The 144,179-nt window shown below is 40.3% G+C and overlaps 2 protein-coding genes and 1 long non-coding RNA gene across 10 annotated transcripts; 2 read left to right on the top strand and 1 right to left on the bottom strand.

Annotated features, from left to right (window-relative positions):
* Nucleotides 1-32,252: 32,252 nt before the first annotated feature.
* Nucleotides 32,253-40,318, top strand: LOC306661435. The gene is made up of 3 exons (XR_013763876.1): nt 32,253-32,492; nt 38,896-39,006; nt 39,140-40,318. It is a non-coding gene; the product is annotated as an uncharacterized lncRNA (long non-coding RNA).
* A 40,026-nt stretch (nt 40,319-80,344) lies between these two features.
* NFYB (nuclear transcription factor Y subunit beta) lies at nt 80,345-98,020 on the top strand. 7 transcript variants are annotated; one of them, XM_079140434.1, is made up of 9 exons: nt 80,345-80,531; nt 83,038-83,124; nt 84,866-84,957; nt 89,845-89,938; nt 91,576-91,706; nt 93,460-93,657; nt 94,802-94,883; nt 95,707-95,786; nt 96,270-98,020. In XM_079140434.1, exons 3-9 carry the CDS (start codon nt 84,901-84,903, stop codon nt 96,300-96,302), a joined length of 675 nt encoding a protein of 224 aa, XP_078996560.1. In that variant the 5' UTR covers nt 80,345-80,531; nt 83,038-83,124; nt 84,866-84,900; the 3' UTR covers nt 96,303-98,020. The 7 variants fall into 7 exon arrangements, 5 of the variants coding, with proteins under 5 accessions (XP_078996560.1, XP_078996561.1, XP_078996559.1 ...); XM_079140433.1 differs by lacking the exon at nt 80,345-80,531 and adding an exon at nt 80,630-81,277; XM_079140435.1 differs by lacking the exon at nt 84,866-84,957 and having other exon boundaries at nt 80,347-80,531.
* Nucleotides 98,021-103,381: 5,361 nt separating this feature from the next.
* On the bottom strand, nt 103,382-143,486 carry HCFC2 (host cell factor C2). 2 transcript variants are annotated; one of them, XM_079140428.1, is made up of 15 exons: nt 143,301-143,486; nt 141,738-141,886; nt 140,317-140,477; nt 135,503-135,711; nt 134,651-134,735; nt 132,834-132,940; nt 132,538-132,726; nt 126,445-126,612; nt 125,477-125,529; nt 121,023-121,197; nt 118,233-118,457; nt 117,362-117,435; nt 115,334-115,471; nt 112,772-112,957; nt 103,382-112,164 (listed from the first exon to the last, which is right to left on the bottom strand). In XM_079140428.1, the coding sequence occupies exons 1-15, from the start codon at nt 143,461-143,463 to the stop codon at nt 111,850-111,852; spliced, it is 2,397 nt and encodes a 798-aa protein (XP_078996554.1). In that variant the 5' UTR covers nt 143,464-143,486; the 3' UTR covers nt 103,382-111,849. The 2 variants fall into 2 exon arrangements, with proteins under 2 accessions (XP_078996554.1, XP_078996555.1); XM_079140429.1 differs by having other exon boundaries at nt 118,233-118,436.
* Between the last annotated feature and the right edge of the window lie 693 nt (nt 143,487-144,179).

Below are 144,179 nucleotides of genomic sequence, written 5' to 3'. Positions count from 1 at the left end.
GTCTTCCTCACACTCCCTTGGAAACCACCTGAATCCCAGTCTGAATCAGTTCCCCTACAACATATATGGACAAAGAAAGTCTTTCAGAATGATGAGGTAAGTAAGGAGGGGCATTAAAGACAAAAATGGAAAGCTCTAACCAGGAAGCCCCTGGACAAAAATCAACCCATTTTCCAGTGCTCACTTTCTAGGACAAAAAACAAAAAGTGCATTCACATGTAAAATCAGACTCTTGTGACTTCCTTAGCCACTTACTCTTGCAAACAAAACATTTAGAGTTTGTGACTAAAAAGCAAGTTTTCCAGGTTTTAGAGAGTAAATCCTAAAAACTGTTGCAAAAAGTCATTATCAGAAAAAGTTGTTTTTGTTGTTGTTGTTGTTGTTTTATTTTTGGTACCAGGGATTGAACCCAGGGGCACTGTACCACTGAGCCACATCCCCAGCCTTATTTTGTTTTTTGTAGAGATAGGGTCTCACTGAGTTGCTTAGGGCCTTGCTAAGTTTGCTGAGGCTGGATTTGAACTCATGATTCTATGGCTTCAGCTTCCCCAGTCATTGGGATTATAGGCTTGCACCACCGTGCCTGGCTCATTATCAAAATTTGATAATATGTAAACTCAAGATTCCAGAGTATACATAATCCCACTTCAAGAAACTTATTTTGTAGATTATTTTAATTCTGAATGAACTTTGGCATAGCTCCACAGTACGATTAAAGATCTGTATTGAATTATAGCAGTGTTATGTTCTAGAATGTTCTGTTCTCACTGATAAAAGTAGAGATGGTAGATTTGGCCTGTAAAATAAGCACACTATTGAGAAATGGCAGTGGATCTAGAGATCAAGCGAAAGATAGGCTGCAGTGTGTCATTGTATGCTAATTCAGCTGCATACTTCTGATGTTCCACCCACATAGCTATAAAACATAAACATCACATTTTCTGAGCAGGTAGGGAGGGATTTTCTTTGCATATTAAAACCCCCTCTTCATGGTAGGATGCATTCAAAACACAAAAGGTAATGTGCTATGCAACAAGTGGGAAACCAGCTTTATGTAGAAGTTAACTTCCTTGTGAGCACGTCCCAATTTGAATTAATGCAAATTATATTTCAACCCAGAGAGAAGGATACATTAATCAGCCAACAGAAATATAAAATAAAGTCTCTCTTTTCTTACTGAGATCACAATTGTTAAATGAGATGATAAAATCAAAGGAGGAAATAATCTGGGGAAACTGTACTTCAAGGTAAGTTTTTTTAAAGACAGTGTCTCACAATGTTGCCTGGCTGGCATATTCCTGGGCTCAAGTAAGTCTTCCTTCGTCCTCCTCCCTGGTAACTGAGACTACAGGTGTGTGGCCATTGCACCTGGCTCAGGTAATTTTTAAACAAATTACTGTGAACGGCTAAGTATATAAATTGTAATCTGCAGAAGAAATTCACTATTTTTAACAAGGGAGGCATTTAATCATCTTTCATGGCCACAGACTTTAAAAAATAATTTTCATATTATTTGGCACCAATCTGAAAAACACACGTTATGTTTGGGAAAGCTTAAAAGCTGGTAATATTTGCCCAAGTAAGACCAGTGGCTATTTGTTCAGAAGCCCTGGCATGTCCAGGAATTATTTAGATAATGACATTCAATAAAGTTGCCAGAAAAACTTTATATTTAAATAAGTATAATCAACACAAATTTTAGGAAAAGTTCTTCATTCCCAGAGTAGATTTAATTAAGTCAAACAGGGATGATAAAAGGGGAAAGCTTCAGTAAGAAAGAGAGCAGTCAAATGAGGGGCTTGGTAGAACACAGGGACGAGTTAGCCAGCCAGAACTGTGTGCGTTGGCACGCACCTATAATCCCTGAGACTTGGGAGGCTGAGGCAGGAGGATCGAGAGTTCATATCAGCCTCAGCAACATGTGAGGCCCTAAGCAACTTGGAGAGATCCTGTCTTAAAAAGTAAAGGACTGGGAATACAGCTCAGGGATGGAGGGCCTCTGGGGTCAATCCCTAGTACCCTAGTATCCCTAGTAAGGATAAGATCAGTTACAGTCAAAGATCTGGAACTTCAAGGAACACACTCAAAATCTACCTACCTAACACTAGTAGCAAACCTGGCCACCAGCTCAATTCAAGACAGGGTCAAAATTGGAATATTCCAATTCTTTAGTAATGTTAAAAAAATATAAGTAGAGTCACCAAATAATTCTCAGAACATAGTAGGCACTGAAATGGCAGCTATTAAACACTGGCAGGATTAATTATACTTGGAATGAAGCTGGTTGCCATTTCACTGAGAGAAGGAAGACTACCATTGAAGATTTTATCCCGATAAGAAGCAGGAAGGGCAACAGTTGTTTTTTATTTTTAAACAAACACCTGTATGGCATTTACTAAATGCCAGGCATGTTCCATGCCTTTTATAAATATTAACAAATTTAAGCCTCACAACATACTCATGACATAAGTACTATCATTAAGCACATTTTATAAATGAGGAAACTGAGGCACAACAGGTAAATGACCAAGGTCACATGGCTCATAGTAAGTCACTGGGTAGAGATTCAACTCTGACTTCAGAGTCCTGGCTCTTAACCATTATTCAGTAATAAAAAATGATTGGAAAGTCACATAATTATAGAGCAAAAAGAAACCCCAATATTCAACTAGTCCGGGCCCTTCATTTTAAAGATTAAACAAAAAGGGAGAAGCCCAAAGGCAGGCAGAAAATTAAAGCCCCAACGCCGAGAATTACACAGCACATTTCTACTCCCCTGACCTCTCCTAAACTCAGTGTGGCGCCTGGACCTACCGCTTAGAACCTGGCATGGGCTTCCTGAACCCATTATATCTTCCTTTTTTCTTTCTTTTTTTCCTTTTTCTTCTTTTTTTTCGGGGGGGGGGTACCAGGTATTGAACTCAGGGGCACTCAACCACTGAGGCACATCCTGGGCCCTATTTTGTGTTTCATTTAGAGGCAGGGTCCCACTGACTTGCTTAGCACCTCACTTTTGCTGAGCTGGCTTTGAACTCGCGATCCTCCTGCCTCGGCCTCCTGAGCCACTGGGATGACAGGTGTGCGCCACCGTGCCCAGCCCGTGTTTCTTTTTAAGTCATGTTCTGTGTCTCTGTTTTACTAAAGCCCCTGGGAATGGGTCCTGTACTTCCACCTCTACCACACCCCTCCCGATATGACGCCCCCCACAAGGGCACCCGTGTCACACTGACAGGTGAAGCTAAGGGGGCAGGGGTGCAGGCGATGTGCAGGTGAGAGACAAGGCGGGAGGTTCTTCCCACTCCAGGGTTCTCGCTGCTTGCCCACCTTCCCTTCTTCTGTATTTGAAGAGACAAAACCTCTCTGGGAAAAGCTTCCAGAATAAAGGGGTCTGAATTTACCCCTCTGGACATCTGGAAAATAAATCAAGGGAGAGCTAAGCTGAGAGAAAACCAAAGGTCAGGGCTCCTCCTGCTGAGAGCCACTGCGTCCGATTTAAGGTCGACTGCGGCGCCCTCTCCGTGGCCTCCACCCTCCCCCAGACCAGGCCAGGTGTGTCTGATCTCCCGCCTGCACTCTGGTTCATCGGGGCAGATTAACCTGTGCACTGCAACGACCATCTTTTCTCTCAGATTATCCAGGATTAAGAACCAAGTAGAAAACGCAGTTTTTTCTTTACAAAGTCATTTTCCCCACAAATAACCAGAACATGGAGAGACACTTATCAAAATTGAAGAGTGCCTTAAATAACACTTTCTTACAAAGTTTTCCCCAGAGACTTCCCAAAAGAGCAGCACATCAACACGCCCGTGACCCTTCCCTGACCTCGATGACCTTAAGCCATACTGTACTTTGGAATGCTCGGAAAAAGTTTAATCAAGCAATATTTTACTCTCAAATAAACATCATCCATTTACTTGGAAGCAAGTTACCCCTGTGCGCACCTTTGCTAAGGTCAAATTCAATGGTCGGCTCTTTAGTTCAAAAGCGTTTCAAGTGCCTATGATTCAACAATTGTTCCTGGCCCCTCATGGGAAGGCCTTACCTCAGTATAGCGCTGGCACCTGGACTTCCGAAAGGTGGCCACGAGGCTACTGTGCACACGGGCCTGCAGCGGGACTCTGGAGTCTGTGAGGGCCGTGCTGGTGGGTCCTGCTGGGCTTCCCAGCGAAGTGTGAACAGGGGGAGGATCCCTAGCTGGAAGTAATGGGAGCCGAGATGGTAATTAGCAGAGAGGAAACTTGGTGATGCGTCTTTAATATCAGGCTCACCCTGAAAGCCACAGTGTTAGCCCAAGGCCACAGTAAGGGATCTGAGGAAGGACTCGCCATGGACCATCCGGCGTAGCTCTGTCACCTGACTGGAGACCTCCAGAGACCCACTCGACAGTCCCAACTCAGACAGTCACACCAGAATGGGTCCTCAGGGGATCCTGATACTCTCCAGGCGTCCTCTGAACCGTCCCTGGAAGCAGAGCAGGAGCAACAGGCTCCGAACACCGAGGGCCACATTTCACCCCTACGCTCCCACCTGCAGTTTAAAGTGGAGGCCAAAATACAGGCTACGAGTCCCTTCTCACACACCTGCGGAGACACGGGACAACCAAACCAAAGCTGGCTCTTTTTCCTCTACCTTACTCCCAGGTGAGCAGACATGGGATCTTCAGAAAACAGACACAGCACGACTTCAAAAACATCTTCAGATTCCCTGTTTCCTCCCCAGATTTTTCTCTGGCCCAATCAGGCATCAAAATCACCATGATCCAGCGTACAGGTATGTCATCCTCATGTGACAGCGCTGCAAGCCGGCGTCAGCCCCAACCCAAACCACCAACAGATTGCTACCTCAGGCTTGTGGAAAATTAAACGAGCATCTTCCTCAGGGCCTGCAGTCCAAACAAGCTCCAACCTGTCTCAGCCCTTGCTCCCCAGGTGGTTTCCTCTCACTGATGTTGTCTAAGACTGAGCCGCTCTTCTCCTGTCTTCTCATTGTTATCATAGTTGATGTCTTATTTACCCGGAAACAGACCTGGTGTAATGTTTGTAAGATCTCATTCAAACCTTACAACGAAACCATGAGTGGATCCTGTTACCATAAGCCCCATTTTACAAACAGGAAATAGAATAAGAAGAGTTAAGCAACTTCCCCAAGGTTACACAGCTTACAGTAAGCAGGGGAGCTAGGGTTCAGATCTAGGTTATCTTTCTCTAGAACCTGTGTTCAAAAACAATGTTTCACCGACATAATACACGTCCCATAGGATTCACCAATTCAAGTGTACAATTCTATAGTCGTTAGTATGTTCATAGTTGTATAAGCATCACAACCAGTTTTAGAACACTTTCCCCACCCCCAAGCCCCACACCCATTAGAAGTCACTCTCCCTCCCCACCCACACCCTCCACCAGCTAGACAATTACTGATCTACTTTCTGGAATTAAAGCTTGTCTTTTGTGACCTGCTTCTTCCACTTATCATGGTTTTCGAGGTCCAACCATGCTGTAGCCTGTGTCGGTGCTTCACATTTTCACTGCCAAATAATACTCCATTCTCAAGATAAGCCACAATTTATTTATCTACTCATTATTTACTACACTTTTGTGTTGTTTCCACTTTTTGGCTATTGAAAACAGCGCTGCTATAAATAAGTTTCTGTTTGAACAACTGTTTTCAATTCTTGATACCTGGGAGTGGAATTGTTGAATCAAAGGACAATTCTGTTAAACTGTTTGAGGAACTGACGTGCTGTTTTCCAAAGCTACACCTTCTTTTTTTTTTTTTTTTTTAAGACAAAATCTTACTTTCCCAGGCTTTTCTCCAACTAGTGCATGCAAGTGACCCTCCAGCCTCAGCCTCCCAGCAGGGTAGGACTACAGGTACGTGACCACACTCAGCCCTGGCTATCCAATTTTACATTTCCCCCAGCAATGCGTGAAGTTCCCAATTCTTGCCACATCCTTGCTGACTGTCTTTTGGAGTCTAGTCACTCTAGTGGTTATATAGTAGAGTCTCGTTGTGGTTTTGATTTGCATTTCCCTGGTAACTAATAATATTAAGCAACTTTTCCTGTTATTATCTGAATACCTTCTTCAGAGAAATGTCTGTTTAGACTTTTCCTCTGTACTACAATGGGGTGATTTATTGCTTTATTCTGGAGTTGTGAGAGTTCTTTATATATTCTGGATACAAGAATATCAGATATATAGTTTCTAAATGTTTTCTCCCATTCTATGGGTTATTTTTTCACTTGATGCTGTCCTTTGAAGCATGTAAATTTTTAATTTTGATGAAGTCTAATGTAATATTTTTGGTTTCATATCTAAGAAACCATTGTCTAATCCAAGATTAGCTTAAATACTTTTGTGTTTTTTCTATGGATTTCATAATTTTGGTTCTTATTTCAGTCTATGATCTATCTTGAATTAATTTCTTATGTGGTATGAGGAAGGGATCCAACTTCATTCGTTTTCATGTGGATAACCAGATCCGCTGCATCATTTGTTAAAAAGACTCTTCTTTCCTTATTGATATGTCTTGCCACTCTGTATAAAATCAATTGTCTATAAATGTAACTGAACCTACAATTTTTTTTTCCATTACCAGGGACTGAAACCAGGGACACTCTGCCACTGGGCCACACCCCCAGTCATTTCTATTCTTTACTTTGAGTTAGGGCCTCGCTAAGTCACTCAGGCTAGCCTCAAATTCTTCATCCTGCCCCAGCCTTCCAAGTTGCTGGGACTGTAGGTGTGTGCTATTGTGCCAGGCTCTCCAGCTGACACTTTGTTGTTGTTTTGGTACTGGGGATTGAACTCAGAGGCACTCAACCACTGAACCACATCCCCAGCCCTTTTTATTTTTTATTTTGAGACAGAGTCTCACTAAGTTGCTGAGGCTGGCTTTGAACTCGAGATCCTCCTGCCTCAGCCTCCCAAGCTGCTAGGATTACAGGCATGTGCCACCGCACCCAGCTAGAACCAACACTTTTAACCAGTATGTTCACTGTCACTGCACCCAGACTGCTATTTAAACAAAATGTTTACAAAATCTGGTGATCACAAAACACACTACAACGTTTCCTCTAGTAACTGGACTTTCACCTTCTGTAGCCTTTTTGTAGTATGTGTTTTCATGTTATTTTTATAAAAGTGGTTTTTAAAAAAAATTTTTTTAGGTAGTTGTGTATGAACAGCATGCTTTTATTTTGTTTATTTTTATGTGGTGCTAAGGATTGAAGCCAGTGCCTTACATGTGCTAGGCAAGCACTGTCACTGAGCTATAGCCCCAGCCCTATAAAAGTGATTTTTTAAAAGGTAGTTAATTAAAATTTTTAAAACACTATTATACAATGTCGAGCAAGACAAGGTCAACAATTAAGATGCTAATTTTTTTTATAAACCAGATATTCAAATGTTATTCATACCTGAAGTATAAATAGGAAAGTGAAGAGGGACACAGAAGTTCTCAATGTTGAGATATGGGTACTCCAGTATAAATGTTTGTGTCCCCCCATTCATATGTTGAAATATTAACTTCCAAGGTGGTATTAGGAGGCAGGGCCTCTGGGAGGTGGTCAGGAGCCCTTCCTTGTCAAGGGCATTTGTGCAATGAAAAAAGGGACCTCCCAGGGGCCCTCACCTATTCCACCATGTGAGGACAAAGGAAGAAGGAAATGGGCCCTCACCAGACACAGAATCTGCTGGGACCTCGTTCTTGGACTTCCTAACCTCCAGAACTGTGAGACATACATTTCTTTCATGAATAAGACATCAGTTTATAGTATCTCTTAGCAACCGGAAACAACAAGGCAAAAAGAAATGGCTTGTTATTAAGGAAAAACTAAAGGCTGTGCCATTTAAATACAGGATCCCCAAAGAGCAATTTTTAAAATTGTTGTTGTTCTTACTGTTTTATTTTTTGAGACAGGGTCTTGCTGTATTGCCAAGGTTAGCCTCCAATTCACAATACTCCAGCCTCAGCTTTCCGTGCAGCTGAGATCACAGGTACACAGCACTGCACTGGCCAAAATGGGATTTTATAATATTTGCTGCAGACCAGACTGTACCTATAGATAGTATCTGCCTTCAATAAGCCAGTGTCTGAGGAATACCTCTCACCCTTTGCTTCAGGATCTCCGTGGCTTCCTAGGTCTCAGTCTTGACCTAGAATGGCAAGGCATGGCCCCACGGATAAATATGTACATATATGTATGCGGACACACAGGCGTGTATCTCAAATGTCTGCTGCAATTCTAATGCACTCTCTTAAGCATTACTAGACTGAGGCATGTGACACAAGACTGGAGCTCCACCAATGACATGTCAAAAAATTTTTTTAAATCTGGTGTTGATTTTCTCTCTTCCATTTTTCTTATTTTAGAAGGCAATGTGGAATTAGGGAAATGCAAGTCAAAACTACACTGAGGTTTCACTCACTTCAGTCAGAAAGGCAGCCATTGAGCATACGAATAACAAATGCTGGAGCGGGTGTGGAGGAGGAGGAACACTTGCACTGTTAGCAGGAGTGTAAATTAGTGAACCACAATGGAAATCAGTGTGGAGTTCCCTCAAAAGACTAGGAAGGGAGCCACCAGGTGACCCAGCTGCACCCTCCTCAGCATTTATCCTAAAGAATCAAAGTCATCACACTCACAGCTCAGAATTCACAATAGCCAGTGATAGGACCAGCCTCGGGGTTCATCAGTGGAGGAAGGGATGAAGTAAATGTGGCCTGCACACACAATGGAGTTTTATTCATCTGTAAAGAATGAAATTATGGGGCTCAAGCTGTGGCTCAGTGGTAGAGTGTTTGCCTAGCATGTGTGAGGCACTGGGTTCGATTCTCAGCAGTGCATATAAATAAATGAATAAAATAAAAGGAATAAAATTATGTCACTTGCAGGATGAAGGATGGAACTTGAGACCAACATGTTAAGAGAAGTAAGCCAAACTCTGAAAGTCAAGGGTCATGTGTCTTCTTGAATATGTGGAAGCTAGAGAGGAAAAAGGAAAAGGGGTAGGGGAGCTCATGAAAATCAAAGGGCGATCAGAAGACAGAGGGGAGGAGGGGAAGAAAAGGAGAAATACTTGAGGGTAACATTGGTCAAATTACATTGTTATATTGTGTGGATGTGTGAATAGGTAGCAGTGAATCCCATTATGTATAATTATAATGCACCAATTAAAAATGTGAGGAAAAAAGAAAAAAATAAAACTGGTTATTATGTCTATATGGGAAGAGCAGTTTATTATATGTAGAAAAAAATTATTTCAGCCTCATTAAATTATTTGTCCAATTTAAAAAAAAAATGTAGGAATAAGGATTCTTGGTGCTAACATCTCATGAAAAGAGAATCACAGAATGTCAGCTTGGGAGACTTTCTAAGTCACTAGGTCAACTTGTTCATTCTCCTAATGAAGAAACTAAGGTCAAGACAGGTAACAAACTAGTGTCACAGTCAGGACTGTCATGCAAGCTCCTAACTCCATTATGCCTTACTGACTCCTTCAACTTCATGGATGACTAACTCTAAAAGAAGGCGACAGTTCCCTACATAACACCTACACTAAGGGTACCACCCAACTATTAAGCTCAGACATCCACCATTACACAGAACACAACACTGAGGGCCAGCATGAGGAAGGAGCATCACCGATGAACAGGAAAAGCTACCGTCTGAGCCGGGGATAAGGTACAGTGGCAGAGTGCTTGGCTAGCACGTTCAAGACCTTGCGTTTGATCACCAAACCCTGGGGAAAAAAAGAAAGAAAGAAAGAAAACAAAAGCTACAATCTTACTGGCGAGAGACTATTTACCAATTTTTAAAAATTTTTTTTTTTTTTATACTGTTAGGGATTGAACCCAGGGCCATACACATGCTAGTCAAGTGACCTACTACTGAGCTAAGGTTCCAGCACTAATTACCAAAAAAGTTAAAAATAAAAACAGCAGATGGATAGATAAATAACAAGAGAGTACCAAACTAATCAAAATCATCAAGTTTTTTTTCCTTAAATTCTGCTTCGTACAAAAAAGCAAATAAAATTTTGTCTATAAGTTTGTGTTTGTTTTTAAAATTTTCTCCCTCAATTCTGAAATAAAATTTGAAGCAGTGTTCAAATAAATATGCATAGAACCAGGTGGTCAGAAAAGCTCAGGTAAAATGGTAGTTATGAGTTTCTTCTGTTTTGCCCCAACTTTTCTGCCTAGGATCAATATCTAATATTTGGATGCATGATATATCTATTGTCCAGTTGTAAAAATTCATACTAAAAGGTAATAATAAAACAGGGCCACTCTGTGCATATATTTGCAAAAATAGAAGAGATTGAGTCACCAAAAATAGGCAAATACAGAATAATTTCTGATAAAATCCATCACAAACCAATAAAGAAAAAATGCATCTTAAATTGTATGGTAATGGTACTTCAGAAAAAAGTTGTTTTACTTATCTTTTACTATATAAAAAGCATATGAAACTTTTCTAGATCTTCAGTAATAATGTATATTATATAAAACCTTTTCTAGATAAAAATTTAGAAGGAATAACTTTCTAAACTGAGAAGTAAATACAAAAGAAATGTGCTTTGCTGCATGCCTGTAATTACAGGTTTGTGCCACCGTGCCCAACTGAGGTTTCTGTCTTAATACCAAGTACTTTTACCTGCTAAACTGTCTACCACCCCTGACTACCACCACCTGAAAGCCTGCAGAGCCAGGCAGTATAACCTTATCCCTTGCATGGATCTCAGTCACCATAGTTATACAAGTGCTCCAGAGAGACCTCAGTCATCTCTCAGCAGGAAGGAAGCAGCCCTAGCTTGGCAACACAGGAACATCCCAGCACCCTCCTGTTTGAATCATCCCAAGTGATGCTTCACAGCAAACTAGGATGAACTGTACCAAGACGTGTAATCAGACTGATAGGAAGATCTGGTGTCAGCACATCTGACTCCTTGTGGGCTGAAGGCACCCCAGGTGCCACAGGAGAGTGACCGTAGTGTAGGTAGGGGCCTCCTTTGAACCGCCATCTTCTTTGATGGGATCTTCCTACATAATCCTGCAAACCATATTAACTGGTCACAAACTGCCACATATGGTCCTTCATTAGATACTGGATCCAAGAAAAGGGGGTGGGGGACAACTGAGTAAATTTTAGTGTGGATTACTTTGGATGATATTATGGTTTACATAGAAGAACATCATTGTTCTTAGGAGACACATATTGAAATGCTCAGGAGTGAGGGTCATGATGTCTGCAACTTATTTCAAATGGTTCGGAAAGAAAGGTTTGTGGTATAGAGAGGAGAGGTGAGGAGAGAGGGAGAGGGAGGGAGGGGGGAGCGAGAAGAATGAAGGGGAATAAGGAAGGAAAAGAAAAATATAAAATATGAATCTTGGTGAAGGGAATACCATGTTTTTTGGGTTATTCTTTAAACCTTTCTGTTAACTGGGTGAACTGCTAGAATTGCCAGGGCGGTAACTCAAAACTTTTCTGCAGAGCCCACAACAGTACATTCCTGAGCAGATTGGGGGGAAAGCCTATTTTTCTTACTTTTTATTTTTTTAACATTTCCTTCTTGATCCTTACCCATGACATGAAGCTACAAGGGCTGGTGATTCTGTTTTGTGAGGGGGAAAAAACAGAAAAAAAAATATCAGCAGACAACCATTTTTAGAGTTGGCTAATTAGACTTCCAGAGGACAAGGTCAAGGTCGAGAGGCTCATTCCCCTCAATGAATAAAGAAGAAACTTGTGAACTTCAAAGCCTGAAAGAAGGGGGAAATCAGAGGAGCCCAGCTAAAGAAAGCACAGTGGCAAGCCTGCATGCAGGCTGGAACTGCCACTTGTTAGAACTTGAATTTTTGCCATTAACAAGTAACACGATCACCTCAAATGTGATGGTAAAAATTTTTACAGCATTCCACTCCGCCTGCTGCCATCGTTTTCTGATTTGTAGGTTTGTCACGTGCATAATTTGACTCTGTTGCCTGGATGTAAAAAGTATCTGGACTGCAAGAAGTCAGAAGAAATCGAGGGTTTCTGTGGATCCCATACCTCTGAACAAGACTTCTTATTTGGTTCAATGGCAAAGAGTTGCACAAACGTACCATTGCTCTTGGAAGAGTCTTTTTAATAAAGTGATCATTTTTAATAGCATTTTATTCATCCCAGATGACACACAGATTATTACTACACTTTGGACTAATAAGACTCCATCAAGTAAGAAGTTATTCCATAAAAGACCTAAGTTTAAATGGGTAAGCATGACATGATATATTAAAGTGAAGAAAAGATAATTATGTTTTTTAAAGTCTGCAGGGTATGAGACATGCTGGAAAAATGAAACAGAAGTATTTGTGGCAACAGGGGAAGACAAAAGACTCTTGAACAGGAAATATGATCAATTTCTGATGCCAAATATATCTTAGCTTTTAATCCTCTTTATTTATTAATTGGAAAAAAAACAAGAAGGCTGTTCAGCCTTAAAAGGGCTTTTGGCCTTACAAACAACTTATCATTTGAAGTACTAATTATGTCAGAAGCAGGCTGCCATAGTAAGTACTATGGTATTCTGGGGTAGCTTTTGTCCTGTATCTCCTTCAAAGGAGTCTTATTAGAAGGTTCAGCCTGAACCTGGGTTGTGTTGGGGTCCGTGCCTACAAACAATTTCCCATTTGCCTGACTCCACAACTGGATTCTAATGTAACTACAGGTCACATCCAGGATTCAATAGCTGCATGGGCCTGAGAATATCCATTCAAAGGATATTCAATTCTTCCCCTAAAGAACTAGTTTGTGAAATGGTTTATGATGTGAGAAGCTATGCCAGAAGTGTGTGTGTGTGTGTGTGTGTGCAGGGAGAGGTTAAGTCTTGGTTTACTCAGTCTAAAGATTATCCTGACAGGGTTAGGGAATCTGGAGGGGAAGGGTTACTGAAAGACCAAATGGAAGAAGAAGAAAAAAATCCAACTTCCCTCACCTAGCTGTTAAATTTAATATTTATGTAGTTAATAATAAACTCATTTTAAAGGCAATACTATAGAACTTTATAAAAATCAAAAGTATAAAAAACAAAAGATATTACATGAAAATAAAATTCTTTTAAAAATGACTTAAGAAATCAGATTTTTCTGTGACATATATTATCCTTGGTTTAATAATGCCCTTGGGATTCCATTTCTTCATCTGTGATGTACGAGTTAATCTAGTTGCATACAAAACTTCTACAAACATGTCTTTTCTGGACATAATGCATATGCATGAAAGAAAGTATAGGTGCCTCCTCTGATGGTAAAATCAGAACCACAGTCATTAAAATATAAAGGGAATCTGTGGAAAATTACTGAATAAGCCCTCACATGTACACATCACTAAATACCAGTTAAGACCTAATGAAAAAGAAGTCGTCTCACCAACACCAGACCAATAACTCTCAAGCTTTCATTAAGTACATCTTATATATAAATATTGAAAATATTTTGCCTTTTTCCTATTGTTACCTTTTGAGTGCTAAGAAAACGTAGTAAATGGGACAATCACAGCACACTGAAATAGACAATGTGACTAAGAACAAGGTATGAAAGAAACTGTCCAATCTTTGCAGTTCTCTCACAAAACTTAGAAATATGAGATTAAAAAGTCAAATATTATGTAAACTTAACTCCAAAGCTTAAGAAAAAAACTACAAAAAGCAGCGACATTTAGAATCCCTTTGACTCAGCACATTGTCTTGTTCTCTTGTTCTCTCCCTCCGTCTCCCTTTCTCTCTCTCTCTCTCTCTCTCTCTCTCTCTCTCTCTCTCACACACACACACACACCACAAAATACCACAAAGAAAACAAATACTTCATTAAAAGATGCCTTACCAACCTACACAATCTTTTCCAGAAAATACAAAGGAAGGGACTAGTTCTAAACTTATTTTATGAAAACAGTATTACCCTAATACACAAACTAGATAAACACAGTACAAGGGAAAAAAAACTACAGACAAATATCCCTCAAAAACAAAGATGCATAATCTCTCACCAAAACAATGGCAAATTTAATCCAGCAATATATAAAAAAGAATAATATTCCAAAAACTAGTGGGGTTTATCCTGGGAATGCAAGGCTGTTTCAATAGTCAAATATCAATCAGTATAATCTACCATATTGAGTCTAAAAAGTAACCAATTGTAAGCCAACAAATTAGATACTACATATGCATACTTCCAGAAAGTCACAACTACCCACACTGACTATAACTGTAAATATTCTAATTTATCTTTTTTCCATTGGAATTTGGGATTGTATTATATACAATTCTTACCTACCTTTCACTCAATCTGACGAGTATTTCCCATGTCATGAAATATTTTTTCTAAACATGAATAAAAAACAAAATTTGAAAAGACATGAAATTAAATTAGTAATCAAACATATTCCCACAAAGAAAAACCCAGACTCAAATGACTTCATTGATGAATTCTACCAAATATTAGAACAGATTTACTACCAAAGGCAGAAGGAATAACTTTCCAGCGCATTCCATAAGACCAGTATGACTCTGACACCAAAACCAAAGACATTACCTGAGAACTATAGAACAACACCTCCTGTAAACACAGACACAAACATTCTTCACAAAGCACTAACTAAATCCAACAACATATAAAAAGTTGTACATCATGACCAAGTAGAACTTATCTCAGAATAAGTTTGCACAGGTTGATTGAAGATATGAAAATCAACCAATGCAATACATCATAACAATGGAATAAAGGTCAAAAACCACCTGGGCATCTCAAAAGGCACAGAAAAAACATGTGACAAAACCTAATAAACTTTCATATAAAAAATATATAATAAGCTGAATGTGGTGGCTCAGACCTGTAATCCCAGTGATTTGGGAGGCAGACACAGGAGGTTCACAGGTTTGAGGCCAGCCTGGGCAACTTTGTGAGTCCCTGTTCCAAAAGAACAAAAAACAAAAAACAAAGGCGGTGGGTGGGGCGTAGAGTGGCTCAGGGGTAGACTGCTCCTGGGTTCGATCCTCATTACCACAAAAATAAATAAAAATAAGATAATCTAGGACTAGAAGGAAACTTTTTCAAGATGGCCTCATAAGGCCATCTATGAAAACCCCACAGTTAACATAATTTGGCAGGGAGGGGTTTGCTAGGGATTGAAAACTACAAAATATAGCTGAAGTACATTAGAAAACCTAAATAAATAGGCATCCTAAGTTCAATGACTGTAAGATATAATATTGTTAAGAAGGCAATGCTCCCCAAATTGATCTATGGATTCAGCAAAACCCCTATCAAGATCCTAGCTATCTTTTCACAAAAACAAGCCAGTCCTAAAATTTATATGGAATAGCAAGATACCCAGAATTGCTGAAATAACTTTAAAAATGACAAAGTAGGAGGACTCACACTTCCTAATTTCAAAACTTACTACAAAGCAACAGTATTTAAGATGGCAAGGTACTAGCGTATGGAGAGTCATATAGATCTGTGCAAGAGAACTGAAATGCCAGAAATAAATCCTTTTATTAATTTTTGATTATGATGTTAAGACAATTTAATGGGGGAAAGAAGGGTCTTTTCAACAAATGGTATTAGAGCAACTGGTTATCCACGTATAAAATAGTGAAGCTATTCATACCAAATACAAAAATTAATTCAAGATGGATCACAACCCTGAATATAAGAACAAAAAACTATGAAATTTGTAGGGAAAAAGAAAAACATTAGGAGTAAATATTTGTGACCCTGATTAGACAACAATTTTTTTTTTTTTTTTTTTTTGTGGTGCTGGGAATTGAACCCAGGGCCTTGTGCATAGGCAAGCACTGTACCCACTGAGCTATATCCCTAGCACCTGGACAACAATTTCTTAGATGTAACACCAAAAGCACCAGCAACAAAAGAATAGATTAATTAGACTTAATCCAAAATTGAAAGTTTATGTGATTCAAAAATTGCCATCAAGTAAAAGAATAATCTACAGAAAATATTTGGGAGAATATATTTGCAAATTATATACCTGGTAAGGAGCTTGTATAGAATATATAAAGCATTCTCACAACTCAAGAATAAAAAGACAAATCATCCCATGATAATATGGAAAAAGGTTTTGAACAGACATTTCTCCAAAAACGATATACAAAAAGTAAGCACATGAAAAGTTGCTCAATATTATTACCTGTCAGAGAAATGCAAATCAAAACCACAATGAGACAGCACTTTTCACCCACTAGGATGGCTACGATTACAAAGACAGACAAGTATTGACAAGGGTGTGAAAAACCGGAACGCTCATTCGCTGACAGGAATATAAAATGGTTTGGATGCTTTGGGGAACAGTTTTGCAGTCTCTTAAAAAGTTAAACATATAGTTACCATATGACCCGGCAAGTCTACGCCAAGGATATACTCAAGAGAAATGAAAACTTGTACATAAATATTTATAGCAGCATTATTCAAAACAGCCAAAAAAGTATAAATGAACCCACATATCCAATAAGAAATAAATAAACTGGTATATGTGTACAATGAAATGTTAAAGTTGTTCCTCAGAGTCAGTGGGGGACTTGTTCTAGGACCCCCTGAGATAACAAAATTGTGGTTGCTCAAGTCCCTTATGTAAAGTCTGGCGTGGTGGCACAGGCCTGTAATCCCAGCGACTTGGGAGACTGAGGAAGGAGGATCAGGAGTTTAAACGGAGTCTCAGCAATTTAGCAAGTCCCTGAGCAACTTAGAGAGACCCTGTCTCTAAATAAATAAATAGATGGATGGATGGATGGATGGATGGCCTGGGCATGTGGCTCAGTGGTTAAGTGCCCCTGGGTTCAATTCCTTCTACCAAAAAATAAATAAATAAAATCTCACGTCCCTTATATAAAATGGTGTAGTATTTGCCATATAACCTGCACAACTCCTTCCATCCTCCTATATACTATAAATCATCTCTAGGTTACTTATATTACCAAATACAATGTAACACTGTGTAAATAGTTTTTATACTGTATTTTGGGCAGAATAATGACAAGAAAAAAGTTTGTACATGTTCAGTACAGATACTTTTGGAATTTTTTTTTATCCAAAGTTGGTTAAGTCCATGGATGTGGGATACAAGGATATGGAAACCAAATGTGTTCAACAGCAAGAGGTAATGAAACACTGATACTAAGTATTGGAAACAAGCTAAGTGGAAGAAGACAGTCACAAAGACCATATATTATATGACTCTATGTATAGGTAATGTCCAGAATAGGCAAATCTGTAAGACAGAAAGCAGATTAGCAATTACCAAGGCCAGTGGGGGTGGGGGAAAGGAGTAGGGATTTATTGCTAATGGGATTGGGGTTCCTTTTTGGGATATGAAATGTTCTAAAATTAGTGGTGATGGTTGCACAATATGTTGTGCACTCAAATTTTATGTATTATATCTCAATTTTTGAAAAACCTGTACACAGATGTTTATAGCAACTTTATAATCACCAAATGTAAATTATCCAAATAATCTTCAATGGGTACAGGATAAATTATTATGTTCATATAATGCACTACCACTCAGCAATAGAATGCAATAAACTGTAGATACAACAAACTGGATGAATTCAACAGCATTTTGTTATGTGTCAGAGGCCAATCTCAAAATGTTACACATTGTGTGATTTCACTTATATGACATCCTTCAAAATACCAAACTTATCAATGGAGGACAAATCAGAGGTTGTCAGAGATGAGGAGTGAGAGGAGTTTGTGACCAAGAGACAGCTTGAGAGAGAATTTTGAAGATTATGAAACTATGTTTCTTGATTGTGCATTACATACATGAAAATTCAGAAAACTGACATCCAAAAAGTCAATTTTACTTATATATTACAAGAAAAAAGAAAAGAGATATCCCAACAGATATACTCATTTACTGAGCAGCTGTTCTAAAATAAAAACTGACACTGCAATAGCAACCTTACATGTAGATGAGGGACATGGATCTAAGGATTACACCTTTCAGAGAACTCACTCCAGATACATACTTGAATTTATACAAATTCTTCCACCCAAATATTTTTCTTAAAGCAGCAAGTGTTTTGGATCTAAATATACTCATTACTTTAAAACAAGTCGTTCCTTGTTATCTTGAGAGACTGACTTGCCCACATAAAATGAAGTTAATGAGTTAAAATCTTACTAGTTACTCAGGTATGCATTTCAGCAGCCAGGTCCGGAAAAAAGACATGTCATAGATAATATATGTGAAATTACCTTGTATATTATGGAATCCCATAAAATGCTAGGAATTTTTATTTGGGATTATTATATTTCTTATTCATTTAGAGGCCTAATTTCAATTTTCTGCATCAGACCTATTTTTTTTTTTTTTTTTTTTTTTTGGTTCTGGGGATTTAACCCAGGGACACATTACCACTAAGCCACATCCCCAGTCCTTTTTATTTTTTATTTTGAGACAGGGTCTCTTTAAGTTGCTGAGGTTGACCTCAAACTTGAGATCCTCCTGTCTCAGCCTCCTGAATTGCTGGAATTACAGGCATGCATCACTGTGCCCAGCTGATCTAGAGAATTTTAGAACCTGAAAGGACTTAATGTTCACTCATTCACTTTATTTTGCAAATGATGAAACTTAAGGCCCACAGGTGCTTCGAAACTTGTCTAAGATCACACAGATATTTGATGATATAACAAACAGAAGCTCTTTTCTTGTAACTAATTCTTTCCATTCCATGGAAAGTTAGATTATGGAACCATAGTTAGATTATTATAATGAAACTAAATGAGCAGCCCTCAAACATAACGGAGACTCCTATAAAGATGGTCCTATTAAGGGACCAAACTTAGAAGCTAAGTTGTTTTACATTAGACTTTTCCAGTTCAAGGTTGTATTCCAGAGCACAAGTGAACTTGTGAATACTAGTGATAAAGGGGTTCCACTTTGCTTCAAAGGCAAAGGTCAGTAAGCCCAGAGCACGCAGCATTCATGATATATGCTGGACAATTTTTGGCTGTCTTCAGATCTCTATGACCAGGTTTTAGTCTACTTTCCCTAAATATACAGTTAAACTGTCCTGAATATGCTGTTTTATTTTGTTTTGTCTCCAAAATGGGTTCACTTTAATTCACCTGTGTGTTTCCATGGGAAATGATGCTTTCTTTTCAAGACTTTTGAGCGGATAGAGGAATCCAGGTTCTCGTTAGATTAGACATGTTGACCCACGCTATTAAGTAAGGCAGAGAGCATTGTGGTTAGGAACATCAGCTTCCTGGATGAGAATCCCAGCTCTACTACTGACTAGCTGCAGCCCTTTTCTTTGGGTCTCATGCTCCTCATTTGCTTGTTGCAGTGATTAAATGAATTACTACATGTAAAACACTCAGCACAGTACCTGGATCATAATGAGTGTTCAACAATTACTGCTCCTGTTCATAAGAAGACTCAGAAGTTACATATCACTCTAGAAAATGACTCTCTAAGGACACACATACTTATGTATCCCCAGTACCTACAACACCCAACAAATATAAGATGATTAGTAAATGTTAAGTAAAGTAAATGTAACCTAACTTACAAGCCTACCTTAGGACTTACCCTACTGTAAAAACTGCATTTCTGAGAAATTTAACATCCCATACACCAGATATTGAAAATACCTATAAAGGGTCTCTATTTTCTTACTTGCATAATAATGGCAATTTTATCTGTGAGATGTTCCATTTGTAGCATTTCAAAGTGTCAGAGGCATGAGAGGTAGATAAAAGAAGTTTCCCAGGGGGAAAGAAAGATATTCTTCCATTAATCATACTGGGAAAGAAAATCAAATGGAGGGAACATCTTGATTGACTGATCCAGACATTTACTGAGAATCTACTACAGGCCATGAGTACCCCAAACAGGAAGTTCAAGAGAGCTCAGTATAGAAGAATATGCTACACAACACACCCTCTGACCTGTAACAGGAGGTGCCGCAAGGGTTCACAAAGGGCAAACCAACGCTATTTAAGGAATCACAAAACTATCATTTGGACTGGATCTTCATGGGTGAAATTTTGTTCAGTAAAGAGGAGAAAAAGGGTATTTTAAGCGGATAAGACCAAACATTAAAAACATAAGTGAGGGAGGCCAGAAGTTCAGGAAACTGGGGGGAAAAAAAAGCCAGATGTGAGAAAGGACGACCTAAAGGGAGAACTAAGTCTATCAAAGGTCCTTTGATCTTAGAAGAAAGTTCAACATAAATTACAGCTTTTATTTTAATCTAGCATGAATGATTATTAATCAGTGCTGATGCAAAAAGAAACAATCTTGTATTCAATCTCCTTTAAAATCTCCCCTCATGCACATATATATATACTGCTGTGCACACATCCAAGGTCAGAGAAATTCATTTGCCTTGAGTGGTATTGAAATAAACTCTATTAATACCCCTTCGCAGGCCTGCTACAGCTACTGTACCTTAAACTCAGATGCCAGACCCTGGCTGGCTCTGGCTCCCCTCCAGTTCCACATTCAGCTGCCTCTCAGTAATCTGAGAGGGACTTCTACACCTACTCCCTGTGCTTGACTGAGGGTAAGCCCTAGTTCAGCTTTCCTTTCATTAGCTTTGTCGAGATGGACACCCCCTCTTCCCCAGCAGCTGGCCAATTCCAGATAATTCTATTACCATTCTAGCCTATCAAGCACCATCCAGGAAGATCCCACCAAAACCTGTTGAAGAAATGGTACAATGGAACCCTGCTTCCTGCTCTTCCTGTGAAAGTAGTCCAGTATTATATTTCTGACAAGCATGACTTGGGTGTGGAGAGCTGCTAAGTTCTAGTTCCTTCTACTGCCCTTCTTTGATTTCACTCTGTACATAAAAGAATGAAATTGAGCTATTGCTCCAGTAGGTAAGATGACTTCTGTAAACACTAAAAAAAACCCTTGATGATCAAAAGCACAGTGCCTACTTCTAAACTAATCTATGCAAGAAAGTACTCAATAGAACAATTACTGAGTACATAATACACAGGGGAGCAAGCCTTCAAATGCTCACAGTGATTTCAACCCTTTGGCAAGTTGCTGAAAATATCTCAAAAAGATTTCTGGCAGAGACAATATGAAGAAATTAAGCATTTAAAATATCACTAATAAGTGAACAATAATTCCAAAGTAATCATAGTGACAGTGTAATAATCTCCACAATCTTAAGAAAAGTATTCCAAGCTTGGAAAATAAAGGAAGAAGTGGGGCATGTTCAACCAGCACACCTGGGATCATTCAACTCCTCAGATCATTCACTCGCTGACAGCGTGTACTTGCCCTTGGCTTTGCTGTTTATGACTTCTGTAGAGTCTAGATGTTGAAGTTTCATGTTAACTCAGACATTTTGGTCCAATAATCTCAAAGGTTACATTTTATTGCCCTGTAGGACATTAACCAGCTTTGTAACTACAAGCAAATTCAATTCTGTATTCCTCTGATTATATAAGTCTCTATTCCTTGCATTTGCCTTTAAATTGACATTCCTCTCATTGGTTCCTTCATTATATTGATGAGTTTGGTATTTTATTTTGACATTTTGAAAAAACTTGCATTGACAGTCACGTTGCCCACTCAGTCATTTCCCAGCATAGTACTGCTATCTAGGAGAAACTGTTTTCTGTTCTGGCCACTCTATATATGCAAAAGGCACTTAAAAAAATTGTGCCAATATGACATTCTTTTACACATTCACAGGTCATATTTATCTGCAGTGGCATCTTGTTTGACCTTCGGTGTTTTGTTTTACTTAGTTGAATTATTGCTGACAATTTCAAACTAGAATAAATCATAAAAATAAATATTAATACAAATTCCTATGTTTCCTTGAAAGAGCAGAAGGCCTGGAAACACTGACTCAACTCACGCAATGGAAAGGAAGCCAAGTAGAGGCTGCTTCTGGAGAGCATTTGCTTATTAACCCCAGTCTCCACCACTCCCTACTGTTTACCACCTGCCTGACCCTGTAGCTATTCAGTTTTAACCCCTCACCCATGGTCCCTTAATTCTTCTTATGAGTTATTTCTTAGAATATCACTTCCCACCACCTTAGCTCAGTTTTTCTTTTAATCTAACCAACACTGATCTCTGAAGTGTATGTGTATATATACCTTACACACACACACACACACACACACACACACACACACACACGGGGCAAAAGTACCTGTTACATATTGGTCAAGGTTGACAGCACACTTATAAGGCACTCTGAATACATCTGAAAGTTGACAGCTGAAAACCACTGAACTATCAAATAGGTAACAAGGAGCTCATTTTTAACAGCAAACAGTGATCTATATTAGTGATTTACAGATGTGTACAAAGTGTAGACTAGATTTTACCAGCAAGGACCAGAGCTATAAATTAGGCTTATTAATGCTTATTAAATATTCCCTTATGTTCTATGAAGGTATAAAAAGCCATACAGACTTTTGTTATTGTTGTTTGGTACTAGGGATTGAACCCAGAGATGCTCTACCACTGAGCTTACATCCCAGTCATTTTTATTTATTTATTTTTAAATTTTCAGACAGGGTCTTGCTCAGGCTGGCCTCAAACTTGTGATCCTCTTGCCTCAGCTTTCTGAGTTGCTGGTATAATAGGCATGCTCCACTGTGCCCAATCCACATAATTCATTAATTCCTTTTTTCAAAGATTTGATCCAACTGCTCATCTAAAATGCACATTAAAAACTAAATATATATAGCAGGCTGGGGTTGTGGCTCAGTGGTAGAGTGCTTGCCTAGCATGTGTGAGGCACTGGATTTGATTCCCAGCACCGAATATAAACAAATGAATAAAATAAAGGTCCATCAACAACTAAAAATACAATTAAAAAAAAAAAAACTAGGTACATAAAAGCTTTATATAATGCACATTATCACAAAGAAGTTAAAAAAAAAACAAAAGACTTCTGTTTAAAGTACCTCATTAAGTAAAATGAGGGCAAAAAGCAAGTTTTTATTTGTTGTTGTTTTACAATTATCCACTAAATTGTGCAATACTGACCTCTGATTACAGATTTCCAGCATGACAGACCGGGGGATCCTTGGTTCCACAGCTTTCAGTTCTCTCTTTCTACCTCTGATTCACTTTACCAGCCTCGGTGGCCTGACCTCTACCTCAGCCTTAACCCCACTGCTCAGGACAGCAGACTCTGCCCAGAAATAGGCCCAGACACCTCACTGTGGCATTCATGGATCTTGATTCAACTAGAATCACCCGAGGCACTCAAATGGCATTAGATGGACAAATTCTCTGAGACTGGATATAATTAATTCTCTTGCATAGTCTTAGGACTACATTTTGAGAAACACTGTCTCCTCTCCTCACTAGAGAAGCTATCAGTGTTAATAACATTAGCTTTGGAAGATTCCTCTTTTAAAAAAAGTGTCCTTTGCCATATGGACACATTTACTGATCTGAACTGGCAGTATGCCAAGGATTGTGAGCGATACAGTAACAAACAAGAGGCATTCCTGATCCTCCAAACACCAGCAGGAAAAATGTTTACAAGCTAATTAAAACAGAATGGAACGTGTTGTAGCAGAAATACATGCTAAATGCTAAGCACCAATGTTACCTCCCTGGCTACTCTGAATTCTCTCATAGCCACCCACATTTATGATTACACAGTATGATGTTGCATTTTCTTCTCTAGACTGTTCAACGGCTAAAATCATGCCTTGTTGACCTCTGAGTCCCCTGTGCTGGATAAATAATAGATATTTGGTTGCAGAGTCATCCAACCAAGACATTCTTCCTCATTAGCAACTTGGACCAGACTGTTAGCAGCCCCACATTAGATTCTGGCTGCTGTTTAACAAATCGATTTCTTGAAACCCAGCCACATAAATTTGGGAAAGATTATGTGATGCAGCATCTCACTAAATTGGGTATGTGGATCATTGGTGGGACTCATGGAAGATGGCTTCTAGAAGAATGTTTATAGATAATACACGAAAGATCACATCTAACGTCAATGGTTGGGTATATATGTATATGCAAGGCAAAACGTCCAGAACAAAGCAGTGCTTTCATAGGTTAACAATTAAAATGAGACTACACTGAAGCTTCAAGAAGTAAAACAGGTGAAACTTCTTTGCTATTAGGAATCAGAGTAGTGGATGCCCTGGGCATGGGGGTGAGAGACATTAGGGGGCTTGTGGGGTCCTAGCCAGGTTCTGTTTCCTGAGCTGGTGCTGGATGTGTGGTATGTTGAGTTTGTATAAAGTTAGCAAGTTGCATTATGAACACACTTTTCTGAATGTAACAGTATACTTCAATAAAAATATATTTTTAAAAGTCAATGTACTAAATAAACAAATGTCATAGATATAACAGATATTATGCTTAAAAAGCCAAGTCTGTCACATGCTACAACAGAGGAAACTTGGAAGACATTCTGATGAGTGAAATAAGTCCATCACAAAAGACAAACACTGCAAGATTCTAGTGATATAAAGAACACAACAGCGGTCAAATTCGTAGAAACAGAAAGTAGAATGGTGTCACCAGACAGGGGTTGGAGAAAGAAAGAGAGAGTTGTTCAATTGGCAATGGAGTTTCAGATTTGCAAGATGAAAATGTTTTGGAGATCTATTTCAAACAATGTGAACACACTTAACACTACTGTACTGAACATTTAAAACTGGTTGATAGTATATTGCATGTTTTTCACCCCAATAAATAAAAGTAAGTGTAGTTCAAGAAAACTAGTGAATGAATGGTAGCACACAAATACCAGGAGAATCTGAAGATAGTTCACAGGAAGGTGAACTTGAGGCACTACTCCAACCCCTCACTGTACTGAGAAGAAACTCAACTCTCCTACCCTTTATCACCTTCTTCCCCTTCCTCAACCCACAACTTCAACTCCAGGGGGATACACATCCTCTGAATGTCCCCAAAGGGAGCAGAGACCCCTGTCAAACCTTACCACACCTAAGGGAGCTGCCTTCCTCACTCACCATTCCTCTTAGCCCTTTATCCTAAGAGGATGAAAATGTAACTCCATTCTACGCCTGTGAAAGACAGATCCTACAGCATTGAGTAATTCCAGAAACCAGGCAAGGCACACTCTTGAGTTTCACTTTCCAACTTATCAAAACTCTGGGGGATGAAGTATAATGATAATAACCAGAGCTTTGAAGGCAAATTGCCTCCGCTTGTATCCCAGCCCTACCACTTTAAGTAGTTGTATCATCTTGGACAATTTCCTAACCTTTATGTGCTTCAATTTCTTCACCTGTAAAATGGGGGTTTTGCTAACTCTCACAGTATGGTTGGAAGGATGACACAGGACAGTCCATGTGAAGTGTTTAAAACAGACCCAGCAAGGCTGGCGACGGGGGACGTGGATCGGTGGTAGAGGCTTGCTTAGCATGCTGAGGTCCTGGGTTCCAATCCCAACACCTGCGGAGGGGGGATGCCTAGTAACGATGAGCCAAGCTCTTCCTTGTCTGCAAAGTGGAGGAAGCAGAGCGGCTTTCCCACCCCAAAGAGTACTGGAAGGGGTGGATGGAAGGGGATGGTGCTGAGGCTACTCCAGGACCGCGCTGCAGAGTGCAGCACGGCGGGCGGGCGCGCTCTCGGAGGCCTGCGCGCGGCCCCGCCCCCTAACGTCTCCCTGGAGACCGGGCGCGTGCCCCGGGCCCTCAACGGCGGGGCCGCCTCGCGCTGCCCGGCGCTGCGGTTTCGGGGTTCTCAGGCCGGCCGTTCCTGCGTCCACCTCCTTCCTCCTGGACGCTACGGGCTCGCGGGCCGCCCGAGGCCAGCTTCTCTCAGGGCGCCAGCTCCGAGCGCGGCCGAAAGCCGGAGCGTTTCACCGCGGCCCTCGCGGGGAGGCCCGCGCCCTAGCCCTCGGTCGTACCTGAGGAACGGCTGCTGGGGTCGCTCTGGCCCTCGGCCGTCCCCACCGCGCGGCTCCTCGAGCAGCCCATGGCGCCCGAGGCCCCGTGGGAGCTCACGGACCAGGGACGCCGAGCGGGCCCGCGCGACCCCTGCCGGCCGCGGGAGGGAGCGCGTGGTGGGCGGGGCCGTGGTGGGCGGGGCGTGAGGTGATGTCCGGAAGCTCCCGACAAGTAGTGGATTTTTTTGGTACCGGGAATTGAACCCGGAGGTGCTTAACCACTAAGCCATATCCCCAGCCCTTTCTTCTTCTTTTTTTCTTTTTAATTTTGAAGACTCTAGCTGAGTTTCTTAGGATCTGGCTTAGTTGCTGAGGCTGGCCTTGAACTTACGATCCTCTTCTCCTGCCTCAGCCTTCAGAGCCGCTGGGATTACAGGCATGCACCACTGCACCCAGCTGGTGGATTTTTAAGAAAAACATTTTTAAATGCTTGCTAAAGATGCAGAAGTAGGAAGAAAGGAATAAAAGCGTCATCCCAAATCTTATCCTTTATACTGTCATTGCTGTGTTTACTATTTCCAGTTTTTTCTGCACTCTATTACATGTGTACCTTTGCACGCAGCTTTTCACTGAATACTAGCATTTTCTACAATCACACACTGTTGGCTTTCTCTCTCACCCTAGTCTTTGCCTCTCTTCCAAGGGTTGTCGCCTTCCTTGGCCATTTTATTCTTAAAAAGACTATTCTTTAGAGCGGTTTTAAGTACACAGCAAAAAGACCATCCTTTTTCAAACAGAAGCCCTTTACCTCACACTCAACATTACCCTTGCTCCTTAGCGTATTTTGCTTTGTCTTAGGTATCCCTGACAAATTTACCCTGTATTCTAATTTACCCTATATTCTCTGACTCCTGCTCCCTTTCCCATTCCTGGGAATTTAACCCCCCCCCAAAAAAAAAAAAAAATAGCAACCTTTGTATTTATTATTTGAATATATCCTAAATGCCTAAAACAGTGCCCTCGGACACTTGGCATTTAATATTGATGGAAAGAAGGAAAAAAAGGAAGAAACATCATACTATAAACTATAACTATGTATTCTGTTGTTAAATATTTGGATTGTTTCTTTTAAAAACTATTTTGAATAAGATTACAGTGAACAAGATGTTTAAGAATCTCCTTACACTTTGCCAAATTGTGTTTCCACAATGGTGCTGCCCATTTCTACTCCCATTAGGAATGAATTAGAATGATTTTTTAACACCAAAACCATATTGTGCCCCATCAGGCACAAAGTCGCTCCTTTTAATCCCTACGGTGCTTGATTTTTCCTTCTTTCAACTAACATACATTAAGCATCAGCTCAGGCTCCGCTTTGTTCCAGGGTTACAAGGTGTCTAACACAATCTCCTTGCTTTTAAGGCGCTTCCAATCCAGCTGAGACAGTGAACTTGTCTGGTCACCAGATGTGTGGCCATGGTGGCCTTTTGTTTTGATTTGGGTTTGGGAGCAAGCTTATATCCTGCTTTCCTGAGGAGCATCCCAGGGTCAAAAGGCCCTTGGAAAAACACCAGGTGTTTATTTTCTCAGATACAGAAAACAAAAGCAGAACCAAAGCTTTTTAAAAACAGTGCACAAAGCCAAAGTAAATCTTAATAATAACCTCATCCAGGTGTTTGGTGTCTATTAAGATAGTAACCAGCATAACTAAACCAGAGACTTTCAAAGGCAAAAGTTCCCTCCTCTGTGAGCCGGATCTAATTTCCTTTGTTCAGGCGGAATGATCGTTTCAGAATTTTTTTTGAACATGTCGATCAATTCATGCTTAGATTACCATTTATCAGCAAAATTGCAATTGTGAGTGACTTTTCCTCTAAAGCACACACTTAACTAACATGATGACTTTTCTTTTAAATACCGAGGCAAAAGTAGCTGAGAGTCACAAGTCGCCTATGTTGGCCTATCACATGTGGAACCGTCAACAATTTCCTGGGCACCCTGCCGAGTCCTGTTTTACAGTGAACCCCTGAGAACTCTGATGCTCAGTGGGTTAATTGCCCAGAATCACATAGCTTGATATTTAAATTCGGGTTTCCTGACTTACCAGCTTCTATTCTTAATCATTAACCTCTGTAGTCACTAGGACATCGCAGTACAGTAATCCTACACATGAAAATCACTTCCCTGGAAAATTTGAGTTCAATTATACATGAGTCGTGTAAAGGGCATCACAAACGAGAACATCCACCAAATAAGAATTAATGCTCAGTCCTCATTTAACTCAGCCTGTCTGCAGCACTTGATCCCATGTGTCATTCTCACCTATGAATGGGTGGCTTCCAGGGGTACCAGCTTTCCCAGATTTCCTATCACACTGGATGTCCCTTTGCAGCCTCCTTCATTGGTTCCTCCCCAATAGCCTTGCCACTTAATATGGAAGCGCCCAAAGACTCAGCTCCTGAGCTTTTGCCCTCTCTGAGGAAAAAATAAAATATAAATAAAATTAAAAATAAAATATGTGTTTGCTCTCTCAGGGAATCCACCCAATCTCCAAGCTTCAAATGCCATCATCCAGTGGCAAATGCCAAATTTAACCTCCTTCCTTGTACTCGGGGCTCACATAACCAGCTGGCACCCGGCACCTCCACTTGAGAGCTTAATAAACATTTCATACCTAAAGCATCCCAACTGTCTCCTCTCCACACCCGCTCGCCCAGGTCTTCCGTGTCCCAGAAAACAACTCCATTCTTCCAGTTGCTTAGGCCAAAAACCTTGGATTCATCTTTGACTCATATCCCCCACTCAGTCGGTCACCAAATCCTGCCCACTCCACCTTCAAATGATATTTTAGAACAACAACAAAATTTCTGCATCCATGTTATAGGAAACAGGCTAAAGGAACAAGTGAAAACCATGGCTGCAATCTGCAGAATCCAGGTTGGGCCCATTCCCTCCATAGAATGACGAGCGAAGAAAGAAGTGGGAATTCCGGCACGTGAGTCTTTGGGGGACGTCAATGTTTGTCCCCCAAAAGTTCGTGCGGGGCCACATGGAAGGTGATTGGATTACAGGGCTCCGCCCTTGTGAATGGACTCATTGCTGTTTTGGGAGTGGATCCGGTCTCATAGAAGTGGATTAGATCCTTGAGGGTGAGCTGTTATAAAAGAGCAGACTACTGTATAGAGGGTAAAGAGGGGTGGGAGGGGTGGGGGGAAGGGAAAAAAATAACAGAATGAATCAAACAACATTGCTCTATGTAAATTTATGATTACACAAATGGTATGCCTTTACGCCATGTACAAACAGAGAAACAACATGTATCCCATTTGTTTACAATAAAAAAAATAAAATAAAATAAAATAAAATAAAATAAAATAAAATAAAAAAAAGAGCAGGACTAGCCTCTCTGCACGCTCTTGCTTCCTCTCTAACCCCGGGACATCGTTCTTTAGAATGTTCTTCCACTGTGATGAAGCAACAGGTCTTCACCGGAAGCCAAACAGATGGGGTTTTCAGTCTCTGAAACTGATCTTTTCTTGATAAAGGATCCAGACTCAGGTGTTTTGTTATGGCAGGACAAAGTGAACTAAGATTCTAGAGTTGTCAAATTCATAGAGATGGAAAGTAGAATGGTGTTTTCCAGGGGGTGGGGAAGGGAAGTGGGGAGTTATTAGTGGGTACAGTGTTTGTTTGGGAAGATGAAAAAGCTGTAGCAAGGGATGGTGATGGCTGCAGAACAGTGTTCATATATACTTAATACCACTGAGCTATGCACTTTAAGATGCTGAAAATGGCAAATTCTTGTATATATTTTACTGCCACAAGTTTAAAAAGGAGAGAGATTTAGGACACCCATAAACTCAATGCAATGCTTGGATTTTAGGTCTCAATTAGATCAACAAATCAATCAAACAAATCAATTGTAAAAACAGTATGTATGGAGAAATTTTGAATTTAGTTGGATATTTATAGATTGTCAATGTCTTAATTGTGATTGTATTATAGTAATTTATGAAAAGTTCTTATCTTTTAGAAATACATTCTGAAGCCATGTGTAATAGCACACACACCAGTAATTCCAGTGGCTCAGGAGGCTGAGGCAGGAGGATCCCAAGTTCAAAGCCAGCCTCAGCAATTTCATAAGGCCCTGTGCAACTTAGTGAGACCCTGTGTCTACATAAAATATAAAAAAGGACTGGGAATGTGGCTCAGTGGTTAAGCACCCCTGGGTTCAATCCCTAATGCCAAAAAGAAAAAGAAAAAAATACATTCTGTGTTGCTCTGTCCCCTACAATTCTGAAATAGTTACAGCTGAAATCATATAATTAAAAATTTCTTTAAAAATAATCATCTTGGCCTGGGGATGTAGCTCAGTGGCAGAGTGCTTGTCAGCATGTGTGAAACTCCGAGTTCAATCCCCAATACTACACATACAATAAGAATTCTTTGTTGGGCACAGTGATACACAAATGTAATCCTAGTGATTTGGGAGTCTGAGGCAGGATGATTACAAGTTCGAGGCCAGCCTGGGCAACTTAGCAAGACCCCACCTCAAAATAAAATAAAAAGGTCTAGGAACACAGCTCACTGATAGAGTGCTTGCCTAGTATACACAAAGCCCTGAGTTCAATCACCAGTACTGGAAAAAAAAAAAAAAAAAAATCTAACCTACTGGATAGACATAGATGAAAAAAGATTGGCCAAGCGTTGACTGCAAAGCTGGCTAATGGATGCATGGGATTCACTTCACACTTGTATGCCTGAAATTTTCCAAAATAAAAAGGGTTTTAAAGCTATGTATGATGGGCTGGGGAGATAGCTCAGTGGGTAGAGTGCTTGCCTTGCAAGCACAAGGCCCTGGGTTCGATCCCCAGCACCACCAAAAAGGAAAAAAAAAAAAAAAAAAAGAAAAAAAGATACATATGTGTATAAAGATCACCTCTGGCCATCTCCGGTGCCCATCATCTCTCCCCTGGCTGACCGCAGGCTTTCCTAATGGCCTCCCTGTCTGCCATCCCAACTTTCTAGGGGCCTCCCCTTCCCACTACTGCCCCACTACTGCAGTGGGTCAACCTGAAGGATGCTGTTAAAACCTTGTGGCTGGCCAGGTGTGGTGGCTCACACCTGTAATCCCAGCAGCTCTCAGGAGGCTGAGGCAGGAGGATCATAAATTCAAAGCCAGCCTCAGCAATTTAGTGAAGCCCTGAGCGACTGAGTGAGACCCTGTCCCAAATTTAAAACTTTCTACAATGAATCAAAATGGGTCTGTAAAAATAATATATATATATTAATTTTTAAAAAAAAGCACTAAAGATTAAAAAAAAATTTTGAACTTTCTAAAAGTGCTGGGGATGAGATTCAATGGTTGAGATCAATTCCTGGTACAAAAAAAAAGAGAGAGAGAAAGAAAAGAAACCAGCATAGGCAGGCCCAGTGGCTTAAGTCTGTGACCCCACCATCTCAGAGGTTGAGAGGAGAGGATTGCCAGTTCAAGGCCAGCCTCAGCAACTTAGGGAGACCCTGTCTCAATATAAAAAGAAGAAAATAAAGAAAACAGTCTGGGGATGTAGCTCAGTGGTAAAGTGCCCCTGGGTTTAATCCCATGGAAAGAGAGAGAGAGAGAGAGAGATGGGGGGGAGGAAGAGAGAAAAAGAGAGGGGGGAAGGAAAGAAGGGAGAGAGGGAGGGAGGAAGAGAGAGGAAGGAAGGAAGGAGGCCATCAGTTCACCTCAGAGGACCATTCCACAGCTGGCGTCCAGGAACAAGGCCCCATGTCACAGCACAAGTGGACCTTGGTTACATGAAGTATACACGAAGCCCTCTCAGTGCATTCAGAAGGACCGAGGAGCACTGGGTTCTGGTCCATTCTGTTGGCCTTCTCCAATGGCCCTCCCCGAGGGCTCTGGGACCATCATCCCTGGCTGGAGGTCAAACCTGCCCACCGTGTTTTGCTTGTTCTGCCCCTTAAATCCCTCTGAGCCCTCTCCACTCCCCACCTGACTGCTACTGCCTCTGCCCCAGCTTTCCCCGCCCCTCCCGTCCCTGTGGCCCTGGGATCCAGTGTCTCCCCTTCAGTGGCTCCCCTCCCACCCTTCCTCTCTGGGCTGCTGGGGCCTCTGGTAAGCCTGCCTCGTGGCCTCCCCACCTGCCTTCCTTCAGCACACACGTTGAACACCTGCTATGGGCTGACAGGTCACTCACTGTGACAGGGGGCAGGACTTGGAAGGAGAATAAAGCCACACAGGCTTCCTGCCATCCCAGCCAGCGGCAGAGAGCAGAGAGCACCCCCAGAGCGACTGCGGATTCCTTAACGCAGCACAGGAGGTGGCTCTGGGTTGATCTGCATCTCCCTCTGCTCTCCCCAAAGCAGGTGCACGGAGAGCCACATCCCCTGAGGGCCTCCTGCCCTGGGCCGGCTCACCTCTGCTCCTCTTTCAACACGGTTTACTGGGTCAAATGCTTCCAGAATATTCCATCTTCCTTCTATTGTTGCATTGGGTCACACTGGAGTCACCTCCACAGAGAAGCTCTGGAATGCCTCCAAGAGAGAACTTCAAACGGCAGAAGTTAGATGGGAAGAGAACTGGAAGCTGGTTTAGTCCCAGTACATCAGGTAAGATTGCAAAAACTTGTTAAGGGCAGGTCTGTACCTAATTTATCTTGGGTTTCCAGCACCTGGCTCCCTGCCTACGAGAACTAATGTGAACAACCTGTAACAGAACATCAGTCACCCACTCTACGCTGAAAAACATACTAGTTTATTTGGACTTTCTGGTTGAGCTTTGCCCTGGAATTTAGATTTTAAGGCCATTTCCCTAAAATTAAATTCTGATATTATAATTTTCAGCAATGAGTCACACACAAACTCCATGTTACTTTTATTTTGGTACCAGGGATTGACTCTAGGGTGTTTTACCATGAGCTACATCCCCAGTCCTTTTTATTTTTTTATTTTAAGACAAGGTCTCCCTCTATTGATTAAGTTCTCACTAAGTTCCTGAGACTGGCCTCAAACTTGGGATCCTCCTGCCTCAGCCTCCTGAGTCTCTGGGATTATAGGCATGTGCCACCACACCTGGCTCTCCATGTGACTTTTTGAAGGTGATAGATAACATGGGGCCACCTATTTATAGGACTCTTTGTAGTCTCCTCATTCCAGTGAACCAAAACTGTCAGGCAAGAGGAAGAGGAGCTGAATGCTGACCTTTATTGTAATTGCTGTGCCACATCACCCTGGTAGATCCTGGGGAGCACATCCCCAGGGGCTGCCCCTCTTGCTGCATTCTAGAATGAGGTTGGCTCCTAGCTGCCTGTCCTGGGGACTGATACCCCGGGGTGGAGAGCCAGGCTTTGTTATCAGACAGACCTAATTTTAGTCATGCTTCTGGCTCTCATTGGCTGTGTGACTTTGAGCAAGTTACTGAACTTCTCTGAGCTTCCACCCTCTGTATAAAATGAGAACTATTCTAATACCTTCTTGGTGTGATTGCTGTGAAAAAATCACACACTCAGTTTGACACACAGGAGACACTGGAGACCCAAATGCTGCCCACCTTCTCTCGTGGTTGTGTTCATCAAAGGCCCCTGGAGAGAACACCAAACACCTTCCCAGCATTAGAAATAACAGAGGGGCATCATTATCCCCTTTTTGCGAATGAGGAAACTGGGACTTCAAACCTAAAATGTGTGTGTGTGTGGGGTTGCCTCTAAAAGTTCCATGTTGTGTTTAATTTATTCTCTAAACTCTGGCCATCCAGAATTGGTACATTTCTCTTTATACAAAAAGAGCAAGAAATGGCAAAAGGAGATTTCTCTCCCAGCATTGTCCGGCTCCCTCTCACTACATCGTCTCTGCCGCAGCTGCAGCTGGCGGTCATCTTCTCAGGCTGGCTGGCGTGTCTGATGCAGAACCCATTTCCTCTGCCACTGAATCCTTTTCCCCTCGGCGACTCAGAGTTGGTTAAACACATGGTTAGTACTTATTTTTGTTCAAGAATAGTGGGATTAAAAAATAATAATAATATCCGTACAAGGTAAGAAAATGTTTATCCAAAAAACACAAATGATTTTACACTGAAAAATGTTTTTCTCTCACCTGACCCCAGGTCCTAAATCCCTCTGATTAGAGGCAAGTATTGTTAACAGGGTTTTTTGGTCGTCGTCGTCGTTGTTGTTGTTGTTGTTGTTGTTGTTTTGGGGGGGGCAGGGGTTGTTTTTCTTTGGGAGATTACTGGGGAATGAACCCAGGGGTGTGCTTAACCACGGAGGCACATCCCCAGCCACTTTTTCACATTTTATTTAGAGACAGGATCTCGCTAAGTTGCTTAGGGGCTCACTGAGTTGCTGAGGCTGGCTTTGAACTCGCGATCCTCCTGCCTCAGCCTCCCAGGCGGCTGGGATTACAGGTGTGCATCACTGTGCCCAGCTTGTTAACAGGTTCTTGTGGATTCTTCCAGAGAGGATCTTCGCATTTACAACCAGGGAGCAACATTAAGATGAGAACTAGGACTTTGCCCTAAGTCAGGGAATGAAGGAATTCGTGTCAACGGTACCACAAATCAGTTCATTTGTGGAAGGAAAAATCACATTAGCCTAAAAGAACCCTACGAGTGAAGGATGATGACAGACCGGCCATCCTGGGACAGACCGGAGTTTCATTAAGAGCGGTTCTCAGTGCTCAGTTTTGGGACCAGGTGCCCAGCGTAGAGGAGGTCCTGTGACTAGATTCTCTATGAAAACAATGTTGTGTGCTATCTTAAAACCTTGTCCTGAGGAATCTTTATACCGTAAAAGAAGGAGAAAGATGGGACCTCGCAGTCACCTCAATTTAATAGTGTTCTTACAAAGAAGAGGGTTTAAGGTTGAACCAGCGAGACCAAGTGGCTCAGGAGTCATTTATGTAACAGGTATTCACTGAGCACTCTGACATTCCAGGCGTCCCTCAGTCCAGGAGATGGGAAAAGGAGTCAAGTAACCACCAGCTGTTGTTTCTGCTTTCCTCTTTATCTGTATTTCCAGCCATTTAGTGTCGGTTCTTTCACCTGAGTCTCCCAGAAACCCTATGACATCAGAGAAGTGAAATGACATGCCCAAGAACATGTAGTTGATGCACGACAGAGTGGGTGACCTCAGACTGTATTTTCCCCTGATATGGCTGCGCCTCTCCAGGCCCAGGATTCTAGAATAAAGGCTTCAGTTTCTCTTGAGTGAACTGCTGATAACACAGAGACTCTACACCATATTTATAGCAGCATTATTTGCAAGAGCCAAAAGATGGAAGCAACCCAAGTGTCCATTGATGAACAAAGAGATCAATAAAATGTGGTATGTCCACACAATGGAATATTACACAGTCTTAAAAAGGAAGGCTATTCTGACACATGCTACAACATGCATGAACTTAGAAGACATGATGCCAAGAGAAATAGGTCAGTTACTAAAGGAATGTACCATATGATTCCGATGACACGTTAACTAACTCAGGCTGACTCCTTACTTCCTGGCAGTTGAGCAAGATCAAGGCCTCAAAGGTGGTTTCACAAAAGTTAATGACGATAAATCGGACCACCGTCAGGGATTGGTTAACAACAGTTCCACGAACGTGATCAGCTCGTGCTTGCTATGTAGTCCTATGGGACTCTCACCTGCGTGAACCACCCCCCCATGCCTAGGTGACCTTTAAGCTGATTGGTTCCCGCCTAGCCTTCACCCTACAGAAAAGCTGTGTGACCTTCTCAATAAATGAGTTCCTGCTGTGACTGGTCTCCCTGAGGTGTCTGATTGTCCTCCGCCCGGAGGGCTGGGTGTGGGCGGTCAGTTGGCCCTACCTTTCCTGGTCTGGCCTTGTTGGGGAGTGCTCCTTTCCCTTGTGATGGTCGAGAAGAGCAAAGGGGCTTAAGACCCCAACAATTCCCTTGTATTAGGTACTTATAGGAGTCACGTTCATAGAGAGCGAAAATTGAATGGTATTGCCCTGGGCTGGGGGAGAAGAGAATGGGGAGGTTAGTGTTTCGTGGGTGCAGGGGCTCAGGTGTGCAGGATAGATGTTCCCTGCGTGATGGTGGTGATGGTTGCCCCACCGTATGAATGCTCTCACTGCTACTGAACTGTATACTTCGAAATGGCTAAAATAGTAAATTGAAAAGCAAACTTTTTTTTGGCTAGGCAAGTGCTCTGGCACTGAGCCCTGAAATGGCACATCTTATGACCTGTGTAAACAGGAGGCCAGAAGCACTGTTGTGGTGGTGGTTCTAGGGATCCCGAGGAGCAGGACAGAGGTCAAGGTGCAGCAGTGAGGGTGGAGGGCAAGGATGTGAACTCTGGTTGGGGAGGAGGCTCTGTGGCTCAGTGGTCGTGGGCGGGCCCCTGAGTTCAATCCCTGGTACCCAAAAACAAACAAACAAATATCTCATTGTTTCTTTGGAGTATTGTTTAGTCATTTTACCACACACAGCGACATAGCCTTTCGTCATTACAACTCAGTTCTTTCACAGCTCTGAAAACCCCTTCCCAGAGATCCACCAGGGCCAGAATGTCTTTGCTTTTTGACACTATTCTCCACTCCACTTTCACTATTCCGTTAGGAGTGGAACTGACAACAGCGAGCCCACTGCCAGCATGGTGGAAATGGGCCACTTTCACACAGTGCAGGCGGGTGCAGTGGCACACGCCTGTAATCCCAGCAACTCGGGAGGCTGAGGCAGGAGGATCGCAAGATGAAGGCCAGCCCCTGCAATTTGGCGAGGCCCTAAGCCACTTAGTGAGTCCCTGTCTCAAAAAATATAAAGGACAGGGGATGTAGTTCAGTGGTAGAGCATCCCGGTTTCAATCCCCAGTACCAAAAAAAAAAAAAAAAAAAAATTAATAATAATAATCACTGCTATTGCAGCAACAAATGTACTTAAACTTTGGGCCTTGATTCTACCTCTAAAAATTTGTCCTGTCTATGTGTTCACATGTGCATAAAGTGATAGTGTATTTTTAAATAATCTAAATGTTCAGCAAGGGACTGATCAGATAAATGACACACCCGTAAAATGGACTGTAAGTCTGCAGAAATAATGAGCAAGATCTTAAGTGCTAGAACTCCAAAAGTTTTCAAATCAACTAAAGCAAGGTGCATAGCCGTATGCATATCACGCCACCATTCTGTTTAGAAAGAAAGAAAAAAGGAAAGAAAGAGAAGAATGAATTATATATGTACACACACACACATTCTTATAAATGAGTATACTATCTCTGGAAGGATTTGCCGGTAAGTTAGTAACATTAGTTCCTTCCCATAAGGTTTCAGGGAACTGGAGACCAGCAGGAATAATTTTTCATATCCTTTTCTGCTTCTGAATTTTGAATCACATAAATGTGTTAGAAAAGAGAAAGAAAACCGTTTTGAGAGGAGACAGGGATGAGGGAAAGGAAAGAGAGAAAGCCAGCAGAGGCAGGGTGGTGGCATTATTGTTTCTGTTTGGTGTCGGGGAAGTTGGGCCAAAAGACAATATGCACAATGCTCATACCAGGCACAGTGATGCATACCTGTAACCCCAGAGACTCGGGAGGCTAAGGCGGCAGGATCCCAAGTTCAAAGGCAAGACCCTGTCTCAAAATAAAAAAGGTCTGGGAATGCAGCTCAGGGGTCAAGTGTTTCTGGGTTCAATTCCCAGTCCTGGGGGAAAAAAAAGAAAAAAGCCTACGTGAAGTTCTGGGTGCACAGATGGGAGGAGTGTGCAAATCCAACAGACACACACCCACTTCCCACTGCAGGCCATGCACATTAGCGGTGTGTTCGGAATGGCAGGTGAGCGTGGCCTGGGTTGGGGAACGAAGCACCCCCACCTGGGTGTCTCAGGCACCGTAAAGGGCATGGAGCTCCTGAGGGTCTGAGGAAGGGGGGACTGTGGTGACGGGTCTCGGGGGGGCCAGGGGAAGAAGGCTTATGTCTAAGAGGACGTGTGTGAGAAGGTCCGAGTTGGGAGCCGGGTGGGAAGAAAGGTCAGGGAAAACAGAGAGAAGGGAAAGTCAGACTACAGGACCGACTGCCAGGAGTGTGCTGGCAGGGGACTGCAGGCTGCCAACAACTGGCCCCTCTGGGAGCACCACTCTGATATTCCTAAAGCACCCCCTTTTCTCAGTCTGCATCGGGCTTTCTCAAGTTTGGCATTATTGACATTCGGGATTCAGCAGTTATCTGCAGTGAAGCATTGTCCCATGCTTTGAAGGATGTTTAGCGGGACGCCTGGCCTCTACCCAAGAGATGCCAGTAGCATCCCTGTCCCTTAGTTATGACAATCAAAAATTACTCTAGACAGTTCCAAATGTCCCCTGAGGTTCAAAGTCACCTTTCTTTCTCAATGGATCTAAATGGTTTATGCCAAGCCAACCAAACCCCTTGGTTCAAGATAGGACACACAAACCAAACCTGGTCAACTAGTGCAGTTGCATCCTCCACCACCACAGCTATTAATTCAGAGATGAGCAGAAGGTTCAAGTTGGCCCAATCTACTGATCCCGTAATGGTCACAAGGAAGAAGGATGCCTTTCTAACAAGATTGCTGAGAGAATAAGCAAGTATCTTAAGTGAGCCCAAATGCCTATTAGGTGATTCTGCTGGAATAATGCACACACACACACACACAGGCACACCAGAGATCCTGGGCATAGCCATACTTGAAGGTAACCTGTGGTAGGAAGAATTCTAAGATAGCTTTCCCCAAATTCTTAGTCCATGGCTTATACAGAAAACTGAGACTTGCTCAGTGGGCCATAATCATCTGCTGGTGTGATGTTTTAGATATTAAGTGTCCCCTAAAAGCTCATATGTGAGACAATGTAAGAACACTCAGAGGTGAAGTGATTGGGTTATAATGTCCTTAACCCAATTAGTGAATAAACACCTCTTGGGCATGAACTGAGTGGCACCTAAAGGCAGGTAGGGTATGGCTGGAGGATGTGGGCATTGGGGGCATGCCTTTGGGGTATATATTTCACATCTGGGGAGTGGAGTCTCTCTCTGCTTTCAGATCATCATGTGAGCTGCTTCCTTCGCCACACTCTTCCATCACTGATATCCTGCCTCACCTGGAGCCCAGGGGAATGGAGCTGACTGTCTATGGACTGAGACCTCTGAACCTGTGAGCCCCCAAACAAACTTTTCCTCCATAAAATTGTTCTTGTCAAGTCTTTTAATCACAGTGTGAAAGAGCTAACACAGCTGGACCTTTACTAAAAGAAGGGCTTATAATTGTAAATGTGTATCTCTTGCAGCTCAAAAGCATTTCTCTAGGACTTGAGAACTCTTCTCAAGAATAGAACCATCTCAGGAGTAAGACCTCAGTCTCTAAAACTCTACCGGAGGAGAGAATCCTCACTGGGATCATTACCAACCCAACACCCCAGCTGGCAGATCTCATGGACCCGTGCCAACCCTTTGTAGTCTTACTTCTCTCTGAGGCCCCATGTTCCACCACAGTTACTTGTTTTTGGTCGGCTTTAAAATCACTAATTCCGGAGGTCTTGCAGCTGAGCTCTGTGTTCCTGGCTCCCCAGCTCTGCTGTGGATAACACTTCTGAGCGCACAGTCACCATGATAACGGTTGCCTCGGTTACATTTCAGGGACTTGGGGGCCATTTGTGTTGAAATCACCAGTTCTTACAACTAATTAGAACTAATTAAATTTTTTAAAAATCACCAGTTCTTCACTTGAGGTTACCCAGGCGTCTGACCAGTGACCTTTTGACATCAGGAAACTAAAAACTCCACCTTCAGATCCTGCTAAGTGCCATTTTCTGAACACAGGTCCCAGGAAGAGACATCATGGTCATTAGGCATCACCCTTCCCAATGCCTCAGACAACCCAACATCCTTGTTCCAGAAATATCCCCAAACCTCATCCTCAGTGAGGTGAATCTGGGTCACCTACCTCACACTTGGTCACTTTACGAATACATTCTCTTACAGAACTCATTGTTTTGGTGATTGGCATACTGTGCTGCCTGCAAAACATGGCCTGGTTGGGAAACATACACACCTTCTAGTTATGACTGAGTTAAGCATCGATATCTAGATGCTGGGAAAGGATCTGGACCTAAGTTTGGTCAGCATAAAATTGAGAGATTATTCTAGGTGACCTAACCACATGAGCCAAGAGGAGAAAGACAGAAAGACACACTTTGGTCGCATGGAAGGAAAAAATATCCATGTTGTGAGCCACGTATGGGGCCCTCCTGGGGAGGGACACTGGAGCTGAAAGCAGTCCAGCTGGAAAGGAGGCGGGACCTCAGTCCTACAGGGGGAGGAACTGGATTCTGCCAACAAAAATGAACTAGAAACATTTTCCCAGGGTCTCTGGATGAGAAGTCAGCCCAGGTGACTCGGGGGTTTCAGCCTTGACCTGCAAGGTGATAAATGGGCCTTGTAAGCCAAGTTTGTGATCACCAAGCAATAACAAACAGCACACAGTTCTTCTATGAGATGGCATAGGACAGCTAAGCTAGCTTTCAGTCTTGAGGGGTTGACAAACATGCCAGAACATTGGTAAAGTAAAAAGTAGACCCATTTTCAAGACTATAAAGTTAAGATAACACACCAGGAGACAGGAGGTTGGGAAGTCAGCTCAACCTTCCTAGAGAAGTGGTCAGCTGAGATACCACAAGTTCAGAGCCAAGAGAAACAAGATCATTACAATCAAAGCCACACCGCCCTGCTTGCTCTGAGAGCCACCTAGGAACATTCCCAGAGGAGGAGGAGAAACTTCGGGTGGGAAGGGTTTGAAAAGACTGGTCCAGCAGCCACTGGAGAGGCCTATGGGTACATTTACTTGATGAGCATAGTGAAAATCTCACCGAGGAGGAGACAGGAGACTGAAGATGGTTTGAGATGCGCCTCGCTAGAAGTGTGATGAGGCTCCACCGGGTGTCCGGGGGACATCCAGAGGCTGGACCCTGCCCACCCCGTGGACGCCAGAAAAGCTGTGCATCTTGGTCCTTTGCCAGTGTCAGCCTGGGACTTCGTTCCCCACGTGCTGCCCGCTCCCTGGAGCTGGAGCATGAGAATTAGAAGCCAGGCTCTGTGCCAATGTGCCAATGTGCCTGTTTCCCATTCTTCTGACGTGAGCACCAGACCCCGCGGAGCCAGGGACTCGCACGCTCCCATTTCCTTTAACCCAGTGGGAGTTATGGTGGCCTGTGTCCAGGAAATTCCTGTTATGGTTTGGATCGGAATGTCACCCGACAGCTCCTGTGTCTCGGAAGGCACAGTCCCCGGTGCATCAGTGTCCAGAAGCTGGCTCTTGGGAAGGGCTCGGATCTCGAGGGCTCTGAGCTGATGGGTGGAGTAATCCACTGAGAGCCCAAAGAACTACCCGGAGGTGGTGGACACTCCAGGCTGGTGGGGCATGGATGGAGGAGGTAGTTACCGGGTGCATAACTTGGAAGGGCACTTCATGTCACCAGTCCTTTCTCCTTCCTCTCTCTCTCTCTCTCTGCTTCCTGGCTGCCATGAACTGAGCCCTTTTCCTCTGCCATCCCATTCTGCCATGATGTCCTGCCTCACCTCAGGCCCAGAGCAATGGAGCCCGTCAACCGTGGGCTGACCTCTGAAACCATAAGTCAAAATAAAATACACCTTTCCTCTGATAAGTTGTCATGCCAGGTATTTTGGTCACAGTGACAAAGAGCTGACTGATACAACACTACACGCATTATCTCATTTAGGCCTCATGGCAACTCTGTGAGGTAATTCTTTCCATTTTTTTTGCCCCCAGTGGAAATGCACAGATCAATACAATGGTCCAACTCCATCGGCATATGAGGTAATGTTTTTATGGAAGGCATTTTTAGTTTCAAATAACAGAAACCTATTTGAAGCAGCTATGGGGAAAAAAAGGAGGGGATTATTAAAAAAAATACAGATCTGTCTCAGGGATCTTCAAATCAAGACTGCAGCTGGGCCCAAGAAAGACATGCCACGGGCAGCCAGTTTCCATGCCACCGTCGACCTGTCCGCCCTGTCCCCACATACGTTTTGCTGAAAATCAATTCAGTAGGCTCATTAATTTACCAAATGGCTCTGTGATAGATAATTAGGATTCAAATAAGACGGAGCCTCCGTCCAGCAGAACCTATGGCTGGAGAGCAGTAAGAGCAGCAGCAGGGGAATTCCAGCAAGGGACTGTCCCTAGATGGGGCTGGTGGGGATTCTGAAGAAAGAAGCACTATCCTATTTATTAGGGGAACTTCCAGAGCGCTGTTCAGCCCACGAGGGAAAGTGAGAGACCAGAATTTCCTATGCACATGTTCGGCGGCATCAATGGAGTCTGGGTACAGAATCAATGGAGTCTGGTACAGAGTTTATAAGGAGATTGAAAGGTCCTGGGCTCAGGACTGGGGCTCCTTTATTTAGTGTCTGGGCGGCACTCTGAACACCTTGAGCCCTAGGGACGGTCAAAGCAGGCAGCTGGCTGGGTCACAGTGTGGAGCTTGTTCTGTGCTTCTCAGCCAGGACGGAGGAAGAAAGTGGAGGGGACCAGGAGAACCTAGGGGAACATATCCTGTCCTCGACAAGGAGACGGGGGATGACAAGCAAACGGCCAGGTAAGAAAGGAAAGGCGGTGCCACTTCAGAGCCCGGCAGGAGTTGGAAGCGGGTTTTCAGAGCAGCTGCGTTAGGAAGAAGCCAAGTTCAGGTGGGGAGGCGGGCCCCCTGCTCCAAGGCTTTGTGGGCTGCACGTAGGAACACAGATTTTATCCCGAGGGCCTGGGGAGCCCCTGAAGGATATTAAGCAGAGGAGGAGCATTTTCATGCTGATGTTTTGCCCCTGATGGGTGAGTGTGCAATATAGCTTCTCTTGTGCTGGGCTAGCTCATACGCGGGGTAAGGGCCTGGAGTCAAGACCCAGGCCCGGGAGTTGGGTGGAAGCGGGCTTGTGGTGAGCAGCCTGCAAACTCGTTTATTGCGGGAACAGCTATACATTTTATAGGTTTCTTGCCCAATCACAATGTGCCTCGGGGGATCAGACCACCAGGCTCCTATACGGGTTCCCTTGGTAACACTGAGTCAATTTGGGGGAGTTGTGTACTTTCCGAGGTAGGAGAAGTCCAACGCTCCTCCCTACAAGTTTACACGCTTGAGACGTTCACTGCTGCCAGCCAAGAACTAGGATTTCTCTCAACAGTGCAGAATGAATTGGAAGTTTTGGGGTGAACTCCTGCTAGCCTGAAACTGGCCTGAGCTGAGTGGCTGAAGAGAGAGGGGCCTGCGTAGCCCTGGCCACTGGTCAAGACACGGAACACATTAAAAGGATTGCTCTGTAACATGGATCCAAGGTAAGTTTGAGGGCAGTTTATCGATAGCTGTGAGATTGGACATTGGCAGCTGGTCTCAGTGTGGCTGAGGGCTCTGTCACTGGGGCAATTACATAGTAAGAGTACGCCTATGTGACCAGCAGGGCATAAGAAGCCCCTGCCTATGCTCCATTTTGGACACCTTGACTCCTGATCTAAAAGAGAAAGTGCATCCATTCAGTTCTGCAGAAAGAGGAACATGGAGCCTGCCCCTGTCCTCTCCAGACCCTCTGTGACAGAGTTATGGCTGCTTCCTGTGCCTAGACTGTTGCTCTGTCATATCCTTTCCTGCAACACTGTCACTTTGGGTCCTATGAGTCCAAACCCTGTCTAGTTACTGCAAGGTGGGAATGACTGGCTCTGTGGTATCCCAGTGCCTAATACAGTGCCTGTTACAAAATATGCACTTACTATAAATACTTGTTGATTAGGTCAGGCTAGAGCCAGTATGGAGTGGAGAGCTGGGACAGGAGTCCTGGGTTCCAGCTTCTTCTGTGTCACATAGACTGTTGGTCAGTGCCTAATCCATGATAGTGGCTCAGCAAACATTCTCAAATGAGCAAATCAATCAAAGAAGGATTTGGACTTGACAGTGATCTTCAGGAGCTACAGAGAAAAAGAAAGGAAGGTGTATTAGTCAGCTTTCTGCTACTATAACAAAATACCTGAAGAGGAAAGGTTTCTTTTGGCTCATAGTTTTGGAAAGGTTTCAGTCCATGGTCAGGCAGACTCATTACTTTTGGTCTTGTGGTGAGGCAGCCTATCATGGTGGGGAGCACATAGTGAAGCCAGCACGCTCCCCTCATGGCAGCTGGAAGTGAAAAGAGAGGAAGGGGCAGGGTCTACAATCCCCTTTAAGGGCACACCCCCAGTAATCTAACTTCTTCCCACCAGGTACCACCTCCTAAAAGACTTATCCCCTCCCAGTAGCGCCTCAGTCTGGGGACCAAACCTTCAACACATGGGCCTCATGGAACCTTCTGGATAAGCTGTTCCACAGTGAGAGGACCTAAGTGGCTTTATTTTCACAGATATTTCACCCATACTCCTTTCTCTACAGCATTCCAGGGCTTCAGTGACCTTTGGGGAACTACCAGTGACGATCTACAAGCAGCCTTTGGTACTGTTTATTCTTGTCAATCTGCCTGTCTTATAGTTTCCCTTTCCAAAAATGGCCCCTAATTTTGCTTTGCCCTAAAAACCTCTACATGGGGGAATTTCTCCCTTAAAAAAAAAAAAAAAAAAAAAAAGTCTTTCAAAGCCCTGTAGAGAGAGATCTTAAAGTACCATCACTTCTTGGGCTACTTTCTTTTCTTTTTATCTTAAGCACCAACTGAAGGTGTGAGGCCCTTCTTTAGCTCTATGTGATTTCTATTCCATAACCACAAATTAACTTTCTAAGTTAAGATGGTCTTTTATTTTTTATTTAATATCTGTTTTAGTTGTCAACGGACCTTTATTTCATTTATTTATTTATATGTGGTGCTGAGTATCAAACTCAGTGCCTCACACATGCTAGGTGGACACTCTAGCACTGAGCCACGACCTGGTGCCGTAAGATGGGCTTTGATAGAAGGGTTTAATAGGAAGTTCATTTTAGGTTTTTCTGGGCATTAGTAAGAATGAACACAATGGTTCACTGAAATCACTGGGGGAATAATGAAGTCACCCATGACTATTTAGCACTTATAAAAGTGAGCACTGGGTTTACTACTCCAACCCGTTTTTTTGTTTTTGGGGGTTGGTACCAGGGATTGAATGCAGGGGTACTTAAGCACTGAGCCACATCCCCAGTCCTTCTATATATATATTTTTTTAGAGACAGGGTCTCACTAAGTTGCTTAGGGCCTCACTAAGTTGCTAAGGCTGGCTTTGAACTCACAGTCCTCCTGCCTCAGCCTCCTCAGCCACTGGGAGTACAGGTGTGCGCCACTGCCTGGCCTAATTCAACCCTTTTTAAGTGGTTATTCAACTAACTCTGTAAAAATAAAGTTAGGCAGTAGCATCAATAATCAAGAGAACTAAAGCAAAACAAACAAAACAAAACAAAAACCATATCTAAAGCAGAGGCACACATTTTAGTTTTTACATTTTAAAATGGGTTTGCCCGATTTCTGGAAATTTTTACTATATATCTAGATGAGAATGAAGTTGGAAGAAGAGGAGGAAGAGGAAAGGGAAGAAAGAGAAGAAGGAAAAGACGACACAGCAAAAATAATGAAGCCACTTTTGAGAAACTGACCAGAAACGGGCTAGAGACTCCCAGTTCTCCCAGGCTCAGCTCTGTCTCCTGCCCTAAGCTCTGAGGACAGGCCTTACTGTTCCTGCCTTAGTGAGTGACCTTCTCTGAGTGACTCTGAGATAAAAATGGAGTATTTTTGTCTTCAGTGTATGATGGTTGGAGAGTCAGGCACAGTTGGTAGAAAGTAGACTGAGAACAGAATTGATTATCTCAAGTAAAGGAAACTCATCAGGCTTCAGGCACGGCTTGGTCCAGGGGCTCAATTGATGTTGTTAGGTCACAACTCCTTTGTCTTAAACAGGCTTTCTCTACTAGACACCACAATGCAATCACTGGTAGTCTACTAACTTAGAATCCTCAGGGGAAGATCATATTTCCAAATCACTTTGGCAGAAAAGTCTCAGAGAGGATTTTAAAGGGCTTTATTTGAATTGTCTTGAGTCATTCATTTTATAATTAAGGGCACAGTAGCTCTCGCTGGGTGGTGAATGCCTAGTTCCACTGGGAGGGTGAATATCATCCAACCCACTCAGGCCACGTAGGGCAAGTGGGAACAGAGAAGAGACTATTTCTAGAAGAGAGAAGGAATGGTTGGGTAGACAAATCCAGCAGACATTCTCTTATAAGAGGCTTTTCAAAATAATCATTGGAACAGAAAGCAGGAAGAAATAAGAAGTTCTGACCCAACGTGTCAACTAGGGGACAGAATTCATTGTTTTTCTTCTTTTAATTTTCAGTTCCTTCCTTTCCTTCTTCCTTCATCTCTTCCAACAAGAAGAGACGGAACATCAGTGACAGGGCCTGTGACTATAGACGTAGGGCACAATGCGATGAGGATTTTAACAGAGATACAAACAACAGAAGCAGAACAGGCTTCCTGAGAAGGTCATTTTGAGTCAGCCCTGAGGATCCCCATCTGATTACGAAACACCTTGAACCTCATGCAAAAATGTCTGAACTTGATGGTGCCTCTGGGTTCCAGGGAGCAGAAATGATTTTTCAAATATTTTCGTGATAATATCTCTGGCAGCGGAGGGAAAGTAGGATGGGATTGGCAAGAATGCTGGCCGAGAGCCCAGTGAGACGGCCAGGAGAAATTCTAGCAAGAAGCAGCAAAGTCCACCTGGGAGTTGCAGAAAGAGGCGTGGGGGTTGAGGCAGCCCAGCTAGGATCCACGATGGGCCCCCGCAGGCGCTCAAGGAAGACCTGATCCACGGCGGTGGTTCCGGGGGACAGGGATCTGAAGCAAGGAACGACTGCCCTCCCCTGGCAAAGCATCCACAGAGTGAATCATCCCTTAGGAGCAGGAGAGCTCAAGGCCTCACAGAACAGAAGATTCCTGTTGCTGGGAAACAACGTCAGTAGTCACTTGTTGCATAAATGAAGCTTCCATCACATTCACTTACAAACGGTGTTAAGTGTGTGAAGGCAATTATTTGGGATGCAATGAAAAGAAATGATTGGGAACTGGGCTTGGTGCACACCTGTAATCCCAGTGGCTCAGGAGGCTGAGGCAGGAGGATTGTGAGTTCAAAGCCAGCAACTTAGCAAGGGCCTAAGCAAGTCAACAAGACCCTCTATACATGGAGGGGGGGAGGGGGAGGGAGAGGGAGGGTGGGTGGGGGATGTGGCTCAGTGGTTGAGTACCCCTGGGATCAACCCCCAGTACCAAAAAAAAAAAAAAAAGAAAGGGGGTGGGATGGAGAGCAGAAAACCTCCTAAATGAGTCACGATGAGGTTGGGTTCTGAATGAAACTGCTCACATCACCTTTAATCTGGGGAAGGGATTTTTGAGCCACGTACATGTCACTAGACACAAGACCACTTCGCCTCTGCAACTACCCATATCTCTTAGAAAATACCCAAACCAAAGTTCACTGATTAACCATAATTTGGCAAGTTGACAGTTTTCTTAGCAGGCATCTTATTTTCACTTTTTATTAAAAAAATTTTTTTAGTTGTAGATGGACACAATATTTTTATTGATTTGTTCATTTTTGTGTGGTGCTTAGGATCAAAGTCAGTGCTTCACATGTGCGAGGCAAGTGCTCCACCACTGAGCTACAATCCCAGCCCCTTATTTAGACTTTTTAAGTGATATTAAGGTAGTGGATTTGGTCCATAGTTCAGTGGTTGAGAACTGAGATTGCACAGGAATAAATAGAACTAGACTGTTTATTTTCAAGATAGCCACATAATCTCATAGGTAAATTCCATATCCTCCTGGGAAATATATTATTCTTTCTATTATTCCAACCAACACAATAGTTGTAAGGAAATAAAAGAGTAATTTATTTTATCTGAAAAAAGAAAATCATCGTAACTTTCTTTAATAGGTTGACCAAGAAATAGCAAGGAAAATCCTTTTTTCTAATTCTTCAAAATATTAACACAACATCTTACCTGAAGTCATATAATCTAATACACATGTTGGAATCTATATATAGGAAATTACTTGTTCCCCAGGACATAAGAAACCTACATATCTTTAATGTTTTCTATACTTTTTTTCCCAACCTGAGAATCATTTTCAATTTTCATTACTAAAGACTTGAAGATATTTACTTTCCCATGGCAACAGATTATAAATCATATAGATGGAATAAAATACTGTTCTTTTTGATGCCAATCCCACTCAACTTCCCCAGCTGAAATAATAACTATTATTGCACAAGAAATACATGCTCTTAAAAATCCTATTTAGAAATATGTAGATTTGAAAGGCCCCCCACCTCAGGCCCTGTTGGTTACTTAACTGACATTCATTCCCCACTTCCTTCTTCCTAACGGAACCCAGATTCATTTATTTTATTTATATTATTTTTTGCAATTTCCCACCTTCACCCCAACAGCCACGTTTCTGGAGAGGAGGGCACCAGCTTGAGGGCGGGGTCCTGATTGATCTATCTCTAAGCCAATCATAGTAGTCTCATTTCCCCTTGCTAGCAATAGCGGTGAAGCAAGAACACGTGACACAAACAGGAAGTCAGCTGGGGCACTTGTTCTTAAAAGGAAAGAATGCTTGTGAGTGCCCTGAGAATATCCTCTCAGATCTCTGGCTACAAGGACCAGAACTGATTGATGGGGAGATGCCCTACTGAATCAGTCTCTATCCATGACCATTATGTTGTGCCCTTTGTCTACCCCAAAAGACTCAGGGAGAAACTGCTGGAAGAGCCTTCCTTAGATGTCAGATTGCCATGTTCTTTCTTTTCCCAACCCCCAGATGGGATTGTATTTTTATGCGGAATTACACTTTTGAATGAACACCAGAGGCAATTAAATCAGATATATTTTATTCGTTTTGGTTTTGAACAATCCACTCTATTCTCCGAGATTCATCTAAATCCCAGCAGGAGGGTTGCAGGGGGCATGGTGGGAATGGCCACTCCTGTGTCTGTCAGCTCTTGGCAGAGGTACTGATCTCTGCAATCCCTACAGGGAAGTCTGGCATGTGGTTTACTGTTTTCCCAGAGAGAGGAAGTTCTAATGGCTTCCACTTGGCCTTTCTCACCAAAATAGCTCTCAATTTATAGGTCAAGGAATCACCGTGGGAAAAATTTCAATTCCAATGATACATTCTAGAACTGGCAAAATATCTTCAGGATGGATTGGGGGACCCCTGGGCCCACTGTGAGCACACGCTTCCTCGATCATGTGAACTCCATAAAACTCTACTCGATTGAGCCAGAGTGATGTTTTGGGTTTCCTGGAATCAATGTCAGTTCAGAGCTAGTGTCTATAGTCCCCAGTAGATCATAACTTTTTTCCTAACGTACGGTGCATGAATCAGCTTCCTGTCACTGTGACAAAATACCACAGAGGATCACCTTATAAGGATAAAAGGTTTATTTTGGCTCACAGTTTCAGAGTTTTAGTTCATGATTAATTGACCCTGTTGCTTTGGGTCTATGGCAAGGCAGTACATCATGTCCAGGAGCCCGTGGTGGAGGAAGCCCATTCATCTCATGGTGGTCAGGAAACAAGAGAAAAAGGAAGCAGCTGGGGTCCCAAATATCCCCTTCAAGGGCACATTCCTGACAACCTCACTTCTTCTTACTAAGCGCCACCTTTTCTCCCCCTAGTACTTAGAATTGAACCTAAGGCCACTTTACCACTGAGCTATATCCCCAGTCATTTTTTATTTTTTATTTTGAGTCAGGGTCTCTCTAAATTGCTCAGGCTGATCTTGAACTTGCAACCCTCCTGCCTCGGCCTCCTGAGTAGTTGGGATGACAGGTCTGTGGCCCTGCACCTGCCTAGGCCCCACCTTTTAAAGGTTCTACTACCTCCCAACAGTGCCACAGGTTGGTGAGCAAACTTTCAACACATGGGCATGCATGGGACATTTATCAAACAATACTATATATAAATAACCTGGAAACATGTCATAGGTCCCTTTGGAGAAAGTTGGGAAGAAAATAAACAATATGAATTTTCAACAGTATAAATTTCTCCTTCCTCAAGGGGACTCAGCCTCCCCTTCAATCAAGGGGTTCAAGGTCTATGAGCTGCCTCTGAATATTGAGTGCCATGACTCACTTTTCATGATTCAGCTTAGACTTGTTCTCTTGACCTAGAACTTTTCTGCTTACGCCAATCAAGTCATAATTTAGTAAGCTTCCTATCTATTTTACTTCTAGGAATGAGTAATCAACCAACATCACAGGTCTGTGCCAATCAGACTATTCCGACTGCTGCTTTTTGAGATAAGGGCCCACGTACCTTGCCAATGGCCTCCACCTGACCCTTTCACCCTTGTTCTCTTAGGTTTCCAAAATCAACTTAATACCCAACTAAAGCAAAGAAATCAGACTTAGGAACAAGAGAGAACAGACGTTTTGTAGAAGACAAGCTCCCCCAGAGCCTGGCCACACGGGAGCAGCCTGAGACGATGTGCAGAAGGGGAGAAGAGTATTCCGGGCTCTTCTACCCACTTGCACCTCCTCTTGTCCTTTCCTCTTCCCTTCCTGGCATCTCCGACCCACTGTTCTTTGCTGCCTTCACACTCTGGTGTGACAGGTTATGGGGGCGGTGAAAGGGGCGGGGCAGGAGGAGGCCTGGCTGCATTGGGGGTCTCTGGGCTCTGACCCTGGAGCTCAACTGCTGCCCCACTAGCAGGATCAAGTCCTCATGCGTCCCTTCAGCTCTGGCTCCAGCCGGTTACAGCCCCGCCCCCGCCCCGGGCCCCGTCCCACCTTCCTACTCCGCCCCGCCCCCTGCTCCCTCTGGGACCGCCCACTGCTGGCGCCTGCAGCCACCTGGAGCCAGGCTGCCCTCGGGCTGGTCGAGTCTGTAAGCAAACAAGGAAACAGCCAGGACGCGTCCTTTCCAAGGCGCCCGACAGCCGCGGGCTCTACCTAAGGAGGGCCTCGCCTCGCCCGAGTGGCGGGGTCCCCGCAGAGCTGGTGGTCTGCGGCCGGACACGCGGCCGATCCCGGCTTCTCTGGGGAAGCCCTCCGTCCAGGACTGCGTGTCCTCGCAGTTCAGTGCTTCCCGCCGTCAGCCCGCCAGCCGCCCTCGCCTGACCCACCTCGCTGGGCCGGCTTGGAGATGGAGTCTGGGTGGGCAGACAGGAGCAGGCTTGGCCTTGGCCGAGCTGCTGCAGGAAACTGAGAGCAGCATTCAAACAGCACCCGACCCACCACACGCTGAACAGACTGCTGGTGGTAAAAAGGGAGCAAAGCGAGTCTGAAAGGTGTGTTTAAAAAATGGGGGCTGTGGGGGCTGGGGCTGGGGCTGGGGCTCAGTGGTGGAGCGCTTGCCCAACATGTGGGAGGCACTGGGTTCCATCCTTGGCACCACATAGAATAAACAAATAAAATAAAGGCATTGTGTCCATTTATAACTAAAAAATATTTTTTAAAAAGGAGGCTATTTACTTAGGAGGGGAAGACAAGGGAAGTGTACACCATTAAAAACATGGACCTGCGGAGAAAGAAGGAAGAACAGACGGAAGCCGGACTTCTTTGCCAATGCCTTGTTTTGTAGCTTTGGCTTTGGAAACATGTAAATTGTATGATTACCAAAAAAAAAAAAAAAAAAAAGATCAGGCTAGGCACGGTGGTGCACGCCTGTAATCCCAGCCGCTGGGGAGACGAAGGCAGGAGGATCTCGAGTTCAAAGCCAGCCTTGGCAACAGCCAGGCGCTGAGCAACTCAGTGAGACCCTGTCTCTAATAAAATACAAAAATAGGGCTGAAGATGTGGCTCAGTGGTCCAGTGCCCCTGAGTTCAATCCCTGTACCCCACCCCCAAACGAAAACCTATTATCTAATTCTGAAAGAAAAGGAAACTGAACTGTATTCGGTTTTCACCTTAAGAAATAACTAAAATCAAGATAGCAACAAACAACTCTCCTTGGGTACCTGGAGGATGCTAAAGAACCACTCGTTATTTTGAAAGCTAGTAATTAAAAGGAAGAAACCAATTATTTATCTTTTTTATACAAACTGTACTTCAGGGTAACCAAGTAACTGATAAGGGACATTTCTTTTTTATAATATTCCAACTATTACAAGAAGGAATGATAAAATTAGAATATCACCATTTTACAACTTTAGGTGAGCTAAATGAATCTAAGCCAGGATCAACAATGCCTGTAAATATTGTAAAAAGAGAGACACTGCTTCCTGATAGACCCTGAAAGAAGCTTCCTAATCTAAATTTAAATCAAGTATCTAGATCCAACTACCACTGTCATTATAAATTAGCAAAATCCAGGCTATAGTAAACTCCACAGGACTAACAACATGGCTTATTTAACAAGAAAAATTGTAAATAAGAAGAGAAATGGAAGGGAAAACCTACAGATTAAAAAGGGACTTAATATTCATTCATAACATGAATAGACTTTCTCTAGATCCTGATTCAAATAAACTATAAAAACAATCCTATAACAAGCATGAAAATTTGAATTTTGAAAATTTGAATAACTTGATGTTATTAAATTTTTTTATTGTTAATTTATAGTTTTGTGGTTATTTTTCTTAAAGAGTTCTTGCCTTATAGAAATATATGTTGAAATATTTACAAAGTAAATTATAGGTAATTTAAGAATGTTTTCAAAATAATCTAGGACTAGGAGAGGAGGAAGTGAGTGGGTAGGGATATAGGTCAAATAATAATAAATTGATAATTATTGAAGCTGAGAGACAGTACATGGAATTTGTTAAACTATTTTCTTTACATCTGTATTTACTTGAAATTTTCACACAAAATGTTTTAAGAAATTCTTTGAATAGATTTTATAACTTTTCTCCTGAGACTACTTAAGTATAAGTAAGTAATTTAGCTATGATTTCTTAGATATTAGTTGATTTTTGAGCCAGGTGCTGTGTTACAAACCTGTAATGTCAGTGACTAGCGAGGCTGAGGCAGGAGGATTGCAAGTTCAAGGTCAGCCTCAACAATTTATCGAGACTATCTCAAACTAAGCAATAAAAATGGTTGAAAATTTTTTAAAAAATAATTTATGGAACTTTTTCCAAGTGAGAAAATAATAACAACAGTTTGTAGTCATCTAGTATGTAGAATGTTCCAAGCACTGTTCTAAGTGTTTGTGCTCATTCAATCCTTTAAACAGCCTAAGAGGTTAGTGATAGAATTATCCACATTTAATATACAGGATTACAAAGGAGGAGGAAACCGAAGATCAGAGAGATTGAGTACCTTGCCGGAAGTCACAGAGTAAACAGTAGAGTCGGGAAGTGGACAGGCAATTTGGCTTCGTGGTTCATGCTCTTCACAACTATGAAATCTACCTTTTCTAATATGAATACCTTTTCATGAATCCTATATTAAACAATGAAGTTGGCATAGTGTTACCAAAAGCTGGGTCCTGTCCCCAATGCCAATCCAATAACGAGGACACAATCTTGAGAAAAAGAAAAAAGTTTTATTGCTTTGCTAGCAAAGGAGAAGTACAGGGGACTCCTGTCCCAGAGCCTGTGATTCTGACCCTCAGAGGGAACGGGTTTTTAAAGAGGTGATTCAAAGGCTATATTTTACCCATTCTCTGTTGGAGTCATAATTTCACTTATTAATTTGGGAGACAGTCATTTCTGAGATCTTCCGGTGCCATCCCCAAGTCTGAATTACTTGTTCTGTGGTAGGTGTGTGCTCAAGGACAGATAACTGCCTACTATGGGAAGAAAGGTAATCCTGTTTCTCCTGAGGTTAGGGAGGGGAAGGAATTAGGAAGGAAGAGGAAGAGAGAAGGAGAAAAAAAAAAAATGTCCATTTTAAAAACAGGTTGCAGTGGCAAAACACCCAAGGGCAAGGTTCAAAGTATAAAGTGGACCACAGGTACATTTCTCCACTGTCAACTTCTACATTTCATTTCTATGAAAAAATGAGCAACGATGTCTCCACGCTGCTTCCTGCTGAGAGAGGCAAAGTTGGGGGAAGTGACCCAAAGTCCTGGTTCTCTATCAGGTGGGGCCTGGACAGTGAAGGGCAGTCAGCAGTCCAGAGGTCCATGGTGGCAGCTGGCAGGTGACTGGACAAGCATACGGAGGGAAGGGACCATGCTATGATGACAATAAATAAGTCAACAAAGCATTATGTTTTCGTAAGCAATTGGCACAAAAGCAATTAGCATTTCAGTCAGTCTCTGGAAACGGTAAGGACAGTAATTTGTTAAAGCTTAAGGTGGGATCCAACATACCACTGATTGTGAGTGGAGGCCATCTAAGGCTTTAGGAACACTAACAGCGTTGTTAGAAACAGACGCAACATTTAGTTTTTATAATGGCACAGATGTCCCCTTGAGCTATAGTTAAGATGTCTAATGTCATCTGATTTCTGTAAATGATCTCTCTCGTTAGCATTACGTGTGTTTAATAGAGAGATTCCTTTAAACTCTCACTTAGGGCTCTCTTGGTAAAGTTAGCTAGGGCATGTGTGCCACGTTGCATCTTTTAGGCCAATCTGAAGGATAAAATAGTGCTAGATAATCATACCAGTGAAAAACAGATCAGGTTTATGGAGGCAGGTAGGAAGATTTGTAGGTCTATGATATCAGGATCAAATTGGCTCAAGACAAACTTGTGACTCTAGAGTCTTCTGTGAGAGTTATTATTAGGCACTCCCACCCAAGAACCTTCCTTTAGAGATTCCAGAGACTGACTGAAATGCTAATTGCTTTTGTGCCAATTGCTTACGAAAACATAATGCTTATTTTTATTTAGACTGACATGAATATGCATCTTAAATTCCAATAATAATAAAAAAAAAAACTCCTTTTTTAATGTCCACGTATGACTGCACTTTGGTTATCTTCTCCTGCCAGACATTTAAAATCAAGTTGGTCAAAGCTAACCTTGCTCCTATGGACCACTGGGGCCAGGTGAGATTCCTCAGAGATCACTCTTGGGAATGTGAGACGCCTCTTGGCTCCTTTAGCCTTCCTCTACCAGTTGTGCCATCTGCTAGGATGGGACAGGGTCTGGCTGACCATATGTGGCTTCCTTTTGAAGCATCAGGGACATTTCCCTCTCCAATAACCCTCCTCTTTGCAGAATGTGCACTGGTTGACTTCCTATTCTCTGGGGTCCTCTTAATCTCCCTGATTGGAAGATTGAGGGACTCACCAAAAGTTGTAGGACCCTTAGAGGGGGTCCTGTCATCCCCTGGGTCCTAACTGACTTTAAAGGCTAAGGATTGAAAATATTGGCTGCTTTTTCCTTGGCCCTTTTACTTCCTTGACTTTGGTCTCCAAGTTTTGATTTTAAATATCTAGCAAGTGAGTTTCACTAGTCTTAAAGTGGGAGTAATGGGCTATAACTTCAATGGCTGTAATTTTTCAGTTACCCCTTCTCTTTAGTTGGAGACAGTATTAGTACTGGAAGCCACATTATTTCCTATCTGTCCTGTAGGTGATGGCTTACCTTAAATTAGCTCAGGTTGTTCTTTTGGAAGTAGTACTTCTGCAAAATACTAACAGGCAGCAGTTATAAAGTTCTTTTTTTTTTTTTTAACTTTATTTATTTTTTTATGTGATGCTGAGGATCAAACCCAGTGCCTCACACATGCCAGGCAAGTGCTGTACCACTGAGCCACAACCCCAGCCCAACAGTTACAAGGAGAGTTTTACAAGGAAAATACAAAATGGACGCTAATGTGTCTTTGGTATCTATTTAGTCTCTTCAAAGACCCATATATTTATCAACTCATTTACATACTAGTTTTACTTTTAAAAATTTCTTGTAAACCTAAATACCTTTTATGATTTACCCAAACATTTAAGTTTTGCATTCTATCCCCTTTTTATTTTGAGATCATAGCAATATTTACCCCCAAAAATCTATCTTTTGAACACAAATTTAAGTAAGTTTAATCCCAGCCTACTTCGAGCCAGCCTAACATGGAGAAGGGCGAGAGGCAGAATCGTAACTCAGGTGAGGCCGATCTCTTGACAAATCTTAAAGTGTTTTATTTATGAAGTTGATCTCTGTCTCTTTTTTTAAAAAAGTATCATTCTACAAAGTTCTCATGTATTATTTCCCAATCTATCTGAATATCAGTTAACATAATACAGCATTACACCTGAAATAATGAATCAAACAGAAAGGCTAAGAGAGTTCTCAACTTACTTTTTGTGGAAAAAGTGGGAAATGTTTTTATGTTCCACATTTTCAACCTTTGAACAAATCAGGCTCTCCTTATCTTCCGAAAATATTTAAAAATTCCCATCCCAGAATAAAAAGAAACACAAAATTTTGTGTTACTTATTGACAACGAGTTACCTTTATCTAGTTCTAAAACATTACATGACATAAATAAACACCAAAAAATTTGTTATTTCTATATAAATCAGAAGGAGAGTATTGCTACAGACAATTTTAGTTTGGAGAACACCAACTTGGTAAAGTGCTGTCCTAAGTTTATGTTTTAAAAGGCTTGTATACTTGAAAAACATAAATATATTTAATATACAAAGAAACCAGTAATGGTTAGCATCACGATTTCACAGAGGTCCCTATATTATCTAATTTTAACCTTTTTTTTTTTTTCGTTGTAGATGGACACAATATCTTTATTTATTTATGTGGTACAAACCTAGTGCCTCATGCAAGCAAGGCAAGCACTCTACCACTGAGCTAGAACCCCAGCCCCTAAGTTTAACTTTTAAAGTACATTTTAGAACTCATAGTGTATGGTAACAATAATCACAGGTCTGCATGGGTTAGCAGTACTAGCAAAAATCAAAGGATAGCTTTAAGTCTCTTGTACATTTAGGAAACCGTGTTAATGATCAGAAACAGACTTAGTCAAAGCAAACAGATTTAAGCCAGGTCTTCAAATGGCAGTGCAATCCTTCTATGGCAGATACAATGTATAAAGGAGAGCACTTACTGTACCTTGCTGATAATCCTACATAAACTTTAATTTTACAGACTTCTACATAACATTTAGACAAGGCTCTGACAAACAGTTCTCAGATGTATACATAGCTCTAACCACATATATTTAGGGTGTCAACTATATTGTAATAACCTAAATGGTTGTTTATTTAACCAGTTATGAGTAATCATTTAAAGACTTGAAAACATGTACAAACCCTAATCCCTTTAAAACTTAGTTTCCCTAAATAATAAAACCTAACAGGGACTGGGGTTGTGACTCAGAGGTAGTGTGCTTGCCTAAGCCAGAGGGTTCAATCCTCAGCACCACATAAAAATAAATAAAGGTATTGTGTCCATCTATAACTAAACCCTAACAGACACAAGAAACTACTCTGGATAGATAAGAGCAGATCAATGTTTCAGACTTTGCTTCATATCAGTACATTAAAATTTGAATAACTTTGTGCTAATTATAGTCAATTTAATCACATATACAGACTTTTTGAGATTTACTTTTCATTAACCTTCGGCAACTGACTCAGGCATTCTATAACCTGTTTACATCCTTAGTTTTGTCCTCTCTTGGACTTTAGCACAAGGATGTTACTTTACCATTCAAAATACGTTCTCATCCAGAAACATTTCCTTTACCTTCTAATTTTCTGTACTAAAATATATTTCCACACTGATAAATTTCTTTTAAATGTTCTAGTTTCAGACCCTGTCTTAAATTCATATTTTGAAAAATATCTTTATGAATGTTATCTGTGCATTTAATTTGCACAACAAACTTCATCCCAGGGAATGGTTGGATAATCTTGCATTTACAAAAACTTTGCCTTAATCTTTTTTCTCCCAGGTTGCATTCCAGGGGTTGCAGCACAGGATATTTTTGAGCCTGATCTGATTCCCTTATGATGATCACAATGCCATCAACTTTAAGTAAGGTCCCCACTCTCAGTGATACCCAGAGTCTCCTTCTGGGCCTTTGTCTTACACCAGGCATATTGATATTCACTGGAGGAGGCCTTTCCATCCCTTTCTTTAGGTTTTCTTGATGATCCCTCTGCACAGGCTGCCAACAAAGCAAGGGTTGGCCTTCGCTTCTTTCTGGGTGCAGTTGTTTATCCTGCCAGTCTCCCCAGGCATTCAGCTTGATGAGATACTGTCAGAGCAAGAACTGCTTTGCCCCAGTGATGGATGTCCTCTGGCCAAACAGGGCGCCCCATCAGATCTTAGAAGGGAAGACTATTCCTGTCCTAGGTCATAAACTAACAGTGCTGGAACCTACTGCCACATCCTTTGTGGCCAGCAGCCTCCGCCCACCATGGACAAGAGGGACTAGAGAGCAGGGCCCAGGTTCTCTTTGCTCATTTTTCTATGGCTCAGGCAGCTTTCCTGGGATTTTTTTTTTTTTTTCTTCCCAGCTTAGGGCTGGTGTCCCTGACCCACAGTCAGATGGTCTACAGCGAGCCCAGGGCTAGGTTGTCTGGGAATGCCAGCACTGGGTTGAAAGGACTTACATCTTCTTAAAGATTTAAAGACACACCTTCTTCTGGTGTCCCGCTATCCTTTCACACAAGAGGCAGAGCCTTTTTGCACCCTCAACTTAGTTCCCGACTGTTCAGACTCCTTGTCATGCAACTGCATAAATGCCTGTGCATGCAGAATCTCTTCCATATACTTTACCTCTGACAGGCCAACTCCCACTGCAAGGTTGCATAACAATCCAGAAAACCACTCAGGGACCAGATTGGGTTACAGCAAAACATCTTTCTCTTCGTCAGGCTTATATCTACATGTAACTCATTCAGCCAGGAACTTTCTTTCCAAGAGACGACCTGTAAGATAAAGGTAGTATGGCCCATGTCTTAAAGGGCCAGTAACAGATAGACAAATAGAGAGGATTCCAGAAATCATAATGGACAGATGGGAACCTTTGAAACAGACAGACCTGCACACACAGAATTTCTTCTACTTACTTTACCTCTGACAGACCAATTCCAGCTGCAAGACCGTATAATTCAGAAAGCCATTCAAATTATTATGGTAAAACATCATATTTTTCTTAGACTTATACCTAGAGGTGGCCCTTTCAGCTAAGATCTTTCTCAAAAGACTACAGGATCAATGTAGCATTTGGCCATGTCTTAAAGGGCCAAGAAGAGATCTTAGTCAGGCTTATACCTATAGGTGGCCATTTCTTCCTCTTACTTCACCTCTGATAGACCAACTCCAACTGCAAGATTGTACATAAAAGAAACACAGGGACAGACAACCAGAAAGGATCCCCAAAACCATGACTGACAGATGGGAACCTTTAAAATAGATCAGCCAAGATCTTTCCCAAGAGACTACCCATAGAATCAGTGTAATATGGTCCATGACATAAAAGGGGCAATTACAGATGCAAACAAAATCACAGATAGAAAATCAGAGGAAATTCCCAAACCCAAGGCCAACAAACAGATGAGAACCTAGAACAGATTAGAAGAGTAAAAATCCCTAGGTTTTCAAGTCCCTCATTAACTGTGACTCTTACACCAGTGGTGCCAGATGGTCCCACGAAGAAGAACTAGATGTGTGGAATCAAGGGTCTCAGCATGCGCACCGGAGGACTTACCAAATGGCCCAGGGTATCACAACTTTACTTCTTTCAGTTTCCTTTTTCTCAAAGTGGACCATGATGGAGAAACCTTAATGTTCAGGGAGAGAAGGCAGGAAGTCCCCAAAGCAAAAAGAGCTCCAGCAGCTGCTGGGACCGTCCCTCAGCCCCTCCCATTATTCACAGGAATAACTCCTCCAGTTCAACTGAAGCAAACTCACCTGTCCCCTAACTCCGCTGCAGTTGGCTTTCCATAGTTTCGCCAGCACCGTGAATCCTCAGCATTGACCTGGGTTCCTTGGAGAGCCAGGCCTACCTAAAAAAGCCAGAGCAGGGGCTGCTCTTGGATTTCATCTGGGCAGCCAATTTGGTACCAAAAGCTCAGTCCTCCTCCCCATTGAAAATTCAATAGTGAGGGCACAGTTTCGAGAAAAAGGAAAAAGAAGTTTTATTGCTTTGCTAGCAAAAGAGAAGCACAGGGGACTCTCGTCCCAGAGGCTGTGATTCTGCCCATCAGGGGGAACAGGGGTTTTTATAAAGAGGTGATTCAAGACCTGCATTCCATGTGTTCTCTGTGGGAGTTGTAATTCACTTGTAATTTGGGAGACAGTCGTTTCTGAGATCTTTTGGTGCCATCCCCAAGTCTGAATTATTCGTTCCTGTGGTGGCTCTGTACTCAAGGACAGATAAATCTGCCTGAAATGGGGAAGACAGGTAATTCTGCTTCCCCTGAGATTAGAGACGGGGAGGGATTAGGGAGAAAGAGAGAGAGAGAGACAGAGAGATGGGGGGGGGGGGGGAGAAAGAACATGTCCATCTCAAAAAATAAGTTGCTATGGCAGAGTCTCAAGGGCTATACTCAAAGCATAAAGTGGAACCTTGTTATAATAGTGTGAAACTTCCTACACATTTATTTAATACCTATTGATTTTTTTCTTTGTATTTTAAAGCAGTACTTTTATTCAAGGTCCCAAATATTTTTATAAGCTCCAGATATTTCACAAATCCCTGGGCCTCTTGTGCCATGGGACCCAAAGCAGAAAATAGATGAGTTCCCAGGTAGTCCGTCAGCCTAATCTTTTTTGTCTCTGTCCTCTTACCAAATTTGCTGAATTTTTGATCCTTGACATGTCCTGCAGATCTTTAGTCAACTTTCAATATCTGTAATACTTAATTTTATTTCAATTTGCCTGGGCTAAGGGATGCTTAGATAGCTGGTAAAACTTCATTTCTGGGTGTGTCTGTGAGGGTATTTCTGGACGAGATTAGCCTTTGAAATGGTAGACTGAATAGAGGAAACCTGCTCTCACTAATACGGGTAGGCATCTTTCAATCAACTGAGGGCCCCAACAGGACAAAAAGGGGGGGGGGAGAGGGTTAATTCTTGCTCTTTTCCTGGCCTAGGACATCCATCTTCTCTGCCCTCATGCAGTGGTGCTTGGTTATTGGGCCTTTGGGCCATTGGCTCTCTGCTTCTCCAGCTTCCAATGGCTCAGTGTGGGACTCCTTGGCCTCCGCAAGGCATGAGCCAGTTTCCACTGTAGATCTCCTTAGACACCTCCCTATGGTCCCATTGTTTCTGTTTCTCTGGAACCCTGACTAACACAATATCCCTCCTCACAGTTTGTCTGACCCCTTTAGTATATTCACAACACATCTTAGGTGAACCCCAGTCCATTTTTGACTCTTGATTCTGCCTTGAGGGACTGGTGTCTGTTGACCCACAGGAACAATGTCCTAGCTTTCCAAGTATCCCCTAATTTATAGGGTTAGCTGTTTCTCCTTTGATTACAATTGACAGGATCTGGCCTAGGGAAACCACATGAGATGTGCAGAGCAGTCCCCACCTCAAACTTTCTTTCTTTCTTTTTTTTTTTTTGGTACTGAGGATTGAACCCAGGGGCACTTGACCACATCCTCAACTTTTTTTTTTTTTTAAATTTTGAAACAGGGTCTCACTAAGTTGCTTAGAGCCTTGCTCAGTTACTGAGGCTGGCCTCCAACTTGTGATCCTCCTGCCTTGGGCTCCCTCCACTGGGATTACAGGCATGTGCCATCATACTAGGCTCAAACTTTCTTCCCAACCCCCACTTTAGCAATTTCATCTATGCCCTGAATGTTTATCGAAAGGTTTATCCAATGGGATTCTTGGATCTAGCTTCTCTTTGGTGATCAACTGGGTGAGGCGACAGTTGAGTCAATGAACAATGGAAACAATGGGAGGACCCACAAAAAAATCCACCCATAAATTGCTCAAGGTCAGGGACAGGCAGGTCACATGACCCCGGCCTCCCTCACACTCCTCAGTCTTTTTGTCCATCTTGATCTCCACTGGAGACTGTTTTCTGCATTATTTTTAACATGATTTAACCTGCCCTAAACACTTTCAGTTGGGAAGAAGAAGGGGAGGACGGGGACCTTCACCGAGTTGGAAGGCTGCCAGCCAGGAGCCCTCAGTAAAGGTAACTTTGAACACAGGAGAAGCGTGCGTTCAAAGCTTGATTTAATGAGAATTCTGAAATGTACCAAGAAATCAAATGATAAGCATTGAATAACTCAAAGCTCAAAAGGGCAGGACTTTGAACTTCTAAATCAATTTTTCTTCCAAAACACGTGCTTAAAAATCTTCACTGGTAGCAAGCCTGAAGGATTCTGGTTTTGTGGTCTCAAGGATAAGTATATGGTCACCTCCTTCTTTCTTTAGCAAAAACAAAGTCTTGTTTGAATCACCTCTATCAGCTCCTGCTCTGCCCCTGTGTCTTGGGAGTTCTCCGGAATTTGAAAGGTGGCAGTGTAATCCCATCTAGTTGGGGAAATTTTAAAAAGACTCAGGACAACTGACATTCAGAGCCAGAAACAGAGGGAGATGAAGCTGCACTGAATTTTAGCCTGGGAATCCTGATGTTTCTATTTGCATGATTCAAATTTTTAAAAGGTCAGTACACAAACGAAGTTCCTACAGTTGTGATATGAAATGGTCCAGGTGTGTGCTAGGCCAGGGCTTTTGGAACAGGGTGGAGGTGGTGGCAGGGGACAAGTTAAAGTGAGGACGGAGCATAGGAGTTTGTGAAGTAGACTGAGCCACCATGCTGCACAGCTACAACGGTGCCACGGCTGTGGTCACCTGGAGTCGTGCACCCTGGGTGACTAGGAGAGCCAGGTGAGTTCGCCTTACTAGCCTGGCTGAGTCGTGTTCAGGCAGACAGATGGACAGTCCTTTCCCCTGCAATCTTCCTTTAACCTGTTTAATATAACATGTCAGATTAATGAACTATGAATACATGTTCTTTTTTTATTTTATTTTATTTTATTTTTTTTGGTACCAGGCATTGAACCCAGAGGTACTCAACCACTGAGCTACATCCCCAACTCTTTTAAAAATATTTAATTTAGAGACAGGATCTCACTGAGTTACTTAGGGCCTAACTAAATTGCTAAGGCTGGCTTTGAACTTGCAATCCTCCTGCCTCAGCCTCCCAAGCTGCTGGGATTACAGGCATGCACCACCATGCCCATCCTACAGTTCTTATTATGTTATTACCTTTTTAAAAGCATGAAAGTAACTCCTATTTATTGTCAATTTGCATTAAGTAATCTGCTGTTACATGCACTTTTCTCATTTTGGTCACATAATGACTTTATGAGGTAGGCATTATTTTCTCCATTTAGAAGACATGAAAAGAAGCTCAGAGTTTAAGAAATCCAGAAGTCACATGGTGAAAAGGTAGGGGAGCCAAGTCTCAAACTTCCTTTAGTCTCACTTTAGATCCATTGTGGCCTTGTTAGTTTGGATCTGGAATGTCCCCCAAAGCTCCTGTACTAGAAGTATGGTCCCCAGTGCAGCAGGATTCAGAGGTGGGACTTTAAGGCAAACATTGGATTATAAGGACTCTGGTCTCTTGAGTGGGTTAATCTAATTGATGGATTAATCCACTGATAGCTGAATGGACTACTGGGAGGTGGGACTGTTTGGGGGAAGTAATCCACTAGGGGCATGCCTTGCAAGAGTTGATCTTTTCCCCAGCCCTTTCTGTGCTCACTCGCTCTCTCTCCTTCCCAGCTGCCATGAGTCAAATGACTTTCCTCTGCCACATACTTCCACCATGATTTCTGCCTCACCCCAGGTCCAGAGCAATGAACTGAGACCTCTGAAACAGAAATGAAATAAAATTTTTCTCCTTGGAGTTGTTCGTGTCAGGTATTTTGATCGCAGTGACAAAATGCTGATTAACACAGGCCTCAATCTCTCATATAAAAATCCTACCCAGTCAGAGAATCTGTATTTCTCGATGGAAGGTATACAGATGGCCAGTGCAGAGACATTACATCATTAGTCATAAGGGAAATGCAAATCAAAACCACAATAAGATACCACTTCAGACCCCCTGAAATGGTTATAATAAAAAACACAGATAATAATGAGCAGCCTCAAGGAAGGGGGGAAATTGGAAATGTTGTACATTGGTAGGAATGTAAAATACCATAGCTGCTTTGACAAGTAGTTTAAGCTCATTTAAAAGTCAAACACAGGAGTTACTACATGACCAAGAAATTCCACTCCTAACTCTATTCTCAAGAGAAATGGAGTCCCCATATATTCACACAAATCACCTATGGTCACAAGAAAACTTGTATGTTAATTTTCATGATAGAATTATTCATAACAACACAAAAATAGATATGACTCAAATATCTATTGACTGACAAATAAACAAAATTTGGTGGTTTGTCAATAAAAATAAATGACTGTTGAGCACTGTGACTCTTGCCTGTAATCCCAGCAACTTGGGAGGCTGAGGCAGGAGGAGGATCACAAGTTCAAGGTCAGCCTCTGCAATTTAGTGACACCCTGTCTCAAAATAAAAAATAAAAAGGGTTGTGGATGTGGCTCAGTGGTAAAGTTCCCCTGAGTTCAATCCCTAGTACCAAAATAAATAAGTAAATGAGTAGTGATATATGCTGCAATATTGCATGTTGAAAACACTGTGCTAAGTGAAAGAAGCTGGTCACAAAAGACCACATATTATATGATTCCTTTTATATGAAATGTCTCAAGTAGGCAAATTCACAGTGATAGGAAGTAGATTAAAGGTTGCCTAAGGCTTGGGATTACGGAGAAGAAGAGGGTGTACTGCTAATGGGTCCTCTGGAGGGTAATAAAAATGTTCTAAAATTGATTGTGATGCTGGTTGTACAGCTTTGTGAACATGCTCAAAAATTAATCGTACACTTAATGGGGAATTGTACACTAAATGGGTGAATTCTATGAGATGTGAATTATCTCATTAAAGTCGTTCTATTTTTCTTGTTAATGTGGGCTCTAGACAGTAGAGACAACTGGACCCAGGAATCTGAAGACTCTCTGGATTTTATCTCTGCCTGTCTCTAAAGCTGGTTTCACTTTTTCCTACAGCAGACTGGCTTCCTTTACTCAACAGCTCCCTGTTCTCCTATAGGGGGCTTCCACTTTCAAAAGGTTCCCTGTCTTCACTTGGTTTTGGTGAAGCTCTATGATGGCCTGGCTGGGGATGGACATGCAGCCCTGGCCAGGAGCAAGATCACTTAGCACAAACGTGGCCACCAGGATGCCCTGGTGCATTCTGAGGTGGAGACAGAGGGGAAAAACCTTGGGCTCAGTATGAACTCCATTAATGTTTGCTCCAGTAGCTTGCAGACACAGGAAGTCACTCGCTGTATGGATGAATAGTGGCTAGGAAGAGTCTTTTCTTTTAGAACAGATATGGAAAATAACTAGAATAAAAGCTAGCAGTAACGACATTTACATAGGTTTACTGGGTATAAGCACTCTAAACACGACAGAGTGATAACAGACCCATGAGGGAGAACTATCATGGCACCCGTTTTCCTGATGAAGAGACTGATGCACAGAGAGGGTGCCACTCACCAGCTTCTAACAGTAAGCCGGAAGACAAAGGAAGTGAACTCCCTGCCCCAGAGGAGTGTGCAGCCTAACTGGAAAGACAAATCACGCACATAAGAAACACAACGCCCCAGGACCATATCCAATCCAATCCCGAATGTTGCCAGCGGAGTTCAAGTGCTGAAGGAGTTCAGTAAATGAAGAGGGCCCAGTCATTCATTATTCCTTTACCCGTTTACTTCTTGCAGTTCTGGACTCTGACGACATCTTAAGAACTGTTTCTGCACTGGGGGCCCTGGGAGAAAGAGGACTTTAGGAATACTGTGGGAAGGAGTAGGTGTGCCAGCTCTGTATTCAGGAGGAGATGGCAACACAGTGTCTTGGGTTGCTATAGCAAAACACCATAAAATGTGTCTGTTATAACAGAAACGTATTTCTTACACTTCCAGTGTCAGTCTAAGATCAAGGTGCTGGCAGATTTGGTGTCTGGTAAGGACCCTTTTCCTGATCGATGTCACTTTCCTACTGTGTACTCACATGGTGGAAGGTAAAGGCAGCGTGCCAGGGTCACTTTTATAAGAGCATCAATCCATTCACAAGGGCAGAATCAACACCCACAGGCCCGACCCCTCATATCATCTCCATAGCACACAGATAATATCTGTGTAGGTGCCCCAACATCCACTGGCCAAGGCATTCCTGTAGCGCAGGGGGTCAGCAAACTACAGCTTTGTGCACCAAGATGATCTTACTACGTCACCCAGGTTAGACTTAAACTCCTGGGCTCAAAGGATCTTCCTGCCTTGGTCTCCCAAGTAGCAGGATTATAAAGATGTGTACCACCATACCTAGCTTAATAAAGTTTTATTGGAACATAGCCACACTTACTCTTTATGTGTTTATAGTCCTTGCACGCTGCAGCAGCAGAGTTGACACTGTATGGATTATTAAGCTTAAAATATTTATTACCTAGCCCTTTTCTTAAAGTAGTTTTTAAAGATTCTTTAGTTGCTAATGGACCTTTATTTCACTTATTTGTCTGCAGTGTGAGAATTGAACTCAGTGCCTCACACATGCTCGGCAAGTGCTCCATCACTGAGCCCCAGCCCCAGCCCTTTATCTAGCCCTTTATAGAAGACATTTGATGATCTCTACTTTCAGTAAGGACTAGATCTTATTTTGCTCTATTGTTCAGTCTCCTGCAGCAAATGTGTTTCCTAACTTGAACCAGAAGGGAATTTGTCATAAACAATGAGACTTTGGTAAAATTTCTGGAACCTTTAAAATGTTTTCACTTTTATGATTTCATTGCTCCCCACCCCCTTTCAGTTCAGAAAAAAAGAGGGGAAGGTAGCTGAATTATTGGTTATCTTTGGAAAAATACAACAGACCTGGAACTGAAAAGCAACCCCAGGACCTTAGCTGGTAGTAGGTCCTACTATGCTTCCTCACATTCAGTGGTAGGAAGGCAGCCAGGCCTGGGGTGGCGGGCAGCAAACATGGCTGGAGGGTACATGAGAAGTTAACTTGAGATACAGAGTAGGTTTTTGTTTGTTTGTTGTGGTGCTGGGGATTGAACTTTGGGCCTCAAGCACACTAGGCAAGCACTCCACCACTCTAAGTTACATCCCCAACCCTTTTCCATAATTTTTAATTATGAGATAAATTCTCATTAAGTTGCCCCAGCTGGCCTCGAACTTGGAATCTTTCTGCCTCAACCTCCGGAGTAGCTGAGATTACAGCCATGAGCCACTGCATCTGCAAGTTGCAAAATATTTTTTGGGGGTTGGGGTGGGCACCTGGAATTAAACTCAGGGGGCACTTGACCACTGAGACACATCCCCAGCCCCATTTTGTATTTTATTTAGAGACAGGGTCTCACTGATTTGCTTAGCACCTCGCTTTTGCTGAGGCTGGCTTTGAACATGCAATTCTCCTGCCTCAGCCTCCTAAGCCACTGGGTTTACAGGCATGCATCACCATGCCAGGCACTGCAAAGTAATTCTCACATCCAAAAATTATATCTTTCATCAAGATTTTAAAAAATCATCCTAATTCAATATATTTCTTTAGGAGTGTCTTTAATTTTCTTTACCAATATAGCATTATCAACTGTTTTAGTCAGTTTGTTCACAGCTATGGCTGAAAGACCCAACAAGAACAATTTTAGAGGAGGAAAAGTTTATTTGGGGATTCCGGTTGCTAGACAGTCATCTCCACTCTTTGGAGTTCAAAGTGAGGCAGAACATCATGGCAGAAGAGTGTGGCAGAGGGAAGCAGTTCACATGATGATCAGAAAGCAGAGAGAGACTCCACTTGCCTGATACAAAACATAAACCCCAAAGGCACGCCCCCAATGACCCATGTCCTCCAGCCACACCCTACCCACCTACAGTTACCACTCAATCCCATCAGAGGATTAATTCATTCACTGATTGGGCTAAGACTCTTATAACTCAATCATTTCTCCTCCAAACCTTCTTGCAATGTTTCACACCTGAGCTTTTGGGGGACACCTCACATCTAAACCTTAACACCAGACAACATCAACTAATTGTCAGTAATAGAATATGCCACCCAAGGAGAGCAGAATGCACATTCTTTTCAAGTACACATACGACATCTGCCAAGACAGACTTTATTTTGGGTCATGAAACAAGTCTCAATAAATTTAAAAGGATTCAAGTCTGACAAAATATGCTCTCTGAACACAATGGAATAAAAGCAGCGATCACTATTAATAGTGATTAAATAATGCTTGGATCGACAAATAAAAGGGAAATAAGAGTATTTTGAATTGAGTGAAAATGAAAATTCTACATATTAAAGTCTGTAAGAAACTGCTAACGCAGCGCATAGAAGGAAATATAAAGTAATTAATATTAGAAAACAAGAAAGTTTTCAAATCAATACCTCAGTTTTCATTCTAAGAAATAAAAAAAGAAGAGCAAATTAAACCCCAAGTAAGTAGAAGAAAGAAAACTATAAACATCTGAGCCCAAATTGATAAGCTCTAAAACAGAAAAACAATAGAGTAAGATCAGTGAAACAGAAAGCTGGTTCACGGAGAAGATTAATAGCAATAATAAGTCTCTAGCTGAGTGATCCAGAAGAAAAGAAGACAAATCATCAATCACAAAGGGGACAGAGGTGACATCACTACAGATTCTATAGTATTAAAAGGAAAAATAGGCAATGTCATTAACAACTTCATGCCAACAAATTCAACAACTTAGACAAACCGGACAAATTCCCTGACAGTACAAACTACTGAAATTCACTAAAGAGAAAATATGTAACCCAAATAGCCTTACATCAAATATAAAGACTGAATTTCTAGTGAAAACTCTTCCCCTGTCCCCTCCCACAAAAGCCAAAACCTTATGTACAGATGGCTTCATTGGTGAATTCTATTAGACACTTAAGAAAGAAAGAATATCAATTGTGTTAGCACAAAAAAGACTGGGATCGACAGAAACCTCACGAATCATCTCAGCTGTTTATTCAGGTCAAAGTTTCACAACAGAACAGGAGATGCAGGGATGAAATGGTGCCGGTGGACCCACTTTCCTGGTGGTAAATGAACCCCTGAACAAAGAAAGGGACTGGGTTTATGTTATTTTAAGGGGTGGTCTAGTGAGCATGTAAGTTTTCTTGGGCACTCAGGAATTTGAACTTTTTGGTTCAGGTGTCTGTGGGCAGCCTCTGGAGAGGATTTACTTTGAAGATTAAGGTCTCCTAGAGACTGTTACTTTAGGAGTGATAAAACACCTCCTCCCCTTCTGCAGCTGGCACCTGGGAAACTTTTGTCTTGGGAGGTGAAGCCTGTCAATACAAGGCCTTCTTTTACACTCCCTTTTCCCAGGTTACATTACTGTGGGGTTTTTTTCCCCCCATATCTATTAAATTCTACACAACTCTTCCAGAAAATCAAAGAGGCAGTTACTTCTTTAAAAAAAAAAAAAATTTATTAGCTGTTGATGAACCTTTATTTATTTGTATGCCGTGCTGAGAATCGAACCCAGTGCCTCACACTTGCTAGGCAAGTGCTCTATCACTGAGCTACAATCCCAGCACAAAGAGGCAACTACTTCTTAATTCATTCCATTAGATCAACTTTATCCTGACCCCAAACCAAAGAAAACCACAGGCAATTGCTCCTATTGGTAAATGCTAAAATTCTAAACGAAACAGCAAATCAAATCCAATGATACATAAAAAGTATCCAGACCTGGTGGTACACACCTGTGATGCCAGCTATGTAGGAGACTAAGGCAGGAGGACCACAAGTCCAAAGCCAGCCTGAGTAACTGAGACCCTGTCCCAAAATAAATATTAAAAGGGTTGGGGACGTAGCTAAGTAGTAGAGCAATCCCCAATACCAAAAAATAAAGTAGAAATATTTCTAAAATTCATACAGAAATACCCAGGATGTAGATTATTCGAGACAACTTTGAGGAAGAACAAAGTTGAAATACTGGCATTGCCTCATTTGAAGATGTATTTTAAAGCTACATTAATCAAGACAGTGGGATATTGGTGTAAAGATAGATATTAATATAACAATGGAATAAAATAAAGTCCAGAAATAACTCACATATGTAAGAATAACTGATTTTTCACTTTATCAATGTCACTTCCAAGATTAGGCCCTAAAAGTCACTGAGGCTTCCATTTTGATCCTTTGATCTTGTGCCAGTGGCCATTTCATAAGCACCTCTGCAGAAAGGCCCATGTGTCCAGCTCTCAGGCCTCTCACTAACAGACATGGGCACAGGCTTGGGGATTAGGCAGATTTATTTTATTTATTTATTTTTTTGGTCACTCTAACAAATAGTGATCAACTTAATAAGAGAACAAGGTTTATTTTAGCTCACAGTTTCAGAGACGAAAGTCCATGATGATTGGAATGGACACATCACTTTTACGTCCCTGATCAGCAGAGGGTGGGAGCCAAGGGGGAACACATTATGACATGAGAGCTTGGCAGAGCAAAACTGCTCACCTCATGGCTGCTGGGAGGCAAAGACAGAAAGAGGAGTCCATGACCCACAATCCCTTCAAGGCATGCCCCCAATGATCTAAAATCTCCCACTAGAATTTCTAACCTCCCAATGGCGCCATCTTGGGAACTAAACCTTCAACTCGTGGGCCTTGGAGGGACCAAACTTTAGCAGCTTGGAAGTGAACTTCTTGGCCTTATTCAAGCCTTCAAATTACTGAATCCCTGGCCAACATCTTGACCACAACCTCATGACAGATTTGGAGACGGAACCTCCTGCAAAGCCATTACCAATTCCAGCCCTCAGAACCGCATGTGAACATAGACATTTGCTGTTTGAGATGCTATGCTTTGGGGGTAATTGTTATGGTTTAGATGTGGTGTCCCCCAAAAGCTCACATGTGAGATACTGCAAGAAGGTTTGTAGGAGAAATGATTGTGTAGTCTTAACCTAATCAGTGAATTGATCGCTGATGGTATTAACGGAATGGTAACTGGAGGCAGGTGGGGTGTGGCTGGAGGAAGTGGCTCACTGGGGGCAAGAGCCACAGGGTATTTATTTGTATCTGACAAGTGGAGACCTCTCTCTCTGCTTTCTGATCACCATGTGAGCTGCTTCCCTCTGCCACGCTCTTCCGCCATGATGTTCTGCTCACTTCAGGGCCCAGGAAAGGAGCTGGCCTTCTATGAACTAAGACTTCTGAAACGTGAGCTCCCAAATAAACTTTTCCTCCTTGAAAATTATTCTGGTCAGATCTTTCAGTCACAGCAGTGAAAAAGCCGACTAAAACAGTAATTCTCTATACTCAATTGATAAATGTTAGAGGGACAGTTTACAAAAATGTGCCCACAGTTTAGAAAAACCCATAGAAGGTAGTAAAGGCTTCCTCTGCCAAGCCTGGTTAGCAGGAAGCCACTAGCGTCCTGAGTCTGAAGGAGAGGGAGGGAATCATTTCAGAACCTATGGAGAACTGCTGAATGGAAGGATGCAGCAACCCAGGAAAGGAGCCAGGGAAACAAACACCTTGGCCTCACTTTCTTCTCACCTTCAACCTCCCACTGGTCCCTGTCCCATTCTCCAAACTCCAGTGTAGTGCTTGAGTTCTGTAGCTGGAAGAAGATGGCTGAAACAGGACTGGGCAGTGGTGAATGTGCCCTTCAGGGAGTAGGAGGCAGAGGTGAGATTGGTGTTCTGGTTATGCACATGGAAAGCCAAAAATGAAAGAAAAAATAAAGATGAGCAGCAGGGTAGGAGCAGGGAAGGCAGGTGGGGAACAAGCTGTACCACTGATTAGATCATGATGAGCTTGCTCACCGAGTGCCAGAATGTTCTCTGATGGGCAGAACCAAGGGGCATTCTGCTTGGAAGGGTTTTTGGTGTAGAAGTGACTCCCAGCTTCTCTTGTTCTGAACATGTCCCTAGACCAGAGGTCAGCAAACTTTCTTAAAGGGACAAATGGTATTTTCAATTTTGCGTCACGGCTACTCTGTCAGAATGCCACACAGACAGTAAAAAATGGGTGGTGGAGCCATGTTCTCAGACGACTTTATTTACGAAAGGAGGCAGCAGATCTGCAGGCCATACTTACCAATCCCTGCCCTAAGACACTTAAGAATTTCGTGATTTCGTCTTCAGATAGACTTTTGAGATATGTATTCGTGTTCTTGAATGGACTTTTTCCAGGCCGGGCTCCTGATAAATAAGCAGTCCAGACTTCTTTCAGAGTATCGGGAACAAATGAGTCAGTTGATCCTGCTGTCGTTTCTGTAGATGTCTTCGAATGAATGAACGCATGGCTGATTAACCACTAATAGGGGATATGGAGTAGGAATTGCCAGTTCTGACATTTTCATTTCAAATATTTTCCTGAAGCTATGTTAGGTTAAAAGAATGTTTCTCTTTCACACCAGGAACATATTCTAGTTCCAGTAAAGTGAAGATCCATTCTGTCCCAAGTCCCAGATATCATATTTTTCCAATGTCCTATTTATAGGATGGCTTATATATTTAAAAGATACTATATTGTCTCAGGGCCTGTTCATAAAATAGTCTATTTTTATTCTTACTGGTAATAAAGGATATAGTGGGCTGCGGTTGTAGCTCAGTGGTAGAGCACTTGCCTAGCATGTGTGAAGCCCTGTGTTCAATTCTCAGCACCGCATATAAATAAATAAAATAAAAAGATCCATCAACGACTAAAATATATTATATGTTATATACATAAAATTATGATAAATTATATATATATAATGATAATAAAGGATATATAAGCTCTAGGTTATGATTTGCAACCTATTTTAATGTACTTGTGCCTAGGCTGGGGATATAGCTCAGTTGGTAGAGTGTTTGCCTTGCATGCGCAAGGCCCTGGGTTCAATCCCCAGAACCACAAAAAAAAAAAAAAAAAAAAAAAATTGTACTTGTGCTTATTTCATTGAAATATTTGCAGAATCGAGGACTTGAGACATAATGGGTTAAACTTTGAAAATCAGAATGATCTGAGTTCAAAACCTGTCACTTACTAGCTGGTTTGCTGAGCCAGTTTTCTCTCCTGTAAAATGAAGATGCTACCTAGAGATTATATTCCTATTCTTAGTACAAGGGATAACACACTCAAAACTCTTTAGCTCTTGAAAACTATTGGTTCTTAAAGTTTTATTCTCTGTCCTCTTGTTCTCAAATTGCAGGGTTTTTATTTGGGTTTTCTAAATGCTTCTCAGGCAAATCCAACACAGATGCCAGACAATTTATATATTCACTGGGACTCTGATTGCCGGCAACAGAAACTGAATTCAAACTAGAAAAAAAGAAACACAGGAGCGATTGGCTGGATACTGGAGAAGTTCTTGGAACTGAGGTTCAACAGTGCAACCTCAGGGAAGGAGTGACCAGAGGAGCTACACTCTCCTTCCAAAGGGACAAGTATTTTCCAAGGGAGGTGCCAGGTGAGAATTCTGGGGCACATCTTGGCTTCACCACCCAAGAGGGGGAGAAAAAAAGTTGCCTTTTTCTTCCTCTAGATCTAGATTTTAAAACCCCATACAAGGATCCCATTGGACCTGATGTAGGTCACATGCGCCCTTCTCCAGGCAATCTCCACAGCTGGGGAAGGCGAGGTACTGTGACTCGCAAAGTTTGTGTCAGGTACCCACATAATATGATTGCCTGTACCCACTAGGAATGTGTGGTTGGTGTGGGGAGAGGGGCAGGGGAAGAACTGCCTCTTTCCAACCAAGGGAACACACACACACACACACACACACACACACACACACACACACACACACACACACCACAGTTAAAGAGGCTGAGGCAAGGGAAAGTTTTAAAAGGCAAATTAGAGGGATTGCATAAGATAATTGGAGACAACCCTTGGCCATAAGGGTTAATAGCAAGGGTGACGTCAGCCCAAAGCCCAGCAGATGCCCTGCGGCTGTCCTTGGAGAGGTGTTCCCTGCCTGGGGATGCAGTGGCCTTCGTGCAAGTCGGTGGTTCTGGCAGAGTATTTCGTAATCATTGCTGTTCCTGGGCAATCACGAGCGAGAGCTCTTCCTTCACAGCCTCTGGGGGTCATTTATTTGTTTCTTCCTTAGGGTTAATCAAGTGACTCTGTTTTGATTGTGATAACTTTCATACCACTAAAGGAGAGTGACTTCCCCTAAGGAAGTGGGGACCAATGTGCTGGGCAGACAGGTGTGTGCTCTACTCACAGGAGATGTCTACTCGACCACGAAGTTGACAGGACATTTGTTTTACAGGTGGCTGCCAAAATTACAATGCCAAGATCCTTCAAGTGATCTTGGGACAAACATCATGGTCACCGACTCCTGTTCCGTTTGTTGGGGACAGTAGGCGCCAGAGTCAGAGGACAGAGAATAAATAGACCATCTGGAGTCAATTTAGTGGAAAGCGTACAGTGGAGATTCTAGTAGTTTCCCAAATGTGTGGGTCAGACCTGTAAAAGCTCTAACTAGTGCTAAGAAATGCAGGAAAACCTTTCTTTGAATAAAAATTTTGAACATACGAAGTTCAGTTCCCAAGCGTCTCCCTTTTGTGAACTCCTCTCCTGCGTGGCTCAAGTGCGGCGTCCTTCTTAGGTTCTTCTTTTCCTCTTTGACTTCCTAATTATAATATGTTTATTTATATTATGATTATATATGTATTATGGGTAATATATGATTTTTCCTTGACTCCCCAACTACCGTGAGTGGCTGTTTGCTTTGCCTGTCATCTGAGAGGTGCTTGCGAAGTGGATCAGAGGGAAGGAGGCGGGCAAGCTGCACCACAATGACAGAAAAGAACGTCCCCTTTGTGCCCTTCTGTCTGCAGCGGTATTCCACATGGGATTCAAAGGGCCATGTTACTCAGGACTTGAACTTCAAGTGACAAAAACAATCTGGTACTAGCTTAGACAAAGCGCAAAGCCAGAGGCTTGAACTCCACTGAGACTCTCCTCCTTGTCTCTCTCCGCATCCTTTATGTGTTAGCTTTCTCCACAGGGCAGGTGGTGAGTCAGGCACCCGGCACCCGGCTGGCTCCCCTCAGCTTGGATACCAAGAGACTGATAATTGTCAAGTGTACAAATCCTGGGTAAGGGTTCTGGCCTAATTTGGGTTAAGCCTGGATCAATGACTGTGTCCCAGAGGGGCAGTAGAGGAGGACTTTGTATATCCTGACTTGAGTCAGAAGCCTAATCCTGAGCCAATTACCAGGGGCCAAAGGGGCAGGATCTCTAAAATTATGACAGTTTGCCTCCAATAAAACCTTATGGTTAGATCTGGGGGAAAGGCACATTTCTCCGAAGAGGGGATGTTTTCATCCATTTCGTGTTCCCATAATGAAACACCTGAGGCTGGGTACTTTATAAAGAAAAGAGGTATATTTAGCTCCCAGTTCTGAAAATTCAAAGCATGGTCTGGTACCTGCTTAGCTCTGGTGAGGACCTCTGGTGGCTCTGGTGGCAGATGGTATCACAGTGCCAGGAACATGTGCAGAAGTCACATGGTGAGATAGGAAGCAAGAAACCAAGGAGGGGTTGGGCTTACTCTTTTTGTCACACCCCACTCCCATGGGTACAAATGCATTTCTACCAGACCTGACCCACACTCTTAAGAGACCATTCATCAGTGTGGAGACCCTGTTAATCCATTCATCAATCCACTGGTGAGTGTGGAGCCCCTAGGATCTAATAAGCTTCCACTAAGCCTTGCCTCTTAAAGGATCCGCTGCCCCACTGGGACCAAGTCTCTAGCACAAGAATCTCAGGTGGGACAAACCACAGCAGGAGAGAAGCCAGCTCTGAATGAAAACAAAACCAACAAAAAAATACCCCCAACCGTGCCCCTTCAGGGTTTACTGTCATTGCACTGGTGAGGCTAAGCATAAACAGTAGCAAAGTAAGAAACATAAAGCTGGATTTCCTGAAGGAAGTCCAAGGCTGGCACGGGTTTGGAAGTAAGGCCATCCCTGCCTGTTTCCCTGCTCTGACAGCTGGGTGGGGGAAGGGCATCTTGGGATGGATTGAGGTTGGGCTGATATCAGTAGCCACAACTCAGATCTGTCTGCAGAGATTAGGCAGGTAGCATAAATGTGAGAAACAGCCAGGTAGAAGCCAGCAGTTAGTTGGTGGGGATTGGAGCAAATGAAAGAAGCCATGGTCCCCAAAAGATATCCGAATTCCTTTTCTCCCCCCGTTTTCAGTCAGCTTCACTGCTGTGACTAAAAGACCTGACCAGAACAACTGTAGAGGAGGAAAAGTTTATTTGAGGCTTCAGAGGTCTCAGTTCATGGACAGCTGGCTCCATTTCTTGGGGCTCAAGGTGAGAAGGTGGGGCTGAACATCATGGCAGAAGAGTGTGGTGGAGGGAAGCCACTCATGTGATGATCAGGAAGCAGCAAGAGAGAGAGGAGAGAGAGAGAGAGAGAGAGGAGAGAGAGAGAGGAGAGAGAGAGAGAGGAGAGAGAAGAGAGGGAGAGGGGAGAGAAAGAGGAGAGAGAGAGGAGAGAGGAGAGAGAGAGAGGAGAGAGAGAGGAGAGAGGAGAGAGAGAGGAGAGAGAGAGAGGAGAGAGAGGAGAGAGAGGGAGGAGAGGGGGGAGAGAGAGGGAGGAAGGGAGGGAGGGAGAGAGAGAGAAAGAGAGACACTCCACTCACCAAATACAAAATATATACCCCAAAGCCACGCCCCCAATGACCCACCTCCTTCAGTCACACCCCACCTGCCTTCAGTTACCACTCAGTTGATCCCACTAGGGGATTAATTCACTGATGGGGTTAAGGCTTTCATAACCCAAGCATTTCTCCTCTGAACCTTCTTGCATTGTTTCACACATGAGCTTTTGGGGGACACATCTCATCCAAACCATAACACCCCCTAAACCTGCATAGATGGGATAACAATGAGTGTGCTGCCTCCAAAGATCACACTGGCTGGGTAAGAACTGGTGGCCTTCAAGTAAGATCATCCCAAGAATTTCCGAGCCATTCTGCAGATGAATTCATGACTTCAATGATAGGAAAACAAAAGTGGGAGGAGCCTTTCCAGCCAGGAAGACCCCATTTCAGGAAGGCAATTAAGGCAGGGTTGTGACAGATTGGGAGCAGCAGTTTGCAGAGGATCTTTTACATCACACTGCAGAAAACTCAGGGACTCCTCAAGCTAGACTCACAAAGTAAGCCACATACGTGGAGTGTGAGCTTATAGTTTTCTACTCTTCGGTTGGGTTCTTATTGAGCTCCATCAGGGTCAATGGTGGGATGGTCTCTGACCTTGAGGCAGCAGAAGTGGCAAGGGCCCTGGAGACAGAGGGGAGTGACTGACACAGAGCTGACTTTGTCCAGGTGCCTGCTGGAGGTGAGGGAGTGGGCGGGGGAGCAGAAGTCACTCACTAATTTGGTAAATTTTCATTCAGCTTTGAGCCAGGCACTGTTCTAGGCACAGGGAAATGCAGCAATTTAAAAAGCTAGATATGGTCTGGATCAACAAAATTCACATTTCAAAGGGAGGTGTGCTTTACTGAGAGAGGTGGATGTGGTTAAAGGCCTGTCCTGGGGATTAAGGAAGACTTCCTGGAGAAGGTACTCTCTGAGCTAAATTCTGAAGGACTTGTCAGCATCAGTCAAGCAAATGCCAGGGGACAAGGAGATGGCCCAGGCTGGACTGCCTGCTGTGCAAACCAAGAGCCCGCTTAGGGCAAAGCAGGGGGTCCCAGAAAATGAGGGGAAATTCCTAAAAGAGACTTTGATATCGAAACACACATCAAAGTGCCCATGATGTGCAGAGCTGAAACTGCAGGAATTCCATCCACACGTTTTATAATGAAGCATGCTTTTCGTTTCAAACCACAAATGGAGACACACATCGGAATCTCTTCGGTGTAGAGCCACTCGACCGTCTCAGGAGCTGTCTTGGTCCCAGAGGTGGGAGGCACGTCTGTGGCATGTCAATGTCCTCCCTTTCCTCTCTCAGTAGTCCCTACCCCTCAGGCTTTAGCCTGCTCAGCACCCCTCCCTTGCAGGGCTATTCCCTAGAGTCCCTATTAAAATTACTGCCCTTCTGTTCCTTCCCTTGGGCAGCCCTAATCCACAGTGTTAATTATCACATGCTATATAAATTACTTCCATAACTGGTTAAACTAGAGAGCCATTAATAGATGGCATCATTCCACTGGAGTAGAAAAATATTAATAACTCTTGTACTTCCTGGGTTCTCACAGCTATTCTTAGTTTTGGTTTCTGTTTGTCATTCTCATCTCAATAATTGTAACAATAACAACAATAACCGTAATCATGGCTCACAGTTGGGGCTGTTTTGCAGTGTGCCTGGCTCTCTTCTCAGCTTTTTATAGCAACTCATGTTTTCCAACCAGCCTGAATTAGGTTGTTACTTGCAATGGATCGGAAAAGTCACTGATTCACAGGTAAAGAAATTAAGGCCCAGAGATTAGCCCCAAGGCCACTCAGTCGGTAGCTGCTCACACCTGGGTTATAAACCAGACATTCTAGTCCAGAGTCCATTCCACTTTACCCACTTAAGTTACCCAGGTCAATTTCCTAAGAATAAACCTTATCTTTTTTAATATTCCCTTTTTGCACCAAAATGCTCTATCCCTAAAATGTATTGCCAATCTATCCACTGCTCTATCTTTCCATCTGCATCACAACCACTGATAGGGGTTGAATGGGTCCCCCAAAGTTCAGGTGCTGAAATTTAAACCCAAATGCAACAATGTCAAAAGGTGGAACTTTTAAGATGTGACTAGGTCATGGGGGCCCTGACCTTATGCATGGCTTACTGTGGTTATCCAGAGGGTGAGTCTCCTCTTGTGTGTGCTTACACTCTCTCACCTTCCCTTTGCCCTTCAACCATGGGATGATACAGAAAGAAGGCCCACACCAGATGTCCCTTGATTTTGGATTTCCTGGCTACCAGAACCATGAGGCAACACATCTCTGATCATTATAAGTTACCCAGCCTCAGGTATTCTGTTAAATCAGACCCAGATAACCGCTACAGAAGAAACCACCATGAGACCTCTTTGAGAAGTACATTGTGGCCAGGAATGGCGGCATGCCTGTAATCCCAGTAACTGAAGAGGCTGAGACAGGAGGATTGCAAGATCAAAGCCAAGCTCAGCAACTTAGTGAGAAATTCTCTCAAAATAAAAAATAAAATGAACTGGGTTGTGCCTCAGTGGTTAGCTGGGTTCAATCCCTGGTGCAAAAAATAAAATAAATAAAAATTTTTAAAAATAAAATTTAAAAAGCACTGGGGATGTAGTGCAGTGGTGAAGCGCCCCTGGGTTCAATCCTCAGTACAAAAAGAAAGAAAAAAATAAAGCTCCGTTAAGAGCAGGGGCATGATTTTTCCCCCCACCATCTCTCCAAGTCCTGACTGGCACATAGTAGATATTCAATGGGTGATTTCCTAACTGTAATCAGTGAGCATGCTTTGAGCACCTATTTCATTTTACAGAAGAAAAAAAAAAAAAAAAACAAAACACTACTTTTTTTGGGGGGGGAGGGTGCTGGGGATCAAACCCAGGGCCTTGTGCTTGCAAGGCAAGCACTCTACCGACTGAGCTATCTCCCCAGCCCTAACACTACTTTTTGATAGTTTTCTCTGTAACTATTCATATAGACTTACAAAATTGAGCTCATATTGTGTATCTTCCTATAAGTTTGCTTTATTCTCAACACCGTATTCTAAACATCTCCCCATGTTATTAAAACTTGTTTACAGAGTTGCGGGTATAGTCAGTGATAGAGTGCATGCTTATCTGGGAGGGTTGCAGGCACGGGAAGTTCAAGTTCGACTCAAACTGCAGTGAGGCTAAGACTGGGAAAGAGCCTGGCTGCAAAGATGAAAGCACGGCTGTGGATTCTTGCAGCCACAACGTTATCTAGTTGAGAAAAGCCACGTCAGGTTGCAGCTACTATGCAATGTACGGGGGAAGAAGTGGCTAAGAAATGCAACATCTTAAAGGTCAGGAGTACAGGGTGGAGGCTGGCTAAACCGAGCAACCCGTTAAACCGAAGAGGAAGGGGATTGTGTCTTTGGATGAAATCTGAAAAACGAACAGCCGTGCTCAGCGGCCGACTGGGACGGTGCGGTGTACCTGGTAACGCTAACAGGGACACAAGGAAAAGCACGAGGTGTCGAGGGCGTCCCGGGAGGTAGCGGCCGTTCAAACCCGGACGGAGCTCGAAGCCGCCGCCAGAGGCAGCGGTTTCTGGCCTTGGCGCTCCTCGTTAGAAATCCAAGCGCCGGCAGGCCGAATTCAGGCGGGGGAGTCCCTTCTTCGTAGAGAGGGAGGCATGCAAAGAGAGGAAGGTCTGAGAAATCACGCTTCGCACGGAGTGAACACGGAGAGAAGGCCGGCCGGCGCACACCTCAATCGCGAGCTGGGGTGGAGACCCGGGAAGCCTGCGCAGCCGCCACAGGGCCCGCAGCGCTGCAGCTTCCCGCAGCAGCAGCAGCCGCAGCCGCCGCAGCCGCCGCAGCCGCCGCAGCCGCGCGGGGCGGGCCCGGGGGCGGGGCCAGGGCGGGGTTTGGGCGTGGCCGCCGCGCGCGGGCTGCGCGGAGGGAGGGTGTCGAGTCGAGGGAAGCGGCCCGCGGCGGAGGGAGGGGAGGCCGAGTCCTGGAAGCGGAGCTCCGCGCTGGGACTGGTTCCTTCGCAGCCATTTTCTGTCCAACCAAACAGCCGATTGGAGACGGGAGCCAACCAGGGCTGCATTGGAGGTTTGTGTCTCGCTTCGGCCAATGATCGCTCCTAAACCGACTCCACTTTAGCTCGAATGAAATGTCCGTCTCCTCCAGGCGCCGTCCCCGCCGCCAACGCCGCCGCGGCCGGGGGCACTCGCCTCCCTGCAGCCCGCCGGGCGGAGTCGGGGCCGCGGCCGGGCCGGGCCGGCGAGGCGCTCCCGCTGCGGGCCGGCCGGGCCAGCAGCGGCGCGGGCCGCGGCGCGGCTCTTTGTGCGCCGGGCGCTGGAGCGGCGGGACGCGGGCCAGGCGACCTCCCGCCCGCGGCCGCGAGCCGGGCCGGGGGAGGCTGCCGGGCACAGCCGGCCCCTCGCGGCGGCGCCCCGGGCCGGCTCCATTTTGTGCCGGGAGGCGGCCGCGGGCGGGGGCACGGCACGGGCCCCGGCGAGTCTGCCTGGCCGCGGCCGCCGCGCGGGTCCCGCGGCCGCCGCCCGCCCGGGGGCACGGCGGGGCCGCCGCTTTGTGTGCCCGCGCGGCGGGCGGGCGTTGGGCGCGGGGCCGCAGGCGCGGGGCGGCAGGGGATGCGCCCCGGGGGCGCCCGCCCCGCACACGCGGGTCTGACAGGTCGGCCGCACCCGGCGGCGGGCCGGGGCCACCCCGGGCACCTGCGTGGGGAGCGGCGAGGTCCCCGGGCGGAAGGAGTGGCTCCGGTTTCCCCGCAGTCTGGTTTGCACGTAAAGAATGCAGCCATCTGGCGGCTTGCGGTCCCTGGACTTGCCCCGAAGGTGGGAAGGAAGCCTTTCGGATTGGACTGAGGTTTTAATCATCGGTGGTGGGAGGCGGGAGGATGTGCAGGGCCATAAGGAACAGTCTCCGAGAACAAAGAATTACGAGCACCCCCAAATCTTGATCGCGCCCAAAGTACTGTACCAAGACAAGGTTAGGTAGCCAGCGACCTTTAAAAAAAATGGCATCCCACTAATCCGTACAGACTCCCTAGTTCCACGGTTCGTGGCACAAATCACTGGGGTGGCTTCAGCTCCCGTAGTATGGAAACTAATCAGCATCACAAAGTGTTGAGATAAACTAATCGATAATAGCAGTGACATTAGTAAGTGCAGGTTTTATTGGTAAAGTATTGAAAGTTTAACCAGAATTCCTTAAAAGGCAATTATCCCTTCTCTGCACTGTTCTTGTAGCTTAATTTAAGGCTTATATCGATGCAAAACTCTGGTTGTTGATGCCAAAGAATGGAGGTTGGAGGAAGGGACTACTGCTTTTCTTGGATACAAATTTGCATTTCTTCAAACATTAAACAGATGTATGCATTCCCTTGAGCTTTCACATACATCATAACCTGCCTTTAAGAAAATATATACCATATGAGGCAATAGTGTTTTTCTTTAATGTACTGAATCTAAATATATACTCAAGTATTTGAGTGAGTGACTAGTGGGGCTCTCACTGCCCTCCCTACTCTAAGCAAGATAGATATATAGTCTACATTTTAGGTGTTGAGCATTATTTTTTAAAGTCACCCTAAACTTCTCTCTCTCTCTCTCTTTTTTTTAACTACAAGGAAGGGATTTTACTGGGCAGCTTTGGATCAAGAAAGCGGGCACTCTATGAAAAGACATTAGAAATTACTTTTAAGATTATAGCAAATGTCAGGCAATCTTTGCTGACACTGCCTGGACCCTTTAGTGGCATTTTAAAAATTAAACTCTGGCTACAATTCTTTCTGCTATTTACTGGATTTCATGCTTCAATGCAAATCAGTATTTTCCCTTTACAATTAACACTGGAAGGATGTGTTTTTGTTTTGTCAAACCAACCCCCCATTTAATTTTTCATTTGAAAAAAGGAAAAGGGCAAATGAGAAATAGAGGTTGTATCTTTGTAATTGATACTAATTTATTCAGCTATTTATGCCTTGACTTGAGACTGTAGTGCCATTCAGATGAAATTTTAGTTCAAAATGTTGGTGCTTCAAAATGATAAATAAGGGGCTTGATTTTGTGTATGGGGTTGTTTTTTTTTTTTTTTTTTGCATGAGGATATGTTCTCCGGGCAGCATATATGATTTTCCCAGAATAATCTAAGGTACTTAGTTTAAAAGCATATTCTGAGATAAGTGTCACCTCTTTGAGGTTTAAAACACCCAAATCTCACTCTGAAACATTAGGAAAACCATCATCAAAAAATTATGCTGATGAGTGGAATATTTGTGTCCTGGGTAAATATTTCAAGTAATTTAGATATATAATTTTCAGTCTCTTACATAATATGTAATTTGGTCCCCATTTGGTGAATTGTGATGAATATTTATGATGAGCATGTCTAAATTCAGGGTTATACTAGAAAAGCAATTTCCCCATCAATTAACTTTTTTGTCAGTTCTCCAAAATAAATCTTCCTGTTCAATAAACATTCCTTAGGTGCCTGCTTTTCATATCCATTGATCAAGAGTAGTAGACAAAACATGCATCCTCTTTAATTTTACTAGAAAGAAAACTATATGCTTAATAGATGTTTATTTTTTTAGGTTGAAATTGGACAAAGATTGGACACCATTTTAGACAGGTGTTCTTGAGCACCACTCACAACACCGTTCTGACAGTATTTCATGACAGTAAGTATGTATTTACCATTTTGGTTATTAATTTGGTATGAAGAGTAATTAGCTGAAACAAAATGATCTGTTGGAGATTCCTGGTACAGCGGGTGCCTTTCCAGTCTGAACAAACAGTACCTCTTCTCATGGCCATTGTAGCCTTATTTTGGGTCACTTACATGTTAAATAGTTCCTGTGGGTCCCTGAATTCTATTACGGCTACTGGTAGAGCCTGTCCCAGCTTTGTTAAGGGCTGTCTGTTGAGCTGAGAGCACTTTAGTCAAGCTGAATACTGACCTGTCCTGACGTGCTGAATGGAAAATGCTGACTGAATGCAGAACATGTGGAAAGAAGAGAGTATGATGGGCAGGTAGTTGGGAATGTCAATGAAGGGAGCCTGGGGGCCTGAACTGAGCCTGAAGGATGGGTTGGATTTAGATAGGTGAGGGGTTATGACCAAAAGAAAAAGCCTGGAGGCAGGAATGAGCCCCTCCTAGCTGATGGGACAGGTACACAGTGTGAGAGGGAATTTCACAGAGTCATGTACTAAGACACCACTTCATCATCTGGATATTTAGTTCTGGTTCTGCTACAGTATCTGTGACCTTGGTTATACCACAATTCTTTTGAGTCATGGTTGCCTCACTCTGGAACATTCTAGCACTAAAGTTTTTATTAGCCCTTAAGATAGAGTGGGAAAGAAGTTCAGTTAGGTTAAGTGGGAGATCTGCTCTCATAAAGCTGTGAAAATGAAGTTTGGACTTGATGCAGAAAACCTTTAGGAACCTTAAAGAACGGGTTCAAGCACTATGGAACTGATGTTATAGTAAGAGTCTCAGTCATAAAACAAAAGTCAAGGTGTGTCCGCAGTGATCCAGTGGAAATAGAAAAGGAAGGGCATATCTAGGGGGTATGTTAAAAGATGTAACATGGAGTTAGGTCTTGACGGAGGTGGACCAACCTGAGAAGACTGGTATATTTAGCCTGGAAGAGGGGAGGGTGGTGGTGGTCCTCACAGAATAGTTGAAATGCACATCTTTCTTGCCTGCCCTCTAGCAGGAGGGGAGGTGAGTTTCATTTCCCATTATCTTTTTTTTAAATATTTTTAGTTGTCAATGGACCTTTATTTATCTTTATGCGGTGCTGGGTATCAAACCCAGTGCCTCACATGTGCTAGGCAAGCGCTCTGCCACTGAGCCACAACCCCAGCCCCATTTCCTGTTATCTCAAGTTTGCAGAGTTGGAATATCACACACATTCTATACTGTGGGTTGTTCGTGTAACCGGCAATATAGTGGTTGTAGGTTTGAGATTTATGAGCATAGAGGTGATATTTAATGAGCTCGTGAAGAGAGGAAGGGAAAAAAGGAAAACAATAACCTTGGATGGAAACTAGCAATTAGAGGATGGGAAGGAGGAAGAAACAAGGCACGGTGATTGCTTTGGAAGTCAGCGGTGGCAGCCGCTACAAAGATGTCAAGGAGGGTGAAGGCGAGGGCGCTGGCAGCTTGGAGAGTGGTTTCAGTGTGGCGTAGGGTCTGAAAGCAGATGGCAGGGAGTTTAAGTGGGAATGGAGAGGTATGTAAGGACTTTGTGGCTGGTGACCAGGGTAGCTTCACAAGGGGTGGGGCGGAATTAAGGTTTTCGTTACGTGTAATGAGGGAGATGACAAGGTTAAGGGGAGCTGAGGAAGCTGGTGGGCAGGACCAAAGACCCATTATTGACTAGGAATCCTTATGTCATTTCTTATCCTAAAAAGGAATGTGATCCACAGAGCAGTTAGGAGGATAAGTTATGTGTGTGAGCGAGACAGAAAACTCTTCGTGTCTGGAAACAACTATGTTTGAAGAGGTGATAATCACACCAGGTTACATTTGTTCAATTCTTGCTCTGTGTTTAATGCACTTTGCTAAGTGCTTTTTATACAGTAACTTCTCTTAGCAAGCCCATTTTAGAAATGAAGAAACTGGAACACAAAGAGGAAGGCAAGCACCTTGTTCACAGGCACAGCTAGTAAATAGGGAACCACACCGCAAACCCAGTCCAGAGGGCAGTTTGCGACCATGTCACAGATATTGCCCTTGCTTGAGAAGGCACTTTAAATGCTTTCAATATAGAATCGGTAGACCTAGAATTTAGAAGAGGCATATTAAAGATTGGGCTTAAGAACTATAGGGAAAGCAACCAGGAATGCATTCTGTGCAGTACTTGCCTTCTGGGGCTCTAGATTCCAATCCTACTTCCTGTGTCACCTTGGACAAATTATTAGCCTCATACACTTCAATTTTCTTACCTGCTGTATGGGATCGTGAACGTTGTGTGAGATATACAGAAAGCGTTCAATCAATGTAAACGCAGAAAGAGGACACTACTATATTTATGCAACAAATTATTAGCATAGTTTAAATACTGCTACCCAGAAAAATAGAATAAGAATGTATTAGCTGTTTATTCCTATAATATTTTAGAGAATAATACCAGTTCCACTAAATGATTCGTATAGTTGTTAAAATTAACATAATGAGATTTCACTACTCTTCGTCCATATTTATCAGTTCCCTTCAATGTAGTGATTCATCATTTTACCAGGGCTCCTGTCACTGTCCCACCGGCCCGTCTCCCTTTGTTCCCTGGATAAAATCCAACACTAGCTCCTCTTGTTGTACTAAGCCTATGGGTGTCACTATGGGATATATCAGTACATTGTAAATTGACAGTCACAAGCATCAGCTAGGTCCTGCGCAGCCCAGTCTTCCTGTCCCTCTCTTTCCCTTTTCCTCCTTGGTCCTTCCTTGAGCTCTTACTCAACCAGTCACCAACTTCTGTTGGTTCTTGCTAGTTACTTTACTTCCTGTGATCTCCAGGGCTCTGGGCTCTGACCTTGGAGCAGATGCTGAGATAACCACCATCGTACCCGAGTTCATTTCTTAGCAGCAACACATAGTCCCCACCAGTCTTCTGCCCCATTCTTCCTCCCCTCCAGGTCATTTTTTATATTGGATGGGTTTTCTATATTGGCTGAAATGATTTTTTAAAAAAGAAATCTAGCTGGGTGCTATGGGCTTACACCTATAATCCCAGTGGCTTAGGAGGCTGAGGCAGGAGGATGGCAAGTTCAAAGCCAGCCTCAGCAACTTAGCAAGGCCCTAAGCAACTTAGTGAGACCATGTTTCAAAGTAAAAAATAATAAAAGGGTTCCGTGGTTGAGCACCCCTGGGTTTAATCCCTGGTACCAAAATAATTTTTAAAAAAAATCTAATTTGCACTCTTTCTACATTTTTTTTTTTTTTTCCCCTGTTTGTTTGTGTCTACAAAGATCTGCTTGCTCTCATCCCCATTTAACCAGTTCCAATCCCCCAGTACTATATTTGTCTGCTCTATCTGGAACATTGTTTTCCACCTTGATTCGCATTCACCTTTCTGTCAGTTTAAATGCTGTTTCCTAACATAACCTTCCTTGACTCCCCAGACTTGTGGGGCCCTTTAATGGAGTGAAGCTTATTCCCTGGAATAGTTCACAGAGCATGTAGCAGCACATCCTTGTTTTTCTTGGGCACTTGGCACTAGCCATTAGTTGTCATTATTTAATAGTTGTACGTAACCTTTACTGAGTATTCCATCATACTGTGCTGTTTACGTGGATTCGCTCCTAACCTGTATGGAGCTCTCATCAGCTTGCTCAAGGTCTCATGGCCAGTTGAGTAGCAGGGCATTCAAACTAGGTGACTGAGTTGCAGAGCCTGTGTCCTGGAAGTTCCAATAGACTATGCTCTCTGCCCCTCCTCCTGCCCCCAGGTTATGTAACATTTGTTTTCTCTGCTGGGTGAGGACAGAGACCTTGTCAGTGTTGTTGACTGCTGCATTACCATACATAGCACAGCCCCATCAACACTCAGTGCTCACTCAGGGAAATATGTGTTGTCTGACTTATGACCTACATTCTGTTTATCAAATTTTTATAGGAGATTTTAGACCTAGGAATAACCCTTTGGAATGAATCTACCCAGTCTTTCCCACCATTCCTTCCGTAGCATGGCGTGGCTAGCATGCTGTAAGAAGCAAAGGTGAGGCTACTTGCTGAGTGAGGGGTTTAGTGCCACGGGGCTTCTGAGAAGTGAGCATTAGCCTTTGGGTTGCAGAATTGGATAAATTTTAGGAAGATTACAGCAAGATGGGGATCATTGGATTAAAGTCAGGAGATGAGAGGAACAGAAGGTGTGACCTAACAGAAATGCTAAAACTTGCAGAACCAAACACATACAATTAAGCAGAAATGTGCAACTCCTTTAAAGGAGCGAGGCTGGGTCCCGGGTCCGTGGAGCACACTATGACCGGGCACTGCCCTGGGCAGCGTTGTAGTCTTCATTCTGACAACTCTGAAATACTTGATCTTCCTTTTGAGAAGACTGAGGTCTGGAAGGGCTAATGCTGTTAATCCAGGTGATGATCTTGCTGCTAGTTCTAGTGTATGACAAGATAATATGATTAAAACTTTTTGCTTTTAATGGCTTTGTGTTATATTTATAAATTAATTCATCTCCCAGAACCACCTGGTTATTTGAACATTATCTTGTTTATCAGCTAATTTTAAGAGTCTGGGGCTGGGGAGATAGCTCAGTTGGTAGAGTGCTTGCCTTGCAAGCACGAGGCCCTGAGTTCAATCCCCAGCACCGCAAAAAAAAAAAAAAAAAAAAGAGTCTGGTATCCTGTGTACATTCATTTATCAAAGAATTTCTGTTATTGGTTCCCTGTTACCCCCCAAAAAATTTGTTTTCAGTTGAAGGTTCTGAAGCATCCATTTTGGGGCCTATCACCTGGCACCTTGATCTTCCTTTTTGGGTTGTAAAAACCAGTGAATTCACAGCCTTTTGAAAGGACCATCTTTGGAAAACTACTCTTCCTGTGTCTTGTTAGCATTTTAGGATCAAAATAGTAGCTTGTGTCGTGTTAATATTTCACATGGATTTATATCAGTTCGAGATTGGGAGAACAGTATAAATGTTTGCTTTGTGTATAGAAATACCTATAACTGGCAAGGATGCTTATTTGCAGAGGGCAGCAGGACTTGTGGCTGTCCTAAGAGCCACCAAAAAGTCAGTGAGTAAACAGGTGGAATGTGTTTTCACAGATTATTAAAGGTCTATAAATTCTATTTTCTACTCCCTTAAAAAACTATATAAATTACAGAAATATGTCTATAGCTACAGTTCAGTTAGACATCAAAGTTAACAGATGCTTGAAAAAAATGCTAGGTTATTGAACTCTTGGAAACTAGCCCAGTACTTTAGTATTTGATAAAAATTCAATGGAGATGGAGAAGACATGTTTTATACAAGGGACTAAAATATTTCAGTTAATAACATTAAGTTTGCACTGGGTCTTGGACCTTAATAAACATTTAAGATCAAGTATCTTTCTTTGGCCTGAAAGCATTTAATTTTTGCTATACTTTTCAGATAATGCATTTTTACTTTGTCCACTCACAAAGAGCAAGTCCCTTAATTGTTTTGAGTAGTAGTATTTGCAAAGCAGAAAGCCTTCCGAATCTGCTGGTGGTGAAATGGAATGGAGCTTATGGACACTTTTTTCCAAATTTTCCTTTGTGGTATCCTTTGAGCTCTAAGCAAAATTATTAAACAGACTTTTAAAATCGCCTGTTTGTCATTCTTGTCTATGGTTGTAATTTCCTATCTTTACATGCAGATGTTCAATATCCCTTACCTTTCCTTCCCTTTCCTCCTTACCCCTCCCTGTCTCTCTGTCTGTCTCTCTATCAAATAGTTGTGTAATCCAAGTGACTCAGGAGGTTGAGGCAGGAGAATCTCAACTTTAGCCAGGCTGGACAACTTAGGCAAACCCTGTCTCAAAATAAAAAGGGCTGGGGATGTAGCTCAGTGGTAAGACACCCCTGGGTGTTACTAGTGGTCGCGGAGGGGGGGGGAGTGGGGGGACTGGGAGAGGGGAAAGTCAACCTTTGACTGGAATCAGAGATGATGGGCTCATTCAAAATGTAGGTGTGCTTTTGGATGGTGTGGGTACAGCACTGTGCAGGGAATCCACATGCTCCTTACCCAAGGAGCAGCATAAACTGAGATATTGTGATGGAACTTCCATGAGACAGCAAAGGACGTTTGCAGCAGGAGCAAAAGAATGCATGGACTTCAATAGGAGCCCTCAAAGCAGCAGGTGTAGGTGACTCTCAGTAGACTAGAAGGTGGATTTTGACTTTGATTGGTATTTCAGTTATAAATTAGATTGTAAGTCAAGGTTTGCCTTTGTTTTATTTGAGGATTATGCTGTTGAAAGAAAGGGGTATATGCTTTAGGTTCATTTCCATGTTGCGTTTCCCTGTTGGTTTTATATTTATAATATAGAACACAGAGAGGTAATCTTAAATAACTGACAAATTATCGAAAAGTTTCCAAATCATGAAATACAAATGTGGAGTTGGCATTGTGACTTAGTGGTAGAGCACTTGTCTAGCACGTGTGTGGCACTGGGTTCGATCCTCAGCAACGCATAAAAATGAATTCATAAAATAAAGGTATTATGTCCATCTACAACTAAAAATATTTTAAAAAGAGAAATATAAATATCTTCTTTCAGTAAGCTTAAGGTTATGATAATTAAGGTTATGTAGTTGACCCATCCTCTGAGAGTTTATGAGCACCAAATCTACCTTTTTTTTCACACGAGTGTTACTGAAGAGTGTTCAAGGGCTTTCTTTTTCCCTCCTAGATGGATGGTGACAGTTCTACAACAGACGCTTCCCAACTAGGGATTTCTGCAGACTATATCGGAGGAAGTCATTATGTGATACAGCCTCACGATGGTAAGAAGGCCACAGCTAGAGCCAGATGCACTTGGGACAGCTTAGAAGTGGACATTTTATTAATATGATGTGCTACGTTACTTTTGTCTTTCCAGGAAAATTAGCAGTCTCAGGTCATAGTTCACTGAAGATCTAAAAAGATATTTATTAGAAATAATCTTCAAAAGAGTGATGAGTCCTAGATAAGAATTCTATGAAAGTATTGCCTTTCTAAAAAACTTGTTTCTTTTCAAACTTTTTACTATCTTCCTACATAAGTATGAGAAATTCTTATTAAAGAAATAAAATAGTTCTTTAATAGGAGTTAAATTGGTAGCTATTGTATTTCTAGAACTTATGTACAAACAATTTTGTTTTTCATTCAGTAATGGAACAATGTCAATGGCTGTATTATGTTGGCGTGTCAGAAATAATTTACCTTTGTGGCATTTTGATTTGTAAAATGAAAAATTAAAGATAATATTTTTAGGAGTTCTGAAGGGATTAGTATTTCATCCTAAAACAGATATTCAGATAGATTAGTTTTGATATCATTTTAAACACATAAAAATGTAAACTGAATCATACAAAAAGTGGAAGCTTTATATTTTTTTATTTATGTGTTTAGTCATAAAAGGATGTTATTGGTACTGTGAAAGCCTCAGTTGTATCTAAATCTATAGAATTTGGAAATGTCCTTTTTGTAAGAAAAGTTGAATCACTCACTGCTATAGTTTTTTTCAGAAACTAGTTAACTGCATTATTGATCCAGTTGGGTCAGTGATATCCAAGTGTAGTTTTTCCACTCTGTAGGATTTTACATAAACTTATAAACAAGTTTATATCAACTTTTATGAGTTTTATACAGTGTAAATTTTACATACACAAGTTTATGTCAACTTGGTTTTGAATAAACACATAACCCCTTAATCTAGCAATATTCCAGGAGCTATAGGTTGTAACTTACAGGTTTTATAGCTAAATTAGGCAATAAATACTAGTACCTGCTCTGAGAAGATGCTGTACCAAGTCGTAGGACAACAAAGTGGATCCCTGGAATCAAGTACCAATAGTCTTATCAGAGAAGATGAGAAATAAAAAGAATTAGAAATGTGTGATAGAGAAGTAGTTGTGGTATTTTATGAAAGGAAAGGACACTTTTGAAGTTGCTGTGGAGATGTTTTTGAAAAATGGGTAGATAGACTGGGTGCAGTGATACATACCTGTAATCCCAGTGGCTTCAGAGACCAAGGCCAGTTCAAAGCCAGCCTCAGCAAAAAGCAAGGTGCTAGGCAACTCAGTGAGACCCTGTCTCTACTAAGTAAAATACAACATAGGACTGGGGATGTGGCTCAGTGGTCCAGTGCCCCTGAGTCCAATCCCTGGTACCCACTGCTGCCACTCCCCAAAAAATGGGTAGATAGGATTTCAGTAGGTATAGTTAAGGGTAAAAAATTCTAGCAGTGAGTTTGAAATTAATGAATAGAGACAGTTCTGACCCTGTGAAAATTGTGAAAAGAACTGCTATGCTAATCTCCCCCAAAAATTAGAAAATGAATTCTAATGGTTTTTACTCTGGGTCATTTCAGATAGTCCTTTCCTGTCCTGAAGTAAAATTATGAGAAGCTTTAAACCTAAATTTTTTTTTGTTCCCTTAGATACTGAGGACAGCATGAATGATCATGAAGATACAAATGGTTCAAAAGAAAGTTTCAGAGAACAAGATATATATCTTCCAATTGCAAACGTGGCTAGGATAATGAAAAATGCTATACCTCAAACAGGAAAGGTAATATTGAAATTTAACTGGGTTTTTTGGGGGGAAATGTAAAACTACATGAATACACAGGTAAATCAATAGTTAGCTATTTACTCAGCTTTTCGGCAAATCAAATACTTGTTTCAACATACTTAGTTACTGAACAGCATTCAATTTTCAGCCCTGTTATGTTCCCAAACACTCCCTGCTTCCACTAATTGGAAGCAGATAAACTAGAATTAAGAATCTTTTCAAAAATAATTGCACTATTAGAAGTATCTGGTTTGGTCATATAAAGAGGTAACTTACTAAATGTTTCAGCAAAATTAGATTAGATCAGACTGCTATAATGTACTAAGATTTTTTAAAAATTCTGGTATTTGGAAACAACTCTTTTTATACAATTGTAAATGTTAGCATTGCAACTTGTATGACTTTTTTTAAGTAGTTTTGTCTTCTTAGAACAGCTTTTAAAAACATCACTATTCATTACTTGATCTGAATTAAAATCCACATATTTTATGTTGCATAGTACCCTTTTGTATCACTTATAGCTTATAGAAGTACTTAATGAAGGTAATAAAGTTTACAAATAAATATAATATTAACACACAGTTTGTGAAAGGTCTTCCTTACATTTCGGGGGGAAACATGCCACTACTGACTTGCTTAGATAGGCTAGGCATGCATGCACTGTCCTGTACCAAAGCACTAGCCACAGTGGCTGTGGGGCAATTGAAATGTGACTCATCTGAATGGAAATGTGCTATAAATATAAAACACACCAGGTTTTAAAGACTTAGTATGAATAAAAGGTGAAACATCTCATTTTAAAATTGATTCCATGTTTAAATGATAATTTTGATAAATTGGGTAACATAAAATATTAAAATTAAATCCACTTGGTCCTGTTTTTTTTAACATGACTTACTAGAAAATACAAAATTTGTGTACTTGGCTTACGCTATTTTACTTGGCTATATTTATGCAACTCTGTTCACTTTCTCTAGTACGTAAAATAGGCATGGAGAAAAAAGTGCTTTTCAGCAAGGAGTTTGCCATTCTGATTATAAGTGCTTTGATTGCATGATTAATCCATTAGATTTTTATTTCAGGCCCCAAACCCTTAAGGGAAGAATGGTTTTTATAATGATATGGCAGGCATGTGTTTCTTTTAGGTAAGCTTTTTAATGAATTCAAAACCCACACCTGACATTTTGTATCCTTGATAGTAAAAAGTCATCGTGTGTCATATTTCACTTCTTTCTTAAGTGAATTCAGTTTTTCTCTTTGTTTTTATTTTTCTGTGTCCTTATTCATGGAAATGCTGAGGCAGAGAAGTGGTACCTGAGTCTGTAGCCCACAGTATACTTAGTGTAGCTACAATGGGATTGCTTTTCCTGTTTTCATCTTGTATGGAGTAGTACGGATGGCCAGTGGTGGTTTGGTATCTAAATTTTATGTGGCTTTTTTGTTGTTGTTATTGTTGCAGTACTAGATCAAACCCAGGGCCCCACACATGTTAGGCAAGGACTCTACCACTGAGCCACCTCCTTAGCCCCTTATCTCTGGTTGTTTGATGTTAAGTTGTCAGACTCTCCTCTCTGATTCTGAGGGTTGGAATTGTGAGAACACACACTTGTATTATGGGCATATATTCAACTGTCATAAGCTGAAACATGCATTCTTCTGAATAGCCTTTTATTTTTGCAGGTGTTAGGAAGGTGATGGTTATATTTCCTGCCAATTTACCTGTTTTTTTTTTTTTTTTTTTTTCCTTCAGATTGCAAAGGATGCCAAAGAATGTGTGCAGGAATGTGTGAGTGAGTTCATAAGCTTTATAACATCAGAGGCAAGTGAAAGATGCCATCAAGAGAAGCGGAAGACAATCAATGGAGAAGATATTCTCTTTGCCATGTCTACCTTAGGCTTCGACAGTTATGTAGAACCTCTGAAATTATACCTTCAGAAATTCAGAGAGGTAAAGTGAAATGTCTTCTGAGCATTCTGCTTTTAAGAAAACATGCACTGTTCACCTTAATATTTTTAATACACAATTTGTTTAAACATTATTTTGTAGCAAATTATGTAACATTTCTCAGAAGTATTTAATCACATAAATTATAATACCTTTTCCTTTATTAGAGCTAAAGCATACTTGTATAAAAGGATTCTAGACTCAGACGACCTGGAGGCTACATCCCAGCTGCCCTACATATGAACTCTGTGGTGTTGGGCAGATTATTTAAGTATTTCAGACCTCAGTTCCCTCATTTTTAAAGTGAGGTTTATGTATAGTGCTTTCATCATAGAATTATAGAGAGAGAACTAACTGAATAATGGTCAGTACTCCATTAACAATAACATTTCTTGCTGCTGTTGTTAATTTGAGAGAGGTAACATTGCTAAACTTGGGGGGTTTTTTAGAAAATAAAAAAAGTTATAACTATATCCTTTTATTGATTGCCCTCTTCCACACTTCCTATTAGGCTGTCTTTGCCTGTGAGTATGAAATTTATGATAAATGAGTTGATTTTATAGCAATTTATATCCAACTTTGCTTTCAAAATATATGCTTAATATCTTTTGCATTAGAATTCCATTAAATTAGTAAGATCTACATGGAATTATTAAAGTAGGAAGAGAATGTATAAATTCTTCACAATACTTTTCCAAATCTTCAGTATTATAGAACCTTAGAGTAAATGGAACTTCAGAGATATTTGGTCCAAACCATAATTTTCATTTTAGGAGTTTTAAATTTACAGCTTCCCTCTACTTCTCAGTTGGCTGAGAACTCTGTGTGTGTGATAACCCAGATCATTTATAGATTTATAAACTGATTATTTATAGGTATTTTGCAGACTTTATCTGTAAGTAAAGTTCTATCATCTCTTCATGGTGTGGAAATAGAATAATTTATTTTTACCCATATATACTTTAGGTTTTCTAGGCCATTACTAATAATGCTATCTTATAATGATATAAACTGGAAGTGCTAATAAATTATCTATTTAACATTTTTAATACTAAAAGCTCCTAACTATAGGCAATAAGTATTCTCATTTGGGCAATAGTTTCATTTGCATCCCTGTGACTTTTTTGTTTTTTAACCCCTTCCCCAGGCTATGAAAGGAGAGAAGGGAATTGGTGGAGCAGTCACAGCTACAGATGGACTAAGTGAAGAACTTACAGAGGAGGCATTTAGTAAGTAGTGTTATAAGTCATATAGATTGTTAGTGATTCATGCTAAGTGTCTGGGGTGGTATTTTTGGGATATCAGCACTGAGTATTTTGACATAGCACTATCCTGAATGGTTCTTATCAATTCATGCCTTTTTATTTAAAGTCAGTGAATGGTAAGTGTAGAAAATTTTAACCTGGAAGGCATTATAACCTTTCCTTGAAAGTTCTGATTTCCGTAGCCCCTAGTTTTTGATTGAACATTCACTTGAGATAGGAATATTGACAATTGTACTTCAAAAGACAAAATTTGGTGATTTAAATAAATTTGAGCTCAAGGATTACTTTTTTTAAAATCAAGAATAATATTTCCATATTTCATTTTATTTCACTGGTGAGATAAAAGGTGTATGGTGAGTATATTTGTCATATAAAATATCTATATTTATATTTTACATAAATTTCTCACCTGTAAAATATATACTGCTTAGTTGTATATTGTTCTCAGCCAACACTCAGTTCTAACCTGATTCAGAAACCCAGTCTTTCTGTGATTTCTACATATTAGCTAAGTACATTTTAAAGATATGAAGGTGCAGAAAATAGAAAAATATGGTAAGAAAAATGTTTTTTTTTAGGGAATTTTTTTTAAATGGAAAATTTGAGGTTCTATGATTACCTAAGATTACATCATAGAAAAGTGGCAGAAAGACAATGAGACATTAATGATACCACCTTTAGGTCAGACCAAGAAAGTAGATACAATTATTTTTCCTCATTAATATTTTTTTAAGTTTTCTTTGTGTGTGTGTGTGTGTGTTCATATGTTGTGTGTGGTGTGTTTTAGCTAACCAGTTACCAGCTGGCTTAATAACTGCAGATGGTCAACAACAAAATGTTATGGTTTACACAACGTCCTATCAACAGGTACAGTGCCTTCTTTGCATTTTAAACTTTTTTTGTTTATTATTTTTGTGGTGTTGGGGACCAAACCCAGGACTTTGGACAAGCTAGCTACGCCTCAGCCCTAAACTATTATAAAAGTTGATTATATCCTTTGATTTTTTTTTTTTCTTAATCATAGGTAATTGTTACTATTATTAAGAACATGATAAGATAAAGGTTATTAAAAATTTTGTTTTCTCAAAATATATAAAACCACATATAGTATTCCCTTAATGGTTACAAAAAAATATGTACATGTGTTTATATTCACATAGATAGATTTCAAGGAAGATAAAATAAATTCTTAAAGTAGCTTCTTTGGGTAGAGGGTGTGGAGATTGGAGATGGGGCAGGTGGACTTCTTTTGCATTGCCCATTGTTTTTAATTCAGTGAATGCTTGTGATATACGTTTGTTACTTTAAAACATTTAAAAATTCCACTCATTTAAATTTTTCTAATCTTAGATTTCTGGTGTTCAACAAATTCAGTTTTCATGATCCGAAGAAATGATGGAATGGGGAGTGTAGAGAAGCGAGCGTGTGCGAATCGGGAACAGAGACATCAGAGGAAATGACTGGTGAAGCGGTGTCTCTTTGTATATTAAGTAGCTGTAATGTAGCTTCCTGATGCTTGACTAATTGAGGTGTTAATTCTGACTTGAGATGAGAATCTTTTTCATGAATGATTTTAAAGACAAATTTGGATTTTAAAGGTATTAAAATATTTTTGTTTTGTACAAGAGTTTGTTGCTCTGTATGACGCCTGTATGCATTGTATATTGCAATTTATTACTGTCAGAGATTTGTAGACAGTTTCTTATTTTCATATTGAATCATGTTACTTTTGTAATTCAAGTAAGCAGCTGGGTTAATTCATGATGTTTGCCCTTTTAATAAAATATAAGGGTAGAGTTCATTTTGAATGCAAGTTGCCTTTATTATAAATTTGAGTTTGTCTTAGTATGTAATATCTTGCATGATAACCTAGCTAGATTTTTAGCATTTGCTGTATTTATTGAAAAACAATTTTTTTTTTTTTTTGGTAAACATTCATGGCTTAAGCAGCACCATTTTTTAAAAAAATGTAATTGACTAATTAAGTGTGAATGCAGAAGCAAATATTGTCTGCCCTATTAAACTTGGTGCCCATTAACAGTGTTTACACTGTTCATTGTGCCTGTTAAGGTAGTTTTAGTTACTGGAGCTTTTGTTTAACACTAGATTTGTTTTTGATTTATGTTATTACGAGTGTTGGAATTCATTTCAGTTTAATGTAGTCCTAGCACTCTTGAAATGGTGCCCCTTTTGTTTGGTGTTTGATTTTTTTTTCAAAGTGTATCTTCAAGTATTACAGTGTCCTCTTCCAGAAGAGGATTTTACAGTCTGATGATAAATGTCTTCATTTTACCTTTTTAATTGAAATATCAGGTTTCCTGTTTTCTCATGGAAACCAAGAAACATTGGACATCATTGTGTGTACAGACCTTTTGCACGAATGAGTGAACAAATGGAGAAGAGTGAGTGCTGTGAGCAGCGTGCAGTAGAAGCAGTGTGCTCCCTGATCTTTGCAATAAACTAAACTTAGATAATGTAACTTTGTATAATTTAGTAGTATGTACTTGGGTCGTTGCTTTTTTAAAGTGAGGATTTGTATTTTCTCATCTATTCTTTTTGGTGATAATTAATAGGAGGGGTTTTTTAATTGTAATATCAAAATGGCTATTGGACAGTGCAAGAAGGAAGCTTGGGTAGACGTCGTATGTGAGGGACACCCAGGTGTCCGAGGTAGAAGCATTTTCCTAGACACAGGATGAACAGGCACGTTCACTTTGCTGGGAAAAACCTTTGGGAGTAGCATCTATGAGGTCAGTAACTCCTTTGCCTCCTACCCCCATTCAAAAAATAATCTCTATTATAGAAAATTCAGAAAGGAAAAAGGGAGAGGGTGGTTAAGCAGAATCCACAATCATCCTACTGTGTTGAAATAACCAATGTTAATATTTTGATAAATATCATTTGTCCTTTTACTTTGCTAAATATGTATATTTTTATAAAAATGGGCTCATATTGTGCATACTGTTTTGTAACCTGCTTTTTTCACTTAACAATATATTGTAAACATGTTTCCCAGGTTATGCATAGTCTTCTGCATCGTTTTTATTGGTTTGTTATTCTGTTGTATGACTGAATCATAATTTATTTAATCGTCCATTGGACATTTTGACTACTGACATCTTTAAGTTATAAACACTTCAATGAACCTTGTGTACATCCATGACTTTTCTTGAAATAAATTTTTAGAAGTAGAATTGCTAGGTCACCAGATAAGCAAAGTGTTAAGACATCTGATGCTTACGTACGGATAAATTTTTGAAATATCTTCCATTTGGCCCAAGTAGTAAACATCTTTTGGTTATCACATTTATACTCTAAAAATTTTAAGACTGGGTGTATTTGGACTGGGGGCGGGGGGGGTGTGAATCAGTTGTGAGCACTTGCCTAGCATAAGCAAGGTCCTGGGTTTAATCCCTGGTACTGCAAAAATAAATAAATAAATAAATAAAAGATTGGGTGTTTGGTAAAGAAATTTAAAAAGGAATCTGATAATTTTAAATCAACATATACCAAAACAGACTTAATAATTTTCTAGTGATACTAAAACTTTAGGTTTTAAAAATCAGGTCAACTTTGGGTTACATGACTTTCCTGTTCACACAGAAGAGAAAACTGGCACCTGCACATGTCAGGTATATGACATCTTCTGTGCCTGTGAGGGTCAGTGTTGGCTTCTTATTTGGTCCGTTTTTTTTAACTGAATGTCATGCATCTCCCCTGGAACTTCTTAAGTATGTAATCTCTGCTGCCCTAAAATTTTTGTAATTTTGTAAATGTTGCTTTTTTGAGAATGTAAGCAATGAGTTTTAGCAACTAAGTCATAGGTAGAAAAAGGAACTTAAGTAGCTTCTGTCTGTCCCCTCACTCTACCGCATTATAATGGAGACGGTATGGTCCAGAAAGGATTTTGTTTAAAAATGCTGCCTTCCTTTGGAATAATGGTGCTGACTCTGAGTTCTGTTTCCTCTGGTGTTGTGTCTGTGCAGTGTTCATTTCCTTAAAAATGTGCCTAATTGCCTGTTTCCAGATTGCCTTGGTGAGCTAAGGAATACCAGTTACCTTTAGTAACAATTACAGTTGCACTGAAAAAAGTGATGAGGGCCCAGCTAAGAGGATTTCCATAGTCGTAGCAATTAGAGTGAAAAGTTTTTTGGCAAGAATGAAATCTTGCAATGCAAGATTTTAAAAATACACATATGTAGACGTGTGTATATCTATCTTAGAGTTATCTTGGCAGCAAAACAATACTTGTTATTTTATGTGCTTATTATTACTTTATATGAGTTAATAATCTTTGTTGACCTTAAATTCATATTAAGTCATGTAGTGTGCTCATCAGGTAAAACTGGAACCCTAACTTTGTTTTTCTAGGAATTGTACCACACTGTCAGAAACATCATTGGTGTTTCTTTTAGAGCTGGAAATGTCACCTTTGTTCACCTCATCAAGCTTTGCTTCTTGCTTTCTGTGCCCCACCAACTCTGATGATCTCTGGGCTCTTGTGCAAGTTTTTTGCCTCCCACTATCCTCCTGCCATGGCCTTGAACATGCATCCTTCCCTCTGCCTAGCCAAGTCCCTTTCATCCTTCAGGTCTCAGTTTAAATTTCACCAGGAAAACTTTGCAAACATTTGTACTGGTGACCAAATACAGAAAATAGCATCACCCAAAAGCTAGTAGGTAAGCAACAGTTGCACACCAGTTGTTTTAGCCCCATTTAGATAGTTCTTGTAAGACAATATTTCTTTTTGTACCCAGGTTTAGGATTTGTGAAACCATAAGGCAGAATCCCTTCAAAGTCATAGCCCACTGGTGACATAGGAATGAATTAATTTCTTTGGCTTCTGGCTATTGCCTTCAGAGATAAAACTTGCCTAATAGTAGTTACAGCTTTCCCTGACCTTACTCTAGAGACTGCTTCCTTTTGCACTGCTTATTAAATAGGTAACTGTGCAAGACAATTATTGTTAAGAACTCCTTTGCCAAAATTAATGCCAACAGGTGTGCCAAATCAGAATAAGGTCAGTAAAGTCAGTGTGCTAGCAGTTAGTCTACTGCAACTTGATGGTCATGAACTAAATTAGGAGGGCACATTATAGGTTAATAGGTAATTCCTCATCTCCACAAAAATGCCCTAAGATAATACATTCTGATACCATGCCAGGAACTTTTGCCTTGCCTCTTCAGGTACAACTTAGGACTTCCTGGTTGTCTTCTAAGAGCAGGCAGTATCATGTTTATGTCTGTTTTGCACCTGTTTTATAGGGCTTAATTTCAGAGTATATCTGGAAGAAAGACATTATTGAACTTTGAACACCGGGTAGTTGGTTGAACACAAGTTGCTAGGCAAAGACAAAGCGTAACAGAAAATGCCTCCCATCCCAGATCTGTATTGCCAAGGAGGCTCATATACGACCTCCATTATTAGGTTTGTTAAGAAACCAGATCTGGCCAGGTGTGGTGACACATGCCTGAAGTCCCAATTACTTGGAAAGCTGAAGCAGGAGGATCACTTGAAGGCTCTACCTCAAAAAACAAAATATCAGTTTTTCAGACCAACATAATCATTAATCAAAGAACACAAAGGATTAACTTTTGGGCCATTTAAGGAAACAACAGAGCCATTCCTTATTTTGGAGGAAGAATCTTTTAAAAATGGTTTCTTTGAGCCCGATGTGGTGGTGTGCACCTGTAATCCCAGCAGTTTGGGAGACTCGAAAGTTCAGAGGCAGCCTTGGCAATTTTATTTTACCAGTCTCAAAGTAAAAAGGTTGGGATGTGTTTCCGTGGTTCAGTGCCCCTGGGTTACACCCACAGTAACCAAAAAAAAAAAAAAAAAAAAAAGGTTTCTGTTTCCACCATAAAAGTGCTACTACTCTTGCAGGAGAGAACTACACATCCTATTATTCTGTACATACCACATGGTACCACATTTCCTATTCACATGAAGAGCAAACCAAGGTTTTAATCTAGATTTCATTTTTACCCTGTTTAAATTTATTTTTATTGGTGACTATAATGATACATATCTAGACTTCATTTCTAATGGTAAAACAGCTTAGATACCACAACTCCCCATTAAAAAATTTCCAAATGCTGAATAATATAAAATTAAATCATACAAAATATTTTTCAATGTACCTTTAAGTTGATATGCAAACAAGGAATTTGCAGAACTCTAAAAATGAAGTGAAAATAGGATGCCTGAGAGGTAAGCCAGCACCACAGCTTGCTTTGTCCCTAGAGTTTTCTTGAACTCCACAGACAGTGAACTGGTAGCTGTGGGGGGCCTGGGCATAGGCTTACCTAGGCAAGGCCTTTTTTTTGGTACTGTGAATAGAACCTAGGGATGCTAAAGCCACACCCCCAGCCCTTTTTATTTTTATTTTGAGACAGGGTCACACTAAGTTGCTTGGGGCCTCAAACTTGTGATACTCCCGTATCAGCCGTTTAAGCCGCTAGGTTTACAGGTGGGTGCCACCCTGCCCAGCTAGGCTAGACTTAAGCACAGAGAAGTGGGCAGCAAGAAACGTTCCCATCTAAATTTTGGTGCTGGGTGGAGGGATATAAATCATCCTAGAAAATTCGTAACCACAGGTCCTCAAAAGTTTGTCACCTAAAACTATCAAGCTGATCAATTCAAGTGGTCTCAGGTTGACAGCTTTTTTGTATCTGGCAAAGCCAATAAATTCTCTTATGGATCTCAATTTCAGTCCATGCCTCAAATCATTTTTTTTCTTTTGTAATGCTGAGGATTGAACCCAGCACCCATGCATGCAAGGCAGGTGCTCTACCACTGAGCTATGTCCCCAGTGCTCAAATCATTTGCCAAGGAAATTAAGTTTTAAGATACCACATACTCAAGGGAAAATGGCACCAGGAGTAAAAGACAAAATACAACAGAATCATCCATAAAGACTCAATATTGGTATTAACAGCAAACAGTGATGTTGAAAGAAACAAAAGCATGGAAAAAGACACAAGATCACACTAAAATGAGATTTGTAAGCAAAAAAGTAATAACTGAAAATGCAAAAATAGGGTGAAAAAAATAAAATGAAAAAAGTAGGAGGGAGTGGACCAAACCAAAAAGCAATTTATGATAAAGACCTAGAAATAAATCCAATTGTGTAATCATAATAGACATGAATGGACTCAATTATCCAGTAAAAGACATTCTTTGGCTTTATCTTTTAGGCATGTCTCCTACAAATTCTAAATATAAGACCAAAGGAAGATCTAAGATATACTAAAGACTAACCAAAATATTGCTATATAAGGAGCAATGAAAAAGGCAAAGGCAACAACATCCATAGTGATAGTCACTACATAATTATAAAAGGGTCACCACAAAGAAGACAGAACAATCCTATTAATACACATCCAATAATAAAGCCCAAAGGAAAAAATAGCGAACACCATGAACAAAGAAAAGTCAAGAAATCCGCCATCATGATGCAAATGTAAAGCTTCAGTAAAGAAATCCAGTAGGAGATAAATCCTGTACAGATCTTCTCTGTACGGCTTAACTAACAAGTTTGGTCTAATGGATACTTAAAGGATATTATGTACAACTACTGGGGAACATACATTCTTCTGCCAGTACACATGGAACATGTATGAAACTGACCACAATGTAGAACATAAAGCTACTCAGGAAAAAATCTCATAGGTCATATTCTCTGGCACAATAACAGAAATACAAGTTAGGATAAAAAGTACTAAAATAAAACAATGGCAAATTGTGCACAGCAATGTATTAAAGTACACATATACATCATGACCTGGTTGGGTTTATCCTAGGAATTAAAGGCTAGTTTAATATTAAGTCAACTATCATAACTTTAACATTGAAGAAGAAAGCAATCACTAAAATTAGAGGCAGAAAAAAAAAAACTCAATTAAAATTCAACATTCAGGCTGGGGTTGTAACTCGGTGGTAGAGCTCTTGCCTAGCATGTGTGAGCACTGGATTCAATTCTCAGCACCACATATAAATAAATAAAGGTCCATCAACAACTAAAAAAATTTAAAAATTTAATATCCATTCATAATTAAAACTGTTAGCAAACAGAAATTGAAGAAAACGCCTTATTTTTAAGGGCCACTTAGTGGAAAAAAAAGTGAAATGTCCAAAATATTTTCTTCAAACTGGGGATTAAGACAATGTTTGCTTTCAGCTCTTTTCAACATTATCCTAGCCAGTGCAGAAATATAAGAAATTCTTTAAATGTATAGGTATCAGGAAGAAAACTGCCATTATGTGCAGAAGACATAAACAACTCAAAATATCTAGATATTTTATTAGAATATAAGTTTAGCAAAATTGCCCAATCTAAAATCAATACATAGCAGCATTTCTATATTCTGTAACAATCAGAATAGGAGGTATAATTTTAACCAATATACCATAGTGTATAAAAAAATAAAACTCCTATAAAGAAATCTAAGACAAAACATAAAGGCCTTTATGGAGAAAATTGTTGTTTATTGAGAGACAGTAAAGAAGCCCTAATAAATGAAGAGATACACAACTGTTTTTGACTGGGAAGACACATTCAAAAGATGTAAATTTTCCCCAAGTTGATCAATATATTCAATGTAACTATAAAAGACAGTATGTAAATTGGGAGAAAATATGTGCAACACATTTAACTGACAAGAAACTGGGATCCAGAATATATAAAACCAAGGATTAATGGGGGTGGGGGAAGCCATAAAAATGGACAAAAGACAGGAGTAAGTATTTCACAGAAGAAGACATATATGAAAAATCAATTTCATTAAGTGATTAGGAAAATGCAAAATAAACCCACTGTAGGATACCATGTAGATCTCCAATTAGCAAATATTAAACACAATCAAGACCATGTGTTTGCTGAGATGTGGAGCCCTGGAAGCCTGAGCCACACCCAGTGGGAGTGGAAACGTACAAATGCTTTAGAAAGCTGCTCAGCATGACCACGTAAAACCCACTTGTTAGAGAGCAGCAGTTCTCCAACGTTCGGTCGTACAGCCTCTTACATTCTTAAAAATTTTCAAGGAACTCAAATAGCTATTGTTCATGTGGGTTCTATCCACCAACATTTGCCACATAAGAAGTTTAAAAGGAGACTTTTTAAAACATACACAAATATATACTTGATTAGCTATCAGACCAGTGATGTTATCAAATATTTGGAAAATATTTTAAGTTGGGAAAAATGAAAGTGAAAAGGATAAATAATTTATTAATACTATAGGACAGTAGCTTTGTCTCCAGAGGCCCTCTGAAAGGGTCTCAGGGACCCTGGGGGTCCCTGGACCACCCTTTGAAAATAACCATCCTAAAGCAATTCTTGCACATGTGCACAGGAGACAGGTACAAGAAGTTATTCATTCCTCAAATATTTATTGAGCATCTGCCCTGTGTCAGGCATTGTTCCAGATACTGAGAAGACAGCACAGAAGGAAGCAGACATGACCCTTGCCCACACAGAGCTTACATTGTAACTGGGCAGAATGTTCACAGCAGCATTGTTTATAATAGTAAAAAATCCAAATCTCCAGAAATAGAAGAGCAGATAAATTGTGAAACAATCATTGTGGCTATACAGCAGTGAAAACATGAAATAGTTAACATGCAATAAACATGAATGGAAATCTCAAAACAAGGCTGGAAAAAAGAAGTCACAGAAGAATACATACAGCATGATTCCATTTACATACAAGCTCAAAAACAGGTAAATCTAAACAACATTTTATTAGGGATACATATATAGATGATAGAGCCACAAATAATAACATAGGAATTATCAACTGAAAATAACAGAACATTTACCTTGTGGTGTGAATGGAGAGAGGACAAATGGGTAAGTAGCTGAGAATGTGCTAGTTCTTAAGCTGCAAGTTGATACATGTGTGATCATTTTATCTTTAAAGCATACATACACAGTTGTATACTTTGGTATGTATTATTTCACAATAGTTTTTAAAGAAAAAGAGATATAAGATCATGCAGTACAAACTTTCATTGGTGAAGATGAAATATCTGATACTTTAGTCCTTGCTTTGCTATGCAATCAAAAAATTATAATTATAGAAAAGTAACTGATAATATGAAAAAAGAAATACTGGATAACTGTTAAAGGAAACAGACTGTTATTCACAGAACTTAACTAGATTCCCCCAAGGCCAAGATCCAAAGAGATCATAGTACTACAGTGTTGCTCTTTCAAATTGGCTCAATCATTGGCTTGTCTCTGGCTAACTGATCTTTGTTTGGTTGATACAATTAACTGTATTTATTATTATACAAAATAAGGCAGATAATGAAATGATCGATGATGCAAATGTCAAAATAAACTGTGTTCTCACTCTCAAAAGTACAAATTTCCTCTGGCACATTCTCATAATAATTCACGTGTGTGTTAAGTAGTCCAACAATATGGAAAGCATATGGCAGCTATTGACTGTTCCTCCACAATGATTAAAAACAGGTTTCTTGCTGGTCACATAAATGCCCAGTTTTGCAATCATGTCTTTGCCAAGAACATCACTGTTGGTGCCATTTTGCAGACCTATGACACAGTTAAGGTACAAATTTCTCCTGATTTAAGGGATTAGCTACAAACTAGTATTTAACACAGGAATTCTAAAAAATTAGATCTTGAAACATTTAATCCATCCCCCATACCCAAGCAGGGCAAGCAAACGTAGTCTTGGTTTAAGGAGTTGGTATAAGGGAGAGATTAAGCCCCGCAGCAAGTGGCCAGTCCAAGGAGTGGGGAAGCAGAAAGTGTATTCTCCAGGTCCACTCTCCCCAGCTGGGTCTAACACAGGGCTGCCAACTCACCAGAAGTTACAGGCATAGCTGTAGCTATTAAAAAAAAAAAAAAAAAAAAAAAAAAAAAAACTGCAGCCAAAAAGACCTGGAATCTTGCCCATGTTTAAGTTGGAATGGATAATGCCACCAGGGGGTGCTAACCTGCAAATGGCAGCAGAATGGTTTTGGCTGAAGCAGCTGATCTTCAGAACTGCCCAGACACTCTTACCTGCTATGTTCTGCTTTACTAAGAGGGTATTATGCCTATAGCTTCTTGTCCTCTTCGTACTATGAAAGAGAAACTAGGAGGAAATGCTTAAGTTCTTAGATTCCACTCTATCTCCTCAAAAAGAGGAGGAATGAATAATCCTTTTGGTTGGAGATGGACATTTGTTGGATCACAATTTCCTAATGGACAGGGTTGTTCAAAAGCAAATGCCAGCTCCACCTTTTATTTTGAACCTGTATGTACTCGGACACAAAGGGCTCTTCTTGTGCCTTCCTCAATTCTTTAATTTTTTTTGTAGATGGACACAATATTTTATTTATATATCTTTTTTTGTGGTGCTGAAGATCGAACTCAGGGCCTCACATGTGCTAGGCAAGCACTCTACCACTGAACCACAAACCCAACCCTTGCCTTCCTCAATTCTCATGCTCAGTAACGATAGAGCCTTTTACTTCTCATCTCTGGGTGGTAAGACGACCATAAGGGAGTGGGTAAGATGGGGGTCCACTTCTGTTTTAGCTTCCGTATCAATATGCTACCAATTCCTATGTTCTGTAGTTTTATATGTAAACACCTGACATCTCCAGAAACTCTTTGAAGGACTATTGAACCAGCAAAGTAAAAATCAGTAAATAAGGAATACTCCTGTTAAGCCTTCTGAGCCTCATACCTATGACTCCCTAGCCTTCTTTCTATCCAAGGCCAAGGGCTTCATAATCCTGTATTTGAATTTGAAGCACTGGCAGAAGTAGCAGTCAGATTTTGAATTTGACAACCGTTAAGTGGCAGTCCCTTGCTCAATTTATCTAAGACATATAAAATAACCTTGTGCTCAGTTTCAGATGACCCTCGTTGACATTAATAGGCCCACAAGAGGACATTGTCTTAATTTAGTTCTACAGAGGGCAGAAGAGAAGAAAACTGACACTAGGAAGAGACGGAAATCTATGTGAACAGGAAGCTGCTGCTTAAGATTTTGATGACCTTTTCTTCTTTCAGTGTATAGGATTTATTGTTTCTCTTGCAGAATGCTGTAGTTTATGCCTTTCCAGGCATGATCAAAATAAGTCTGCTCTGGAGTACAGAAATAGGCACAGATGCTCACAACTGTAGCAGGGAGGCTTAGAATGAAGGAGGGTCAATGTCATCTTGTCTTCCTGAGAATAACAACCTTTTGTCCTATAAGCTTAAGGTGACAACAGGGACTTGAGTTGATATAACAGAATCTGAAGCAGTTGTAACCCTGGGTGTATGTGTCCTCCACCAGGGCCCTGTGCTTAAATAGGTAGTTTTGTCTACTGTCCGACAAGAGACTAACTTTTTTTTTTTTTTTTTTTTTGTACTCTACCAACTGAGTTATATCCCCAGCCCAAGACTAACTTTTGACAGATTGTTTTAGCTCATTTTGTTCATACAGTATGAAAAACAAAAATTCAGCAATATCCATGGTCTCATTAAGTGCTAAGTTATCTTCAGATCTAAGACCCCCTCTTGAGAGCACTATTAAATCTTTTATTTATCCCAGAATTTCTCTTGGGAATCTAAGAGTAGGATAGGTAAGACAAGGCTAAAGAGTCTGAATTTCCTTTAGAGGCTTAATCTCCTAAATTTCTTTCCCTTCAAAGTCTCCCTCCCATTTTGACTCTTGATTTGAGACTGGGAAGTGAGAATATGGAGGGGTATAAAGGTAACAATTTTCTTTACTCCCTCATTAAAATATTTAGGTACCAGCTAAGTGGCCATATGAAAGAGATAGAAAGATCCAGTCCCTGTCTCAAAGACCGACCTACCATCTAGAAGAAGGAGGGAGACAATGATAACAGATAAGGGCAGTTTTTAAACTGCTAAGACTAAAGGACAGTGGAGCACAAAGAGAAGCAGTTAATCTACCTGGAGGCAGAGTGTGTAGAGAGGTTTCCTCAGGCTGGCAAGGCATGCAGGGGGTGGCGTGGAAAGGTGGACTCGAGACAGGAGAAGGTGCAAAGAGGAAGACAACACGGCATCATAGCTGTGGAAGAACGTGCAAGTGCCAAGGAGTACTCAGGGGACAAGATTAAGTAGGAAGAAAGATCACTAGATTTGGAAATAGGAGGTTATCCCAGACCTTTGCCAGAACCATTTCAGTAGGGTAGCAGGTCAAAAGCCTGCTTCTGTGAACTAAAAAGTGTGAAAAGCAAAAAGAAAAAAAAAAAATTAAGAGTAAACAGAAGACTAACAAGAGGTGAAAACAAGTTTAGGCTATTTCTTGCAATCATTTACTTTTTAACTTCCAAGCCTATTAGTTAAGTTACAATAAGGATTACATAGACTTTATGTTTCTATTAAAAAATGACTCCCAACCACAATTCACTAACTTAAAAACAACTTTTTAGACACAGTCCATCTTAATGTAGAGGCTGCCTACATTGTCAAATGAATGATATAAACATTTCTGTAGATCTACTCTGCCATCACTCATTTTTCTTTCATGTATTTAAAAATAAATAACATCTGTAAGTGTTTATAGTAGAAAAGGTGCTTTATTTTACATATCATTGGTACACGATACATAAAGCTGCCTAATATCAGGTCTAGAAAACACAAGAGTTACACCTTAAGTGGTCAAAGACCAGGTCTACTTTGCAATCTATTTCACTTGTGATCTGAAGACTACAATACTAATATTGTTATTAAATACTAATAATCTTTTCATATCCAATGATACAAATGGTGTTTATAAGTACTGTTATTTTTTAAATAAAAGTATCTTTAGTTATAGACCATATCGCTAATCAGAACAAATCTTTGCTAGTCTATAAGACTTTGAAATAATGAATCAACAGTTTCACTTTCCAATAGATAATTATGTTTGTGTAACTGAGTTATGGGGCAGAGGTACATCATTCATGCGATCAGGTTACTTCAATTTTTTAATGCAGATAAAGTTGATTTTATATATTCCCTATTTCTAGTTAAATTGCCAAAACGGTTACTAAAGTCAATACAATATTTTAGAAACCATAATTGTAAGAGCATGCAACATCAAAAATATTGTTACTTGTGGGAACCAAGTAGAAGAGCACAGAAAGAGGACTGTGACACAAAGGCTCATTACCTCTGAGTTGTTAACCCAACTGGGAAGAGTAAAGAAAGTAATTTAACTCATGGTAAATCATCTGATGAAAAATACCTGCCAGGGCTGGGGATGTGGCTCAGTGATAGAGTGCTTGCCTGGCATGTGTGAGGCCCTGGGTTCCATCCCCACCACTGCGGGAAGAAGAAAAGAAAAAAGAAAAAAAAAAAAAAAAAAAAACAAAGAAAAATACCTGCATGATACAGCCACTGTTATACAAAGGGATCTTCACTTAGAAAAAGTGCAAATCACAAGAAGTTAAATGTACTCCTTGTTATTTACCCAATTTATTCTATTCATGAACATATAGCTATCTCTTATTAACTGTTAATATTAAAAGCCATTAGAAATTTTCTAATGGCATCTTTCAGTCACCAATCCCTGATCAGGGAGATAAACATGACTGGTGCTTAGTATACTAATGCCAAATTAAAAAAAAAAAAAAAAAAAAAAAAAAACCAAAACTGGGCTAATTCTCAAAATAGGTTTATTATTTTAATAAACCCCTTGGTATGAAAAGGCTGCCCTTCCCTGTAAGAAGTCAGTCATATGTTAGAACCACAGGTTCATATTCACCTCCTGATCTAAAACAGCAGAGGCATTTCAGCAAAGTAAATTAAATACCCAACAGGCATTAACATGCACACTTAAAACAAATATTCTACTGTTTGCTTTGAATCAACTTATTCCTTGTCATTAAGAGAAGCATTTCAAGATGCAAATTGTTAATGCAAATAATAATGGGTTAAAAGCCAAAATTTTTCAAATAAAGCAAATAGATACTTAAAATAATTGGGTTTAAAACATACACTTACTATTACTTTCCATTCTTATTACTTTTATAACTAAGCGCACACACATACACAACAAACCCTAGCACTTAATATGTGCAAAATTGCTTACCATTTATTTTCATTTTAACTTTGGTTAAGTATTTCTTTAGCCTATATCAGACACATTATGGAAGCTATACAGATGATTACAAACATAATAATGAGGTAAGTTAAAATTCTACTAGTGCAAAAAGCAAGTATATGCCAAAAGCAAAGCATATGAATTAAACAAATGCAGAATGAAGCTCTCGCCAAGGGAACTGCTGGAACAATAAACCAGAGAAGCTCCTTGTAAACATTGTAAAGTACACATTTAAAGATTCAGGATTCATATAGCCACAAAAACGGTATTCTAACAACACTATAGTAGTGCATTTATTTTATCTTTAGAGTTCAGAAACCACTCATTATGTGTCTAACAGTTTGCATATTTTCTTCAAGAGAAAATTAGTGAGACACATTAATTACAAATACTGTAGTATAAAAATCCCAGTTCTTTACAAAAATTATATATTAAAATATTCTATACACTTTAAATTAGTAACTGGAACACGCATATATATCAATTCTGCACAATTAAATCCATGTTTGCTGGGAATATTATACACAAAGTGTGAAGACATTGCTACTCGGTCAACCTAAACTGACATAAGGTTATGTGGTATTAAAAAGATAGACCGGTGCCCTTACAGTTATTGTAGCTCTTAGTGTGAAATATCTTTTCTGCAATTATTGCTCTGATATATTCATTCCAGATTTGAATAGGCAGTGGAACCATGAAATTCCTAAAAGGTTTAAAACAAGTTACCTGTAGCAGAGTGTTCATAATGCTCATCTACATCTTTAAGGTTGTAAGGAACCTGAGTTAGCTATCTAATGCTTATATTTTCATTGTAAAAAAGTTTGTACAATTTTGAGGTAAAAACGATGCAAAAATAAAACATCTAGAGCATTTACAAAAATCTTACAAATGTTTAAAACACTATTTCAAAACTTGTGCCCCATTAAGGTGCTTCTTTCTTTCTGCAGTAGGAGAACATACACTTTAATTTTGAATCTTAAATTATGAAACTTTTGATTTCAGAAAAAGCAAAGGTAGAACCATTAAGACATATGAACATGTTCAGGGACATACTCTAACATCTGATGAAAATAGAAAATTTGAGTGCTGAAAGGGCCCTTGAAGGTAAACTCTTTTAACTCATCTGTGAGTGAGGAAATTAAGGGCCAACGAAATTAAGTGCTTTAGCCAAATGTATATTCAAATACATTGGCCTGGTATGAATCAATACCCATATTCATTTTTTATCTTACCATGATTTTGAAAAATAATAATTCAAAAGCAGTTTCTGAACTTGCCTTTCTCTCTTTTTAAAAATTTCTTAAGCTCTGTGCTAACTATAAATAAAGGAATAAATGGCTACTAAGATTAGTATCACAGATATTATCCATAGAAGATAGTTGTTGGAGGACCACCACTCATAGACAATAAAGTTAGAGGGAGTACTCAAAGATAAGGTATTTACAATGTAGAGAACATTTTACTACGTAAGACAGTGAAGTGTACAACAGTCGGTTATTAGAATCATCTCAAAAATTTGAGGATGACTGAGTTACATAGCCTTTATAAAAGATATTGGGGTAATAAAGCCTTCTATCTTTTATCTTATTTTATTATTTTTCTTTATAACAGAGCTATATGTGTAAGGAAGAATCCATATACTAATTTTCAGAGAGTCTTTGCTTCTTTTCTATTTTTATTTGGATCTAGAATTGAGCAAATACATTTTAAGAACAACTTACAAACTCAAATTCATAACTGCTAGAAATACAGTCTTTTAAATGACAAATCTTCATAACCAGTTACTAATAAATAATCATCATCACAACAGCTTCAGTAAAAAAAAGAAAAAAGAAAAAAAAGGAAGAAAGAAAAGAAAAGAAAGAAAAAATTCAATTTAAAGGTGCTTTTTTATTGTTACCTTGAAGCCATCGAACTTGTGTAGCTGGTCCATATCCCTTTTCATTCTTTGCTGATATCCTGAACACAATGGCAGGCCTGGATGTATAATCAATATGTGCATTTGCAAGTTGCCCAGCAGTTACTATACATGACGTTTTAAGACCACAATAAATCCTCATGAACACAAGCTGGCTTGGATTATCTTGTATCTGTGCTGTGCGGATAGCCAAGTAGGCTGAATATTCCAAAATATTTCCAGAAGGTGAAGTTGGAGGCTCCCAGGAAAGGTGGATACCTTCAACATTCTAAAACAAAACAAAACAAAAAAAGTGGTAGGGGGAGCAGGTAAAGGTTCTCAAGTTTTCTCTTTTATTATTTATTATGTCAAGTCTATCTTTAGAACACAAAATGCTTCTTTTTGCTAAAGTAATTGCATTACATGTTAGACCTCATATTGTTAACTTTTAAAAAGCTACCTTAGAGGGATATACAATGTTTAATTCATGCCCACTTTTAACAAACATAATGAGCCTTAAATATCTGCCAATAATATCCTAAAAAGAGGATTTTTCTCTAATGCAGATCTTTTCTTCTCTAAGAAAGGGAATGATTTAGAATAAAACACAATCCAATTTCATGTTATATTAAAATTCTCTGGCATGAACTTTGAGCTACGTAACAATAAAAGCAAAGCAGATTTCCCTGCTTCTCTATGATTTGGATGCTTCTAATTCTGCTCAAAATTTTGGTAATTAAAATACCATGAGTGATTAGCAAAGAATATTTTTTAAACCTTTACCTCTTTTAGATATCTCTCATTTCATTAGATCCTCACAAAAATTTCTAAACAGTTTACTTAGTGTAAGAAGTTTCAAATAATGTTAGTCACTATCAAGTGACTTGACATCTTACCTTTGAAATTCTGACTGCAGAAGGGGCTCCAGGAAAACCAGGAATACAAGTTTTAAATTCACTGATTTTGCTGAAAGGACCTATTCCACAACCATTGATTGCAGCAACCCTGAACCTGTATCCGGTGCCCGGAACAAGGTCTTGTTTCTTAAGTAAACTGTAGTCAGGTACGTCTGCATTTCCTACCTAAAACGTAATACATATAAAAGTCAAAGAAAAGGAACAATTAATTTATTATTTAAAGTTTTTAATTATTTAATCTTCATTGAACAATAAAATTTTAAGGTTCCAGTTCACATTTATTTCCATTTCTCATGTAAGTACATTAATCGGTGATTATTATTCAGAGAATAAGTACTTTTCCAGTGGAGAATTACTGATTATAAAGAAAAGGTATGGGTATTCTGCACATGAAATGTATGAAGACAGAAAAAAATTAGCAACCATTTTACAGAAACAGAGTAGCAACTATCCCACCCCCAGTGAACTTAACTTGGAGCAGAATCTCAGGTTTACTATCAAATAATAGTCTTCCCAAGAACAATACCCTTTAGAGAAAGCCAAGCAAGTCTGACATGAAAGAGACCAGCACATAGTATAGTGCATTTTAAAAATTTATATTCAGAACCCTGAGTGTTAAACAGATTACATATTCTAGGTAGTAAGATCATAATATTTATTACTTTCAACTTTTACATATTCTCCTTAAACTCTCACAATACCACTGTGGGCCTGAGCTGCCAATGTATCATAGATGAGGAAGCTGAGTGTCAGGAAACCTCCTGTGAACCTGCCCCAGTTCACAGTGTTGAGTGCTGGAGCTAGAGATTCAAAACCAAGTTTCTTGAATCTAAATATTTTTAAAATATTTTTTTAGTTGGCAATGGACCTTTCTTTTATTTATTTATATGTGGTGCTGAGAATTGAACCCAGTGCCTTGCACGGGCTAGGCAAGTGCTCTGCTACTGAGCCACAACCCCAGCCCTTGAATCTAAATTTTATGCTATTTCTTTTTCTTTTCTTTCTTTCTTTCTTTTTTTTTTGGGGGGGAGGGGGGTACCAGTGATTGAACTCAGGGGTGTTCAACCACTAAACCACATCCCCAGTCTTTTTTATTTTTTGAAACAGGGCCTCACTAAATTGCTTTGAACTTGTGATCCTTCTGCCTTAGCCTCCTGAGCTGACAGGATTACAGGTGTGTGCCACCATGCCTGGCTATGCTCTTTATTTCTTTTAGGAAAAACCAGGTAGCTAATAGGCCCTTAGATACGCATATGGTCTTATATATAACATCCAACTGCAGTCAGAAATTTCATTAAGCATAATACTAACAAATTATTAACCAGAATTTGTTCTTGTCAATATTGGAAAAATACACTGTGAAAAAGAGGGACACAAGGAGTAATATTAGAGAAACTCAAATATAAGTAATATATGGTAAGTGATATAGAGGCTGGGTATCCCCCATCCAAAATGCTTGGGACAAGAAGCATTTGGGATTTCAGGGGGTTTTTAGGTTCTGGAATATCTGCATACACATGAGATTTCTTGGGGATAAGACCTAAGCTAAACACAAAATTCATTTATGTTTCATGTATGCCTTATACAAATAACCTAAAGATAATGTTACTATGTCTTCGTTTTGACTGTGACGTGACATGAGGTCAGGTATGGAATATTCCACTTATGACATCATGTTGACACTCAAAAAATTTGGCTTTTGGAGCATTTAGGATTTCAGATTTTTTTTTTCCCCAGCCCCAGATTTTTAAACTTATTGTCTCCATTTGGGAAGATCTGAAGAATTAAAATAAATATTTCCTTGACAGTCCCCTCTCAGAAATTCTCTATCTAAAAAAAAGTTAGTCCAACATGCTTTAGAGCTGTTATCTATTTAGTTCATTCTTAGAAGATTAATGTTTAATTTAATGTAACTTTAAGGGGGTCAGACTCAAGGGCAAATTATTCAGTAGCATGCAGGGGCTTTTAAACTTTTTAAAATGTAAAATCAGAAATAAAAAGATCTCTCAGTAAGAAACAATGGCTCATTCTTTTTCTCTTTCTCTCTCTCTCTCTCTCTCTTTCTCTCTCTCTCTCTTTCTTTCTTTCGAGAGACTGAACCCAGAATACTTTACAACTTAGCTGTAACCCCTATCCTTTAAGCATCTTACTAAATTGTTGAAGCTGACCTCAAACTTGCAAGCCTCCTATCTCAGCCTTCTGAATCACTGGGACAATGTTCCATTCTCTAAACACACTGGGTAACAAAACAGGAGACTTTTCCAAAAAAAGCCTCATTTTTTAGCTAGTCAGATTTTTTATCATTAGATTTTTTTATGATGTGAAGTCCAGCTTAGTGATTGTGTAAGAGTTTTTAAATAACATGTTTGTGATATATTCTATTAAGAGAGTCTTAACAAAGAATTCAAGATGACTAAGTATACACAACACTAAATTACAGATTGTGGACAGATCCCAGTTTCACTCATTCAAGTGACCTGAATCAGGTTTATAAAAATAATCTCACTTTTGAGGTTTATAAGAAAATATATCAACAGTTACCTTGGAGATGTTTTGCTTCCCTTTTGGCAGCAAATAAAACTGGCTCACCAAAGCTGTATTATTTTTAAAAATTCCCACATCACACCACTGTCGTTCTCCTGCTTTCACTGTAGCCACTGGATTTGAAGGAGACTCTTTCTAATTTTAGAGAAAGAAAGATTTATGAAGACTCTTACTGAGCATATGAGAAAGTTCAAGATTTAATAAATCCATGCAGTGATCTACAAGTAGGTATATAGGTAAACACCACAACATTAATAGCTTATAAGTAAATACAGTCTTAACAGATTAGGTCAACTGACAGTGAAAAGGGGATGCCAATTCAAACACAGGAGTGACAGGCATTCTCAAAGTCAGTAGCTCTGTACTATCAACCTGGGTAGAGTTAGCATGCTTCACAATCAGTGATATGTTAAAATGCCAGCTGTTTTATAGAACATTGTCATTTCAGAGACCCTCTTCGTAAAATGTAATCCCTCTAGGGAGACATTACAACTTGCTCTAAAAGGAGTAAATAAAGAAAAATTCATTCCAAGCTGGCTTTTTTCTAGATTCAAAACAACTAGCAAAAATTCAGTGATCTTTGCACTTGAAATACCTGTGATTCTCCAAACCTAAAAGGAGAAAAAATGTTCAAAACTAAAATGCAATTTGAATACACTTTAGTATATACTACAGAGAAGTAGATTTAACAGTTTTAAATGTTTTACCCTGCTTTAAAAACAAATAAACTTCCTCTACCTTAAGCTACTTTAGTGGTAAGTGAATTATACTTATCCCTGGAACTAACCTTTTTAAGCCATCTTCTTATAAATGAGACACTGTTTCCAGAAGCTCAAAACAAATGTGCACTTCAGTTATTTATTTCTGTCTTAAATATATAACAGCAGAGGTACATGCTTATCATTCACATTTTTTGTTATTTAGGCTATCACACAGACAAAGTGAACTAACTAGAAGAATCTTTAATGTTAGGGAAAAAAGGAATAGCTTTAAACTTGTCTTCATTTTTTAAAGTTGCAAAAATTCTCTTCAACGACTTTTATAAAACAACTGGCTCCAACTGCAATAACCAATACAATTCTGGCTGATGCATTGCAAAACAGATTCAAGAGAAAAAAGTTCATTTTAACAATCCTTCCCTGAGAAGAGTCTAAGAGCACTAAGACTTAACATTCTGGAAGGTGAAAGCTGATTAAGGTAAATATATGATCACAATCCAAAAATCTGAAAGAAAATTAAAACTATACACAATTCTAAGAAGAGTCTAAAAGGTAAACGTTATGCTAAATAAAAACTCTTGCTCACAGCAATAAAGCTGAAATGACTGATCATAAACTAAAAAATAAATATGCATATACATATTACCCTTATATCTAATTAAGACAACCTTGGTGTATTTGTGAGGCACTTTCCTAGAATATTAAATTTGGTGCCATACAGATTAACTTTGGCCTTTGCTAGAGATTACTGGGTTGTCCTGCATGTATGTCAATCCAACACTGCAGTATTCTATTGTGCTTCTATTAAGGTCCCAGAAATAGAGCAAAGTACTTTTTTTTCCATAACATAACTATCGTTAAACCATTAATGTAATTTACATATTACATGCACATATACATATGTGTGTAAACACATACGTACTCTCTGATTACAAAAGTAACATGTTTCTTTATAGAAAAATACAGAAGGCATAAAAAGAAGAAAGTAAAAATAATCTGTGACCCCACAAATAGAATCATCTAGCATTTTAGTGTGCATGTGTATAGGCACATATAAGAGTATGAATTCATGTATTATGTGTGTTTTTTATTAAAATTGGGACCACAGCATATGTATTATCATTTTAGCAAGCTTTTTTCATTAAACATTAGGAACATTATCCTATTCAACAACTTATTTCTAAAATTATATCAATTCATTACTGAGACATGAAGACCTTTTTATGAATTTATTTAGAAGTTACTCAGCATTTAAAAAGCACATAATCATCTGTAAACATGCATCATCACCAGGTCATATACTTACAGCAAATGGCATGGGTACAGCATGCATCTCTACTCGGCTAATCTTAGTCGCAGGCAGAGCATATGTTTCATCAACTAAAAGTTAAACAATTAAGCAGTTAAGGTTTATATAATTACTTGAACATATTAAAACATAAGTATACAGGATTTAATACCACACAACTGTACAATTAAAAATGGAAAAGATTGTAAATTTTATGTTATGTGTATTTTTCAATTTAAAAAACTGGGGAAAAAATAGCCAGAGGGAGAAAATCATGGTGATTAGAAATATGAACTCTTTCTCTTTTTTTATTTTTTATTTTTAGCTGTAGACAGACACAATACTTTTATTTTATTTATTTATTTATTACATGGTGCTGAGGATTGAACCCAGTGCCTCACATGTGCCAGGCAAGTGCTCTACCACTGAGCTACAACCCCAGCCTAGAGATATGAAGTTTCATTCAAATTAATTCATTAAGTTCATTCTTATAATAAGAGTTCGATGACTAGTCGGAACTCCATAGAATGTTTACCAAACATGAAACAATTCCTACTTTAAAAGAATAAGAATATATAAAATTAGAAATCAACTAAGCTGGAAAAATTGTTAATCCACATCTCAGAACTAATTTTTTATAAGGAAAAAAGTTTGCTGAATTTAGTCACAGTAGGGAAGATATATTCTTATTATATCTCAGTGTGTGTTAATCTAAATAATTTATGTAAGGCAGCAGATTATTTTATATAATGTATTTAACTGAAATGCTTTATCTGCTTACATATGATTCAATTCAAGATGAAATGCAATTCTCATTTAAAACAAATAAAGCTGATGAATTTATATACATAAATGGTTCAAAATACAGTATGTGAAACACATTTCAAACCTTCAGATTTGGTACTGAATGTTGTTAGTGAAGTTTCATCTTTAACAACTGCCCCATTTGTACTGGATGATTCAGTTTTAATGGTCTGCTGGGTTACCATAGTTTGTGCGCTGGAAACAGTACTGGACACCGAAGTTTCAGGGGTTACTGTTCTTAAGTCCAGGCAACTACTTAGTACACCTACATTTGCTGAAGTGTGGGGACCTAAGTTTAAAGAGAAAAGATCTATTATTAGTGCAGCATCTGGATATAACTGTGTCTTATTGTTTTTATCGTGTTTTCTGATACTTTCGATTTTAAAATCATAAACATGAGCCTGCAAATGGCATCAGTATGTATTAACCATTAGGCATAAAATGTCTATCTACAGTGGATAGTCAACTTCTCATCTTCTTCTTCCTACATAAACAGTAATCCACTGTTCTTGAACTCTCTACTAAATCATAGAACAAATGGTTTTGCCTCTTGTTTTATAAAAAAAATACAAGTCATCAGGCATTGATTCCATCAATCTATTGTCTTCTCCTGTCTCAAACTAGAAATGGTGCCCATCCTCCCTGTCTTCTCTTCCATATCAGAGAATGAGCTGAGCTCTCTCTCAAGGAACTTTAATCTGTCTTCCTGTGCTCTTGGTTCCATTCCTTCCTTCCTATCTTAGGACCTTCATTTGTCAATCATGCCTGTCTTTTCAGGACTTTCAGATTCTTCTTTAGTAGATTTTAGTTCTCAACACATAAACATCATTAAGTCTCTCAAGCAAACAAACATGCACCTTCCTTCACTGACAAGTCCCTTCCAGTTTCTATCTCCCCTCACTAATTTCCTTCAGAGCAATTTCCATATCCTTGGTCTTCCCAAATTGCGGTTTCTAGCATAATACTCTAATGAAATGGTTTTAGCAAATGTCAACGATTGCTATGGAATACTCTTCAGTATTCATTTACTTGATCTTTCTGTAGTGTTAACAATGTTTACCATACATTCCTTTTAAAATCTATTTCTATGATTCATTCATTTATTCCATAATACTGAAGATCTGTAATCTATCAGATATTGTGCTTATTTCTATGATGGTAAAGCAAAGCAGGCAGGATTCATGCCCCACAAACTCTCTCATGTGGTAGAAACATTCATACACAAAGAGTCACAAACTATGATGTCTGCTATAAAGAAAAAGCACATACCAGTATTTTGTCTTTTCCTACCCCTCTCAATCTCTTCAATTAGTTTTTCTTCTTCAAATGATGCCTAATATTCTCATGTTGCTAAGCTGCCTTTTTTCCCTCCCTTTCCATATTTTCCCTGTGCTTTTAAACACCATCATGAATCATTCCTTTCCCAAATTTCCATGTTCTGGGCACTATACCAGTGGCTGGGAATCTAGTAGTGAGCAAGTGAGCAAGGTCCCTGCTCTTGTGGGACTTACATTTTAGATACTCCTTTAACTTCTAAATGTATATTTCCAGCTGAGGACTCTCTCTTAGACTCTAGATCTAAATATACAATTTCCCATTAAAAATCTTCACCAATATATTCCTCATGTTCCTCAAAGACAGTATGTTCAAAGTTGAATCTTACCCCAAATCCATTCTTGCTCCAACACTTTCTACCTTAATGAAGAGTAGCACTGTCCATTCTGATGTTCAACTTAATATTCAACTCACTTTTGTCATATCTACCCAATTGCCAAGTTTTTAATAAACACAACTTTCTGAAAGTCTCTTCAATGATGTATTGTTCCCTATTCCATCCCATGTACTGCTTTAGTCTCTATATACCTCCCACAGTCCTGAGAGAAGCCCTACCCATCTCCTAACTATTTACAATCATATTTCTTCCTGATGGTGAGGTTAGAGCGCTTGCTTGTTCAAAAAAAAAAAAAGAATTTTTCACTTTTTGAAACACTGTTCAGCAGCTACTCTAAACTGCAGAGAAAAAGTCAACTGGAGAGTTTTCCTATGACACATATAAGTATAAACAATGTCCCAGGCACTGTCATACACCACTCTGGTTTCACCACTTGCTGAAAATTAAACTGTTTAAATTTATCCAAATTATAGGAAATCATATTCCTTGAATATTTTTATCTAACATGGGCCTATAAAGATAAACAGAAATAAAACAAATATTCATCTTGTTAAATTTGAGTCACTGAGACTAACTAGATTTATATCAGCTTTCAAGTTTTTTGTCAAATAAAAAAAATCATGTTTTTATGTGAGGGATATATCAGAATGAGATTTATAAAGTAATTTCAGATATTGAAATCAAAGGTAATGCTTAGTGTAAAATCAATAAATGCCAATAAAAATATCACCAAGTTATAAGCTGTCTCATGAATGCAATGGGCTCATCAATAGTTCTAATAACTGAACTAACTTTCTGAGGATAATCCAGTTACTTGCCAAACACATAATTACTAAGTGACTACTATTTACCAAGCACAGATCTAGGTGCTAGAGAAATACAAGTGAATAAGATGGACAAAATCTCTGCCCAAAATAAATAATTTCATATAATTAAAAAGGCTAAGAAAATAAGGGACAGCAACACTGAACACAACAGCCAACATCAAATGTCATCTAAGAATTTCATATACTCATAACAAGTCATTACTATTCAGGTAAGTGCCTACTTGGTATTCTGACCTCACTCTAGGTTCAATATGGCAAATATTTTATTTTGAGGAAAATGGCTCAAAACCACATAACATTTACTTTTTCAATGACCCTAAAACTCCCTACCATATTACAAAAAGGCTTAGTTTTATTTAAAATGTCATCTTTATACCTTCACTTTTCCTTAGTATATCCGTCATACAGCTATTATGATTAGAAGCATTAGATGCCAAAGATGAATATAAAATAGCATTAGTATCTGTTGCTTTGAAATCTGGTTTGTTTTTCATTGCAGTTCCTTTCATGGCTGTGTGTTCCACTTTTGCACTGTTTACTGTATCATTGATCTACAAGAAATAAAATAGTTTACTGTAGTGAGCAATGTTCAATGAAAAGAAATACATGTAAAAAACAAGCAAATTAATTTACAAGGAAATATCTTTGAAAAGACGTTTATCAAAATATAAAGCATAAAAATTATATTATTAATTTCTATAGACATTATCTAAGATTTTAAGAAAAAAATTTCTTTTTACTTCATCTTCATGCTCAAAAGACCAGTTTTTGATTTTGGTTTTGTGGCAATGGGGACTGAATTCAGGGTACTCTAACACTGAGCTACACATCCCAAGCCCTTTTTCTTCTTTAAAACAATCTCCTTAAGTTGATGAGGCTAACCTTGAACTTGCAATCCACCTGCCTCAGCCTCCAGTACTGCTGGGATTACAGGAGTGCACCATTGTGCCCAGCAAAAGACCGTTTTTGAAAGGGAAAGGGAGGGAGGATATATTTTAAGGGGAAATTTTTATTTATTTATTTTTTTGAGATAGAGTCTCACTATGTTCTCAGGCTGGCCATGAGCTCCTAAGTTCAAACAATTCTTGGCCTTAACCTCCAGTGTAGGTGGGACTATAGGCATGTTACCATGCTCAGCTTAAAATCAACATTTTAAAGTGGTAGTTAGTATTACAAATAAATACTTCTGTAACATGGGAAAGAAAACGAAAGATACTGTCTGTTTAAATTTTTTTAACAAAGGTCAGACATGTAGATTAAAGATCTAATGACTCCTGAAAGTAAAATCTGTTACATGGAACATTTAAGGCAAATGAATTATTCTCTATGACTGAGTTTTCTATATGAAGAAGTAATACATATCGGCATTCTTTACCATTGAACATTTTAGATAGGAATCTTCCTAATGACACTGTCTTTGCCTTCTTAAATACACTACACTGAACACATTTAAACTTTTTCAGTAATTATATAGCAATACCTTTTGGTCTACTAAACCATAAGAGACCCGGCTTTATTCAAATGCCCCAGTATTGCTGCTCCATTTTAGTAATTTTTTTTTTGTTACACCTTTATTATCAATGTTTATAATTTCTTAAGACTCTAAGATTCCCTAGAATTGCCCTTAGTTGGTGGTGATGGTGCACTTGTTAATAAACAATGAGGATAAGCACAACCATTGTGCCAGGTACTGTGTTACTTATTCATAAACTCTGTATCTCACTTAACCATCATAAGAATTTTGTAAATTGGATAATATGCACTATTTTATTGATGAAGAAAACTGAAACTCAAGAGAATTTATGTAATCTGAGACCTACAGTCAGGCAGCCAAGAAGTAGCAGAGCTAGAATTTAAAGAAGGTTTATTTAATTCCAAATCCTTTGTTATCAGGTGTCTCTAATATGTGCTTTACTTAAAAATCAGACAGTCTAACTTCAATTATGTAAAATAAAATATCCTAAGATTTTTATTTAAATCTGGTAGATTAAATACATTTATTTCAGGATATTTATCCAAAAACTCAATTCAAATAATCAGAAAAGAAATGAAGTATAAAAGTATAAATACATAATGAATAAGAGTATGGGAAAAGAGATAACAGTAGGTAAAGTATAAAGGAGAAAAAGTTGGAAGCTAAGAGCCTAAAGGAAAAAAGTCATTAAGATGCACACCCTCTGTGCTGCAGGACCCAGGAAGGCATCAGGTCTGTGAAGGCAGAAGTACAGAGGAAGCCAGTGAAGGAACACTGGAGGCCTGTCACAGGGCAGCCTGTGTGCACAGTGCTGGAGGCAGCTTGGCTGTCTCAGCACACCAAGCCAGAAGAATTCCTCTAAGTAAGCAGGAAGGCTGAAATGTGAGGGAGGCTTGAGTGTCCCTCAAATGAGGGCGGTGGTGAGTAGCCATGATGAAAATGGGAATTAAGTTTACGTCCACCAGCAGAACAGAGACCTACTGCCCATTCCCTTACTTCGCTCCTAAAACAATGATGATCGGACTTAGAACCCCCAAGCTTCTAAGCTGGAGAATCTTTGTGAGTTCCCATCCAAGTTCCCTCAGCAGCAAACCTTTTTAAAGTCTAATAATCAATAAGTCACACCCTGCATGCATGGATCTTCCAAACTCCTCTCTCAAGCCTTACTTGGAACATGAGAGGGCAGCCAAGTTCACCAGACATTTAATGACAGCCTTTAAAGCAAGCCTAAATTTAAAAAATATAAAGGGGCTTGAAAAAAAAAGAAATATTGCAGAGCAGAATGAAACTCCAATTTTTTTTAAAAAAGCATAATTCTTGAAGAGATTAGGGAAGTCATTACATTTATGAAGCAAGTAAAGTGCTTATAAAAGAAATAAAGAGTATGATCAGGCTTGTAGAAATTAAAAATTAGAGAATTTATAATATAAAATGAAAATTTTCAGAAAGTAGAAAGAGATAAAAAGTAAAATTAGAGGACTAGTTCAGGAGGTTGACTATTCAAGAGTTTTAACAAATTAACAGAGCATTAGAGGGAAAAAATAATCAGTAATGAAATCCTTGAGTTTCTACAACGATGGGGTCCACTAAGTGTATAGCATATCTCAAATGAGGACACGTACCCTAAAACATCATGGGTGAAATTTCTGAAAGCAGGATAAAAGGGAAAAAATTTGGTCATAATAAAAGATTAGGATGCCAGGAGGTAACAGTCAACAGTGAATACTAAAAGATGGGGGGAAATGCCTTTAATTTTCTGAGGGAAAAGTACAGAATTCTATAGCCCAACCCAACTATCTGTTAAATGAGAAGAGACTAAGGACATTTCTGGATACACAAAAGCTCACACTGTTTGCCTTTCATAAGTCCCCTTCTCAAGAAATTATTGGAGGAAATACTATAACAAAACAAGAAAAAAACAAACAAACAAACAAACAAACAAAAAACACCAGAAAAGAGGAATAAGCATGGGCCTAACACAGCAAAAAGATACAAAAAAATCCCTAATGTGAAACAAAAGAAAGATCTAAGATGGTAGCTGTGCAGCAGGTCCAGGAAAAAACCAGTTTACTCTGACGCATGAAGTCAGAGGGACCCAGGAGGGAGGAATCCAAGAGAACAGAAAAGCTAAGAAAAGAAATCTTACATGCTTGATTTTGAGTATGAATTAATGATAGGCAAGAAGAAAAGTAAGCAAATGAAAAATGACCAGGAAAAACAATTGTATAAGAAAGGAACAATTTATAGCTTATCTGTGAATGTCACCATCATAATTATCAAGTCACAATTCAACTAAAAATATCTGAAGGATGTAGGAAAGGAAAAGGAAAGGGTTGGAAAACATTTTAAGGTATCACAAAATCTTCATCTTCCTTAAAGGTCTAAAACTAGAAAGTCAAGAAGTAGCAGTATAAAGGATTTTATTTACAAGTACATACTTAGATACTAAAAGCTAAAACTGTTTAAAGTAGTTGTTTCTGTGCAGCAGGAGTCAAGAGCAGAGGACAAGGTAGGCCGTCACTGCTCTTCATCATGCACCTTACAGTACCATCTAAGTTTGTGATATATATACATAATATAATCAGCATATATGTATGCCATAAATATATCTATTAAAATAGGCTACTCACAAATAAACTGTTTGAGCTCTCCTTATAACATTCCCTTCCTGACATACTGTAGCATTTTCTGGATATTACTGGTCCTCAGTTATGCTCAGAATATGTCCTACCTACATCACTTTCTGTGAAGACAGTCTACTGATGTAGATAACAGTTTGCAAAACACTAACGAAGCACTTTATAATCAAGAAATAAACTCACATAATATAATCAAGAAATAAACTGCTCCATTTAGAAACTGATATTCTTTGGTTAAAAAAATACATAATAAAGAATATGTTTACGTACATATTTAAAGGATATCTTTAGAGATGTAAAATGTGTATTAGTGATATGTAGGAAAGTTCTAATATAGATAGGTAAGTATAAATAGTCTCTGATATTATATATGATGAGGGTGGCTGTCTTTTAGCCAGGAATTCTCAATTCGGACTACTATCATAGTCTGTAAAGCTTTCTTTTCTTCATTTCTTCTTCTTCTTTTTTTAATTTTTTTGCAATGTTGGGGGATACAACCCAGGGGCTTCACACATGCTATGCAGGCACTCTATCAAGTAGCTACACCTCCAGCTCTGAAGGTTCTTTAAAAACAGAGCTGCTTAGGCATCTCAGAGATGGTTCTGATGTGCACCAGGGTTGAGGATCTCTGTTCTAAAGGAATGTGCTAAAAATCTTAATAAAACTTTGGACTTTAACCATAAACATTCAATTGCCATCATAAATGTGTTAACTTACACTGTTGGGAAGGATGCTATTACCGCCTTGTCTGTGAGGGTCCATTCTGCTTCCTGTGGGAATGAGAAAGTTCAGACTGATATGCTCTTGATGAGTGTCAGTAAAATATATTATTCAAATATTTTTAAAGTTACTTATTAAAGATTTTTAAAATAGTACTTTGTCAAATTTATCTGTTTTCTTAATAGTTCAACAATTAACTGAAATTCTTTCTAGAAGACTGTGTAAAATTAAATTTGATTTTACTTTCCAGTTAAAAAAAGTGCCCTGCTAAAAATGCGTTTGAAAAAAGGTGAAATAGTCAGGCATGGTGACACACACCTGTAATCCAAACCACTTGGAAGACTGAGGCAGGAGGTTTATGAGTTCAAGGCCAGCCTAAGCAACTTAGCAAGTCCCTAAGCAACTTAATGGGACTGTTTCAAAATGAAAAATAAAAAGGGCTGGGAATTTGGCTCAGTGGGTCAATCCCCAGTACCAAAAAAAGAAAGAAAAATATTTTTGAAAGCTAATCAAAAACACCTCCTGAATTCAAGAAACATTAATTTTTACAGTGCATTAAAAGGAACTTCAGGGAAAAAAACATCTATCTACATATCTATCAGTTCTGCTACAATATAATTGTACAACAGCCAAGTTTCAGAGTTGAACTCAACATACACACTTACCATTGTATCATAAAATTTCTTAAACCAAGCTAATAATACTTTTGCAGTATACATTTGTGTGTGTGTGTTGCTGGGTATTGAACCCTGGGGCACTTTACCACTGAGCTACATCCCCAGCCTTTTTAAAATTCTGAGACAGGGTCTCACTAAATTGCCCAGACTAGTCTCTAACTTGCAATCCTCCTGCCTCCGCCTCCCAGTCACTAGGATTACAGGATGCATCACCGTGACCAGCCGCAGTATACTTTTTAAAAAGCCTACAAGCAAACATTGTTCCTGTAAGCATGACTATCATTTTACCTGGCATATTTAATGCTGCTGAAGAATCTGATGATGCAGCTTGGTAAGGCAAGTCTGTATTCAGCTGTAAAAGATAGCCCTCAACAGTAGGTACTTCATCCCACTTGACATGGAAAGAGTTGGTAGTAGCTTTGATCAACTGTACTTGTGATGGTGCTGGTGGTTTCTCTAAAGAACAGTATTGACATTACACATTTTAGTTTCAAACTTAGTAGCAATGGTTTGCCTATATAGTTTATGTAGACTGTAATTGGAAAACAAAAGAAAGAAACATCTCATCTTTTTACCAAGAGAGGGAAAATTTACTCATATATACACAGCTATAGTAGGTCAATTGAAAGTAGTTTGAAGTTCAGATTCCATTTGTTTAATTTCTTCTTAAAAAATATTTTTTAGTTGTAGATGGACACAATACCTTTATTTTATTTACTTATTTTTATGAGGTGCTGAGGATCGAATCTAGTGCTTCATACATGCAAAGCAAGTGCTCCACCACTGAGCTACAACCCCAGCCCTATTTGTTTAATTTCTTATACAAATAAATCTACAAATGAAACAATCCAGTACCAAACTACTTGAGTCATCAGATTTGGGGAAAAAAAAAAAAAAGTTAATCCTAGAGGGAGGGGTGGAGACCAAGTATTATATAACTATAGCTACATTATTTTGCCTTCTTTGGAAGTTGTAATCTTTCTAAATTTATGAACTAATTTTCAGTATGCATGCTAGAAATACTAGTAATGTTATTAGACATGACTTGGATATGAAATTTTTGAAAAACAACCTCTCTGAAGTTAATGTCCTCTTATCAAGATTTGAACTACTCAAAACATGTAATGTTGGCATAAAATATCAACAGCATTTCCAAAATAAATACTAATAGACTCTTAGAGCTGGAAAAAGAATCTGAGATTATTTCTACAATATCCTTATCCTCTTTTTCTTTGTATACGTACCATATCAGGGAACTCAAAGAGGCAGCACATTCCATCTTTGGACATAAGAAAATTTATTTTTCTAGTGAGTTGCAACCTATGTCTACAATTATGGATCAAGTCTAATATTGATCACATTTTTAATATGTACCTTTAGATTTGCATATTGGTGGAGTCAGTAAACTATGGCCCATAGATCAGATCCAGTCCATGTCTCTTTTGTATATAAAGTTTTATTGAAACACAGCTATGCTCATTTGTTTATTCAGTTTGTCTATGATCATTTTCATGCTATAGAAAAGCAGAAATGACCAAGTATAACAAAGACCACATGGTCTATACAACCTAAAGTATTTACTACATGACCCTTTACAATAAAGAAAAAAAAAAAAAGTTTGACAGCCCCGTTTAAAATGGTTCCTTTGACTATTACCATGTAAATTCCTCCATGGTTCTATTAATAATCCAGTTTGTCTATGCTTCTTAAAGGAAGGCAACCCATACCTGAACAAAATCAGACATCACGAAAATTCCCAGAAGAACACCACCCACACAACATAAGCTATATGAAGACAGAAGAGAAAAAACAAAAGGGTACAAATCCATGAAATAAAGACAATTTCCCCGAACTGAAGAACATGAATTTCCAGACTGAAAGGGCCACGTCCTCGGCACAACACATGAAAACCAGACACGCAAAAGCATTATGAAATTCAAAAACAGTGGTGCCAGAGGAAAGTTCCAAAAACTTCCAGAGTGAGGGGAGGGAAAAAAAGGTCACATTAAAAAAGGACCAGGGCTGGGGTCCTTGCCTAACATGTGTGGGGCATTGCGTTCAATTCCCAGTACCTCATGTGAATAAATACAACAAAGCTGAGGCAGGAGGATCAAAGCCAGCCTCAGCAACAGCGAGGTGCTAAGCAACTCAGTGAGACCCTGTCATCTAAATAAAATACAAAACAGGGCTGGGGATGTAGTTCAGCAGTTGAGTGCCCCAGGTTCAATACCCAGGACTTTTTAAAAAAAAAAAAAAAGGACAGGACTGGAGGTACAGTTCAGAGGCAGAGTGCTTGCAGAGCACTACAAGGCCCTGCATTCAATCACCAGTCCCACAATCAATCAGTTAATAGGATTGGCTGAGTGTGTTGTTATGCACTTCTAGCAATTCAGGAGGCTGAGTGGAAGGATTACTTAAACCCAGGAGTTTGAGGGCAGCCTGGGCCACACAGCAAGACTCCATCCCAAAAACCAAACCAAACAATTAACAAAAATCTTGACAGATTTGGGAGGTATAGCATAGGAGTAGAATGCTTGTCTTGCCTAGCATTTCTAAGGTCCTGGGTTTGATCCCTAACACTAAAAAAAAAAAAAAAAAAAAAAAAAAAAGGACCAAATATCAGAAGTGGTTTGAATTTCTCAAAGTGTAATACTGGAGGCTTGAAACAATAGACTAATGCTTTCAAAATTCTGAAGGATAATCACTTCTAATATAGAATTCTATTTCTATCCAAACTGCCAATTAAGTTGGAAGGAAGACTGAACACATTTTTAAACAATGCAAGATCAAGAATAAATGTATCACCTATGCACACTTTTCCTGGGATGTGTTCCACAAAAGATGAGGAAGTAAACTACGAAAAAGAAAAATGTGGGATCCAGAAACAGGGAATCCAGCACAGGTGTGAGGTAAAATATGACTCCAGGGAGATGATGGAGATTTCAGAATGATAGCTGTGCTGGATTTTCCAGAGTAAGGCAGAACTCTCTTCAAAATGATGAAATTTGATAGTCTATCTGATGCATAATTCGAGAAGATTTAACAAATTCCAGAGAATATGGATTGAATTAGTGGTACGCACATATATATTTAAAGTGAACAAAACTGACAATTAATTCCCTGGCAAATAAAAACTATTACAAGGAATGTTTGACTATAAATAGTGTTTAAACAGTCATAATGTAAATACTGAATACTCATCTAATAAAATTTTGGGGTAATTATATTGAAAGGATAGGAGGTAGGAAAAGTATGGAAGAGAGGTGAGGAATTGTGGGACGAAGAGATCTTTTAACTTTCATAGTAGAAAGTGGGTACACTGCACCTAAACTGAAAAAAAATCAAAGTAATAATATGTGCACGCAATAATAGAGATGTGGAAGTAAATACCCAAGGATCATTTAACAGAGTTGGAAAAAGATGCTAGTAAAAGCAAGGAAAATGGGAGTAAGGGCTACTATTTTTCATGAAAAGTCATATTATGGAGTTCTATAACTCATTTAAATGTGATCAAATGTATAAAGTTTAAAAGTGAATAAAAGACAAGATAAAGAGCCCCTATCTGCACCCCCCAAAAAGTGATGCTAACTTGGCAAAAGGCAAAGCAAAATCCAAATTCTGCCCTGGTGGCAGTGGTCATGATTACTTTTAGATGAAATATTGGTGACTAAAACCTCTGATTAAAAAGCGAGCCACTCAGATCCAATGGTTTATAAACTTTTAAAGTCACAGATTTCTTAGAGAATCTGCTTAAAGTGATATATGTTTCATAAAGTGAAATTCATTATGTACACATTTTTTTCATCCTTGGATTTTGGTTAATAATTCCCAGTTTCAGAATTGCCTCATATGTTGGATTTTTCATATTTCTCTCCTGCTTGCTAGGATGGATTTCTTCCATATTACATCCTACTATATAAAAGTGATAAGACAGAAAAACTGAAGTTATCAAATCTCATCTCTCAAATAATACTTAAGTGTGTAAACTGGAGCCACAGGTATGTTTTATAATTTCCTTTCCCTATAACACCACAAACTATAAACAACTCCAGATTTCTATACTGACATCTAAATTTGTTTATTACATCAACTGCTTATTTGATCTCATTTTAAATTTAGCCTGATCTAAATTCAACACAATTTTCTCACACAATTATTCCCATCTCAGCAAATTATTCAGGCTAAAAACTTCACCCGCCATTCTTCTCTTTCTGTCACCTGCCACACCCAATTTACCAGCCAGTTTTGTCAACAAGAATCCAAAATGCATCCTGAGCTTACCCATTCCTCCATTTCTGCACTGTTCCCACTACAGCCTAAGACAGTTGTGACTGCTGCAAGAGCCTAACTTGTCCCCCTGTGTACACTTCTGCCTGCGCCCCAATTTATTCTTCACACAATTGCCAGTGTCCATTCCCAATGTACATCAGATCACATCTCATCTCTCCTTCAAACTTAAACATATCTTACTATTGTACTTTTAAAACAATTTAAAGTACATAAGAGGCCATGGGTTCAATCCCAATTATCACAAAAATAACGAATGAATGAATCAGTCAATGAATAAACAGAAACAATTTAAAATCTACTATGGCATTCAAGGTCCTACATGATCTGCCCCATGATGACCTCTAACTTCCATTATTACATTCTTCTCCTTGGCTCAAATCTATTCCCAAATATGCCAAATGTTCCTATCTCTGGGCCCTTGAATTTGCTCTTCACTCTTCCTGAGCAGTTTCCCCAGAATTTTGGTGGGCAGCTCCTTCCCACCATTTGGAACGCATCCCGTATGTCATCTCTTCAGAGGTCTATTCTGACTATTCCTCTGAAGCAGCCACCAGTCTCTGTTGCCAGTACTTCCCAGCACTATCTCATGTCTCCACATGCTTCCAGAAACTGTACTTATTTTGTTCATTTGGTTGACATGCTATTCGTTATCCCCCTGCCCTCACATGCTCTCAGAATGTAAATCTCTGCAAGTAGGGACATTTCCAGTCTTGTTCACTGTTGTATTCTCAGCATTTAAGACAATTCGTGCATCAGAGCTAGCAGTAAATATTTATTAAAAATGGATGTGATTTACATTTAAAAAATTCTTGGTCCTCTAATGCTTTAAAAAAAAAAACACTTTAATATGTGGTAATTTCAGATCTACAGAAAAGATGCAAAGATAGTCAGTGTTGCAGTCTGCCTTTTCTTCAACATTTGTTAAAACTAAGAAATTACTATTAATGTAAAACTATTAAATAAAGTCCAGGGGGCTGGGGTTGTAGCTCTGTGGTAGCATACTTGCCTCGTACAAGTGAGGCACTGGGTTTGAGTCTCAGCACCACATAAAAATAAATTAAGAAAACAGAGGTATTGGGTCCATCTACAGCTATGAAAAAGATTTTTTTAAATAAAAAATAAATAAGGCTCAGAATACTGTGATTTCACTCATTTTTCAATTAACCCATTAAGTTTCAAGTTTTAAATTCTGTGACTATTTCAACAAAACTGACATAGGTGTATCATACATATGTTGGAAATCATAATCTGGAGTTTATATAAGTTTATCAATTAATATTAGTGTTAATTATAATTACATCCTTATTATATAATTATGTTGCATATTATAAACTATATTTAAGTCTTCATAGATGTTCCACATATCTGGGACAATAGGACAAAATGATTTAATGTCTTCAGGCTTCTTGGATCCAATCCAGGATACCATGCTGCCTTTGGTCATCTCATCTCCTACACTCCTCCAATTTGTGATTATTTCTTAGTCATGTTTTTCATCATTTTGAAACTTTTTTTTTCTTTTTGTGGTGCTGGGGATTGAAACCAGGGCCTTGTGCATGCAAGGCAAGCACTCTACCAACTGAGCTACATTCCCAGCCCTCATTTTGAAACTTTTGAAGATTACTGTTCACATATTCTGTAGAATGTCTAGAACATCCCTCCATTTGGGTTTATCTGACATTTTCCAAAGTTAGACTGAGATACTAGATTTTTGGAAAGAGTACCACAATGGTAAAGTACTTTCTTATCACATGATTTCTAGGAGGGTAAATATATCAATATGACTTATCAATAGTGCTATTAACCTTGATCACTTCAGTAAGGCAGTGCTTTTAGGCTTCCTCATGAGGCTACTATTTTTACCCCTTCCATACTCTATTCTTTGGAAAGGAGACCCTAAGCCCACCCTACACTCAAGGAGAGAGGAATTAATATACTCTTCTGATGCTGGAAATATCTATACCAATTATTTCTCTCAATTCATTTTTAATTATAGAAAAGAGGCAGTGTCATTTAGATTAAGTCTTAAAAGACCAAACATTGAGTATTCACCTAAAGGAAAGATTTTATTTGCTAAATACTCTTACCTACCAGTATCAAGATACCAAAGATCCTTGCAGCAAACTTGACTATTCAGTGCTTTTTTGTAGCCATCTCTTCCACTCCAAAAATATAATCGAGTGCCAATTGCAACAGCACAGTGTCCAGCTCTTGGTCTTGGTCTTGAATTTTTTTTATCTTCCTGAGAATCTGATACTAGAGTGGTCCACTCTGCTGTATCTAAAACCATAGGCATATCCATAACTGATCTATTGTTCTTAAACAACAAATTTCACAAATTCTTTTATTAATAAATCTTATCAATGAGTAACTCTTGAAAGACTCACCTAGATTTAGGTAAGAAAATGAACTGGTACATCTCCATTCACAATCATGAGGTGAAGTCTCAATATTTTCCCCCTTATGTGGAACCCATCCACCAAAAATGTACATTCTGAACAACAATCAAAAAAAAAAAAAAAAAAAAAAAACCAAGAACAGAAAGTAGTTGGTTTAATTTCACTTGTTGGATTTGAAATGCTAAGAATGAACTTAAAATTTATTTGCTGACTCAGTTTTAGGACTGCTAGGCACAGTGGTGCACACCTTTAATCTTAGTTACTCAGAGGCTGAGGCAGGAGAATTACAAGTTTGAGGCCAGCCTCACCAACCTAACAAGGTCCTCAGCAACTTAGTAAGATACTGCCTCAAAATTGAAAAAAAGAATAAAAAAGACTAGGTATGTGGCTCAGTGGTAAAGTGAACCAGGGTTCAATCCCTAGTACCAGAAAACAAAAAACAAAAAAAATTAAACTATGTTTCAGAATCCTAGAGGTTCTTGAGAAAAGCCTAATAGCTGCTAAAGAAGATAAGCTCATCAGGCAGAGTTTAGGAATCATGAGACCTTGTGCCAATCAGGGAAACTCTGCTTTTTATCTATTTTATATGCTGGAATACCAATGGAAAATTGCACTGTATAAGATTTTGTTTAACTGTGAAAATGGTTCTGTTTGGCTTTGAAGTATGTATGTATGTATGTATGTATGTATGTATGTATGTATGTATGTATTTTTGTGGTATTGGGGATTAAGCCCAAGAGAGCTGTACCACTGAGTCACATTTCCCACTCTTTATTTTTTATTTTGAGACAGGGTCTCACCAAGTTGTCTACATTGGCCTCAAACTTGCAATCCTCCTGCCTCAGCCTCCTGGGTCTCTGGGACTGCAGGCATGTGCAGTACTGGCTGTTTTTTAAAAAATACTCTTGCTAAATACTGAACTTCAGACTACTCAGATCTTAATAGTTTTTTCAATTAACCTACTTAGTCCCAAGTTTTCAATTCTGTAAATTAGTGAGGTTCTAAATTACAACTAGTAGTGTCCTGAAACATTACATTTAAGGTAAAATTTCCATACTAGTAAATACATCATTAAGTTTTATTTAAATAGTACTCCTAATCATGGCCCAGTGTTACATAAATAAGGACACTTATAACAGTTAATATTTACCAAGTCTCTGAATGTACCGGGCACTGTTCTTAGCATTTTTATGTATTAATTCACCAAACCTTCATTAAAACCTTGTGAAGTTTTACTTTAATCTGCATCGTATGCTTGAAGAAATTGAGGTACAGATGAATTAAGTTTCTTTGCCCCAGATCACAAAGGGCAAGTACCAAAGCTGAGGCTTGAATTTAGGCAATCTAGTTACAAAGCCTGCATCCTAACTATAATTCCATACTGCCATCCAAACACAACTACTGAGACAATGATTGTATGTGCCTAAATACAAACAAAGCAGTACTAAAAATATGTCAAAAGAAACAGTGAGATAAGTGTGCCAAACCATCCACAAAGAACCTATCAGTTGACAACATCCTGGCTTACACTCAGGTAGCGCCTACTTTGGACGAGGAATTGTGAGGAAGGTAAAGAGGTGTAAGAGGCAGGATGATAAGAAAATGACAAAGATATATAAGAGGCAATAGGATAAGAAAATAACACATAAGGTATCTTAGCTTCTGCAGGTAAATTTCTTTAGTTTCAGAAAGCACAAACATTGTTAAGTTCAGTAATATATGTCCAAGAAACTAGTAGTATCACTTTTGTGTACATCTTAAGTTGTTTTTTTAAAAAAGCAAAAACAACACAAAAAAATCCTTACTTGTTTCCTATAACACTGGCTGTGTGAAGGCTTCGTGGAAGTGGAACTGTCCCTTTAGTTTCTGGTTTTGACCATGACATAGTTTCTAACAGTAAAAATAAGTAATATTAGCAACTTGATCTAATAATAGCAAATTACCTCAATTTGTATAATTTTAAAAAATATAACAAAATAAGTACTTATCAAAATGAAGCAAAAATGTTTCACAGCAGTTATCTGAACTTCATCTTAAAACAACATTTTCAGTTGACATAAATTGCCAGATAGATCTCTATTTATTCGTGAACGTTAGCATTTGTAATGGAGAGGTGTACTTAAGAGTATCACCCAATTCTAAATTAAGAAAAATATTAGTGTTTTTAACTTTTTAAGGTAAAAGTACATTGTGTACTTTATAGTGTACGTAGTGTACTTTATAGTCAAAGGTGGGAGACACACTTGCCTTCCAATCATTCATTCCTAGAGTCCATTTAGAAAGAGCTACCTAAGGGTAGCTAATGCTACATTTCCCATAGATAAGGTAGCCATATAGAATTGTGATCCCCACTGGGCACTTTTCAGTGTGAAAGGGGATACTACTGATATTTACATAGGACAGTAAGCATAAAGCGGGACCATACAGGCAAACCAGGACTTCCGGTAACACTACTTAAGGGGATGCAGAAGAGTTACTATCATAAATCAACTTCACTGAACCTGACCGATAGTGTCAGCTGCGTCTGAGACTACAAGTATAGGCTATAATTTTAATGCAACTAAGTAAATACTACAATCAAAAATATTTTCAAGATATTTTAAAATTTGACTTTATAATCATAACCAATCCCTGAGCGTGAAGCAAGTTAAGCTTACCTAAGTCAAGCTGCCACAGGTCATCCAGGCGAGCGCCACACATTCCGCCAAAAACATACATTTTAGGAGCTCCAGAATCTTTTTTGCAATATATAACAGCTGTGTGGGATTCTCTTGGAGAAGGCACAACCCCTTTAGTGACTGGAATGCTCCATCCAACAACACCAGAACCATGCTGCAGCTCTAATTCATAGAAATCATTTAAATATCTGCATATAATGAAAAAAAGAGAACACATTAGATAATACATATATTTTATCTGTTTTTTGTTTCTATTCATAAAGATAATATATGTAAAAATTCATATTAGAAACAGAGCATAAGGGGGGTTGGGGCTGTGGCTTAGCTGTACAGCACTTGCCTAGCATGTGTGAGGCACTAGGTTCCATCCTCAGCACCACACAAATATAAATAAATAAAATAAAGGTATTGTGTCCATCTACAACTAAAAAAAAATTTAAAAAAAAGAAACAGAGCAGAGGAAGGATTGCTGGACCCACAAATGGGAAGGTTTGAATGGTTATTCCCATGTCTGATGCTTCATCTGGGATGGCTGAAGGACACACTGAAAGTACTGTCATCCTGCATATCTGTGGCCTCTTCAGAGGAGGGCTTTTAACACTAAGTTCATATAAGAGGCAGAAACTCCAGATCATTCATTCAACACACGTTTACAAAATACTACTATGTACCAAGTGCTCTTACAAAATACTACTATGTACCAAGTGCTCTTTCAGAGCTTAGCAAAGAACAGAAGAGAGCAAAATATCATTTAGCCAACAGTGACAGTATCAGTGACAATGGTGGTGTCTTTAAAAGACAGACCCAAATTCTCTGATACTCTTCCCATCAAGAGGTGGTGTCTATGAGTCCTTCCCTTGATTCTCCACAGGTCAATATAGTTTCACTTAAACACTGCTCCAGAACCCTGAATCATCATGTAAAAAGCCTAGTTACCAAAAACCCACCATCTGAAGAGCTCACACGCAGGTGTGCGGGATGACAGTACTTTCAGCATGTTCCTCAGCTGTCTCAGTTGAGGTATCAGATATGGGAGTAACCACTCAAACTTTCCCATTTGAGAGTCCAGCCTTCCCTTCTGGGACTCGTCTGAATTTCTGATCCACAGAGTTCATGAGCATAATCAAATATCTGTTATTCTGCAGCACTAAATTTCGGGGCAGTTTATCACACAGCAATAGATAAACAGAATAAATACTATTTACAATATTTGGGCAAATACCTATAAGACACCATTCTCTCTGGATGTTGACATATGATAAACAAGGCATACAACATACCTTGCAACTTTCTCCCCCACTGTAATGTCATAGTAATGTCCAAGTAGCTTCTTTACTTTAGACACTGGCATTAAACTTATTTGTGATATGGATGTTTTCAAAGTTTTATGCAAAATGACTTTAGTAGGGATCTATTTCCTATCAAGGTTTTACTCAAGAATGAGGGCAAAAGAAAACATTTTAAGACATTTAAAACTTCAAAGTTTAGCCATGCAATTGTTTTGGGAGAAAATGATTCAGCATGTTAACTAGGAAAAAGAAATTCGAGAGAGGGATAAGAGGAATGGTAGAGCAAAAACACGAGTAAGTTATGGTTACTTTTAAATTGTGTTCTTAATTATGATTGTACGATCTAAATAGTCACTAAGAAAGATTTACCAAAAAAGCTGAGCACAGTGGTGCAACCTGCAATCCTAGTAACCCAGGCAAGAGGATCTCAAGTTTGAGGCTAACCTGGGCATCTCTGCAAGACCCTGTCTCAAAATTAAAAAAAAAAAAGGTGGGGGGGTTGCTGGGGATGTAGCTCAGTGATAAAGTACACTAGGGTTTAATCCCAGTAATGGAAAAAAAATTACTAAAAAGCTAATTTCTTAACATCACTATAATAGAGTCAAGAATATTTAAACATATAGCAAAAGGTGGTAGGCAAAAGAATACTAATGGTAAGACAGCAATTTATTCCCAGAGGTGATGAGACATTTTCGGTTTAAAATGTGTGTTAATTTCTAAGCAACTGACGGAAGCACTTAATTAAGGGAAGCACAGAAGTAGCATGTATAATTTTTAAATCACTAGAGGAAAGAAACACAGTAAATCAAGAAAAAATTTAAAAAGGGAAAAATAAACAAAGCATAGTACACAGAAAGCATTTAAGCACTAAGGTTTACAGAAAAACCCACCATAAACTGTGTCAAAAGAAAAAGGTCAAAGCCAGGTATGGTGGCACATGCCTGTAATCTCAGTCACTGGGAAGGCTGAGGCAGGAGTATTGCAAGTTCAACACTAGTCAGTAATTTAGTGAGTCACGGTTGAAAAAAATTGAAAAATTGAAAAAAAATTTAAAAGATAGCAAGGTAGCTCAGGGGCAAAGCATCCCTGGGTTCATTCCCCTGTACCAAGGGGGGAAAAAAAAAAAGAAAGAAAGAAAGAAAAGAAAAAGGTCAAACTGAAAAAAAGTTTTTTGGTAGATATCACAGAAAAAGATCAAATTTTCTTAAGGAAATTCTAAAAATGAAGATAATGACCAATCACACAAATAGACACACTCCCCAAATAAAGACAGCATAGGCAAAAATCAATGAGTATATGACTATGTATATATAAATATATATATACACATATATATACATTTAAATAAGCAATGTGAAGTTGGCAAACTGAAACAAATTCTGTAACAATACAAGGAGTTTTAACTAGGAACATAAATGTGACTCATGTTTCAGAACTTAATATAATTCATGAAATTCATGGATAAAAAGAGAGAAACAGTAAACTCATCACCATAAATGAAATGAATTTATCTTAATATCCATTTTTGGTTAAAAGGATGGGGGTACCCCAGCAACTCAGGAGGCTGAGGCAGGAGGATCAAGAGTTCAAAGGCAGCCTCAGCAAAAGTGAGATGCTAAGCAACTCAGTGAGACCCTGTCTCTAAATAAAATACAAAATAGGGCTGGGGATGTGGCTCAGTGGTTGAGTGCCCCTGAGTTCAATCCCAGGACCGCCCCCCCCCAAAAAAAGATTTTGGGGGGCTAACTAGTACTAGAAATATAAGAAAAAGTCCTTAGTCTGCACAGGTGGCACACACCTGTAATCCCAGTAATTGGGGAGGCTGAAGCAGGAGGATTCCAAATTTGAGGCTAGCCTCAGCAACTTAGTGAGATCCTGTATCAAAATTTGTAAAACTTAAAAAAAGGATTAGGGATGTAGCACAGTGGTAAAACACCCCTAGGTTCAAACCACAGTACTAAAAAAAAAAAAAGAAAAAGAAAATATCCTCACCAAGGGTGTATACCAGAAAACAAAGCAATTAATGATAGAAAAGTAAACAAATTAATGACACAGAATGAAGTTTAAAGCAAAAGTCAACAAACTTCCTCTAAACAAGGCTAGATAAAAAATATTTTAGACTTTGTGGACCATAAAGTCTGTTGCAACTATCCCAACTCTTCTATTTTAACACAAAAGCAACCAAAGATAATAAGCAAATGAATGGGCATGGCTATCTTCCAATAAAACTTTATGAATAAAAATAGGCCAGCAGGCCAACTTGGCCCACAAAGCACAGTCTGCAACACCTGGTAGAATGCCCAGAAATGAACCATTTATATAAAAATTAAGGCATGAAACTTTAAATTTTAAAAATAACTTATGTAGTAAATAGTGTTAGAAGAACTGGAAATCAATTAGGAAAAAGAGGGAAAAGCCTTACACTAGTAACCAAAGTACATTCCAAATGTATTAATTTGGTTTTTTAATGTGGTACTGGGGATGGAACCCAGGGCCTCACACATGCTAGGAAGTGTTCTACCATTGAGCTATATTCCCAGCCAATGTTCTAAATGTAAAAAACAAAACTGTGAATGTATTAGAAGAAATGAGAGAAACAATTATGTTTTATGTTTTGGGAAATGAGAGTCTTTTTAAGGAAGATACAAAATAAGAAAGCTAAATAAGAAAATAAGAAAGGAAAATACTGCCAAATTTGATAAAACAAAAATGAAAACTTTTAATTAAATAGGCAAAGAGAAGACCTAGAAAAATATTTGGAGTATATGAAATAAAACATATACTTTCTTTTTTATATATATAAAGAACTTCTGATCTCAATATTAAAAAGAAAAACTGAAATCCATGAAAATGATTAAAAAGAAATTAATTCAGCAAGGTTACAGGATACAAAGTTAACAAAGCCAATAGTATATTTCCATATACTAGCAATAACAAAAAAAATTAAAAATCAAATTCATTCACAGTATTATGAAAAAATTTTTAATTTAGGAATTTAACCAAATAAGAAAAAGCAAGGCTTATACACTAACACTATAAAAGAAAAGAGATAGTGATTACTTGTGTTTACAAAAAGGACGGAAAGTATTTGCCAATGTGAACCAATTTTAAGAGTTTCTCCTATGAAATGTGGAAATGATTTTAAGTCGTATTTTTGTCACTAAATTCCCAGAGAAAATAATTTTAATACAACCATCTGTTTCTTTTGGTTATCACTAATGACCTAGCAAACATACATTATAACTGAAGATATAAAAATATATTGATACGAGCAGTTATATTAATATAAATTTAGTAAGATAATTTCTGAGTTGGAGAAGACATAGTTTGAAAACAGATAAACTCCAGACACTAAGGAAAACACAAATACACAAAAATTTGTTCACTGTTAGGTTTAAACAAAAAAAGTTAAGCTTTATCCCTTATAATAAAGATGGAAGAAATCAAATGTTCCTCATCTAAATCATAAAATAAGCATTTGGTCTAAAAAAAGAGTCTGCATACCTGGGAACATTGTTGTTTGAATCTTCACTTTCATTTGCCAGACCACCAAACAAATAGCATTTGTTACCATATAAAGAAAAACTATGTCCCAGCCTAGGACAAGGAGGTAAACCAGAGGAAGGGGGGTGGGGTTTCACTTTTTTCCATAACCATCGACTTGCCTAAAAAAGACCACAAACACACTGAGGTAAAATCAGGAAAACATTCCTATTCTTATACTGTCAACAGTGCATCACACCAATCAATTTTAATCCAAATCCCATCAGAAGTTTTCAGTAAGTTACTTTTGGGACAAATGAGAAATAACAAATAACTTCTATAATTAACATATATGCTCTAATAGAAATTCTGATTAATCTTCTGTCTAGTGGTTGGTGTGGCTCAAAGGTGGAGCACTTGCCTAGCATGTGTGAGGCACTGGGTTTGATTCTCAGCACCACATATAAATAAATGAATAAAATTAAAAAAATTTAAATCTATCTACACAGATTTCTACAATAGTATACTAAGCTTATAATAATAATATTTTCCAACTTAAAAATTATTATACATACCTTTAAGATTAAATGTAATTTTTAATTTATGTATTTACTTACTTTCAGATATTAGGTAATTCATGAGTGCTAGGTATTTTAACCTCCAAATTAACATAAAGCTGATTTCACAAACCAAACCCCCAAAACTAAACTCTGGCTATAAAGCTTCTTTGTCTGAAATGGGTTGCTGGTAAATAAGCATAATTCACCTACATCTGCCAACAAGCAGATAACCTCATAATAATGGCCTTGGAAACATGCACAAATCAAGAAGTGTCAAGAGGGATATAAGCTGGTTTAATAAAGGAGTCAAATTTAGAAAAGATTATATGAACTGAAACCCCTCTTTTCCACATATTGTGGGGGCGGGGGGGGGGGAGGTGGGGCATAATTATTAGTGTGAGAGGTAACGTTTATATGACATCAAAGCAGTGGATTTCGAAGTATATAGTCTGGAAACCAGCAACATCAGCTGAGATCTTGGCAGAAATGCAAAAACTCAGGCCCCATTAGAGATGATATTGACTTGGAAACTCTTGGGGGCAGGGCCCAGCAATCTGTTTTCACAAATCCTTCAGGTGATTCTGTTACAGGTTAAAAATGAAAAACTATTACACTAAGATACAGAAACCTAAACATGTAACACATGCAAGTAATGCTAAAACATTTAGCTTAAGGTTACAAATGTCACACGGGGCATGGGAAAAAACTTAGACTAGAAACTGGCTTTTAAATGAAGTGGAAACATTTTCTTTCAAGCTATAAACCATGAAGCTCATGCTATTTTAAGCATGCTAATGAAATATTTTGCAATCTTTTTGTGGATTATGAGCAGTATCAGTATTAAAACTTTAGACCAAAATAATAAATCTTAAATACACTTACTTGTAACTCATATAACTCATTGCTGTATCTTCCATATTCAACCATTCCCCCAAATACTAATATTCTGGTACCATCACAGACAAATCCATGGGCAGCACAGCCTGGAGGGATGTCTCCTCTAACAGCTGGTAGGAACCACTGATTTGTAACTAGTTGCCAAAATAAAATTAAAATCAATTATAACAAACCGGTTATCACATTCTATGAGTATATACTTCATATTATCATCTGTATCAGTGGTTCTCAACTGGAGATGATTCGGTCTCCCAGGGGATAGTGCCTTGGCAATGTTTGGAAACAATTTAGTTGTCCTAACTGGAAGTGGAACTGTTACTGCCAAGTAGTGGACAGAGGCCAGGGATGGTGTCAAACATCTTACAATGTACATAACAGGACCCCACAGCAAAGGATCATCTGGTCCAAAATGTGAACGGTGATGTTGCTGAAAAACTCTGATCTATATCATTTAATTCTTAAAGAAACCCTGCGGGGAGAACATCATCTGCATTTTACAAATAAAAATCTGAAGTTGTGAAAGCTTCGGTAAATTTAATGCTGATTCTGGACAACTGTCAGAACAAGATTCAAGTTAGGTCTAATCTGTTCTAAGCGGTGACCCGGCGGAGTTTTCACACCATACTAAATGGAGAGCTTTTTAACCGTACACACCGAGTCGTTCAGAGGAGGAGACGACGAAAACGAGTTCCCTACTCTACTGTTCGGCTAAACTTTAGGTGGCCACTGTGATTCAGCTGTCTGGTCAACGACAAGTTGTCCATCATGAAATAAACCCCAAAACTCTGTAATTTGCCTTACACGAGGGGCACAGGATCCTCCGGATAGCCCGAGTATTTACAAGTGGGAGAAAATAAGTGCCAACTTTCCTCCTCTTCCACGGAGAGCCGAGGGCAGGGCCTCGCTGACCAGCGCTGACCAGCGGCACCTGCGACCTGCAGCGGGGCTCGGGTGGGGACACGCTGCTGAGGCAGGACCGGTGCAGAAGGCGCCGCACGCACACCGCGGCGCAGAGGCCAGGCCCGGCTCGCCAGCGGCCACCTCCCGGCGGTCAGGGGCTACCGCCCGGGAACCTGAGCGCTCCTGACAGATTCGGGCGGAGCTGGGGACCAGAGCACCAGAAGGCCCCCTGTCGCCCTTGGCCCCTGAGGAGCGGACGCGGGAAGGCGACGCGGCACAGGCCCGGGCGCTCTGCTTCCGAGGGGTTCAGTTTCCTGACAGCGGCGGCACCTCGGCCCCCGCCGCGGGCGCGGCCGGCGCAGAGGCCCAGCCGGGTGGACGCCGTCTCCTCGCCAAGGTCCGCCGGCCGGGCGGGGGCGCGGGGGTCGGGGCGACCCGCCTGAGGAGCGGCGCCCCGGCTCGGGGTCCGCCCCGCCCCGCGGGACCCGGGAAGCGGAGCTGCGGTCCAGGACGCTGCGGGCCCCGGCCGCCCGGCCGGGGAAGCGGTGACCCGGCGGTGACAGCTGTCAGGGCCGCGGCCGCCGCCTCGCCTCCCCTCCCCCTCCGCGGCTCCCGCAGGCGGGGCCGGGGAGCCGCCGCCGCGCCTACCCGTGTTGTAGACGTGCAGCTCGTCCGCGATGCCCTCATTGCCCCCGCCAAAGATGATCATCAGCTCCCGGATGGCCACGGCTCGGTGTCCGTGCCGGGCGCGGGGGACCGGCCCCGTGAAGGAGGAAACCCGCCTCCAGTTGAGGAGGCTGGGAGCCGCCATCTTCCCAACCCCCGCCCCTCTGCCCACAGTGCACCGCGCCCGCTCCAGCGCCGCGGCTCCGGGGGAGGGCGGGGACCGCCCCCAGCGGAGCGCGCGGGAGGGGCGTCACGTGACCGCGGGCGCCCGGGGCCCGGCCCGAGGCGTGCGGAGCCCCGCCCCCCGCCGGCGGCTACGTGGCCGGCCGGGCACCCGGCTGCGCATCCTTGGATGCTAGGACCGTCCTGCCGCCCGAGGCTGCCGCTCTCACCCCGCGCCCCTGTTGGAGAGAAATTACAACATTGTCCTTCGCGTCCTCTGTAATTGAGCATCTGCGCCGTGCAGGCGGGTCAGACCCTCCAAACAGTGGCACACAGCCGGGGAAAAGCTCGTGTAGGGGTCCGAAGTGCTGGAGTTCTTCGCCGAGGAAGGAGGACGCCCGGGAATGCGGATTCTGGGAACCTGCAGCCTGGAGTTGCAAGTCTGCGCACCCGAGGGAAGGTCGCTGCAAAGCCTGCCCAGGGCATCGAGGTTGGGCTTGAGGGCTGCCAAGCCAAGACATGTGGGAACGGCAAACCACAAAAGGTGTTTTTGGTTTGTTAGGTTTAGCAGGTGACAAATTATGTGCAGATTCTTTTTTCTTGCCAGCTTACAGCTGACGGACTTACAGAGCCAGGCACCGTCCTCAGTTACCTTCTGCCTATGAAGTCAGCATCTTTCCAACAGTCCAGTGAGATGCG

The sequence above is a fragment of the Sciurus vulgaris genome (genome assembly GCF_902686455.1).
Source record: "Sciurus vulgaris genome assembly, chromosome: 5".
Classification (NCBI taxonomy): domain Eukaryota; kingdom Metazoa; phylum Chordata; class Mammalia; order Rodentia; family Sciuridae; genus Sciurus; species Sciurus vulgaris.
Note: the sequence above shows the minus strand (reverse complement) of the source record. Positions and strands in the feature narration are given on the sequence as shown.

Excerpts from the sequence above, each read along its gene's own strand:
- NFYB (XM_079140434.1), top strand. The coding sequence starts at position 84,901 with ATGTGTGTGAGCGAGACAGAAAACTCTTCGTGTCTGGAAACAACTATG. Across the intron at positions 91,707-93,459 it reads CTATACCTCAAACAGGAAAG|ATTGCAAAGGATGCCAAAGA; the intron begins GTAATATTGAAA and ends TTTTTCCTTCAG. Across the intron at positions 95,787-96,269 it reads ACACAACGTCCTATCAACAG|ATTTCTGGTGTTCAACAAAT; the intron begins GTACAGTGCCTT and ends TTCTAATCTTAG.
- HCFC2 (XM_079140428.1), bottom strand. The coding sequence starts at position 143,463 with ATGGCGGCTCCCAGCCTCCTCAACTGGAGGCGGGTTTCCTCCTTCACG. Across the intron at positions 132,727-132,833 it reads ATTTTCTTACCTAAATCTAG|ATACAGCAGAGTGGACCACT; the intron begins GTGAGTCTTTCA and ends CTATGGTTTTAG. Across the intron at positions 112,958-115,333 it reads GGAAGCAAAACATCTCCAAG|GTAGGAAATGCAGACGTACC; the intron begins GTAACTGTTGAT and ends ATTACGTTTTAG.